This window comes from Miniopterus natalensis, chromosome 4, assembly GCF_054644295.1.
Source record: "Miniopterus natalensis isolate mMinNat1 chromosome 4, mMinNat1.hap1, whole genome shotgun sequence".
Taxonomy (NCBI): Eukaryota; Metazoa; Chordata; class Mammalia; order Chiroptera; family Miniopteridae; genus Miniopterus; species Miniopterus natalensis.
This window is the reverse complement of record NC_142084.1, coordinates 79232122-79366252: the sequence shown is the minus strand read 5'-3', so window position 1 is coordinate 79366252 and position 134131 is coordinate 79232122. Positions and strand designations below refer to the sequence as shown.

The window sequence follows — 134131 nt, the reverse complement described above, 5'->3', positions numbered from 1 at the left end:
GCCAAATAAAATTACAAACCTATTTTAAAATATATCTAAGATTAGGCCACAAAGTGTTTATTGTTTCTGGTGAATAACCAACTAAGGCTAAGATCAATTTTCTTTCTGTTTCCCTCCCCTCCCCACGTAATTGAAATAAAAAGGTACAGAGCAGAAATTAAGCCACAGGCAAAAAGCACTGTTACTTGCTCCCAGGACTGCAGCCCTGGTCCATATCCCTGGTCCACACTCCTGATGCAGCTTGAGAGGGAAACCTTCAAGCAAAATGCTTAGCGATGCCAGTGCAGTTCCAGTGCAGGGAAGGTCGGATTCATTTAGAGGTCACATGACATGGCACTGAGTCTAATTTCCATGACAAGAGAGAAGTGAATAAATTAATCTTCAGCAAACCACAAGAATAGCAACCTTTGTTTTGCCTCCTACCAGGTGGGCTCAGTTGACTTCTGATCTCATTCCTGGTCACCTTTTAGACTCTGGAATTTACAAAAATGCTTGCAAACAGCTTACAAGTGAGAATTTCAGTCACTGCAAAACAGTAGGAGGAAACACAATTTCTCCTTTCCTCACCTCACTATTTGAAGAGTGTCTTTAAAACAAAGATAACTCATCCTTCTTTGTTTTCAAAGTCAGAGGAAATGCAACTAGCATGGTTTGAAGATGGAAAATAGGAAGAATTGTCAGAATGTGGTTTTATGAAGGGCCTACAATTTTTCTTTTGGTTTATTCAAATTTCCTTTCTCATTTCCAAATAGCAAAGCAAACTAACCCAATTTCCATCTCATAAAGGCTCCTGACCTAGAGAAAGAACCAGTGTATTACTTTAAAAAATTTTGAGTATGATTTTAGAGATGACTCTGTATTTGTGTTTGAACAAGCTAGCACATTAATGAGGTATGACCCATGAGAGCAGTGGAGAGGCAGGTTGCCCTGGAAAGGAAAGCAGTACATTCAACAGATGTGACCTCAGTGTTTGGTGGGAGAAGGAAAGGAAGAGGAACCTCTCTTGTGGCCTTCCAACCCTGCAGGCCCTTCCAAAGAGATCTACCTCCAGGCTGCCTTCATGCTCTGTTCCTCAGCCTCTTAACCCAGGGCTTTTGCATATGCTATTCCCTCTGCCTATCAGAACTCCCTTCTCCTGAAACCAGTACTGCCCCCCTTCAACTATGGATTCACTCATGACTTCCTAAGGGAAACTCTCCCTGTCCTCTGGACCACAACCATTTCCTATTTATGTTGTCACAGCATCATTCTCCCATGGTACTTTTTATGGTGAAAAGTTATATTTACTTACGTCTTTCTTTGATTAATGCCCGTTTCTCCCACATGAGCCTGAACTCCCTGAGGGCAGGAATAGTGCCAGCTTTTGCTAGTGCCTGACAGAGATAAGTACTTAAGTATTTGTGGAATGAATGAATTCTTGAAGCAAACTTTTCTTCAGGGATGATAAAGTATAATGGCTAGTTGATGTGATTTTAAAACCAGGTCTGTCCTCACAGTGGTTCAGTATAGTAAAAAGATGCTAAAAAAAAAAAAAAAAAAATGGAAACAAAAAGCCCTGAGGAACAAAAGGAACCAGAAGCCCAGTTGTTTAAGCTCCCAAAACCCTATTTGGTTGAATTTGTACCCACGGTGTAAGTATGGCTGCCAGTAATTTAGTGATGCCCATTTTGTAGTTGGTGGATTTTAATCTTAACATATAAATTAGGAAACTAACATATATTGAACAATCCAAACTACTTGAGTTCAAGTCCTGTTTCCGCATTTCCTAGCTGTGCACCTTTGGGGCACTTACACAACCGCCCCATTCCTCATGTGCATCGTTGGTGACCTATGAGTACACCACCTCATCAGTGGGAATAGGCCCTAATACATGAGAATGTGCCTGGAACAGTGTCTGGCACATAGTAAATACTCAATAAATGTTAGCTATTTACATTATTCTTCCACTATTACCATGTAAGTCATACTCTGCTCTAAGAGAGTTACAGGTACTTGTATTATTTTACAGAATTTCATTCTTATGACAAGGTGGGCTAGCCCCATTTTGCAGGTGTGGGAACTGAGGATTGCAGAATGGGAAGAATACTGGGGAGCTACTCAGGGATGCCTCCCGCAGTGCTCCTTCAGGCTGCTACTTTTGTCTATGTCCAGCTCTGGGTTAACCAGCAGAGAAGCCTCCAGGAACACAGGTGAGGCCAGTAGAATTGCCCCTTCACTTCAGGGGTGCAGAAATCTCTCCTTCCCCTGCCCACAGTCTCTTCCAAGCCGTTGCAGATCTACCCATTTGGGGCTATGGGGACATCGCACTTCCTTCCTTTGAATTTACAAGCACTTCTCTAAGTCCAAGTGAAGGCCAAACAGTGGGCAGAACATTGGAGGGGACCACACTGGTTGGAGTAGCATTGTTGATCACTAAAACAAACACTTCCTGTTGTCCCAGAGTGTACAGGGAAGAGTCTTCATGGTTCATGTGGGCTGGAAAAGAATGAAAAAAGAGTAGCAAAGAAATCCCAGCTACAAAGTCAATGCCTTAGTGCCAACTGCTTTCCAGGAGTTAAATATAGCGCTGGTGTGAGGGAGGGCAAGGGGGAGCGAGGTCACCTTGGAAGACTTTTGTGTGTGTTAATTAAAGCTCTTGCAGGAAACTGAATATCCTTTATGCTGAAGAGAATAGTACAAGTTTGACTCCATGGGACAGAAACACAAAATCCTGAGGAAGGGAGTGGTAAAGAAAAGTTGGAAGATTTGGGATTTGGCTTAAGAAGATCTGGTTTGGGTTCTAACTCCTCCCACTTACTAGTGCAGAATTTGGGGTCAGCTCCTCTGAGTGTCACTTTCCTCTTCTGTAATGAGGGGTTTAGAATCCCCATGTGTAGGTTTGTGCCAGGGGGCAATGCGGATGGCTGGGGAAGGATTTGTAAGCTGTGGGAATTATTATTAGGGATAGTAGAGTGTACAATTCTCTGACTTACTGTTATTTCAGAGAGACAGGGAAGCCAGAGGTGAGGGACAGCACAGGTCAGGAGGAAGCAGGTGGTGGGTTGTTTCTGGGTGACTCTCTTCCTCGGAGTTGGGTCAGAGTGACAGGGTCAGTGAAAGCCTTGCATCTTAATGGCCTTTCCAGCTCTGCCTAGGTCCTGTCCTCCACCAGCAGAGCCCTTGCTTCGGGCACCTTGTTTCTCAGCCTGGGGGAACCAGGGAAGCCATAGCTCCCTCTCAACCACCCACTTCCAGACAGAAGGGGGTGGGGCAAGCCACCGACTCCTAAGGAAATAACTTTAGGCTGTGGGACTGGGCTCTCCCAGAATTGTTCCTTTGTCTGCAGATTCCTCCCTGTTTAGCTCACAAAGGAAATGGTTCCAGGAGGAAGTGGAAAACTGTGACACACACATCCCCCCCCCCCCCAAGATGGCAGCTGTTTCCATTTTCAGCAGTCTGCACGGTCTGCTTCACCCAAAGCTCGGGAAACAGAAGCAGTCCGGGGGGCGGGGTGGGTGGTGGCCTGGGATACCCAGTGATAATGCAGGTAGTATTTTTGAGCTCTTAAGTGATGTTCCAGATGTTGTGCTAAGTATTTTGTGTTGATTATCTCATTTAATCCTGATAATGACCTTGTGAGGTGAGGCAGATACTGCTTTTACCCTGTTTTACACTTGAACTAAGTGAGGCTCAAAGAAGCCCAGTCATTTGCCTAAAGGCACATAGATAACCAAGATTCAAACATAGACCTAACTAGAGCCTAAGCTTCCTATTGCTGCTTTATACCTTCTGGCCTTCTTCTAACTGGGATTCCCAACCCCCAAAGCTCACTGGAACCAGCAGTGAGCACCTCACAACCATTCCCCACTGGTGTCCATTCATAGGATTGCACCTGGCCTGAGGCCTAGATGGGGCTGGGCTTTCTACTTCTGAGCAGTTTGAGTTTGAGGACCCATATCACCAATAGCCTAGGGCAAACATCAGGAACAGCTGGCTCAGTGGTTAAGCATCAACCTAGGATCCAGGAAATCACGGTTCAATTCCCAGTCAGGACACATGCCCGGGTTGTGGGCTCGATCCCCAGTAGGGGGCATGCAGGAGGCAGCCGATCAATGATGACTCTCTCATCATTGATGTTTCTATCTATCTCTCTCCCTCTCTCTCTGAAATCAATAAAGATATATTAAAAAAACCAAAAAACAGATGGCTAGGGGTATGCAGATAATGCAGACAATAATAAAGATCTCCAAGAACATTTATTGAACACTTCCTACAAGCTGGGCAGTGTGCCTGACACTTATTTCTTTTTATAAATAGGATTTCAGGTAGAAAAAAATTGAGTTAATTCTAATTCTTGCTTCATGAGACACTGACACATATAGTTATTTATTTACATAATCAGTTATTTTTGCTAATGTGGTAAGCACCCACAAATCTACCATTCCAAGCAAAAGCCAGGATCTGGACGGTATCTTACTTCCCACTATGATCCCACCTTCTGCCATCTGAAATGCTGCATCCTTCACACTCCTGCCTTCCCTTGTATGTAGTGTCTTTGCAACTAGATGTACCCATAAACATTTCTAGTTGTTAACTGTATTCAAAAAGGGTGTAATGCTAGAGGTAATCTTTTGTGACTTTTTTCTTTACTATTATACTAAGATTTATCCAATTGTTGCCTGTAATTGTGTTTACTCACTGTTTTGTGTGATATTCCATGGTGGGAACATTCTCCGTGCCTAATGTTCTATGCCTACTACTTCATTTAATCTTCACAGCAACCCTGTATGGCAGGAGCTCTTCTTCTCCCAGTTTTACTGACAAGAAACTGAGGCCTAGAGAGGCTAAGGAACTTTCTGGAGGTCACAGGTGCCAGGTTGGAACCTTTGTGTCCTCTCACTGTATGCCTTGTTTGGGTGTGAAGGAGAAAACAGGAGCTGGAGTCAAAAGCCAGGCTCCAACTGCAGCTCCCCACTTGCCAGTTTGTGTGGCCTTGGGTAAATGGCTTCTTCAGCATTATGTGTCTCGATTTCCTCAGCATTAAAGTGGGTGATGGTAACTGCCCTACCTACCTCTCAGGCCTATGGTGAGACTCACATCTGACAGTGTCTGTGAAAAGTAAGAGCACGTTTTACCCTCAAGTTTTGTAACTCAGTAAATTGTGATTAATAGTGTACGCGCCATCTGCTCCCCTCTCCCCAGACAACAGAATCTGGGTAGGATTCAAGAGGTAAGAATGGACAGACTCCCTCTTCTGAAAGGCAAGGTTAGGTTAACGATCAGCCCCTAGGAACCTCAGTGTGATAAGAGATCCAGAGAATCATCAGTAGGTGCTTCGGGCTGCACTAATAGGAACATAGTATGTATTTATCTTTGTTATGTTCAATGGGTCATTTTAAAAATTACTTGTTATTATTTCTTACCTATTTTCAATATCTGAGACCCCACCACCCCAGTGCTATTTGTTCATGCTGTTTCCTCTGCATCGCTTTCAGCTGCTACCCACTACTAGCTGTGTAACCTTGGACAAGTTACCTAACTTCTCTGTCTCATCTGCGAAATGGGGGTAATAATAATACCTGCACTTTATAGGCTGTCATGTGGACCCAGTAGGTATTATATAGAGTGCTTAGAGCAGTTTCTGATACATACCAAGTTGACTATTACTGTTATGTGAAATTGCTTCTACTTCCCACTCATCCTTTGAAAATTGGTTTAGATACCGCTTCCTCCAGGTGGTCTATCCTGCTTTCTTGGACTTGTAAGGTCATCCTGTTACACCCTTCAGAGCAGATGACTTGTTCAATGTTCTCCATTAAACTGTGAACTCATGAGGGCAGAGATGATGCCTGATTTAATATCTGCCACTGTTGCCCAGTGCCCTCCACAGTAATGGGTATGTAACAGGTGACTGGGGAGGGATTAACTGACAGTCAAGAATTCAGAGGAAGGACCACCACAGACTAGGGAGGGGCTGTAAATCCTGCCTATGACAACTGTCTCCAAGAGCTCATGTGGTGGGGAGAGGGGGAGAGGGAGGGGGGAGGACTGGGCCCCTGGGGGTACTGGAGGGCAGAAATCTGAACTAAGAAGCAGCAGATGTTCCTTCCAAGAGTTTAATCAGTACAGTGGGTAGTTGAGACACTGGGTGACTGGGGCAAAAAACATCCAGAATCAAACCTGGGATTTGCCTTCCCTAGCCTGGTGACCCTAGGCAGGTGATGTCGCCTCATTTTTCTCATCTGTGAACATGAGAACTGTGATAACAAGAGCACTCAACTCTGAAGGTTGTGGTGAGCAGAAAGGGAGGTAATGAGTGGAGTGTTAAGCATTGTGCCAAGCACATAGGAGTCCTTCTGTAAGGTTTGGTTATTACTATTGATGTTGTTGGCAGTGACAGGGGATTCAGGTATCACCCAGGAGTTAGCCTAAATGTTCCAGGTGGGAGGCTAAAAGGTCAGGCTCAGATTGGTAACCTTGACTGCTGCTGAGGTAAAAAGTCCCTCCCTCCCTTCCTTCCTTCCCTCACCTGCCAAAGCCAGTGTTAACCCTGACTTGGTTCTGGGCCAGGTGCCCAGGAATCCAGTTCCCAGGGAGCCCAGCCATGCTGGGGCAGGCTTTGGAAGACCCTGGGGGTGATTCCTGCCCCCAGCACTAGGGGTGGGGATCAAGAAAATGACTGTTGGAGGTCCTTGGAATGAATGTCTTGAGTCTTGAATAGCCCCAGACAAATGTCTCCTCTGCTCCTTTATTAGACCAACAATTCTACACAATTAGCGCTATTGAAAATGGACAGAGTTTGAAGTTTTATCTCTTCTTGTTCTTAACTGAAACATGAAGGTGAGTTAATCTTGTACAGTCTGCTGCTCACCTGCAATATTTGCTGCAGCTCCTAAGGGTCACCTCTTTCCAGTCTCTCCCTTTTTACTCTGACATGAGCTCACTGCTCGCTTTAATAATTTCCCCAAATGGCAACACTTAGCATAACCCCCTCCTGGTCACACCTCATCAAGAATTCCCCAGGGCAAGGCACCAGTTTCCTTTGTGACACAGGTGAAGAAAGAGCTCCACATGCAGCACGGACTCCCTGTTGCTTATCCCCAATTCCTTTGTAATTCCATCCTTTGGATGGGCCCGTGAGAAGAGAGAAGCCGAGGGAAAGTGTTCCGGAGAGAACCTGGATTTCAATCTAATTCATTAAGAAAGGTGATCATTTACAAACCTGTATTTTAAGCATTAGCTTTTTTTTTTTTGAATGCTTGCTAGTGCTGAGTGCTTTCCTTGCATGAATTCAATTATCCCCCAAGGATAGGCGGGAGATTGTTATCTCCATTTTTAGTTGAAGAAACTCAGACTCAGGGGATTAAGTGGAAGGAGTAGAACTGATTCAACCCCCCCCCCCCCCCCGCAACCTGACACCACAGCCAGTGCACTTAGCTCCCACATTATGCTGCCTCTATTATTAGTTACAAATCTAGCAACACAGCCTCTCAGGGACTGGGACACACCCAGTTAAGGACCTGGAGGATAAGGCCCCTCTCTTGGGAAGGACTTCAGAGGTTCCATTTAACTTCTCTCTACCTGCTTCTCAGGGCTGTAGGTACGCTGACCCAGTTTGCACCATCAGCACGTTTCTGTGCCTTTCTTTCACTCTGCCATTTTCTCCACCTGGCTAGAAAGTGTCCCTCAAGCCCTCTGGTCTTTTATATATTCTCTTTGATGGACAATGACCAGATATGAGCTCATGTCACAGGCACTGGTGACTAAGTCTTACTTTTTCTGCCTCACTAGGAGATTCTGGAGTACAGGACCCCTGAGTTTCTCTTCTGTAACCCCTCAGAGCTGCACCTGATGGCTGGCTAGAGGTGAGGAAATGTGACCCGTCCTTCTGGCTTCCCAGCACAGTCCTAGATCAGTTTTCTTCTTGGTTCAAGTGGAGCTAAAAAAAATCTCCCTTGGTTTCGTATCAGTTGGATCTGCTCTCAGCAAACCCTTCAACAAGAATGGGCAGGAAGAATAAATATTTATTCTACAAATGAATAAATCTGATTCCATCTTCAAAAGAAAGCTTTAGTATAAATTATCATAATTTCTCCATTCTAAGATGCCACTGATTTTAAGATGTTTTATCTATTAAAAAACTTTTTGAGGGGGAAAAACAGAAAAAAGAACAAATTAATATATCATTTATGAGCTATGTTCTGATTTGTTTTCAAATTATAAGAGAAAATTTATTTAGAAAGTTACAGAGGTAGTAGAAGTGAGCCAGCTGAGCTGTAGGCTCAGGAAACAAGTTATAGAAGCACAAGAAACTTAGGAGAAAGGCAAAGGTAAGGTGCCTGGGGGGAAGAATAGGGGGAAGGGAAAGGCCCCAGCGTGCTCCTGAGAGGGAGAGCATCAGATATATTACGATTTAAAAAAAATATGCCTTGGTATCAATGACATTAAAAAATATGGTCCAATTCAGTTTTTATTTTCTTCTTTTGGCTCTGTTGGTCTCAGAAAAAAGGCTCCCAAAGCCTTGACCAAACCACTGAGAAGCATGGGCAGGTATCAGCAATATATCCTGGCCAAGTTCCAGCCCTGAATCCCTATGGGCTGCTGGGTCAGTGAGGGCATGTCATGGCCACCCAAGGACTAGTGGCAGCTCTGAGACCTCCAAATCAGTGGACAGGATTTTCTCCCCAGCAGAAGGATGTCTATGCTCTACTGATACCTTATGACCACATTAGTGGTTCCATGGAAAACCAACTGGGAGTTGATCATGTAACCTTAGGCAAGATACAGCCCACTGAGCCTCAGTTGTGAAATGAGGGGCCTAGGATTAGATAGGTGGTTTTCAAACACTGTTCTGATGAAGCTATAGGATCTGTGTAGCTTCCTTAAGGGCTGCCTTGGCAGTAGGAGGGATGGAGTAGGCTGTACTCAGTGTTCTCATTTCTGCTTTACCCAAAGTAGCTCTATTGCTTAAGATTTTGTTTGCAAAGGGATTCTGGGGCTAAAAGTAGTTTAAAAAAATACTGGTAAATGGCATTCTTCCAACACTACTATTGAATACAAAGTCTTACATGGTCTAAGGACAGTGCTTCATTCCTCATTTTGGACACACCCTCAGAATCCTACTCACCACGGTGCTCACACAGGCACTCCCAATTCTACATTCTAATCCAGGGATAGGCAAACTTTTTCTTTCAAGAACTAGATAGCACATATTTTAGGCTTTGCAGGCCATACATGACCACTGTTGCAACTATTCAACTCTGCCCTTGTAGTGAGAAAGCAGCCATAGACAATACATAATGAATGGACATGGCTGTGTTCCAATAAAACTTTATTTACAAAAAAAGGTGGTAGGCTGGATTTGGTCCACGGGCTGAGGTGTGCATATCCCTGCACTGTAACACTTCGAACTGACAGGTGATGAATCCGAAGCCCAGGGAGGGGATTCAGGGAATTGGGTTTGGTTGGGATCCCCATCTCTGGCCACTGAGTGCAGGTTCACCCCTCTTGCATTGCTTGATTAGCCATGACTCTTACCCTGGGACTACACAGCTGAGGGAATGGTGCCTGGAAAAGGCACGTGCCCTCTTCTTCCTCTCAAGAGATCAGCTTTCTCTGGGTTCTTAGAGGACTATAAAAAGCCTGAGCTCACCTCCTGCGGGACATGCTGTCAGAGCTGGAATGACTGCAATGTTGCCACATTCTGCCCCCACTGCAGCCTGACAACTGTGTCAGGGAGAAAAATCTTGCCTAGCTGGCTCTGCACCTCCACCTCGACCTGGGTGCGGTTGGGATTCCCGAATGGAATTTTAGACGGAGAACAAACTCTGCCTGGGCCCTTTTGGGGCAGCCTCTTTGTTAATTCCAGGAGGATCAGAGCTTCTTGAATTCTAAATACCAGAACTCCTAGGGCCACAGCAGTAATGTGAAGGGTAAGAAATCAAATCTCACTGGGAGCTGGCCCTATTGTTCAGATCTCTTTTCCCTCCCCCGTTTCCTGGTAGCCTCCCTGCCCCCACCTTGAAATATTTACCTGGTAAGTCCTTGCGGCTTATCTAACAAGTCCTTCATATAACTGACCTGGGAATGACTCCCCAACACTCATGGAGAAGCAATGGAAAGCAATGGTAAAGAACTTAGGTTTAGAGGTTGGCAGGGTGGGTAGATAAACCTTTCTAACCCTCAGTTTCTTCATCTGTAAAATGGGAAAATTTATATATAAATGAAATGTATAACTATATATAACAAATCTGTAATTATGTAATAAAAATAAATAACAGGAAATAACTTTAAAATGCAACAGCGGACAAAGTGACGATAAACATTCCCATTGAATTCCCTTGGGGGAATGGAAGGAAGAAAAATATCACAAATATATCAAACACTTCAGATAGTTTACGCACTCACACACTGACATGAACCACAAACATTCCTCCACAGGGGCTGTACTCACTAGCCTACCACAGAACCAGATTTTGCCAAGAACTACAAAACTTTTCATACAAAATTGTACTTACGTATTTATAATTCATATACATGCCCTATCTGCAATTTTAGAAAATAGAAGCTACACACTGTACAGACACTCTGAACTCATAGCTATAGGCAGTATTTTTGGATAGAATTTCTCCCCCAATAAAATTAATGGCATATTTTATGGACATAAAGGCTAAATGCCTCAACTTCATGCCTGTTGAGAGGATTAAATGGCTCAACGTACACATGTAAACTGCCTGAGTCATGGTGAACACTCATTGGCTATTATTATTAAACATCTGCTATGTGTTAGACACTGGAAATGAGATGAAAAGACAGTTCAGACCATAGGATTCATAGACACATCAAGAAGGCATTTCAGTTAGTGCAGTGAAATCTTCTAAAAGAGGGTGGAAATAACCTGAAGTCAGAGAGTAGGTACAAGGGGGAATGTGGCAGAGGAGTTTTCACAGGGAGGTCCCCTGTTGCTGAGTGGTCTCTTTCAGGGAGAGGAATAGCAGAGTCATCTTTTTGAACCTCATTTTTTCCACCTGCCCAAGGGGAAGAATGTCTTAGCTGTCCACTTCACAAGGCTTTTGTCAGAGTTGAGAGAAGCCACAGAAGAGAAGCGCAGGGTTGGAAGGGTCCCCAGAGAAAGGGTTTTAGTGGTCAATTCTCTGTCTGAATATTCCTCCTATTACCCAGGTTCCTTTTTGCCCATAGCAACCCCCCAGTGAACAACTGCTGAGTGAGAGCAATTGTGATCACCAGAGGTTGCCAGGCTCTGAACGAAGCACCCATGATGTTCGACATCCCCGATACTAAGCTGAAATGGACAACTGGTGAATGTGAAAATGCTTCTAAAAATTAAAAGCTTTATGAAAATGTATGTTTTCATATTGCAGAAGCCCATAGATGAGCCAGCGCTAGGATGTGGGATTTCTGCTTCCATGTCCAGATCCATTTCTGGCACTGTGTGCTGGGACATTTATTGGGGGTTTGTCTTCTCAAGTTAGAGTTCATATAACCTATGGCAGAGTCCATGGCAGAGGGCAGGGTGGAGTAGGGAAGGAGAAGCCTCCAGACAAACACAGGGCATCTCTGGAGGTCCACTGCACAAAGATTTTGGGGGTGGGAGTGTGTTCAGATATATTATGAACTCTAAGAGAAAGTTTGCTTGGCTTTTTAAAGATAAAATGGGACATTTCAGAAGGCTGCTTTGGGTAGCAGACCCAGGCCCGAGTCCCACTTGGTAGAAAAGTGTGAAAGGCAGTATTAGAGTGAGCAACAGGGAATCCGGAAGGTGTTTGAAGAGGGTCAAGGGTCATGATAAAAGCAGTGCATTAGAGTAATGAGTACATCAGACTCACCTGGGACCACTGCAAAAAATACGCATTCCCAACTGTCACTTCAGACCCACTGATCAGACCCACTATGGGACGTAGTTTCAGCAGGCTCCCTAGGAAATGATCCTGAGCCCAGCTGGATTTGTGAACCACTGCTGTAGACAAATTAGGAGTGGTCCCTAAGGCAGGCTGGAGAAGGCGAAAGCAGAAAGAGGAAACTCCTACAAGAGATGGCAGGAGGTAGGGGAAGAAGCCACCCAAGATACATTTTTCAATAAAAGTCAGTAGGATTTGGAGTCTTACTGAATAAAGGATGAGGGCAAAGGAAATGATGAATAATGATTAAATTTACCTTTCTGTCCCTAAAATGAGAATCGTTAGTGGCCATATCCAATTTCCATTCTGTGAATTTTGTGTTTTTTCTTTCATTTATTCATCTCAACAGACATTTCTGAGCACCTACTGTATGCCAAGCATTAAACTGGGTGCTGGGGAAAGTTGTGGACAGATGAGAAGGGCCCTGCCTTCACAGAGCTCTCATTAACAGCTAATTCAATCCCACAATTAACTGTAATTGTGAAAATGGCAACCAGTGAGAAATATAGGGTGCTAGTAGCACCTTAGGAGATGTAGCTTGGGAGATAGGGAAAGATTGCCTTGAGGAAATAATGTTTGAGCAGATTACTAAGGATGAGTAGGAGTTAATCAGGTGAAGGTACAAAGGCCAGTGTGGGGACAGCCCACAGTAAATGGGCAGGGGTCCAAGGTAAGTTGGTGACAGTCAGGGCAGGACCTTGAGGGCCACCACAAGAACTGTAGTCTATTTCTTAAGAATATTGGGAAACTACTGAAGGGTTTAAGCATGATCAGATCTGTAGTTTTAAATAACTGTCTTTAATTGCGTCAGTCCCTCTTCCCAGATTCTGTCCACAAGCAGGGATAATTATAAGTCCATTAAAATAACTGATATAATGTATACTTAAATAAATGATGAATGCTTTAGGTTGAAGTATACACTCCTAGAAGTCCTGTTCTCTATAATTTGCCAAAGGGCAATGTCTATGGAAACATCGTGAATATTAAGTGAAAGTAGTTCTTAACTTATGTATTACTGTGGTCCACATAAGAGCCATTCTGTGGCTTCTCTGATTTGTGCCCATTCAACCTCTGTTTCATGGTGTCCTTGGGCAACTCCAGTTCTTTTATTGAATATCTCTTTTCACTTGTATGCTTCTCCTAGATTGAGCCCAAATTAAGCCTCTGTTTAACCTCTTGAATAGCTTTCTGGATAGTCTATTACCTCTTCTACATGACTGATCCCATGTCCCCTCTTCAAATTTAGTCTTGTTCACAAACAGCCCAATTTCCTTCAGTAGCTCCTCATGTGGTTGTGTTAACAGAAAAAGAAACAGGAAGGGTCATCTGATTTGGTGGTGAATGAAATGAGTTCAAGATTGGGTCAGTTGGAGGTTGAGTTGACCTCCGAATGGAAATGTACCACAGGCAGGAGGTAATGCAGGAGTAACTCATGGCTGAAGACAGATATTGATAGTCCCCCTCCTAGAGGGGCTTGGATCCCTGCAGGAGTGAGGCTATCGAGTGGGCTGAGGTGGTGGTGGGGAGGGTAAGAGAAGAGAGGGGGACAAGAGCTAGAAAGAGGGAAAAGCAAGTGAGCAAGAGGGAAACGTGGGCCATAGCAGTTAGTAAGCACCCACCATGGGCCAGGCACTGAGTGCTGGGTAATATTACCACATTTCAGTTTCTCATTGCTGGGTGTCATTCTTGCTGCTTTACAGACTAAGGGACAAGACTTAGTTGGGTCACTTGCCTTAGGGCAGGAGAGGCAGAGGCTGCGAGCATGTATAAGCATGGGGGGGGGGGGGGGGATGGGAGACGGAGAAAAGGCTTCCCAGAGGGATGGAGCAGCAGTTATTTAACCTAGACTTATTTGATTACAAAATCCACGTTCTTCCCATCTCTGCAAAGTTGGAGAATACATTTAGAAAAATATAGAGAGGGTCAAGAGAGCTACAGAGAAGTCCAGGAGATGAGACTCTGAATAGGTGAAGATTAGATAAAATGGAAACCATTTGTAACCCTTAAGAGTGTGCTTTCAGCAGAAGGTGTAATTGGAAGTGAGACTGCAGGGAATGAAAGAGTACATGGGAAGGAACAGGAAGCTGTGAGTGCTGACCATTTATTTGAGAAATTTGGCCATGAAAGGAAGAAGGAAAATGCTTAGGGGTGTCGGGGATATGTGTGTGTATGTGGGGGGGGGGGGGTAATTTTTTGTTCAGTTGCAAGTTTTTTTGTTTTTTTTTAAGGGTAAGAAGGGTATGAGAAGCTGATGGTATCCAAAAAACAGGACTGTTTTTCCAAACCAAAGATCAGAATGGAATAATGATATGCTTTTGGCAGAGGGTCGGGAGGGAGGAACTTATTTGGCAGGGTGCTCACCCACGTGAGAAGTGGGGCTTGAAACTGATATTTGAGGGAGAGGCAGAAAAAAACCCTGACTAAAATGGATAAGCCCAAACACTAGGGAGGCTGAGTGGGACAAGGAAATGGAAGTGGTGCCCAGTGACTAGCAGAAGCCTCTAAAGGGAAAAGAGTGAGCTTAAATAGCATGGCCCCATATGACTGCATATACCCATTGCAGAGTGTGGCTAAAATCCAAGTAATTATATTTGATAAATATAACATCTGTCATTTATTGAATATTTCCTAAGTGCTAGCTTTCCTCATGATACTCCAAATGAAATGAAACTGGAGTTCAGAGAAATTAAGTAATTTACCCAGTTCATACAAGATCATACAGCTAGAAAGTTGCAGTCAAACTCAAACCCCAGTTCGTTCATTCTCTGACCCACTCAGTTCTACTGAGTTGCCAGGCTGTTGAAGGTGACCTTGCAGAACATGTTTGGGCGGAAAAGATCAGTATGGATGAGTATTCCTTACAGAAGGACAGTGACTAATAGAAGTGGTGAAGAGAATGACCGTGGATGTCAGGGAAGAGGTATAGGAATACACAGCCATGGGGACAGGCTCGTCATAGGAGCAGATACAGGCTGCTTGGTCAATGAAAGCTATGGATAGGGAATATGTGGCTTTCCTAATCCTCTCAAAGCTGGACAAACAGAGGGCAAGGCAGTTAGAATGGGTTCTTTTATCACCTCTTGAATAATAAAAATTTCATTTAATGAAAAGCAGAGCTTCAAATTATTTCTTGAGTTTCCCAGTAGACAGTATGATTTCCCAAACAATACAGAATGCAGCAAAAGAAACTCTCATCTTGGATTGAATTTGATTAGTTGAAAAATAACTAGTTGTGAAGTGGGAAGGAAAGGAATCTTGGGGAAATCAATTACTTCATATGAGCCAGGCAGATCAGACATAACCTTGGACATTAAGAAGGCATATTAAAAAATCAGAGAAAATTGAGACCAAAGACTTTAAAGAGGAGCTGATGGCTTGAGAAGACTGGAAAGTTCACAAAAGCAAAATTGTGAAGACATAACCATAGTCAGTAGGCACAAATGCATAGAATAAATAAGAGGAAATAGACACTCAGAAATGTCAGTTAGGTAGCGGTCCAGTTATTGAACTTGGATTTCTGAGAGACAAGTACCACAAAGGAGCTCCAGGATACAGAGAAGATCATGACATGGGCCCTGACTCTGAGTTGGACAAAAACTAACCAGCTCATTGCTTAAAACAAAGTAGGGACTCAAAAAGTGTTATTGGAGTCAGACCAACATGTGGAGGGACCAAGCAGAGTTCTATAAAGCAATTTTATTATGTTAAATCTGATTTTATAAGATTGTAATTATTACAATAGCCAGCACTTACTGAGTGGTTCCCAAGTGCTAGGCATTGCTTGAAGTATTTTCTGTGCACTTAATATTTACAACAACCCCAAGAAATAGGTATTATCAGTATCTATATTTTATCCTCATATAAGGATGTTAATTACTTGTCCTGTAAAAGGTGGTGTATTAGTCTATGGTGAAGGTATTACCTTTGCTAGGCGAATTTTATTATGTCTTTTCGAAGTCTGTTACTACATCACATGAATCCTGCTTTACTCATTGGAAGATACATACACTATTAGAAGAGAAATCCTACTTCCCAGGTTTGTTTCCATTCTCCAATCAGTTGACTTTGATGCTATAGTTGCTACTGAAGATCTGAACAGTGCCGCCGCTGGGAGTGGAGGCGCCGGGGCTTGTAGCCAGATTTGGCATCCAAGCCCTGCTGTAGGGCTTGGGCAGGTTAGCTGCCACCATGGAGGCAGTCAGAAGCAAGCTTACACTCAGGACTTTAGTTCTAACCCAGCTCTGTTCCTCTCATGGTGCATGACTATGCAAGTTAATGTCAGTGACCTAACCCCTGCTGTTATGGACTGAATTGTATCTCCCACCCCCACCCCCAAATTCGTATGTTGAAGCCTTAACCCCCAATGTGACTATATTTGGAGATAGGGTATTTTGGGAGATATTTAAGGTTAAATGAGGTCATAAAGGTGGGCCCCTAATCCCCTAAGACTGGTGTCCTTTTAAGAAGAGGAAGAGACACTGGAGCTCTTTCTCTCTCCGTGTATGCAGAAAAGAGGCCATGTGAGGACACAGTGAGAAGGCAGCTATCTACAAGCTCCAAAAAAAGGTCTCACCAGAAACCGACTGTATTGGTATCTTGATCTTGGACTTCTAGCCTCCTAAACTGTGAGAAAATAAATGTTTGCTCTTTAAGCCATCCAGCCTATGGTATTTAGGCAACCCTAGCTGTCTAATATACCTGCCAAGCCTGCTTTCCTATGATCATAGCCCCCATCCTATCACTTGTTCCAAGAGTAGCCATGGAAAAAGCTGAGCATGGTGCCTGGTGCATGGTAAGAGCTTAATGATTTCAGTTGTTATTGTTACTAATACTGAAGTGTGGTTTCCTCCACGGTGTCCTGGGCATAACTGTCCCACTCCCCATGTGGTAGGTACGGGGTTGAAATGAGACCTGCACTTCTGAAACCTTTCTTGACAACAGAATGGTATGCACACACCCACCTGGGGACAGGGGCACAGCAAGAAATGTCCGCTGGAATGATTTTTCAAGTCTCATGTTTTATCTTAAAAATACACACAGATTTTGCATTCTAATTAATAGTCATGTTTTGCTTTCATTCATAGTGTTTGCAGTAATTTATCATGGCAGACAACTACAACTAGGGATCTAGACAGATAACCAGGTCTTGTGTGGCCCATCTACTTTGCTGGCATTTTGAGAAAGCCTTTACAAGTCACAAAGAACTGTTCTGACGTGAGGACTTAGTAATATTCTTTTTAAAAAAACCAGCATTACAATAAACCTGAGGTGCACTACAAAGTATGTTTTATATTACTAATGCACTAACTGAACCCCTGTTAGTGAGCTTCCTACTGTGTGCCAGGCATTGTATCAGCGGAGTGTCCACACAGATCCACTCCCAGCCTCTGGAAGCTTACAGCGGGGTAGGGGAGGTAGACACTACCAGGTAGTTAGATAACTAACTCTTAGCTATGGCTCATTGTGATGAGAACTGGGAAGAAGGAAAGTAGCCTTGGAAAGCCTGTAGTGGGGGAAAGGGCCAGAGCCCTGGAACATTCTGAGTCCTAACAAATTCCTGGGAAGTCCGGCTTCCTGGCAAGAGTGCTCTGGAGGCAGCCTTCTGAAGTGAAGCATTAGTTATTAAGTATTCACACTTGATCTTAGCCAAAAGTCCGAGAAGCGATTAAGTATTTATTTTTATTTTTTATTTAAAAAAATATATCTTTATTGATTTCAGAGAGAGGAAGGGTGAGGGAGAGAGATATAAATGTCAGTGATGAGAGTCATTGATTGGCTGCCTCCTGCATGCCCCCTACTGGGGATTGAGCCTGCAACCCAGGCATGTGCCCTGACCAGGAATCAAACTGCAATCTCTTGGATCATAGGTGGATGCTCAACTGCTGAACCATGCCGGCCGGTCGTTTATTAAGTATTTAAAACTAAGTGAATCATTGTCACCCTTGGTGTGTCTGAGGAGGACATAGTCTGCTCTCCATAGTTATGGGCAAGCTAGTTATGGATTTTTGTACTGGGAACCAGACAGTGTGAAATTTGACAGTTTGTGGGGGGTAATGGGATGGGGGGTAGTGCTCTGCTTTAGATATATGATAGTGGGAGGTGGGGACAGAGGACTGAGGGACATTAGAGGTGCCTCTTTTCTCTTTCTCTTTTTCTTCCCCTGTGAGTATGTATACTCTTTGCAGATGTGTCGAGGAGTCAGTTAACGGTGACTCCTATAAATCTTTATATAATCTCCTATATAACGGTGCTTTATAAATCTTGAATTGGGAGACAGGGGTCCTCTATAGCCCTCAGAACTCTGGCTTTATCTCAAATGGGAGTGTAGGGAAGGTTACCCTGACACTTGCTTATGCACAAGTCCCTGCCCCCAGTGCCCTCCTAATTGCTTCCACACCCCTGGTCACTCCTTTCCCCCCCTGGTGGCCTCAGCACAGCAAACAGGCAGATGAAGGGTGCAAGATTATTGTAGGGAGGGGGAAGAATTTTCCATGAACAATAATAATAATGCTTCTTTTGTTGGCACCACACTCACCAATTTACCAACTGTATTCACACCTGTGATCTCTTTGGATCCAAGAGGTGGGGGGTTAGGACCCTGGTGTCCCAGCCTTAGACACAATCCCCATGTCCAAGCAAGCACCTCTTTTACAGACTCATGCTCTTTGAGATGTCTAGGCCGTTTCTTAAGCACAGCCCCCTATGAACGCTGCTCTCTTTTCTCATGTCAGTTCCAATTTCTGCAAGCCCCACCACTTTTGTGAAACTTCTATCAAATACACTCATCTCCTGAGAGTTCAAGCAGGAAGGAAGACTATGTAGTCCAACGTTGTAACTAGCCCTGAGAGCAGAAGGGACTGGGCTAAGGCCACACAGCTTGTCGGGAACAGAGCCAGGGCTCAGACACCCATGCATGCCTGCTTTCTCCTCCCAATGCCCTAGGCAGCTGCGGGCTTCCGTCTCCTGGGGCTTCTCCCCAGACGCACAGTGGGGTCTTCACAATCGGGGTGTTTCTGAACTATAACCTGTCAACCTTATTGTACCCTTCCTGAGGGGGATGGAGTGGGAAAGCCCGCGGGACTCAGGAATTTTGTGGGGGATTCTTTTATGAAGTTAAGACTGAGTGTATGAAACGTTGGTTTTAGACACAGGAGGCCACTCAGCCCCAGAACTAACCAACCCCGGGCTGCCTGGGGCAGCAGGAGGCACCTGCCTTCCATCCCCCACCCCCCCACCGCCCCACCGCTCCTCTCTCCCCTCTCCTCTCTGGCCTCTTGTTCGCCCCGTCTCCCTTCCCCGCCCCGCGCAGCAACAAGTGCGGCCGCTGCGGCTCCTCTTACCCCGGCCTCGGTCCATGGCGCCGGCCGATCCCCGGGGTGGGCGGCACAGGTTGCAGTGGCTCCGGCGACGCTGGCGGCGGCGGGCGCACCGCGCTCTCCAGTCCGCCCCACGGGAGCGCCCTCCGAGTGTCCCCTCCCCCAGACAGGATGCTTGCCCGGCACCCCCGCCCGCCCCTCCACGCCTCTCCCGGAATAGAATCGGAGCACGCCTCGCCCCCAGGGCCGCGGGCCGGTGTCCGCCGTCCCGCACTCGCCGGTGCCACGCCCTCCCTTCCGCAGGCCCGCACGCCCCTCCCGCTTAGGCAGGGAGGGCTCACTTTCCGGTTGCTGCGCTTTCGTTCCCGCGCCACGCGTCCTACTCCAGCCCGAACCAAGGCGGTGTTCAGCTCTGCTTGCTCTCCGTTAGTGATGGGGGGCTCACTATATCGTATCTCCTAGCCCATGTCGTCTTCATTTTGCCGGAGACCATTAGAGCGCCCCCCCCCCCCCCCATGGTATCAAAACCTCTCTTTGCAGCTGCCACCCATTTCCTGGCTTTGGGTTTATCGTTTTCAGTCGACAGGTCTTTCCTGAGCAGCTTCTAGTGCCAGACAGTGGACCAGGTGCTATGCTGGTGTCAGTAATGGTGTGAAAGAGGAGTGAAGTAATAATAATTAAACAACACCTTATGCAAAGGCAGAGAGACAAGGAAGGGCCTGAGAAAGAGCATCCTGCACTTTACTGGACCGGGAATTTTTTCTCCATTGCTTTTATGGGCAGGTTGAAATTAACGTTGGCTTTGCAAAATTGCATGGGCAGTTTGTTTAGTGTGCCTGTGAGCACTCAGAGGAAATGTGGTGTAGTGAAAAAAAACAACAATGGGATTTGAGCCTGAAACGTGTGTGAGCTCTTGCTCTACTACTTTCTAAATATATAATATTCAACCTATGAGGCTTGCTTGCTCATCTGTCCTGGGGGAAACCTCATACTGAACTCACAAGACTGTTCTCAGGGCAAATGAAATGATACAAACCCACTTTCTAAACCATAAATAGTTATAAAAATGTGAGCCATTATTATTTTCCAAGTTCCTCTTTGTTCCTGCCCACTTTTCCAATTTGAAAAGGTCAGTTTAAATTCTAAAGTTGACAACCAACAATTTAGAAGTGGATGAAGTTCCAAAAGTTCACTGTTTGAACTCTGAAATACTTGGAATTAAGGCTATAAATTGTAGTTAGTTCTCAGGCTAGTCCGTTAATACTTTTAAAAACATAATATTTCACTTGAAATAATTTTAAAAATAGAGATCATAACTATTGCAGAAACTCATGGAGGCTTGGGTAGATTAACTTCCAGCAACTTTCAGGAACTTTGGAGGTTTATCAGAGAATTGGAAAAGTAAAGTCAAAAAGGCTAAGAAGGATTTATATGTATCTGTAGAAGAATCTGTGGGATGGATTAACTGAACCGTGATCTGGAAAAGATGTAAAAACCGGAGAACACTGTGTCTGTGCACAGTTCTAAGGATTAACAAAAAGAAGTTGCCCTGAAGGTATAGTGGTTCTGGTTTAGATAATTACCCAATGTCCACTGGGTGGCACTGTTGACTAAGTTGACTACAGCTTGGTTGTCAGGAAAACTGAATGCAGGATGAGGAAGCTGGCTGGCTACGTGTGGGTTTTGGATGAGGAATAATTACATATTTTTTCTGTACTTTTCCTTTAATGAAGTCTAGAGTAACCCTAAAAGCTATACCCACTTTTCATCAATTCACTTAAGAATATTTATTGCACACTGTGTAAGTTTCTTTTGGGAGAACTAACACTAGGTAGGAATAATCTCTTCAAGGAATCTACAATCTAGGAAATAAATACATACAAAATAATTTATTTACAAATTATTATGTGTGAAGCACCAGAGTAGAGATAAAGTGCTTTTTGAGTCCATCAAGACAAAGCAAGAATTTCTTACTGATTATGGTGACAGTACTAGAACACAGACATTTGGGTGGGCCTGCATTGAGGAGATAACGTTACAGGCAGAGAAAACAGTAAGAACAAAGACATAGAGATAGAAAACTGCAGGATATGTCTGCCACACCGTTTGGTTTGGCTGGACTGTGGGGTGTCCAGTGGGAAGCACAGGGAGAGGGTGGAGAGGCAGTCTCTAGATGCCTGGCTTTCTCTCCTTCCCATTTCCCCGTTAGAGTACAACTGTCTGGAAAGGATTTTTAGGATCTGCCTCATAGCTTCACTTTCCTTCTTGCTCAGCACCAAGTCTTCCAGGTTCGCCTGGTGCTTGTCTAAAGAATTCTGTGTGAAGAACTTCTGCTCAGTAAAAATGGTATCAAATTCGGTCCCTGGGAACAATACCAGGAAGAAAGCTTTCAACTCCCTCATGCTGCCAGTCTTGTGAAAACAAATGATACTCTCCAGTCTCATTCTTAGCTTATCAGGTGGAACTGGGAAGCCCTGGGAAAGGAAAATTTGGAGGCTAAAGGTTCTCTGTCCCAGTGAGAGAAACATACTCCCTCCTTCTGTCTTGTCACTTGCCCCCAGGTCTGCTTCCACCCTGGCCACCAGAGTGACCATTCCATGTTCCTAATCAGATCCCCCCTAAAATATGTGATGGCTACCTCTTGCCTTCAGTGTAGAATCCAAATTCCTTATATGGTATCTAGGGTGCCTTCTTCACTGAGCCCCTCAGAGGAGACAAGCATTGATCTCAGGAGACGTTGGGAAGAGGAAGAAAAACCACAGGTTAGGGGTTCAAGTCTGAATTTTTTTAGCTTACTCCGTCACTGTGTGACTCTCAGTTCTTCCATTGAGCCATCAGTATAGAATTTCCTACTTACTTCTCTCCTTACCTCTCCCTGGCCCCCAGATTGCAGACAGTGCAGGGGTGGGTGCTGTGTCTTACTGCTAGATCCTTAGCGCAGTGCCTGGCACCTAGTAAGTATCTTGTGGAGTTAGTTAGTGAGTAAATGCTCAAGCACTCAAGAGGCTTCTATGGATGCATGTGTCATGGGGTGGAGAGGGTCATTTAGCCTCTGGGATTGTTTATTTGCTTATTTATTTGCAGAGGGAAATGACATTGCAATGAGGTGTTCTGAGAGCAGTGCTTTTGTGCTTTCCACCCTCATTGCATGCTATTGTAGACATGCAGCCCAGCTCATGGGGCTTCTCCTCAGCTCAGGCCCCCTCTCCTGAGCTCCTTTGTGTAGGGTGAGCCCCAAAACCCCCTACTCGAATGTCTGCTCAATGCTGGTTCTTGGATGAAAACCTCTCTTGTTCCACTCAGCACAATGTTGCCATTATAACCCTGTCCAGGGAAATAACACATGCTTGCTAGTCCACCCTGGGCCCCGGAAAGCAGATAGAGATCTGAGTGGCAGCTGCTGGGGGAAAGAGAGTTCCAGAGATGGATGAAAGCTCCTCCTTTTGTCGTACCTTCAGTTTCTGTTCAGGGCAGGGGCTCCTACCTACACCCAGGATGCAGGGCTTAGCCTCAGTAGTCAACAGAGCCCAGCGCACTGGTTGTATCTGGAGGCAAAGGAGCTTTTTAAATGCCCAAATGCTGCACGAAGCCCACCCCCTCCTTTTGGGCCCTTCCTCCAGAAAAGAGCACGCTTGGTTCCTTAAATGAGGCTCACAGACTGAAATGCTATAGGGCCAGGCAGGGAAGGTGTGTGTGAGCTGGCCATGGGAGCACTGGGGGTAGTGGCAAAGCAGGACCCCTTGTCTCAGCTGAGAGGCCAGTGGCCAGCACCCTGGGCCATTGTGGCCAGTGGGAGCATGGGCCCGAAGTGGCCAGATGTTCAGACTTTTCAGAAGAATCCATAAATCCAGATTTTAGTCTAAAATCTCTTTTGATGTAGAAATGTTGGTAACTAATACCAGTTGATTAAAAATATTGTAAGAGCCAACTAAAACACCCCTGTGGGCTAAATCTGGCCTATAGCCTCCCCATGTGGAACCCTGAGGGAAATTGTGGACCCAGGAAGAGTTCTTGGGAGTCTGTCCAGCTGAGTGCCTCCACCCTGAGGGCTGAGGTGATGCCCAACCCTTAACAGTACAGCACGGACTAGCTCTCTTCTGAAAGGCTGAGCTGCACACCCATCTTCACCTCTAGGCATCAGGCTGACACCAGGGTACAGAGATCCAAAGTGAATTTCTTAAATCTGAAACTAGAAAAGCTTTAGATCTGAGAGGAGCCTGAGAGATTAGCCCATCTGGTGCTTTCATTTGTCAGATGAGGAGACTGAGGCCAACAGAGGAATTCTTGCCTGAAATCACACAAGACCTTAGGGGTAAAACCAAGAGTAGTGCCCAGGGCTCTAGACTCAATGACACCAGAACCTCACTCCTGCCCCTACAATGTCACTCTCTTCAGTTTCTGGGACACAAAGAGCATGACTTTGCAACTAGGTAGATCTGAGTTTGATACCCAGTTAAGAGCACAATCTTCAATCTCTCTGAACCCCGGATGCTTCATCTAAAAATTGGGGCTAATAGCACTTCCCTCACATGGTGATTGTGAGGCTTAAATTTGGCATGTATACATGTAGAGTGCTTGGTGCCTTGCCTGGCCCAGAGGAAGCTCTCTCCAAATCCCTCTGTTTAGAGAGTTGTTGTGCAGTGGTCAAGTATGTGGGCTTTGGGCCGAGACATCCCTGAGTTCAAGTTCAGACTGTGCCGCCTACAGCTGTGAAACCTTGAATGAACTACTTATCAAAGGCTCAGTTTCCTCGCCTGTAAAATGAGGATAAAAGAGATGCCCGGAGGATTAAATTAGACCTGTTAAGCACTTAGTGCAGGGCCTGGCCCACCATCAGAAGTATAAGTTATTACTGTAATCACAGTGCATTTCCTCTGAAGACATCAGATGCTTAAGGAATTGTTGAGGGCTACTGAAGTCCCAGCCACACACCCAGTCTGCCCCCTGCAGGGTACTTTTTGTAAATAAAACCATTAGATTCTGCCCGGTTCCCCCTTCTCTGCAGGAACACTTGATTATGTTATTATTTTGTCAGAAGGACACATTGCTTGGGACAATTTCTCCAGATCCAAGTGGGTAAGACTCTGTGTTAGAGACGCTGTCACACTTCTTTTGTATGACAATAAATTCTTTATCCACACGAGGGCTTTGAGTACAAAAAAGCCCTTGGGCCCAGGCCCTACATGCACTTTTCAGTGACTGACCGAGGCAGATTTTGACCCCTTCATGTATATTCACTTGGCTGCTCTGGTGAGTCTTACCTCCCATCCCATGATCCCTCAGGGTCAGATGCCTGCACTATTTAAACTGTCATCACTCCCCCTCACACAGACAGCAAAGGTGTGTATGTGAGACTCCACTGTCAGTGTTAATTCACTCTGGAAGCCCGTGTGTTTTTCATGACTCCTTTGTTGGCAAGTGATGGAATCACAGCTCAAAGCAGCTTAAACAAAAAGGGACTTTATTTGCTCCGAGGGTATTGAGGGAGTTGAAGAGGCAAAGTTGGCTTTAAGGCAAGCTCAGATGGCCAGAAATGCAAACAGAGCAGTTGCTGCTTTCTCTCAGTCTCCCACCTTCCTCTGTTGAGTCTTCATCGTCACACTGCCTGGTCTCTTCCAACCTGGCAAAGAAGGCCTCGCTGCTGCAGGTCTGCACGCCTTGGTAGCAGAGATTGCCTGTGACAAAGGCATGCCTCTCTCCCTGTAGTTCCAGCACCTGCCCAGATGGGGCACTGGCAGTCTGGGTAAACCACCTGACCTAAGAAAGAGGGAGATGCTGTGGGGTCATAGGCACACCTCCCCTGCAGCTGGGTACTGTCCCTGAAGCACATCATTCCATCCTTACCACCCTATGAAATAGTGCTTTTATTCCTATTTGCAAGTTTTAGCTAAATGCATGTGTTGTATTAATTTGCTAGGGTTGTCATAACAATACCACAGACTGGGTGGCTTAAACAGTGGACATTTATTTTCTGACAGTTCTGGAGGCTGGAAGTCCAAGAGCAAGTGTTAGCAGGGTTGGTTTCCTTTGAGGCCTCTCTTCTTGCTTTGCAGATGGCTGCACTCTTGCTGCCTCTTCATGTGGTCTTTCCTCTGTGCATACACCCCTGGCGTCTCTCCCTGTGCCCTAATCTCCTGGGCATAGGACCTCACTCAAATTGGATTAAGGCCTACCCTGGTAGCCTCATTTTAACTTAATCATGTCTTTAAAGGCCCTATTTCCAAATACAGCCACATTCTGAGGTAATGGGGGTTAGGGCTTCAACATACGGATTTATTTTAGGGGAGGGGGGCACATTTCAACCTATAACCTGTGCCTGGTAAATGTTGAGGCTGAGTCCAGCCATGGTGCTATAACGTCCCTGCTGAAGCTCATGGAGGTGCCTACAGAGGCAAAGGTTTTACCACCCAGAGCAGCCGGGGAAGACACTCTGTCCAGTGAAAACCTTAGCAAGGTCCAGGGACTTCCTGTTTGCATGATGCCCCAGGACCAACCAGTGATACATGATAATCTTGGCTCCCTGAGGTGGACGGGGTTAACCAGACCCTGTTTGATTTTCAGAGTAGCTTGTGTTTTCTCTCCAAGGCACCTTCCACTAGTTTTCCCTTTGGCTCCCCAAAGGCCAGTCGTCATTAAGAAATTGAGGGAATACACATCTCTTCTTTTTCCACTTCTATCAAAGAGAACAGTGTTTCCTGAAGTATGGAATTCTCCAGACTATTGGTGAAGATGTGAGATAAACGCAGATGTTACACAGGCCAACATATGTAAAAATTTGATGACTTTGTCTGAATTTGTATCAAAAACATAGAACCAGTCCTTACAAACCCATAATTTCAATGATGTTGCTTAAAATAGAAATATCGGGTATGAGTTATTTGAAAGAAAAGTATTATATAAGTAGCACTGAGTAAATAAATAAATTTTATGAATATTATGAGGGTGGTATTTGAATGACTGAGATTTGGAAAACACTGGGGTAGTTCTCCTTGAGAAAGAAGCACTTTCAGTCATGGGCATAGATGTCACTTGACTTTTTTGACCTGATTCATCTGCACACCTGGCCCTAATTTGCCTTGAGGACTAGCCACGGGGGTGACTGCAGGCCTGGATTTCTCTTGCCTGTATCCCTCTCTGTGCCCATTGGACCAGGCCCAGTGAAGAGACAAGTAGGCCCTGGGGTGGTAGTGAGAGGCTGGCCCTCATCTTCACAGCTTCTGGGTTTTATTTATTTAAAAGAGCCTCAAGCTAGGGCTTCTGAATGGCTTGGCAGCAGCTTATAGCTGTGTATGAAAAAGCAGGTGTTTATCACTGTGTAGTCAAGGTTTTTAGCAGCTCGAAGTCTGATGTGGAATGAAGCATTTAAAACTTAATTCCACATGGGGCATTAACAGAGTTGGCAAAGTTCTGCCATGCTAATTGCTATGGACTTTAGCAGTGCTTTGTTCTCCTTAAATTTTAAGCCTGTCTGCTCCATGTTTGGCTCTGTTCAGTGGCTAGCTGCAGCTGCTGACACCTTCTACAGCCGGTCCCCACGTTTCTGCGCCAGGTGCCCGATGCGGATGAGCGGCCCCAGGCACAGTGGAACTGGCTGCTAGTCTTGATCTGTTCAAACGCGCAGTGGGCCTGTTTCCTTGGCTACAAAACGTGGCCACAGTATTGACATTACACTCTAACCTCCTGTGATTTCTGCGCCCCCTCCCCCAATTGTGTTCTGCTTTATTAATGTAAGATTGCCCCCCAGTGTCCAAAAAGGTTATATGCATGGGGAAAGGGCTCCTTTCTAGAACTTCATTAAGCCTGACACAAAATGCTGGTGTGTTTGTCCATGAAAGGATGATAGTTTAGAACAGTGCTTTTCAAACTTCACTGTGTATGTCATTAAAATATGAATGATTATTATCTTATTAAAATGCAGAGACAGATTGCGTAAGTTGGGAATGGGACATGAGATACAACAATTCTTACAAGCTCCCAGGTGACTCCAGTGCTGCTGGTTGGGGAGTACACTTTAGTTGCAAGGCTGAGAGTGATTCTCCCTGCATCAGGTATATTAACAACCACAATGCAAGCCAGAGAATCTCCACAAAGTCTGAATGAATAAGAGGTGTTCTTTTAGACCCTCTGCATGTTCCAGCACCTGCTTGCCTTTCACTTCTTCTAATCTCACTCTCCCCTTCACTTGTTTCACTTATTCTACTCTCTCCTCACTGGCACTTTTAGTTTCTTAAATACATCAAGCTCGGACCCACCCCAGTGCCTTTGCACATGTTCTCTATGCCTAGAGTACTCCCACCCCCACTTATCCCTTTTCACCCTTAAGTAAATGTATGAAGTGAATTCCTTTCTGCTCCTCTCTCTGGCACCCTATTTGTTGTCTCTGTAGCAGTTATCTTCTTGTACCATCTCTTTGTTTACTTATTTACAGTCTGTTTTCTCCTCTAGACCGGTACTACACAAGAGCTCACACCTGCCTTACACATTCCAGGATCCTTCTGCTCCTGCCTGGCAGCATATACTCAATAAGTAAATATTTGTTGGATGCATGTATAGGCAGGGAGCAAAGTAACATTCTTGAGTATCCTTTTGCACATTTGAGCCACCTGTCTGGAGGGGCTGCTGCAGGGATGATACTTAGAAGAATCACAGAATGAGAGGTCAGGAAAGGAGCCATTTTTGAACCACATTTCATCTTCAGAGATGTTAAGATATGAAGAAAATGTGTATCTTAGAATAGATGAAATATGAGAAGTCTACATTTCTTAAACAGTTTTGTCAAAGTAGTTTATGAATCATTGGATTAAACAAAGTTACTGTAGGACTTTGCAGACTTTTGGCAGTGTGCATTGTGAGTCTTTAAGGGGGGAGGGGGGAGACAGTAGCTGTGGCAGAGACACTGTGATTCACTTACCCTGAGGCTATTCCTGGTCTGCCCTGCTTCTCTTTGTTAGCAAGATGCCTGCCTCCTACCAGAGAGGCTGAAAATGCCAAATGCTCAGTTTCCCAGCCTTCTTTGCAACAAGGTCACGGGTCTATTCCCTAGTTCTGGCCAGTGGGACCTGGAGAGCAGTCTACTGAGGAGTTCTGGGAAGGTCTTTCTGATTAAAAGAGACACACAAAGGGAAATGTCTTTCCTGTTTTTTGATGTGGCTGAATGAGAACATGACGGCTGGAGTCACAGAGGACACAAGCCAATGTGCTGATGGTAAAGAGATACAAAAAGCCCTGGGCTCCTGGTGGAGTCACTGAGCTGCCTAATTGACTAGCCCTGTACCGTGGACTTCTGGCTATGCAAGACAATGTGTGTTCTCATTGTTTAAGGCACTCCTAAGAAGGTACTCTTTACATGGAGCTGAAAACATCCTGACTGATAAGAGTGGATAGATAAGCTGGTCTCTCCAGGCAGGCAGCTGGAATGGTTCCTGGCTCTACCACAGTAATTAGGCACCCTCTTCAAAGCTGTTTCCTCATCTGGGAGACAGAGATAAGAATAAAGGCTACCTCTGGGGTTGTTACAGAGGCTTAAGTGAGATGGTGGATGTAAAGTCCTCAGCGAAGAACCTGGCTCATTACTAGTACTTACTAATGAGGAACTATTACTACTATTATTATTTTTGATCACAAAATCTTATCTGGACCATCCTCTACCATCTTACAGGACCCCATGTTCCGCAGGAACCAATCTGGGTGATGCTTACCTTATCAAATTTTCTTATTTTATAGAAGGAGAACTAAGGCCAAGGCAGAGCTGCTCTCTAGACTCTTTTATTTTGGAAAAAAAAATGTGCATGGCCCAGCCTCTTCCCATGTCACTCATTTCCACTCCCACTACAAACGACAGAAGGACACAGGTCTGGGTTGAAATCATGTGCCTTTATGGGAAACAAAAATATCCAACAATAACAAAAGCCCTTCAAATCTTGCCAAGTTCTCAACCAGTGATAATGAGGCAGTTTCAATGATTGCATCTGGCTGGGGACATTTCTAAAGGGTCAGGAGAGTTGAAAGACATTGGCCATAAAGAGAAGTAACAGAGAGGGTTGATATTTTAAATAAGAGCATATTAGACCTCCCTTCCGGCCCCTCATGCTTTCACCCTTTCAAGTTACAGCCTCCTCCCGGTTTACAAAGATACTTCCCTAACTTCGCTCAAATGCAGCCTCCTCTAGAATGCTCTCCTTCGTCTGTGCCAACCGCACCTGCCTTTTCAGTAATGCCTCAAACATTTTCTCATGCATCCCCCATCACTTCCGCCTTACATCCGTCACATTTGAGTATGTGCCTTATGATACCCATTGATAGTAGGCACATCCTCAGACCAGGGCCCATGCTGATCGTCCCAGTGTTCCCACCTCCCTCCCCCGTTCAGTGCTCAGTATACAGCGAGTGCTCAGCATCAGCAGGTGCTCAGTGAGGGTGTGTTGAGTTGAAGCCAGTTCTACATGCCACTTCATATCACCAGCCTCTTGAGAGTCCTAATTGTCATTTCCACATATTCATCCTTCCTCCAAGACCTCAAAATTGCCTGACTCGAGGCATCTCCAGGAAGGAACAGACCCCACCAAACATCACCAACTCAGAGTAGAAGGTCTGGAAAGGGGAGGAGAGAAGGCTAAGCATTCACCCCCCATTCCAGAAAGGGGCAGAAGAAGCAGCCACTGGGGGAATCCAGGAGGATCGAGACTGGTGTGGGCAGTGCTTCATTCTGGAATCTCATAAGCAGCCATTTTTGGAAAGTTTCCCCTATAAAACTCGGCAAACTTTGTAGTGGGAGTCAGGGCCTGGTGGGTTACCTGGCCCAGGACCAGCAGGCATAGACCAGGAACCTTTCTTTGGAACATGGCCTATATTCCCTTGAGAGAGATGTTAGAGGTTGTCTGTCTAGTTGTTCGGTTAGAGCTATGGTGGGAATGTTAGCCTCGTGGCGTGTTGAGTTGTCAGGCACATAGATTGTAGTAAGGCTGAAGAACACAGGCTGCAGTAACAGGCCTCTCCTTCAAAGGGGGAGGGTCAGGAGGTGCTGGGAGCAGTGAGGGAGAGGGCAGGTCCCAAAAGGTCCCGCAGCTCCAGCTCTAATAGGCGTCCTGCTCTGTCTCCCTCTCCCTCTCCTGGCTCCCATTCCTCCCCTCAGGTTCTCCATGTAGGGCCAGGCAAAGGGGCCAGTTGGAAGTGGTGGAAGAAAAGGCAGTACCTCTTCTTTTCCTACTGTGAGTCATAGATTTGGACCAAGGAGAGGTTGAGGTCAAGGACAGAGGGAGGACTGAAGAGCTGAGGGGAGGCCAAGGCCCCTGCCACTTCCTGCTACTGCTGTAAGGAGTAGATCCGAGGCCCACACTTCTAACTGCCTCACCCTCAGACAGCTCCTAATTGTGGGTGATGAGAAAATTCTACAAGGGCTCTCAAAGGTGCTCAGTGACTCTGTGCGATCACTGTGGATCCTCCCATGGGAGGGCCCCTCTGGGGCCAATAAGATGTGGAAACAGCATGGTCAGCCTCCAGCCTTGAGACTGGGAAAAGAGCCAAGAAGCAGAGAGAAGAGACTTCTTCAGGCACCTCCTTTAGGAAAGAGAGTTGAATCTTGGGGAACTCAAGTTAGGACAGATGTTTCAGTATAAAAAGGATCCCCAGTAAAAGGATGGGCGTCCCCTCAAATCCCTTCCCAAACCCCATTGCATTTAGAAAAGAGAAAGTAAGGAGCATAAAAATATCTTGATGACGTGGGCTTGCCTGACAGTACAGAAAAGCAAGTCTCATGGCAGGCAGCGTGTCCCATTACACAGGAGGATTATACTGAGCTTCAGTATAGAGATTTAACATATATCTTTATATAAATGCATATATATTTATAGAGCCTCTGTCTAGAACAGCCGGGCTTGCTTCTTCAGTTCATTCCTCTTCCAGAGGGCCAGCCGGTCAAACTCAGAGATGGTCATGCCGAAGACTTGGTAGAACTCTTCCTGGGACAGGTGGCGCTAAAAGGAAGTGGGAGGGGACAGAGAGGAAACAGCTTGAGGATGTGAGGTGTAGGCTGGGGGCACATGGAGGCAGGAGCGGTCACTGTGTTTCCTTTGGATGTGCTGTGCCCGGAATGGCGTCGGACCCACAGAAGGTGTGTGATGAATATGTGTTGAATGGATAAATGCATGAATGAATGTTTCATCAGAGGGACCTCTGGAGCTGGTCTGGCTAGAGAGGCTGCCCCTGCTCAGGATTCAGGTGGGACTTATGCTTCACCTAAGTGTCCCTGGATGCATCCCGGTTCACGCTACCTTTCTGCATCCCTCTTCATTCATTCATTCTGTGTTCAGGAGTGTGTAGAGATTAATGATACTCCTCTGTCCTTTGGGAGAAAATGGAGGCATAGCCAAGATTTTAGGGTGTATTTCCTCCTATTAATAGTTTTACACATGATTTGGATGGCTGTTCCTCAGGCCAGTCAATGAAAAGGCACTACTGTTCATATTTATCCACCCACTGAAATGTCCTTTCATCTCTTTCTTATATGAAAACAAATGTGTCATAAATTGAAACATTGTTCTGCATTCCATGGCAAGCCCCTCACCCCCAACTCCTACCTTCTTCCTGCCTGCTCTGCCTGCTCTCTCTCCATTACAAGCAGTCTTAAAAGTTGACACATTGTCAAAAGCTTTTAGATTTAGAAATATATGACACTTAAAATGTGGCAAAATGTTAACATTTTGTGCATTTAGGTGGGATGTTCATTTTATCCTTGCAACTTTTCTGGAGTTCTGAAATTTTTCAAAATAAAATTTAAAATTGTTTTGAGAGAGAAATATGTGGCCTGAAAATATCCTGCCTGAAAACTTACTGGAATCACAGAGATAATCTGTTAGTAGCAATTATATCAGCTAATTTACTCAATTCAGTCCACTCCCTGATCTGGTACGGGGGGCTAGGGCAGTGTCTCTAGCCCAGTGCTCTCAGCTCAGGCAACACATTAGAGGTTTCCACGAGTCTCTGAAAAACACTGATGCCTGAGCTCCTTCCCCAGACTGCAATTTAACCGGTCTAGGGTGGAGCCTGTATTGGTATTTTTAAAAAGCTCCCTGGGTGATTCTCATGTTTAGGGAAGGTTGTGTTTCCCTGGTCTGAGCTTCTGGGGCCTTGGAGGATGTAGGAGAGCTAAGGGTCTTCCAGAAAGAGCATTCCCATCCCTTAATGCTGGCATTCCACGGAGCTGCTGTGGGAGCTGTCCCCTTCAGCACTGGAAGACACTCACTGCCAGACAGTGAAAGGAGGCCCTTGTTAACACGTGGGAGGAATCGTGTGCTTCCTCACTGCTACCCCAACAAGCCAGAGCTGGAAGCACTCACAGAGCTTCCTGAGCACTTGCATTCCCCTCCTACTGCCCCAACCATCTCTCTACTCTGTGTGAATTCCTCTGCAGTTCAGGTGAAGGTGGTTGATATCCTCGACCTGTCCCAAAGAGTGCTGAGCCTCCTCTCTTAGAAGCCTGCATTCAAATTCACAAACATTTCCTGACACCTCTCCCAATCCAGGCCATGTGGTAGATGACAGACGATCTTTGGCAGGCAGAGGAAGTGGATCTGCACACTAGACACTGGGCTGGGGGAGGCTGGAAGAAGAGGTGAGTGACACATCCTGGGGGAGGCTTGGGGCACAGGCATCACTAGAAAGCAGCCCTGAGGAGTGAGGAGGCTGGTGAGATGGGAAAGGCAGTCCAGGGAGAGGCATGGAGAGGCCCTGGGGTAGGAAGGGTAGAGGGTACACCTGCATCAGAAGAGACCAGGGACTGGGACTCCACTCCAGGTATGCTGGACGGCTCGAAAGCCCACTGCCATGCTCAGGTCACCTCTGTGCCTTTATGCTGTTCCCACTGTATGGTGCTCTCCTCCCTCTCTCCATCCATCCTAACCTGCCCACCTTGAAAGTCCAGCCAAATCCTTCCTCTTGGTGGAAGCCTGGTCCTCCAACCCAGCTGTACTGGTCTTCTCTGAATAAGAGCAGTCACACATTGGTGGAGTGCTTACTACTCAGGACAGTGCCTGACTCAGTGCCAAGGGCTCTCTGTGTCTTGTTCACTTGGCAACTTGAGGGAAGCACAACAACCACCCTACTTTATAGAGGAGAGACCTCAGCTTTAGAGAGGTTGTCACTTGGCCAGGCTGCCCACCTAGGGATGGCAAGGTCAGCGTTGGAACTTAGGGAGTCTGAGTCTAGACTTCCTTATGCTTTTAATTCTGCACAGTAAAGCATACTGTGCTTCTGGGGTCCTGGAGGATGCCTCCCCATCCTCCCCATCACAAGCACTGGTTTTCTCTACAATCCTGCATAAAACCAGTGCTGAATTTCTTCTTATCTACAGACCTTGGAGAGTGGGGACCAAATTTAGCTTACCTATGTCTGCAGAAGCATCAACCTCAGATGGGACACACTGTACCTGTGTAGCACAGATGCTAAGTAAATTGAGGAGGCAGCACAGAATATCATGGAACAGTTCCGGGCTAAAGAAGCTGGGCTGGAGCCTTTGCTTTTTCAACAAGCTATGTGACCTCAAAGCCATTCATTTCCCTGGCCCCTCCAGAGTTGGGTGAGACCCAAAGGCTCCTGCTCAGTTTTTATACTTACCTCTAAACGTGTCCGGTCCACATCCTTGGGCAGTCGGTTTCTTCCTCTTGTGGTCACCAGCAGTAGTTCATAAGGGTAGATCTAAGGAGAAAGGATAGGGATAGGGGCTTGCAGGTTGGGTGAGGGCGGTGGGCTTGTCCCTTCAGCCACATTTTGTGTCTGGGCTCCCTCCTCTACCCAAAAAGTGTCAGAGGCTAAAGTCTGGAGGGAGGGCTGGGTCTGCCTTCCCTGGGGTTGCCTGGCAGCCCCAAGACACCTTTTCCCAAAAGGTAAGGCCCCAGAGTCCCCTGATCTGCTAGGGATAAGCTTGGTGGCATTTGGCATTAATGTGGGCACAAGGCCTCCTGAATGCAAATGTCTCATATTTGGTGATTTGAAAGCCTCCAGAAAGTCTCTGAGGCCCACGGGGAACTGTCTACTTTTAGGAGGCAGGAGTCGTGGGGAAGGATTTAGGGAAAGTGAGCCAAGAAACTGGAAATGCTGGTAGTAAGAGGACCCTGGAGGTTATTTATCGGTGTCCCCTTTCCTGCATAGACAGTGCTGTCAGTCTCCTGCTGGTCCCCAATGCAGCAGTTCCTGGTGTCTCAGAGACCTCCCAGGTCTATGTGTCCCCTTTACCTTGTACTCTGTAGAGAGAAAAGAGACACAAAATGGAAACACATTGGTCTTTGCTTTGCATCACTATACTGGCCCCTGTCTTAGAGACCCTGTGCTTGCTCAGTTCATCCCAAATCAAGGCTGGTAGGAGCACCATGATGGCTGGAGATAGGGGTTGAGTTGATCCAGAGAAATGGTTTTAGGGGGGGGAAATGACTTTTGAGATATTTAGAAGAGAAATAAGATGAGTCTAAAGTACAGGGCAAGACCCTCCATCTTCTGGGGGGATCCTCTAAGATTTTATATGAGCTGCCCTCCTGCCTGAGTCTGCATGTAGGAGCTGGTAGAGGCTGGTGGGATAGCCTCATGGCAGACTGCCCACAGCTCATGGAATTTTTGCTGGGAACAACATGCATTTGGCTCTGAGTGTTTCCCTGCACCCACAGCTGGCAGCAACTCCAGCTCAGCAGTACTGGGACAACAGTACTTTGGGCTGGCTCCGGGAATCCAGATGGGACAGATGGCCTGGAGGTCACCCAAGGCCAGGGACTGGAGAGGATGAGGGGTGAGGAGTGGAAAAGGGAGGGACTGGGAAGTGAAAGGGAGTGGGAACTTGGGGTTTGGACAGAGCCCAGCTTGGGGCCCGAGTCTGTAGCAATCTTTTGTTGAGGGTCATGCGACATCTATGAGCAGTGCATCCGAAGTCCCTATGAGCTCCAGGGGAGGCCGGCACTCACCTCGCATGCCCCAGTTGACGGCATTCATGCTGTCGTAGTGGAAGAGGTCTGCGCTGGGTGTCTACAGGGGAGACAGAGCCATTGCTGGCCTGAGGCAAGCTCACCTCTGCCTCCCCGAAGTACTCACCTATGTCCAGAAAATGGACCAGGGTATGTGGGACATGGTGCCCTCGCAGAAGCCTCAGTCTCAAGTTGGGCTAATTTAACTCATTGCCATATCCCTAGTGCCCAGGCCCAGCACATAATAAGCACTCAATAAATATTCATTTATTGGTGAATTACATCTTCTGCTTTCTTTCATGAGCTCTGCACTGGCAACCCTATTTAAAAATGCAAGTTGCCCTCTCCTCAGATACCCAATCTGCCTTATCCTGCTCAACATTCCCCCCTTTTCCCCACTGAACTTATTACCTTCTACATTCTATATAATTCGACTTGTTTACTATTTACTACCTACTTTCTGTTTCTCCTAAGAATGGAAGCTCCAGGGGAATGGGTTTTTGTCTGGCTTGGTCACTGATGTATTCCATGCACTTGGAGTGGTGCCTGGGGTATATAAAATACTTTTTAATAAATAACTGTCATGTGAATGAATGTCCAGGCCCCGAGCTTGTAGAAGACAGGCCTGTGTGTCCTTCAGCAGGACAGGTTGATTAACAGCAGCTGTCAATCTCTGGTACAGCTCAGATCCCTTTCATATGCTTGACCCTGAAATAGTCTAAGGGGTCTATGGCTTCTACTTCTGCCCTTCTGTAGTCTCTGGTCCACACAGCAGTGGAGGGATCCCTTTACAATTCTGAGTCAGGTCACACAGCACAGTTACTGGGAACCCTCTCCTTACCAGCGTGCAAGGCTCTACTGACATCCCTGTTGGGTTTCATTTCCATGCTCACTCCATGCCAGCCCCGTGTCCTCCCCTCCCAGGGCCTCTGACACTGTGCTTTCTTCTATCTGGATGGCTCTTGCTGGTCTTCAAGCAGTGAGGTCCCTCTGTGCCCCCAGGCCTGGCTTAAATCCATCCCTCTCTGGCTGCCTTCTCTCCCTACCCCCATGTCTGAGTTCCATCTTAGCACTTATGATCGCTTGACTGCAAATCCTACCTTTACTTGCTGGTTGTCTGTCTCCCCAGCTAGAACTCAGGTTCCCTGGGAGCAGCAACTTTATTCACTGCAGGACCCCCAGCACCTAGAACAGTGCCTGGCACTTAGTAGGTGCTCAGTTAATAAACATCTATCTCAATATCCCTGCTTTCCCCCATCACCTGTCCAGTCACACAGCCTCCCCTCTTGCTAACAAGATATATTTTTTATTCCCTTTAGGTCCTTAAACCAACTCACTGATCCTGTGAAGGTTTTATGTTGCAGGCCATCAAAGAGCTCAGAGGGCTCCAAGGCATGTCAGGCAAGTGGAGCAGGCGGTCAGGTGCGGGCCATGGGCTTGACTCTTAGCCCTACACTTACTGGGTGTGAGAGCCTGAGCAAGTCACCCCACCCCTCCATGCCTCCATAGTAACCACCTCACAGGGTAAACGAGTTATTGCTCGTAAAGTGCTCAGCACAGTGCCAGGCATTCGCCAGCTTTGCCCACGAGGACTCCTTTTCACATAGGGCTCACTGGGAGGAGAGCAATCATTGCCTTTGGGTTCCTTCAGTTAATCCTCCTCTAGCCCCAAGGCCTTTGTTCAGATTCCATCCCTAAGGAGTCACCATAAGTACCACAGCAATGAGCTAGTGCTGGACTTGCCATCATCGTGGGGGCAATGTCCCTGCATATCCTCTCTTACCCTGTGCAGCCCATTTCTTCTGTAGGCAGGCAGGGAGGCAGACTTGGAGATGAGGGGATCTGAAAAGAAGAAGCAAAACAATTACTAGGGGGCCAAGCCGGGGACCCCTCTCCCTGAGCTCATTTGGCTGCAAATGGCCAATATTACTCCCCAACCCTGGGGCAAAGAGGCCATAGCCAGAGGCCAACAGCCCCTTCCACTGCTCTCCAGGCTTGCAGTTAACCATCTTAAGGGATCTCACCCTGGCAGAATTCTAGGCCCACCCGAAGCACCCACTCACATGGTCTTCTGGCCTTGTCCTGCACACATCTAGCCTCTTATGATGGACTCCTGTCCTGACACAGGGTGGCTCTGGACAAAGGCCCTGGAATTGGTGGTGAGCTCAGAACCCAGACAGGCAAGCGCTCACATGGGTAGGAGAGGTGCATACTCTTTCTCTCCCTCTGGGAGCTATTAGGCATGTCAACCCTGGTTCTGGAACCAAAAATTGAAGCCCACCAGCTGACAAATACAATGGGGTGGACTATTTGAGAGGAGCGCTGTGTTGGGACATCACAGCTATGGGGAATCTGCAGCTGACTCAGCTCTGGCCCTCACAGGATACCATGGGATAGAGGCAGGATGGGCAGAACATACCACTGTCAGCCAGGTAGTGGGACCGAGGGGCTGCAAGAGAGAAAAGCCAGAGATCAGTGTTCAGAGACATAGTGGACAGTTCATGGGGCAAACAGACATAACTCCCATACCTGGGGCGCCCTGGCTGGAGGGGAGGAGGGACCTCATTCACTACCTCCTTTCCCACTGGTCAGTTTCCAATTGCACTTGTACCCCATCCCCCCCCCCCCCCAGCTCCTAGCCCAGCACCTGGTGCGTAGCAGGTGCTCTGTGATATTTGCTGCGCAGACGCCATTGAATGGAGTTGAATTTTGAGCAGTATTGGTGGTGCCCACAGGCAGGGGTTAAAAACAGTGCCCCTCAGTGGTCAAATAGGGAACTATCCTGGCTCTGCCATTAGTAGATACATAACTCCTACAAGTTACCTAATCATGCTTCAGTTTTCTCATCTGTAAAATGGGGAGGGAGTGTCTCCTTTATAGGGTGATTGTAAAGAATATATGGCATAATACAGAAAGGTACTAGCACAGTGCCTGACACATACAAAACACTGAATAAAACTGGCTTTATCATCATTACCACTAACATCTTTAATCTCATCTAGAGGCAGGGTGATTATCCTTGATTAGGTTACTATCCATCAAGCATTGACCTGTATTCACAAGTATTCACATTAAGTATTCACAAGTATATCAAGATGATTATTCTTGACAAGGTATCTATCAAGTATTGACTTGAGACAGGATTTCCTGGCAGGACTGACTCCCACAGGGGTAAGAAAGAGAGGAGGCAGACAGAGCATGTGTGTGTCCAGGAACAGGGATGGTATTACAGTGAGGGACACTTAGGGCAAAGTGCTTGAACCAATTCTCTGCTTGTTTACCTCCAGTGATAGGCTGCTCACTACATCAAGAGGTAGCCCCTTACATCTTTGAGCCATTCAGATGATTAGAAGATGTTTTTGTTTAGATTGAACTTGATTGAAAGTCATTGCTTTAGATACCCCAAGAAGCAGAAGTGACTGCTCAGGGCAGAGCATGGTCTTACTTAGTGCCCCACACAGCCCCTTGCAAAGTCTGTATTCTAGAACCAGGTGAGACTATAGGAGTTCAAATTCATTGATGGAGCAGGGGGAAAAAGCCCCCACTGGCAGGCCTCCAGAGCAGCACTTACAGCCATTGAGGGACATGTCATAGCCAGCTGTGTGTAGAGCCTCCCGGCTGCTGGTGGAGCTCCTGGGTGGGGTCCAGGGATCTGCATAGGAGCTGGACCGGGCCTTCATCTCCTCTTTCAGAATCAGCCGGCCAATTCCGCTCTGGAGCTGGGGGTCAGGGGAGAAGCAATACGAAGTTAGAAGGAAGCTAGAAACACTGAGATAGAACAGGCTTGAAAACAGCTGAGTGATTAGACTCTCTATAGTGAACTGTTGTCATTTTTGCCTTCCCAGTGTCCCTCCCTCCTTGCAGCATCCATATTTTCTTTTGGGACTTCATCTCAAAGTCCTGTGGTCCTGTGGCCTGGGTGGGACTCTGTTGATGGGCTTAAGAACAAGTCTGGCCAATGACAGGACTGCATTGCCCTGGCCATAGTGATTGGTTCAGTGATGGGCCGATGGCTCCAGCTGGGCCAGTGAGAGCCTTCTCTGGGACTCTCGTTGGAGCTATTGGCGCCCATCTTTTTTTAAAAAAATTTTTTAGAGAGGTGAAATTCATATAATATAAACTTAACCATTTTAAAGTGAACAGTGTAGTGGCATTTAGTACAACCACAACCTCTATCTAGTTAGAAAACATTTATATCACTCCCTAAAAAGACCCTGTACCCATTAAGCAGTCACTCTATTTCCCTCTCCTCCCAATCCCTGGTAATCATCAATCTATGTTCTGTTTTTATGGATTTACCTGTTCTGGATATTTCATGTAAATGAGATTGTACAATATGTAGGCTTTTGTGTCTGGTTTCTTTCACTAAGCATAATGGGTTTTTTTGAGGTTTATCAACATCATGGCATGTATCAGTACTTCATTCCTTTTTATGGCTGAATAAAATTCCATTGCATGGATATACCACATTTTTTAATCCATCCATGAGCTGATGGACATTTGAGTTGCTTCCACCTTTTGGCGGTTGTGAATAGTGCTGTTATAAACGTGTGTACATATATTTGAGTATCAGTTTTCAGTTCTTCTGGGTATATATCTAGAGGTGAAATTGCTGGTTCACATGGTAATTCTACAATAGTGGCACCACTTTCCATTCCCACCAGCAATGCATGAGAGTTGCTAGCACCCACATGCCACTACATGAGAAGAACCTGCCTGAGCATGAGGCCAAGGTAGAGGCAAGCTGGCACAAGAGCAGAGAGACAATTTCCCCATGACAATATTTTGAGCAGCTGGATCTAGTTATAACTGAAGCTAATCCTACCATTTGGCTTTTCAGTTATGCCATTTCTTTATTCCATCAAAAAAATGACTTTGAGTTTGGTTTCTGTTACTCGCAAGTGAAAAAATCCTTAGTAACATACTGTTCAATCATCTTGTTCAGTGGTGTGGCCTGCTCACCTTGTGCATGCTGCGGTCAAAATCATCCTCCTCTCCTCCAGACGAGAACCTTCTGGCACGGGGCACTGCCAAAGGACAGCTAGGATTAGCTCCGGCGTGTGCTCCCCACTCAGCCTGCTCAAGGGGCAATAGAGCCTAGACAGGTGGGGGTTTCCTTTATGCGCCACCACTTTCTAGCTGAGTGACCCTGAACAAGTACACTTGTGAACTGCTACTCACCATGGCCTCCCTGTATGGAGATGCCCAGCATCCCTCCCATTCTTGAGCTGTGAGGTACACGTGAAGCTGACTGCCCAAACAGAGCTCATAAGCCTCAGTGTTGGGACTCTGCCTGATGCTGGTGGGAGAGAGAAGTCCTCTTTCTGCCCAGGGGAGGAGGTAAGCCTGGTCTTGCTGGAGCTCCCTGTGCTATGACATGGGCAGAGTCAGCCTGAGAATGGAGCCACCTAACTCAGGGACAGGACAAGTCCTGATGACATTCATTCACATCCAGATCCAGCTGTGCCACACAAAAACTTTCAGTCACATGGCCCAGGAAATCCCTGATTTGGCCTAAGACATTTGGGGTTGTTTTTTTTGTTTGTTTGTATTTTCGTAATTGAAACAGTTTCATCTAAGATTCCTCCCTCCCCCAAAGCCTGCTGGCTGTGTCTTTCCTGACTATACAGCCTCTGAACACTTATTTCTTAGGACATTGGTCACTGTCCACTTTGGGTCATAGCTGTGCTGCTGTCTTATCTCCTTTCGATATGGAAATGTCTTTGACGGTGGGGCAGAGGGTCATCTCAGCTCCTCAGAAGCTTTGCTTCAGTTAGTAAAAGGTGTGTATTAAATCAAAAAGGCACTTGATGAAAATTCCTCCCCAGACTTGAAGGAAACAGCTTTGGGTGCGAGACTGGTTGGGGTTGCACATTGAAGACCACTAAGCCCCTTCGCTAGGGTGCCCACAAGAGCCTCCCGCCTGCCTACATCCTCTCTTCAGTCCTCCAAACCTCTCTCCACCCTACAGCCAAAGTCTCTCACACACACAAATCTGATCATTTGTTACTCTTAGTACCTTCCTATTGTTCAGGATAAAGACCAAAACTCACAATGCCCAGTGGGGTCTGGCCCCTCATCACTCCCCCCACTTCACTCTGAGCTCAAGGCTAAGCTGACAGCCTTTTCTTTCCCCCATGGAACCCACCCTCCCATCTTGGGTCTTTGCAGATGTGTTTCTACACGTTGTTGGCTTGCCTCTTCCTCACCCTTCCCATAGCAGCAGAGCCTCTGCATCTGAGAAGCTTCTGTCATCTTCTAGGCTGGACAGCATGCCCCTGTCATCAGCTTTCTTACCTCCTGTATATCACCTGCCCCTCTAGTTAGGACCTGTGTCTTCTCCACAAGGGCAAGGACATGGCCTAGTTTGCTCCCCCATGTCTCCCTAGGGTCCATCGCTGACCCTCAATACATGTCTGCAGAATGAATAAGTGAATGATCATGTGAAGGAGTGGGTGACTATCCTGGCCCCTGTGTACCTGGTGTAGGTGACAGGGCTCTGGCCCTGGCTCCCCTGTGGGGCACACTACCTTTGGGGGACCCATGGTAGGTCCAATACTCAGACTCTGAAGCATAGTAGGGGTCTGGCGAGTAGGCTGGACTATACTTGGAGGCCTGGCTGATGTCTTCACTTGTTTTACTCTTGGTTGCTGTCGACAAATCACCTGCAAAGGCCCCAAAGAGAGAGAGCTTCAGGGAGGCAGAGTATTCTAGACCAGTGTCCTATATACTCTTTCCCATGTCTCAGCCAGGCTCCAGCCCAGAGCAGTGAGGCCACTTTGAGGCCAGGATCTGGGACATGGAGCATTGGAGCTGGAAAAGCACTGAGGCCAAGGCTGCATTTGACACTTAGGAATCTGAAAACCAGAGAGGGGAAGGTGCTTGCTCAGGACCACACAGCAAGTTAGACCAGAAGTGGATCAGACCCCCAACTCAGGGATCGTTCTACCACATTCCACGGACTCCCAGGTGTGCTTCTAAGTGAATACTAATGCTGTGGTTCCTCCAAGATTAGACATGTCCCAGGTGAGCCCTTGCCCTCACCTTCTAGAAGCCAGCCTTGTTGTGGATTTGAGCTACATCTAGAGTGGGAATCGGAAAGCAGGCCGTGCTGCATGTTGAGTCAGGTCAACTTTCTCATTCTGAAATGCCAAGTCCTTCTTGGGGAGATGATATGACCCAAAGGAAGGAGCACTGGACAGGGAGTGAGTAATGCTAGGTTCTGCTCCCAGCTCTGCCACTTAACTCAATTGTAACACTGGGAAAATCCTTCCTCTGTCTGCCTCAGTTTCCTCATCTGTGAGCATCAGAATTGGTCTTTTGGCTCAGGTACCAACCAGCTTCAAGCTTCTATGTGAATTCCTACATGGGGTGACCATCAAACTATTACAGGCACAAAACCTTGTGGGGCAGTGACTTTAGCACGTCCCAAAGACTGGCAAGAGGCTGATTAGGGTGGAGAGAGGGCTGGGGAAATGAGCGCAGCTTCAGGATAGTTCCCCAGGAGAGAAGCTATAGGGACAAAGTCTACACTCCGGGCAGCCAGGGCAGCAGAGTGTCCCAGGATGGCCCTCAGCCAGCTCCAGGCTGTGCCCCTCCCCAGCAGCACTTGCTCCCAAAGCTTTCTATTGCCTGGTGATGTGGGCCCTCGCCCCAGCCAATCTCATTCGGCCCCTTTCTTCCTTCCTCTACCCACTCAGTCCACCTCCACCCAGGCTCCCTGCTTTGGTGCTGCCTCCCAAAGCCATCTGCAAAATCCCACACAGTCCTGAAGGGTTTGGGATCTGGGGGCCTTATCTGGATATGAAATCAAACTAACTTTGTCAGGGTTGGTGACTTTCTGTGGCCACTTGGGGCACATAGTGTGTCCTCTGCAGCCACACATAGGTGTGCACAAGCTCACAGACTCCTCTGGACCCCAGCCCAGCCCCCTCCAAAATCGAGGATGTTTGTCTAAATGATCAGGTCTTAAGTACCCAGAGCCACTGTTTATATTTGTACCGCCCCTTCCACCAGCTCAGTGAGTTCAGATTCCTGCACAGGGCTGCTTTTGCCAGCTCCATGCTCCACCAACTCTGTTATCCAGCTAGACCTGTAGGCACATGAGGGTGACAGGGTGGCAGCTGCGCCTCCACATCCTCAACTAAGAGATGTGCTTATTCAACTGAGGCTCAGTAACTGGGACTGTCAGGTCTCAGTGATAAATGACTGAGTATCAGTGCCCCAAGCGCTCCTCTCCCAGGGAACACTGACAAGGGTCGCTCTGACCATGGAATTCAGGACGCCAGACAGTAGGGAAGGGGGAGTTGAGGAGATGGTGGCAAAGGATTTAGGGGATATGAGGCCTTCCTTGCTCTTTCAAAATGTCACCAAACTCTTCTCCAGTGTCACCTGAGTGATTGGGGGAGGGCAGTCAACAAGAAGGACTGAGGTGCAGCCTTGCATGTGCCTCTCCTGGTAACCCATGCAGAGCCATCTGCACAGATGTTAATTGCCCCACACCCCTTGCCTGGCCATGCCCGCTTGCTTCCGACCATACCATGCCGTTTGTAGATTGGGGGTTTCCGGTAGATGTTACTTTCTCCAGCTGCCAGACAGACCCAGAAGGGACAGTAGGGAGGAGAGAAGGAGAGACAGGAGAAAAGGAGACAGCAGTTGGTCAGTTGATCTCAGAAGAGAGAGATGGTCAGCAGGTTTTTCCAAGGGTCCACCATCTTTTCCCTGGTGGGTTTCCTCTTCCAAAGCTGAACTTCCAACCTCATACCACCAGGTTCAAAGAAAGGTGAGGGAAGAGGAATGGGTGGATTCAAATGGTGCTGAGGAAGGGACCTGGGGCCTGAATGGTGGGTATGCAGGCAAAAGGTAGGCAAGTGCTCAGCAGGACCCCATGCAGGAAGTTATCCATTCCTCCACCCAGCAGCCACGCCTCATTCCATGTGCAAGTGCCCAGAGTGCTGCAGCCATGGTTCAGTGTTATCTCCTCCCACTTCCTCAAACAGACAGGCTGGGAACTTTCTGGGGCAGGTGAGAAAGGTATAGATGAAAGAACAGGATGAGCTCCTGGGGAAACATGAATGGGGAGTGAAAACCTGAGCTCAGAGTTGGGAACATAGTCTAGTCCAGCTCTGCTGTAACTCAGAGTGAGATCTTGTCCAAGTCACATCTACAAGGTCACCTATCTCTGTCCCTCATGCTCGCAACCTCTAGCTACACTGGCCTGTTTCAAGACCTTTGTACTTGCTGTTCACTCTGCCAGGATGTGTTTCTCTGGGATCTTAACAAGGATGATTCCTTCTCATCTTTTGGCTTCAATATCACCACCTCTAAGAAGCCCTTCCTGACCACCTCACCGAGTCCAGCCTCCCCGATCCCAATCACTCTATCGCATATCCTATTTTATTATCTTTACAGCACCTACCATTACCTGAAATTATACTTTTACTTATTTGTTGACTCATTTATGTCTCTCCCCACATTAGAGCATAAACACCATGAAGGCAGGATCTGGGCTGGTTTAAGCACAGTTGCAACCTCAGGGTTCAGAACAGTGCCTGGCTGTACAGAAGGAATAACAGAGGCTCAGAGAAGCTAAGTAACTGGCCTGAGGTCACCAGCTTATATATAAGCAGCAGGATCAAGATTTAATCCCAGGAGTTTTGATGCAAAAGCCCGACTTTCAGCCTGATTACTGCTGTGTCCCATCACGACCCCTAGACATTCAAAGCACTTCCCTGGGCTTCTTCCTAGTGGTCCTGACCAAGGCTGATTCTGTCAAGTGAGTGGGCTAAAGACTATCGGTGTATCAGGGAGAGAAGGTGGGTTAGTTCAGGTGACTGGTTAGTGAGGGTCCCTGGGAGCCGGCTTCTCCTCGGTGCCGGTGCAGGGTGCCCGGTGACCCCATGAAGCATGCATTCATCCATGCTGGGAATTCCGGGCTGGCAGCCTACCTGGGATGTGAAAGTGCTTGGGAGCCTGGTAAGAGGTCGGAGTGGAGGACCTCACATCTAACTGGCTATGGTATGGAGAGCTCCGGCCACTCTCGGGCCCTGGAGCACGCAGGCAGTGGTCCCAGAGAGAACAGAGGCAGAGAAAACAAGCATTAGCGCGGTGGCAGTCAAGGCAGCAGTGAAGTGATGACAGCAGGGACAGTGGGGAGGCAGCTGTGCACTCATGCACTGTGTCTGCAGAAACAGGCTTGACCCCATTTTCTTGCTTCACCCCAAAGTCAGGTTTTGTGGGTTGTAAGAACCCACTCCACCAAGCTTCAGGAAGGTATTTTCACCCCACCCTCCCCATCCTGCCTCTCCCTTAATTGCTCTGCTGGCTTCACCCCTAACCTCAGAGCTGGCTGTCAACTACCTGACTGGCCTGGGTGGGGCTGGGCCGTTGAGTGAAGGCCAGGCCACAGCCCATTTCTGGTCCTCTGGGTGGAGCAGCCTAAGGATGAGCACTACAGTGTCTCTTCCAGCCAGGGCCTTGGGCTGCCGCCACGTCCCTTTCCTAGCAGCTTACCACCCATTTCCCCACAGCTTCTCTTCTGCTCCCCTGCCAAGGGCATCTGCAGGGACTCGGGGAGGCCCAGCCAGTCACCTGCGTGGCCACAGGCCTGCAGAAGCCCTGCTGGACAGAGATCTCAGGAAAGCCCTGTTCTGCCTCTGCAGCTGGGGACATCAGGCCACTATGTTGTTCCCCTGGCTCTTCCTGTCCCTTTGGGGGCTTTCCCCTTCCTTACCAGAGCGGTAGTAGTGGTGAGGCGAACGGGAGAAGGTTGGGGACATGCCCTGCCGGCTATAGGTCGGGGAATCGATGTATCCCGGGCTGGAGGCCCGTCTCTGCCGGAGGTCCAGGTTTTCGTAGATGTCCTGAGGGAGGAAGTGGGGCTGTGAGCAAGGTCAGCAACTAGATGGGCCTATGGCCCAAGGGTCTAGGAGGCAGGTAGGGGAGAGACAGAAAATCCAGGATTCTAGGGGCTGAAGTGTAGTGCTGCCCTTCTGAATACAGAGACCCCCTCCCTGGGTTACACATACAGCTCAAAGAAGGGTGCAGAGACTTTTCAGGGCCTTCACCTATCACTCACAGGCCCTTGAATGGAACCTGAGAGTCAGGTCCCTGGAATCCTGGCCAAGGATCACAGAAGCATCAGGGAAGTCTTCTCTGGGTAGAAAGGATACATCAGGTCTCCCTGCCCCCCAAACATTTCTACCCTTTATGCCACCACATGTTCCTCCAGGTCATGCTCCTATCTCCCTATCATTTCCCTGGTTTGTTCAAGGGCCCGGGCCCCTTGGGGGCCTGGGGAGGGGTAAAATCAGAGGCCTGTTTGTTCAACATAAAGGGACACAATTATATAAAAGGTCTTCCCAAACCATCTTAATTACCTGGGAGTAGGGAGATAATGTTCCCAGCGACTTAGCAGCGAAGAGTTTGAAGGCAGTCATGGAAGGAGAGAGAAGAGAGCAAGAGAGAGGGACAGAGAGCAGTTAAATAGTTCAGCAAAGAGAGGGCCTCCGCTGCCCCCTGGCATCCCTGTCCAGATAACATCCTCACTTAGAGGCCTGGGATATTAGCAGTTCTCACAGGTAGTAGAAAACCTTAAGATTATGCTTTCCTTTTGCACATGGGAACCCCAAGGCCCAGAGAAAGGACAGGATGGCTCGGGGCCTCTCAGGGAAGAAATGGCAGGGTCTTCACTTGGACCCAGGCTTCTCCACTGCAAGCTCATGGTCATTTCATGACTCCTCCTTGTCGCTTTACCAGTTCATGACCCCTCTGTGGTTCATAAGGACAGAGCCCAGGGTAAGGGATCCAAAGGTAGGGCCAAGCAAGGGCCAGGCTGGTGCCATCAGTATGGGAGTTAGGCCAGTGGGTGGTGCGACGAGCTGGAGAATGGAACGTCCCATCCAAGGGGGGCTGCTCAGGCCCAGCACATCAGGGCCAGGCTGGGATGTCTGCCCAGCGTTAACACAGCTTCTTAAGTTTCCAAGACAAGTCAGACAGGCAAAATCTTATGTGAAATCTCCCAATGTTTAAATGTTGAAAACTAATTTACAAGATATTACAACTAATTTAAAAGATATTTTGTGAGTGAAAAAAAAAATTTTCAGGGCTGGGTGTGGCTTGTGGGCCCTAGTGTGCCATCTCTGTTCTCAGGAGAATCAGCTTCTACCAAATACTTGGTCCCCTTTTCCTGGTCCATTTCAGGGACCAGAACCCAGAAAGTCTCAGCACCGGGCTCTCAAACCAAATGGAATCCAATCCCTTTAGAGAGGAAGGGGACGGTGGTGGAACAGGGACAAGAACTCAAGTCTGTGGCTTCCAGGCCAGGATGCTTCTGCTCCAAATGACAGCTCAGGAGTGTGCAATGAAGTTAGAAATCTCCGGGGATATTGACCACCAGGACCTCCAGGGTAGTGGCCACCCTGCCTTCTCCAGAGAACACTTTCTCTTGTCCAGGAACCATTTAATTATTTCAAAATTCATCTGATGCTGAGTTTTTATAAGAGTTCTTCTCTTGCACAGGGACTTAAGGCCAAAAAACAGAGAACCTACTAATTAGGGATTATAAACCCAAATGGCCATTAAGCATGGCAGGGGAGGAGAGCCATGGCTGTGTATAAAAATTTCTCCACTGTAAGGAAAACAATATAGTTCAAATGATAAGTAGTTACAGGTTCTCGGCTTCAATATTGGGGTTCTCAGGGAGTGTTGGGGACTCAGGAGAACTGGAAGCCCATGTCCAGTCTATAGCAGGGCATTGCTCCCCATCCCTGGATGGTGGAAATACTGGTGTAGTGTCTTCAGCTCTAATTTTCCAAGTAAAGCCAGATTTTTGGATGAAATCACCTGGTTTTAAAATGTTGACTGTAAATTACAGTTTAAAAGAGTCTTGGGTGCCAACACTGGAGGGCAAAGTGTCTGTGATGGAGGGGACTGGGGACCCCGTGGGCCCTGCTCTCCTCCAACAGCCCCAGAGAGAGGGACAAGATGCCATACCTCTCCATAGCCACATCTCTCCAGCATCTCATCAGACGTGTATCTGGAATGAGGCTCGTAGGAAATGAGGTCGGGGCGTTGTATCTCGTAGATGGACTTAACCTTGGGGAGAGCTGCCAGGTCTTTGTAATTAAGGATCTCATTATCCACTTTAGCCTAGGGAAGGAGGAAATGGACAGGAAAGGAGCAGAAAGATAAGAGAGAAAGGAGAGAGGCACAGGGAGGACGAGCTTCTCTGGTTTCCACTAAAAACCAAACTTTAGGATGGAAGACTCGCAGAATGTTAGAATAAGACGGGTCTTAGAGGCCATCCATTCCACAGGGCTAATGCTGATGGCGGGCCCAGGATGGGTGAGGCCCCGTGCTTACAGGATTCATCTCCTTCAAATGTCATGACGTCTCTGTGACATGTCAGGGTGCTGGCTGCCTTCTGATCCCACAGGGAGAGACACCCCATTCACAGCATCCTTGAGGATGATGAAGATGGTAAAGGCAGAAATAATCACCATAGAAAACACTGGCTGATGTTTGGTGAGCACTTATTATGAACCAGACACTGTTCTAAGTCCCTTATGTGGATTAACTCAGTTACTCCATACAACTCACAGCTCTAATAGTAGGGTCTAATATTATTCGCACTTCTGAATAAGGAAACAGGCACAGAGAGATCAATGGACTTGCCCAAGGTCACATAGCTAATAAACAGCAAAACCAGACGTCAAACCCAGCCAGTCCAACCTGAGAGCCTGCCCTCTCCAGTGGCCTCTCCTAGTCCCCCAGGGCAGGGAGTTCACTGACTTACAGCTGTCAAAGGGCTGCATCAGAAGGCTGCTTCTCACATCAAACTGAACCGAGCCTCTAACTACTGCCTGCCTTTGCCTGAGCAGTTCTCTAGAACCACACAGATGAGGAGAGAGCTTCCCCTTGCACGGGACGGCCCATGTCTTATGGTTCCTGAAGCCATGTTCTTTCCATGTCTGCATCCTCCAGAGGTTCCTTCTGTGACCTGGTTTCTGCTGGTTAACAGGATCTGTCTCCCCACAACTACTGTGCTCACAAGGTCCTGAGGTGATGCAAATTAAGAGAGGCCACTAGACAGAGAATCCAAGGAGACTGTATTATCCCCATAATGTCTACCAATGCCTCGGGGGCCAGGCAAGTCTCAGGGCCAAGACTACTATAGAGAGAGCAACTTTCATAAAGACCTTAGAAGCGTTGGTATTTTAAACACTTCCTAAGGCCCTTCCTCTTTCCATCCTGTCCCATCCCACTGCTATTTGGGCACTGTGCTATTCATTCCCCTTTGCCCATAGACCCACCATCCACTCCTCCTTTCTCTGATCTGGGCTCTGAGGCCCCATGGACTGTATCACAGGCTCCCTGTTTTTCAGCTGGGTTTGGGCAAAGTGGGGCACCAGCAGTGTGGGAGGTGAGTGAAGAAGCTATTTACTTGTCGCCCTTGCACCTGCCTTGCCTGGGACTGCTCTTCCACAGATCAAGCTCTTACTATCCTTTCCCTTTATGCGAGGGTGGTGACTACTTCCCACTCTTGTAGTCCTGGGATGCTGCATGATGTGTGTCCCCTAATCCTGCCCATACCTATGCAAACACTCCCTTCACAAAACCTATCTCACTTAAACCCTCTGAGGTGTGCCATCTCATTTATGCCAGACCCTGCCTGGGTCAGACATCCACACCTGTACCAATTTGGGGGAGTGTGAATAAAGGGAGCCTCATTAGGAGAGTCCACTTGCATAAGTAACTGCTGCCTTTCATTCTGGGATGTTAGATCTTGACCTTGAGAGCTGTTGGCATCTTGCAAACTTGTTTCAACCTATCACTCACTGTTCATCTCAGCACTTTATTCCAAACCTCAGAAACAGTAAATTTATATTTCTTCCTATGGCTGCCTTGTTCACAGGTTATAAATGAGTTTATAGTGATTGGACAGAGGTATCCTAACATAATTAGCCAGGAAGGAAGGGACCACATGGAGCTGGTAGAAGTCAATTCTCCTGGAGATGACTGCAGTAGTCAGTGGGGGATGGAACAAAGTTTGAAAGGACCAGTCCCCTCCAGGTACACTAATAATTCTATTTTAATACCAAGCCTCAGTATTTACAAAAATTAAACCAATACTCTATCTTTCTGCCTGTTATTGCCTGTCCCAAAGGTGGTTGGATTGATTCTTCCCTCAGTTTGGAAGCCGTGTTCAGAATGGTCTGACTTAAAACATGGCTCACATCACGTGTGCAGTCATTCCCCAGAGCCACCGGAGGTGAGGCACCATTAAGGGGAGAGCAGGAGAAGAGAGAAAGGAAGACACATGCCTACTCAAGAATGTGGGGGTAACTGATCTCAATGTGTAAGCCCCCAGCTGGAGGGCAGAAAGGCAGGTGTCCCCAGTTGCTGTTGTTCATCTGTAGTTGAGCTACTTCTCACAAGGGCAACTCTAAGAGATTTCTCCAGGCCTCAGGGTGAACATCATCAGGGCCTAACTTATTTCACAAAGGTTAGCAAGGCTCCTCAGTAGCACAGGAGAGACCAGCCAGGCCCAAAGGGCATTATGGTGCAGCACTATATATCCTGAGCTCACATACCTTGGTAACTCTCTTCTGGAGACAGGCTCACTTTGGTCAATAACATTCCCATGGTGTAGGCCCTGAAACTAAGCTCATTAATCCTGCTGTGGTCTGGCCTCATTCATAGCACCAGGGGGACAGTCACCTCTCTTGTCCTGGACAGGAATCTTCAATGAATACAGCCTGTGATCAAAGTCGCTTGTCTTTTGTGGGAGCCACATGGCAGTATTGACGCATATTGAACTTGCAGTCAGTGTTTACTCTTACATCTTTTAAAAATTTGAACAGAGGAAGAAAAGAAGGGAAACAGTCCCGTCAATGGGCATTATCCAGTGATCAAGGAGGAAACTGGATGTAGATTTGGAGTAAATTAATGATCAGGCACGGTGGGCAGGGCCCACCAAAGGCTGGCAGGGCCCACCAAAGGCTGGCAGGTTTGAGGACTTGTCTAGAGCTTCTTATTAGGATTTCCTACTCTAGACTCCTCCACCCCCCATTTGTGGTCTTCTTGGCTCCCTTGACTCAAGGAAGGCTGGAACAGTCTGGAGTCAGCCAGACTGAGGTTTGCTTACTGTCAGTGCCCTCCTCTGATCATTGTGGTCCTTTCTGGCTCTGCCTCCTCCGCATCCATTATCTTCTGCTTATCTCTCAGGTTTGAGCTTAAATGTGTCTTCCTCGTATTCTTCTCCCAGCTGATCCTAGACTGTCTGTTTCATCTGCAGCAGCAGCAGAGCACCCTGTACCTTTTCTTCCTCGCACTTATCAGAACTGGGACTGATCATCCGTGGAATTACGTACTCATTACATTACGATGTTATGCATCGGGTTGGTGCAGCTCCCCACCATCTCCCAGTGCTAGCACAGCATGTAGTGGAGTAGACACTCAGCACGCATTTTTTGAGTGAACAAATGAATAAAATGAATGAATAAATTACATATCCAAGGGACTCTGAGGTCACCTAACTCAACTCTTGTCCCCTTTGCCACATCCCTGGCAGTGATGACCATCTCTGTGTTTGATGCCTCTAGGGTTGGGAGTTCAGACACATGCACAAGGTTTACTTCGTCCCTGGACTTCTCACATGGATAGGAAACTCTTCTTTATGTTTGCAAATCCTTTACGGCCATGTTTCCACATTCATATGGCTTCTACCACCTTTATGCCTCTATCTCCATGTTGACATCCCATCCAATACCCACTCTGAATAGTACTCTGATCCCCAATTTTTCTCTTGCCCTTGTCTCAGTTAAGTGATGGGGAAGGATGCACACTGCACTGGTTTCAGAGCTCGTCGAGGGCTCTTGCTGTTGCTGTACTTTCTCGTGCTACTACTGACTGACTTTGATATCATCCCTGTAACTCTGTTTACTAAGCTATGTGCTCCCCAAGGGCAGGGACCATGTCTTCCCTGTGCCCCACTGTATCCCCAGCACCTAGCACAGAGCCTAGCACATGACAGGCCACACTGGGTAACAGTAGATACCAGTTGGATAAAAACCTGACAGCTATCTCTGGCTTGTCCTTAGAACTTCTTTAGATTCCAGGCTGGGGAATAAGAAGGTCCTACTGTGACTGAAAAGCAATACATACACAGATAACTCGGTTGGGTGACCCAATGCTGGATCCAGGGGGTGAGATGGAAGTTTCAGACGTCCGCCTGTGCTGTGGGAGAGACAAGACAGAAGGGGTGAGAAGCTGCACCTCTGACTTGGTGGGAAGGGGGAAATGGGGTATAAGAACACAGCTCTTCAGGGACCATTAGCATTACTATTAAAGCACTCTCTGGCTATTTCTGTACTTTCTCTTCATTTTCTGCCTTTTATTTATTTTTATATTTTTATTGATTTTAGAGAGAAAGGAAGGGAGAGAGAGAGAGAAACATCAATGTGAGAGAGAAACATCGACTGATTGCCTCCCATAGGTGCCCTGACTGGGAATTCGAACCTGAAACCTAGGTATGTGCCCTGACCGGGAACTGAACCCGCAACCTTTTGGTGTACAGGATGTTTTAACTAACTGAGCCACTTGGCGAGGGGTTTATTCTCTGCCTTTAAATCAATGTCTGAGTGTGAATGAAATCAGAAATGCACAGCACTTCAGGCTGTTGGACTGAATATGCATTTGTTTTTTACATATTTGTAATCAGCCTTTTAGATAGGAAGTTACTTATAAAACTATTTGGGGTAATCCCAGTCAATAATGTACTTACTTTAAGTGAATAAAATTGTTTAGTACTCATTCCTTAGTAGTTTGCTTATACAAAATATAAAAGTAGGTTAAACTTCATGTAATTGCACAGTATACTGACTGTTTATAGTATACCCATTGCCAACTGACATCAACCTAAGTGATGAACTTAAAAAAAAACTTTCGCTAAACAATGGTGGTGGCAGCAGAACAACACTGTGTCAGTCTCAGAGAGTGGCAGCATGTTGTGCTTAAAAAGTAAATGGATCGGGAACCAGCGTCTACTAATAAACTACGTGATTTCAGGGATTGGTTTTAGGGATTGCTAAATTCCCTTTCAGATCTCTCATCCTACAACTTAAAGCGTTCCAAGTGGGGCTGTACAGCAGTGTTTCCCAAACTGTGGATTGTGAACTAGTGTGGCTCTGGGGAAATGAATTTAGGTAGAACATTTGATAATACGGAGTCCTGAAGTGAGAGAGTAAAATGGAAAATTCTATTTTAATCCTCTCATATCAAGGAGGAAGTCTTAATTTGGTGCTAATACATTTTAACAACTGTCTTGACAATTGCTAATTCCCCAACACCCCCTTCCCCATTTTTTTAACAAAGAGAGTTCAGGAAACATGATCTAGCTAGAATTTCCAAAATGTATTCTTAAGAATTATTTCATTTTCATCAAATTTATTTTACGGTTAGCTTCTATTTATAGCAAGTAATACTGGGTTTCCACTTAGTGATATAAAGTTTTATTTTAAAATAAGTTCAGTTAAGTAAAAAGTGGTGAGTTACTTTAAAGAAAAAGAAAAACATTAAGTATATAATGATACAGGTGACACACAGATATGGCAAATAGCATCAGGTTTGTAGGAAGATGGCCGAAACTTGAGAAAGTCACCAAAGAGGAGGAAATTGAGGAAGAAAAGGATGATTAGGTCTTCTTACACTTTAAAAGGGAGAGGCCTTAGAAGAAACAGGAGAAAAAGCACAAACTTATGGCTCAAAAACAATTATATATCAATAAACCAGCTCTTTCCCAAGCTTACATTAGATGGATGAGATGGCAAAGGAGACAACATTACACCAGCTGGTCAGAAATTATACACGTGTTTTAGGCTGAGACTCTACCAGGGAACTTTTAACACAGCACCGAGGTACCAATTGATATCTGAAGGCCAGAGTGTAGGGGCACCTTGGAGATCATCGAGTGCCCCCCACCACACACTCTAGGTATCTCCTCCACAGCATCAAGGACCCAGAAACAGGGCCCTGTCTTGCAGTTCTTGGATCAAGAACCCAGAGTCACAGGACTCCCTGGTGCTTGTCAGAGCACAGTAATTCAGAGGAACACAGGACCTCTGCTGGTCCAGCGTGTGTCTGGAGACTGGCTGTGCTTCTGCCTGGCTGCATCACTGTGGGCAAATCACCACCTCTTAGACCTTGGTTTTCTCACAAGCAAAGCAAAGATAAAATTCCTTGCCCCACCTGCCCCATGGGGTTAAAGAAATCAAATCAGACAGTAGCTGTGAAGATCCTCTGCAAATTCTCAATCCCTGTGACAATATTAACTATAATTATTAATAAATGACCTGAGGCTGGGGCACCTCAGAGAGGCTGCCATCTTGGTAAGCAATGGTTAAGATACAGCCTCACCCCAGAAACACTTAAAAACTCACATTAAGACACTGCTGTACAGTTTTCCAAGTGCTCTCACATCCAATGTCTTAATCCCGCCAAAAGCCCCATGAGGTGGGAGTTACCATTAAGGAAACCCAAGGACACAGGCACACATTTGGGAGTGTGCACACTAAGGAATGACTTTCTACTAAAGCACAGAGCCTCCAACCTGTGGCAAGAAGTAGCTGGGCTTGCTTACCTTTAACTTCTTCTCTGCCCGGGCTGCCTGTTTGCAGATTGGGTGCCAAACCTCAGAACCTAGGGGGCCAGGAAAATAACAAAGTCTCAGACCTTTCACACCTACCAGCATTCGAATCTCTCTCCCCTCCCCCCATTTACTCCCTCAACAGCATATGTGCCCTACACAGCAGCCAGGACCCCTGGTTTTCCTGGCTCTCTGCTGCTACATGGATTCAACTGGCTATGCACACTTTCTGCCTGTTCAAATCCTACCCATTCCTCAAGGTCCATGCCTGATATGACATCTTTTTGCAAACATTCTTACCTGCCAGCTGAGAGTGACTTCTCTCTCCTCGGTGATCCATAGTTCTTTGTATCTCTCTCAGCACAGATGGCCTTAAATCATAGCAGTTTGTGGATTTATCAGCCCAACTAGATTAACAGCTCCTTCTGGGCAGGAGCTGGTCTTTATTCATTGCTGGATCTCCCACAGCATCCAGCATGGGACTTTGCTCTCAGCAGAGTCTCTGTACATGTTTGTGAGGTGAACAGATGAGTGGATGATCGGCAGTGAGTGACACATAGCAGGTGGTCAATAAATGTATGTTGAATGAATGAATGGCAGTGGAGGTGAAATAAAGTGACAGACTGTGGTGAACTCCAGCCTTTCTTCCTCTTCAAAGGCTCATGACAGTCTACCAGAGCTATCACATTTAAGGGGAAGAAGTATCATGATGTATATTCTGCTTAAGAGCATTGACTTGACCTGCTAATTCCTAAGAGACTCCAGACTCTTCAAATTTAGTATATTGCATTTTGTTGTGGGTGAGAAGCCAGTTGCCAGCCTCAAACCAAGAGGCCAATTTGGAAAGGCATGAGCAACAGGTGGCCGGTCACATGTTGAGAAGCAGCCCCAAATATTACACATTCCCCAAAGAAGGAACAGATGTCCTGGATTAGGAGAAAAAATAGGAACATATTATCCCACTAGTGCCATTCCTCTTGTAACCAGCCCTAAAAGGAAAGGAGCCAGCAAATGGCTGGATTCCTGAGCACCCAGATGGCATTTGTTTGTCTGGCTTTGTTTTTAGGATACACTCACCATTATGGTTTGTTGCCTGGAACCCCAGGACTAGAATACCAGCTAAGTGACAGGGGCTTGGTTTAAGGTTGAACAGTTAGACCTGAAAGTGTGGTGAAGAAATGATGGGCCTGGAATAAGGAGCCCTGGGTTCTTATTTCTGCTCAGCCCCTAATACCCCCACTTTATGGGCCCCAGTTCCTTCACTTGGATAACAACGAGGTGGAATTTTGATGGTCTTAGAGATTATTTTCATCTCCAAAATTCTAATTCTAGGGCCATTTTGTCATTTGTGGGACAGGGATCTTAGATTCTTATTTGCTGACATTCTTGGGTGTTGCTAATGATTCGACACAAGTTTAATTCCTTCTATGTAAAGTGCAATGGCTCTCAGAGCCCAGTAGAGGGACTCTGGGTCTGCGGCTAGATCCAGGAACCTCAGGGTGTGTCTGCTATCTGGTGCTGGGTGGGGATCCTTGCTTTGGGGAGTTAGAGAGAGCATTTCTGGGTCCTCTTTGAGTTGCTTCTGAATCCACCAGGAGTTGTTTACCACTGTGGCTCTGCAGGAAGCACATGTTACAGGTCACTGTAGGAAATGGATGAGATGTACTGAGATGTCTAAGGTCACAAGATTAAGCAAAAAAGGCATAGGCAAGGTAAAAGGCCAGGCAGACGTTCTCATGGGGGGAAATCATGTGTAAAAGGAGGGGGTCAGATGAGATGGTCTCTCCATGCCATCGACATATCTGCTTTAAAATAAAGCTGAGCCACAAATAGCTTCAGCACTCCGCACACAGGAGAGCAGTTTTATAAGATGTGAGGGGTGAGAGTCAAAGGGATAAAGAACATATAGCTAAAAAAAAAAAAAAAAAAAAAAGAAGTTGGGCAGTTGGAAGAATATCATTTAAATTAAAGAGGCCGCCCGGCCGGGTATGGCTCAGCGGTTGAGCATCGACCTAGGATCCAGGTGATTGGGGCTCGATTCCCGGTCAGGGCACATGCCCGGGTTGTGGGCTCGATCAATGACTCATCATTGATGTTTCTATCTCTCTCTCTCCCTCTCCTTTCCTCTCTCTGAAATCAATAAATATATATTTAAAAAAAAAAAGAGGGGAGGAATCTGTCGTTAGGTAGCAATAAACTTAGATAAATGGAGGTAAGAAAAGATGATTTGTTCATGAAGACCCCTATGAAATTGTAGTCTGTGGAGCTTCCGCCTTTAGTTAATAGCTCCACAGTGTGACGTTGGCAGAAAGGTAACATCTGGAGTGAAGAGGCGGGTTATTCTCTTCTATGAGCTTCATCCCCAGAGCCTAAAACAGTACCTGGCTCATGTGGGTTTAATAAAGAAATGGATGAAAGACTGGTTGGATCCCACCTTTGTGTTTTAAAAAAAGACAGTGATATGCTCCCAGAGGATGATGGTGACCATAACAGGAGGGTGAAAAGGATTTTTAAAAATATTTTAATGCTTTTCCGTGGGAAGAGGGATTAACTCATCCATCATGTCCTGTAAAGGAGAGCAGGGACCGAAGGCAAACATTTCAGGGAAGGAAAATTTAATGTCTGAAGTTTGAATGGGCTCATTCTGCAAGTGAGCTTCCTATCCCTGGAAGTATTCAAGCACACATTGGGTGTGTAAATGCTCAGCAGGGATATTGTTGAGGAGATGCATCACGTGGCAGTTACACTCATGAACGTTTATATCCTTCCCAACCATGGAGATTTTATGTTTCCATCTTAACAGGCTTCTCTGTATGGAAAAATAATTATTTACCCCTGTCCAATGCTCTTGACTAGAATAAGTTCTATAAGAAGTGGGATCCATATCTGTCTTATACACAGATATGCCTTCAGGGACAGCATACCCTTAATGCTGAGTGAATGAATAAACAAAATAAACATGATACTCTATTTCAGGCTAGTAGAATTCTCTAAGTGGGCTCAAAGATTTGGACAAGTGGTAGAATGAGAGTGGTTAACACTCCAAATTTGTTTCCCTGGAATGTATGGGATAAAGAAATCAACTTTACAAGACAGGACTCTTTAACTTCTTGTAAAAATTCCACAGGTATGACTTCAGATTGAGTGTCCAGAAGAATATTCGCTAGATTGGGGTTTGTCGAAGTGTGACTTGTGGGCCACCTGTCCAGCAGCCTGGTGAAATGCAGATTCCTGGGCCCTCAAAGAGCCCCTGAAGTCAGTTTCCTGGAGGTGAAGCCTAGGGATCTGTGATTTTAACAAGCTCCCCAGGCGATTGATGACTGTAAATTGGAGAACCACAGGGCTAAATACTGGTTAACACTCCAAATTTGTTCCTCTGGAATGTCATGGGATAAAGCAACTTTACAAGACAGGACTCTTTAACTTCTTGTAAAAATTCAACATTTTTTGTTTGTCAGACTCCTGGTTCCATGAGTCACCCTCTCATCCTCTGAGACTGTCACCCACAATTCCAGGTTTTGCAGTTAAAACCTCCTGTAAAGGTTATGGAAGTGAAGGATTAGCCATTTCTGTGCCAGCTGAATCAGAGATAGAGATCTAATTCTCTAAAACTGCCCCTGAGCCAGGTATTAAGGCTGTTTTTAATCTGTAGCAGAGTCAGCATTCAGTCTTATTTGACTGGTTATAGCACCTGTAACATTTTGAATTTATTTAGTTTGGGAACCCACTCACCTCTCTGTTGGACCTTGAAATTCAACTTGCCAACTCTTTTATTTTGTTTTATTTTATTTGCATTAGTAGTTGTTTTATGCCAAAACTGGAGCTGGTGCCCTAGTCTTCCAGAATGCCCAGCTGGGGTTACAAATAGAGCAGTGACTGAAGCTGGCCCAGGGAGGTTCCCTTTGGGCAGCACGGTGTTTTCTTAAGTGTTTTTGAATATGAATGCTCTAAGGCCCTGCAGGTGGCCAGTGACCCTCCCTGCCTCTCAGCCCTTCTCACTCATCTAAGCAGTTTAAACAGGACAGTTAAGTTTTCAGCCCCTGATCCTAGCCAGCCTGTTCTCTTACAGCAGGCTTCTTTGGATTTCTCTTGACCATAATAGGGTGAAATTTCTGAGTTCTGCCTTTATGTCAACAGCACTACCTTTGTGACATAGACTTTCTAGAACCTTGGAACAGCTCCTTTAAAATCCCCACCCAGACAAACAAGTGTGGTATGTCCATAGAACAGAATATTACTCAGCCATGAAAAGGAATGAAGCATTGATATACACTATAACATGGATGAATGTAGAAAACACTATGCTGAGTGAAAGAAGCCAGACACAAATGGCCACATATTATATGATTCCATCTATATGAAATATCCAAAATAGGTAAATCTATAGAAGCAGAAAGCAGATTGGTGGTTGCCAGGGGTTAGGAGGAAAGGATATGAGGAGCAACTGCTTAATGGATATGGGTTTCCTTTTAGGCTGCTGAAAATGTTTGGGAACTAGACAGTGGTGGTAGTTGCACAGCACTGTGAATGTACTAAATGTCACTGAATTGTACACTTTAAAGTGGTTAATTTTATGTTATATGAATTTTACATATGTATGTATAGGAAAAAATTTGGTATACAGGGTGTCCCAAAAATATATATATATGCACTTTGAATAATTATTAATTCCAATGAGTTAAATCTGAAAAGAAAGAAACATCAATTGAGCTATCAGCTGCTAAGTGTGTATACATTTTTTTAGGACACCCTATATGTAGGTTTCAGTACTAACTCCTGTCTTAGACATCCACAGGGCATCTTGGAACATATCCCCACAGATAAGGGTGGACTACTGTACATGCAGAGCACTTAGAACAGCGTCCGCCTTTGAGTAGGCATAATGTAAGTGTTAGTTGTTTTTGTTATTATTATTTTCCCTCCCCTACCAAAAAAATATCTGTTTGCCAGGATCCAGTTTGGGTAAAAAGAAAGTATTAAGGAAACACTTGCAGAGGGGTGGGTAGCGTTTACTCTCCTACTCCTGGAGCTGGGGCCTGGGTGAGCGAGGGGCTTGCTGCAAGCAGAGGACTGGCAGTGCAGGTGGAGTCTCTAAGCAGAAGCTTGAGCTGGCTGCCAGCCACCTGAGAGGTGCCCTTCTGGGAGGTTGGGCTTATGCCCAGGGATGAGGGCACCTCGGGAGAAGTGGGAAAGACCAGCTTGCCCGGAGCTAACATGATCAAGTGGGCTTGAAGCTTAATAAAGAGTTTGAGGGGCAAGCCTGCTTAGCTACCATGAAGCTGGTTACCATGGAGGATATGAAGTGGGATGAGGAAAGGAGAATGGCAGTGCTGAGTAACTCACAGGAAATAATAACTGCTGAAAATACCAGTTAGGACAGTAATTAAAATGTGTTGAGTGCTTAGTATGTGTCAGGCACTAAGTATTTTTATTATTCTTATTGTTATTATTATAACTAATATTTAGAGAGTGCCTGTGCCGGCCCTTATGCTATACACTTTATAATAGCACTTTACTAAAAATAATAATTATAACTAATATGATAATAATGATAATAAATAATCATGATAAATAATAATGATAACATTTATGAGCACATATGCTGAGCCCTGTATTAAGTGTTATTAACAGTGATGATAATATTGACAAAAGCCAGCATTATTAATTAATGCATGGCATCGTGGTGAATGGCCATTTCTACATTACTGGGTGTTTATCATGAGCTCAGACCAGCAGAGCTGGTGGTGCTGGGCTCTGTGCTAAGCCTTTATTGTGTATTCACTCCTTTAATCCTCACAACAGCTTGGTGAGGTGGGGCCTATGGTTATCCCTGGTCTCAGTGGGGCAAATTAGGGTATAGGGAGCTTAGATGTCTTGCCTACCTGCCAATCACTGTCTCCCCACCCTGGCCTGGGTGTGGGCATGTGACCAAAGTCAGGCTTCTTAGAGTCTCTTCAGAACTTCTCTGTTGAACCTTGCAGGGAACCCTGCCCCTCTGCACCCATGGTGGCTGGAGGCTGGCCATATCCTCCTTCCCCCCACATGGAGACAGCCAGTCTGGGGCAGGAGAGTGCGAGGCCACACACAAAAAGCAGCAGGGGGAAGAACCACCTGCTGACACCCATGGGCCTCTCAACCCAGCTGTGCTGCTCCTTGGTGTGTCTGTTATGTGAGCTGTTCAGTCCACTTTTGTCTAATGTCATTTGAGTTGGGTTTCTGCCACCTAAAAAGTCCAGACTAATAAAACATCTCATTGAGCTAAAACGAGAATATCTGACAAGTTCTTGACTTGCCCGGCAGGCAATTTTGTTTCCCAGAAAATAGAGGAAGCAACCAGGAAAATTGCTACTTTGGACCTAATTTCTATCAACATGGACAAATTGGCTGGTGAAGTGGATGTGACATGTAACTGGTGAGAAAATGGCCACATTGTCTTGAGTCTGTGGTGACCTGAGAGGAACAAGTTGGAAACAGACTTTAAAATACAAATTTAAGATTACTATGCAATAATATCTATAGGATTCGAACTGTTTGGTAACCCTAAAAAAAAAATTAAAAAATGCAGCTCATCAAAAATGAAAGTGTACTCTATTTAAAATGAAATATGCTTACTAGAGTCAGACTTTAGGAAATATCAATTTAGCACAGTAGCGGGATATGTTTGAAGAGTCTAAAATTATGTAGCAGGATTGGGAAAACATAAGATTTAAAGTTTTTAAGCATAACTCCTACAACCTAAGCTGTCAGTAGAGAGATCCAATTTAAAATAACAATGCTAACCTACTAAATTATAGCAACCACTGTTAACGTTAGTGCCTTTTAAAGTGTGGTTTGATGAGATGCCTAGGTTACGACTGAGGGCTGGCATTCCATAATCCATAACAACAGGTGGCCTCTCTCCTGGACATCTATGAGCTCAGTGAACCTCTTCTGTGGCACTTGTCAGAGGACAATGAGGCCTCAGCTAAATACCAATCCAACTGTGCAGACAGACATACTTCTTGGTACCAGGACCTTGTATTATCTGAACTAAAAAAAAAAAAGTGATCTGAAATAGACTCAGTTATACAAGGGAAGGGTTTGGTGTAATTTATCAAAGAAAGCTTCCAGGGCACCATTTTGGATTTGCATTAACACAAAACTAAGGCTCTTCACTTTATTTTGGGCCGTGGACACCTCACAATTTGATGAAAGCTACAGAAACTCTCCTTACTTTGCAAGTAATTTCAATGCAAACTTTGGCAAGTAATTTCAGGGGATTCATCAAATTCAGGCCAACTATGGACAACAGGTTAAGAATTCTGATAATAAATGAAAGAAAATTGTCTTAAACCCTAGCAAAACAGGCTGGCTAACCTTGGCCCAAGGACATAACCTCTCCAAACTTTCTTCTTCTCTAAAATGCAAATATTAATGACTTTTCGTTCATAGGGTGGTGATGATAAAATGGGATATTGCATTTAAAACTCAATGTGTGGCACCTAGTAAGTGTTTTACAAATATCAGCTGATGGCATTTCATTTATCTATTATTATTATTATTATTATTATTATTATTATTATTATTATTAGCAGGACCTATACTTTGTTATAACATTTTCCTCAGCACAGCAGGGCTTGTCCTAGGATTTCATAAATGACTTCTTGCCTGGTGGGTTTAATTAAATATATAAATGATAACAGGGACCTATTTTAAAATGTGCAGCTAAACTCCTGTTTCCAGTGTTATTCTCTGTCTCAGGTCCTCAGAACAGGGGCGTATTTACTATAGACAGAAGGGTAGTGAAAAAGGCTGTCTTTCCTTTTTCCCAGGGATAGGCACATATAGAACAAGAGCAAAATTCTATCTCATAAACCACATTTTGGGTTTAGCAAAACTCCCATTGGTCCAGCAACTGTAACCTTCGTGACTTCAGTGTAAGTTCTGCCCTGAACTTGCAGCATTTGGGCTATTATTTTGCTGCACAAAAAACCAGTGACCTAATTCCCTGGTGAAGCCCAAATGATGGGTTTGGACAACAAACAGATGAGAAATTTGGCATCTTTACAAAAACAGTTGAAAGACTGCACAACAGAATTTAAATGAAAGAAAACTTGCTCTTGTCTCCTGGGGCCTCAGAAGTTCTCACCCAGACAGATGTCAGACTTTCCCCAAGTAGAGCCCATCAGAAAGCCATCACACAGCAATTATAACACAAATAAACTGACCAGAAGAACCTCCAAACCCGGTTGCCAGCGACATGCGTTCTGTGTCTGGCTATGGAACCAACACCCTGGATTTATGCACTTTGCAGGCTTCCTAATGCTGTCTCTCCAGTATATTGCTTTGTGGGGCACTTAGCACCCTCACACCCATCTCCCCAATATTCACAAGGACTTTGTGGAGTATGCTTATTCTCAGAGCACTAGGCATGTGGGCCTGCATCGGTTTCTCTGCTACACAATGCTCCCTCCCACTGTGGGCCTTTGCACCTGCTGTTCTCTCTGCCTCCAGTCTTCCTTCCCCTCTTCACCCTCCTACCTCCTACTCAGATCTTGACTAGATCAGGAGCTTTAAAACATGCTCCATTGTCCCCAAATTCCCCTTCACAGCACTTAGCACAGCTTGTCATTGAATATTTGCACCTCTGGGTGAGTAAAGTTTGCCTCCCCTCCCTGGTAGTACACTCTACCCTGGAAGCAAGTACAGCTGCCTTGCTCATCTCTGAGCACCCAGCACATCACAGAGAGCCTGCCACATAGCATAGCCTCAGTGAGAATGAAATACTGTGGACTTATCCTCATTTTCTAGACCCAGAGAAAGAAGTCACTTCTTAAGGTCACAGCCAGTTAGCAGAGGTGCTGACCCTTGAACCCAGGAATCCTGGCTCTAAGCCATTTCTCACTACTCCTGTGCTGCCTGGGAGGACAGTTTTCTTGCTATTTCTGGGGAACATCATTTCACGTTCTGGCCCCCCCCACCCAGGGAGAGTGTCCAAGGCAATCACAGGTCCAGCTCTCAGTAGAACTCCCTGGTGGCTGACACCATCCTCGAACACCCACAGCCCAAGTCAGCATGACTCCAGCATCGGATAGCCTGGTCCCCCTCATTCCAGGATCACTCAGCATCTCTCAAGGCAGGTCCTTGAAGGCCCTGCAATTACTCCCACTCTTCCAGGAGCCAGGAGGGTAGGAATGGGGATAATTAAAGAGGAGGGCGACCTGCCCTTCATCACCAAGAATATCTCCTACCTCCTGGAGGCATTTGCGCCCTAGGTTTGATTGTACATTCTCTCACATCGCAAAACTGTTTATTTCATCACTTAACTCTTTCAGCATTCTGTGAAGTTCTGGCCAGAAGTGGGGCTTAGGAGATACCGATACATGAAGACAGGCACTCCATGAGTGTAGGGAACTTGTCTGGTTTGCTCATTGCTCCATCTCTAGTTGTTAGGACAGGACCAGGCACACAGGCGATGCTTAAATGGGTGAACTAAGAGGTTATCATGGTAGGAACTTAGCGTACCTCTCTATATAGCTGATATAAACTGTTAAAAGCTGATTTGACAGGCTAAGCAACTGAAGTTCAGAGAGTTAAGGGACTTGCTCAAGGTCAAAATTTAGGAAGCAGTGGAACCAGGATTGAAAGCACCAAATGGGGAAAAATTAGGATTGGGAATTCAGGCAGGAAGGCAAAGATGTTGACTACTCTACAGGTGTGAATGTGGGGGCAGTTTCAACACTAGGAAATGTGTTCACCAGGGAAGGGGGAGAGGAGTACCATGCAACAGATTTTCAAACCAGGTGCGAAGTCCAGATTACCAAGGTGGTCAGGGTCCATAAGGCATTGTGCAGTTTGCCAAGGCTCAGGTGGGCTTCCTAGCACATAACACAGGGTCCTGTAGCAGGAACCACTCAGAGACCCAGGCACCGAGGGATCAATGATAATGGGAAGGGGAGGTCTAGTCCTTGGAGCGACCCGAGTAAGCAGGCAGGTCCTGGGTCCCAGGAGGCAAGGTGCAGGGAACCCTGAAGTGGGAGTTATAAGGCCAGTCCTGTTCTGCCCCTGCACGCTCTGGTTCTCATTCAGGTCTCTTCCTCTCTCTGAGCCTCACTTTACCCATCTATATAATGGGGGTTGTTACCTTACAGTCTCGAGTGACCTCTGGGATCCTCCCACTTCTAACACCTGTGTGACTGTACGTATAAGTAAGTAGTTGTAGAGTCACAGCATCTTAGAAACAGTCACCTAGCCCAATCCAACACAGGAATTTCTACTCTGGCATTTGAACAGATGGTAAGAGATTCTGTTGACTAGCTGTAGGCCTGTGGTCCTTAACCAAGGACGATTTTGCTGCCAGGGGACACTTAGCAATGTCTGAGATATTTTTGGTTGTCACAGTGGGAAGGGGGTATGTTATTGGCATCTCATCAGTAGAGGCCAGGGATGCTACTAAACACCCTGCAATGCACAGGACAGTCCCCATACCAAAGAATTTTCCAGCCCAAAATGTCCATAGAGCAAGTTGAGAAAAACTGCTCTAGGCAGGGACTCATTTCATCTGTGAGGATCTCCTGGACCTGGGCATTTGTGACTATGACAAGCTTAGGAAGACACACTCTGTATAACTGCCTCCCTTCCTTAGATCAGCATTGTAGGGGAACCAGAAGGAAGGGCCCTCACTCCTCCCTAAGTGAGCTATTCACACACCTGGGGATGGCTAATCATAGCAGTTCAGCCAACAGTGATCACCTGTAGAGTGAGTACTTCTGGGGCCAATGTCAGGAGCAAGGGCTCTCAGGGAGCAGGCCAAGACTCTAATATAAGCTGGAGAGGACCAGATATAGACAAAGGGATGTGGAGACTTGGAGGAGGGAATGTGGTAAGTTGTGAGTGGGGTCAGGGGCACGAAGGGGGTTTATGAAGTGTGTAGTGACTAAACTGGGCCTAGAATGATAGGGTTTTCAACGGAGGGCATGAGAAGACAAGGGCATACCTTATTGAAGACAAGGTATGCAAGCAAAACCTGGAGGCATGAGACCATGGATTCATTTGAGGGGCTGAACACCATCCGAGCCACAAGGACAGGCCTGGTCCATCCCTGCCCTCCTACCTCTGCACCCTGACCACACTGACTCCCCTAGGTCTCCAACACTTGCCATTCCTTTGCCCACTTCAGAGCCTGGCAGATTCTGTCCCCTCAGGTTGGTGCACCCCATCCCTCCCCTCTTTGCCCAGCTAACACCCACCCATCCTTCAGATCTCAGCTTCCGCCTCTTCCTCTGGGAACCTTTCCTGACGCCCCTTCCCACCCCGTTGTGTTCCCTCTGGTCCCATACTTCTCCCCACCTTAAAATTGATTCTCTTGACAGTTATTTGTGTGATTATGCACTATGATCCATTTCCCCTACTGGACTGTAGGGCAATGGGGGTAGGGCTGTGGTTGGAACTCACTATGGACCCCAGCACAGAGTCTGCACATGGTAGGGGCTCAAGAAATAGTTGCTGAATGGATGAAGAAACAATTGAAATCGGCAGCTTAAATGATGGGTTGGTTTAAGGCTAGACAGGCAGTTTGAGACTCCATGAGAGGGTCCTGAATTCTAGGTCAAACTGGTGGATAAGGAGAGGCCCTCAGGCCTCTTAACAGGGCTGTGCCAAGAATACCATGATGCCTTCGGATGATGGACTGAGCAGAGGGTGGAGGACTGAACAGAGCCTGGGGACTGATCGGGAGGCTGTTGAAAGAATCCTGGAGTCAGAGGGCTGCACCCTGGGAAGGGGCAGAGGGAAAGCAGCCTCGATTTGCTTCTAAGAGAGTGCTGGTTCCCCCTCCTTCCTTTTTGTGCCTCTTGAGAGTCCATGGGAAACCTGGGCAGCAGCCTGGAGTGGTACTCAGAGATGTGGGGAAAAGGGAGGGGAGATGCTACAAACACCGCAACTCAGGCATCCCTCTGAGGTTTTCTGACCCCATGGCCTTGTTCAGCTCCACCTCCCACCCCCAGGCAGAGCCAGGGGAGTCTGCTCAGAGCACTGCCAGGGAAGCAGGCCAGCCAACCAGCAGGTGGACACGCACAGGGATGGAAGGCAGATTACGTGTCACTTCATATTAGCCACACCGGCAACTTTCCCGAACCACCCAGAGAGGGGGAATTAAATGCAAATTTGAGGATAAACCAAAAGCAAAGATAACACTGAAATAAAAGGAGATTGGGTCTCCTTTCCAGTCATGAGGGGATCGGAATGCCTTACAGCGGGTCAGATTTGCTTACCTGTGAGGTACATCTCCTCCCCTTCAGTGAACATCTGGTGGCAGCGTACACATCTGGCACATGTTGGGTGGTAGTGCTTCCCTCCTGCCTATGGAAGTAAAAAGAAGACATAGGAGGTCAGACCTGGGGCTGTTTTCCAGTGGGGCAGGTTGAGTGTGAACATTTCCTGGGCACATTAGTTTTCTTGGCATCTTCATGGCCCTGAAGTTGGATGGGAGTCCCCCCAGGGGAGTCCAGAACTGTCTAAAAGTCCACTCAGGAAGCCTGGTAATTCCACACCAAGCGTCCCTGATGGCAGTTCAGGGGACTTCTCTGGACATCCGCATTTCTATTCTCATAGCAGAAGGGCCCTTCAGAGGCCACCAGTCTCACCTCATTTCCAGATGAGGAAACAATCTTGCTTTGAGGATAGCCCAGCATTTCCCCGAGAATGGTACCATCACCATGAGTGGTGCAGCAGATGATTTTAAATGGTACATGGGCTCAGGATTTAATAGTATTGGATCAATGGGGGGAAAAATGATCTCCTTTTCAATCCTCTATCAATTCTTCTGATTTTTTTCAAGGAGTAAGTACCAGTTTGGTGCAGTATGCCTTTAACATCTATCCCAAACTTACTAACCTACCTTTTTAAGAATGAAAGCAGGTGTAAGACTTGGAGCCTCCACAAGCAATTGAATCTAGCTAGAACTATACTTATTTTTGGTTACAAGCAATATGGCAAGTGATCCTGGCTTTCCTGTAATGTTATATAAGTTTTCTTATATGTAAGTGAACCAACTCAAAGACAGTGTAAAGTTTTAGTTAAGAAAGTGTACACAAGCTTCACAGGCATGGCAAATATTATGAGTTGCAGGCGAAGGACAGACTTAGTTTACAGGGGGCAAATAAAGGGACCCAAAAAGCCAGGACCTGTGGGCGAGTCTCTGACCCCCAGACCACTGTACAGATTGCTGTACCTGAGTGCCTCCATCCCCATCTTCAGCTCACCCCAGTCTGGCCTTGGGTGAGCCCCCTTCCCTATTCCCACTTTCCTTCTCTACCATTATTTAAAGGAAAAATAAATATGACTTGCAGCTGCAAATTCTAGCTTCAGAGAAGGTCGTGGCTCAGGTCTCACTGAAGCTGGTAGCAGTGCTGGAGCTGGACTCGTGAGGGCTGACTCCAGCCTAGCACTCACTTCCACACTGACAGCTCTGACACTGCAATCCCAACCAGGAGGACTTGGTGGGCCAGGGTCCTTCAGTGGCACCTCTAGGATTTCCACATGGAGGAACCTGGTACAGTTGGCTAGAAGATGGGGCTTGTTTTGAAGGTATATTTTGAATATTAGGACAAGGTTTTGGGGGGGATTATATGTCTGGAAATTGGTAGATATTGGGAGGAGTTGTTAAAGCACCTCCCTAACCCCCAAGCCATCACTCGGTCTGCTAATGAGTTCCTTCCAATTCAAAAATTGTAACTGCATAACACTGAAGGCCCATTTCCAAACCTTTTGGGGGGGAGGACGGATTTTGGGCATAGGCTTGCCTATTCTGGAAATACTTGATGTAGTCTAAAAACTTAGCAAGAATGTGAAAAGGACAGATTTTTTAAAAAGGAAAACCCCCTCCAATATTCCTTGTTTTTATCTGTGTTGTTTGCATGGCTCCCACCAATGATAAAGTGTCTTTATGGTCATCAAAGCAAACTGTGTTCAAGCTTTGGAAGGAGCCTGCAGTTTTCCCGAGCTGAGATGTCGTGGCACTGATTCTCCTGACCGTGGCAGGGATAATCGGTTTAATTAGTAGCCTCTTCCCACTTTGTGTCACTTTAACATTTGAATTATAGACCTGTTTTTCTAGGGTGGCAACAGCACGTTGGCAAAACTGAAGCTTGGCATCTTCCTAAATGTCATGCCCTTCCACCCATCCCCAGCTGAAAGAGGCTTCCTGCCCATTTCAGCACCCTGGCCACGGATGGCGCTGAAAACGACTTGAGGGAGGCAGGGAGGCTGTCAGAGCAGCTGGCACCAGCAAAAGGGAAACCAAGTCAGTGAGATAAGATGAGATATTCTGTCTGTTAACAAACTGAAGTAATGAAGATAGTGAAGAAATGTGGCAAAGATTTAATACCTTAAATACGGGGCAGTATTGGAGAAGACTAAGAACCACACACGAGGTTAGGAAAAGCAGCACAAGGGCACCAGGCTCGAGATTCTCCCTGGTGAGGGCACAGACTAGGAAGGAAGGAGTGTGACTGGTGCTCAGCATACGCAGCTCTGTCACGGAGGAAGGGATTGTGGGGTGGCCTGGGGAGGGGAGGGGAAGGGGAAACAGAATCTAATTAAGTGCCTATTGTGTACCTGGCAGTGTGCTGAGCCCTGTGGTGGGCAACTGTTGTTTTTGCCTGGCCCACATCCTTCCTCCTTACTCCACAAATAGCATCAAGCCTTTCCTGGGTGGGACTTGCCATTCCCCACGTCAGTCCATGTGGTTAAGTAGGGCTGACACCACCAAAACGTGTATTCCAGCTCTGCTCCCAGATACTGGTTCAGAGATTGAGCCTGAGATTGTCTAGTAGGAGTCAGTCCCAGGATGTTTGTTGAGCTATTAGAAAAGAGAAGCTCTCCTTCCACTGAGGATACTGGCTGATAGGAAGGATGTAAACCTGGGGTGACTGGTGTCCAACTTCCCCATCATGAAGGAGAGCCTTCCTGAGAATAAAGCCAATACAGAAGAAAGTGGAGCCAAGATGGCGAGATATTCCAGATGCATTTGTTTGAGCACTGGATCCAGCTGTGCCTGAAGCCAGAACTAGTCCTGGGCTCTTTATTATGAGAGCTGGTAAATTTCCTTTTTGGCCTGAGCCATTTGAGTATAGTTTCTGCACTTGCAGCCAAAAAAGTCCTGACTAACTATAAAGGAAAAACACACTCTTGTGTGTCTCCTTTACTCTCACACTATTGCCACACTCACTGTGCTTCTGACACCAGATATGTGAAGTTTTTCCCCTCCACCAAGCAATTCTCTGTGACATCAGCTGGGTTTCCTATAATTGAACTCAATTTTGACACTATCTACCTGGAGAGAGAGTCAGACCCCACAGGTTAAGGGCTCAGTCCCACAGGCCTATCAGATACCATTCTCAAGTCCCAGGTTGCCACCTGTACTTCTGACTGACTGGCTATAAAAAGTGGTTCTCACAACCCCCCAACTTGGGTTTTATAATTTGCTGGAATGGCTCATAGAACTCAGGGAAACATTATGTGTACCAATTTATTATAAAAGGATATGAGATAGGCTATAGCTGAACATCCAGATGGCAGAGATGCATAAGGGCAGGGTATGTGGAAAGAGGCCAGGAGCTTCCGTGCCTTCCCCGGGTGTACCACTCTCCCAGCATCTCCACATGTTCACCAACCTGGAGGCTCTCTGTACCCTGTACTTTGGGGATATTGGAGGCTTCATTACAGAGGCATGTGATCATTGAGTTAATGATGATTAACTCAGTCTCCAGACCCTCTCTCCTCCTGGGAGGATGTGGGATGGGGCTGAACGTTCCAAGTGTCTGATTATGGCTTAGTCTTTCTGGTGACCGGCCCCCTATCCAAGACTCAACTCATTAGAACAAAAGACCCTCTTATCACCCAGGAAATTCCAAGATACTCAGGAACTCTGTGTCAGGAATCCAGGTAGGTTAAAGACCAAATATTAGACCAAAAGATGTTCCTAGTGCTCTTATCACTGAGGAAATTTCAAGGGTTTTAGGAGCTCTGTGCCAGGAAGTGGGGGCAGAGATAAATATATAATGGAAAAACAAATATTTTCATTAGGAGTTAAATAATAGTAATATTCTCCATTGATAAGATAAAAACTCTAAGACTCAGTGAAAGTGACTTGCTTAAGGTTTCATAGCTAGACATGGTAAAATTGGGATCCAAGTCTGTTTCACTCCAACCATGTATTTTTCATGACATAAGGTTACTTCAGAGCCCCCTGAGTAGCTGAGAGCTGTGGGCAGCAGTGTGGAATATAGGGGCCTGGAGTCCTAGGTGTAGCGCTCTCTACCAGAAATACTGCATGTGACCTTGGAAAAGCATCTCATGTCTTGGGTCCCACTTTTCTCATCTGTAAAATGAGGAGGGTGAGCTAGTTGATTGCTAAAAGTCTCTTCCAGCTCTAAGGAAAAAAAAAAGTCAGTACGTCCAAGATGCTAATGGAGCCTCGTACAAATGGAATCAATTGAACCGCTGTCACAACAGCTTCCCGAGAGGAGGAGGCTCCCATGAAGCTGAGAGACAGAAACAGGCAGGGAAGGCAGCCACCACTGAGTTTCAGAGCAGCTCGGAAAGGCTGGGACAGTTCCCATTTGCAGCCCTGCGTGTAATCAAAGGTTTTTTCCTTCTTGAAAGAAAAGTCTGCTTTCATGATCTCCCATCCCACTGACCCTTTACTACACTGCAGTCTGGATGCCTCTCCCACACAATCCTGCAGACCCAACAAATGGCCCACCTGCAGGTACTTTCTCCGCACCCCACAGCCTTTTTTCAGCCTGCACAGCCTTTAACTGCTCTGCAGAACCTGACCACCACTCTGACTGACCTTGCCATCTTTTCTGAAGGCCTGGCCTCTCACTTCACTGACCCTCCCCTGTTCACCCCCACCCACTGCTCTTCGTCTTTCTCTGATAAGTCCTCAGTCTCCTCCTGCCACCTGTAAGCCCCCAAGGCTGCCTTCAGTTCATTAGTGCCCCGCCCCCCCCTCTGAAATCCTGATGACTCCCATGGTGCTGACTATTATTCACATCCCAGTATTTTTTACATTGGTCCCTCCAGGCCTGAACTTTGTCTCTGAGCTCCCATCTACGTTTCTGACTGCCTTTTTGAAACCACCCTGGAATTTCAATCAGAACATGTTCCAAATGAACTCACTGTGTTTCTACCCAAATCAGCTTCTTTTCTGCCACCCCCAGTTCTGCAGAGGGCAACACTAGATTTCCTCTCATCCGGGCTTGACACTTGGTGCAACTATTGGCCTCTTCTCTTTCAATCTTCTTGTCTACAGTTGCCTCACAGTGGCAAAGCTATTGGAATTCGACTTCCATAATCTTGGAGATAGGGTGGTTGGCCTTTCCACTGTCATTGTACCTCCTGAGTCCTTCCTACAGGGTCATGGCCTCCTTGCTGGTCTCTCACTTCCAGTTTCTTCAAATTTAGCCCATGTACATCCTGTTATCCTCTCTAAGGTGCAGCTCTAAGCAGGTCACTTCTGCTAGGTCTTTCCATGAGCCCCCGTTGCCGAGTGAATTACATATAAACTCCTCACTCTGGTATCGGGCCCTGGGAAACCTGGTCCCAGTACCATGCCTGTGCTCCTGTCTCACACCTTATCTTCCATGTTGCATTCCTATGCTCCCTGGGAATGCTTAATAGCTTATCAGCTCTGTGCCCTTGTTTATCTTATTCTGACTCCCTGCAATCTTTTAAAAACCTTTCCTGGTCCTCTCTCCTGCTGAGCCCAGATGTGGCTGCAGAATCCTTCTTAACATAGTGCTGACTCCAGATAACCACAACCAACTGGCAAGATTTGTTAGAATGAATGATTCTGCTCTTGAGAGCTGACCCAATATGCCGACCCCCAGCCACTGTCAGACAGGAAAATGGAGGCCTAGACAGGCAAAGATATTCACCCCCAATCTGAGCATGAGTTATCAGTTGAGTGAATATTAGAACCCAGTTGTTCCTGCTCTTAGGCTATTGTTTTTCCTTTACACCAAACTCTTTCCTGTTTCTAATTTCTCAAGGTAGGTGGTCCAAAGCTAAGATGGTTTCCTGGGCCCACAGGTGTGGGAAGAAGGCCAGGAAGGCCAGTGGTCGGGGGCTCAGGCAGGGGCTCAGCAAGGGTGCTGCAGGTTGTCTCTCACTGGCAGAGCAAGCTGTGCACTGGAGGCGGAGGAGAGCTGTTGCCATGGCGATGGACCAGCCAGAGAAGGGCTTAGGGAGCAGGCTGTGAGACAAGCTGGTTCTTAAATCAGCACATTTACCAAATGCTTAAGAAATAAAAAACAGCTTCCATCCTCTAGCAGGGTTGGGAAGAAAATCATAATTGTTACCAGTAATCTACCTGGGTCTGATAGGTTACTGATATTCCCATCACAGCATTTTTGAACCAGGAATAATTTTGTCTAGCTTCTCATTTTGGGGGTGCCCAGAGAGGCAAGGTTATCTGCTCAAGGTCAAGTAGCAAGCTAAGCTGGGGCAGAGGAAGCAGGGAGGTGGAGGCTATGGGGGGGGGGGTGGCTTTCTCTATCCTCAGTGATGACTTCTGGGAGTCACAGGCCTTCCTGCTGAAACATATTCACAGTTACTTGTACCCACTCACCTCTAAGACCCTGCCGCTGATGTATCGGTCACATGTCTCGCACTTAATTCCAAACTGGGAGTGGTAGTCGGACTCGCAGTACGGAACGCCATCCCTGCAAGAGGAAATCCACACAGGAAGAGGAAGTTGGGGGATCTGGGGGGACAGTCTGTGGAGGTTCCAGGACCTGCAGCCGATGGGGACTGGGCCAAGATTAGATGCACTGGGGGAGCTCGTTAAAAATGCAAACTCCCTAGACACCCCTGAGATCTATGGAATCAGAACCCCTGAGGGCCCCAGGAATCTGCATCTTGACAAACTCCCTGAGCATGTCTGGGAACCACTGGTCTGCTGCTGGCCAGGTGTCCCTTTTTACTCCTCTCCTTCCCCTTCCCCACAGGTGCTCCAGACCCACTCTCTTCCCTTTACCGCAAAGGGCTTTTTAAAAAAATGTTTAAAATGTATTAAGAGTTATTTTATTTAGCATAGATAATATTTGCCCTTGGCACATTACAACGCATAAAGGGAAAAGTCTTCACCCTCCTACCAGCCCCTCCCAGTTTCTCTTCCAGAAGAGCCAGGAGGTAATCAATGTGATCAATTTTTTGCATCCTTAAGGGCTCCTCTTCTAATGAAAAGTTTCAGCTGTGGTGAAAGAGTCACTCTTCTGTGCTCCTGGATGAGCAGGTAACAGGAACCTCTCCCGACCACCTGCTCTGTGTTCCATTTTTGCCCACTGCTTATAACTTATCAGGCAGTAATAAGATCGTTATTAATTATTCTTATACTACCCCCTACTACTAATAGCCACTGACATTTATTGCTTGGTGTGCAGAAGGCCTCCGATGGTGTTTTACATAGATAATTTCATTTACTCCTTAAGGCAGCCCTATGAAGTCGGAACTGTGAGTCCCCGCATTGTGTGGATGAGAAAAGCCAACATGTTTGGACCTAGAGCTGGATTCATACCCAGGTGGTCTGGTTTCTCACCCAGATTTTCGTGAGGATTAAAGGGCATGGCGCCAGTGTGTCCTAGGGCTCCGCACAATGCCAGCCTGTAGTGAGCACTTGGCAGGTGGCAGGCAGGGGAACCCCCATGATTGATGAGCGGGGTCTTCAAGGAGGACTTGTGGGGCTCCACTATCAAGGGCCAATGTGGAGATAGTTGGGAACATTAGAGCATTTAGTTCAGCTCTGGGCCCTGCATAGCTCTAAGGACTAGATCTGATGACATCTCTCTGACGTGCTGATGACATCTGTGAGAAGACAGGAACATTTCTCCCACTTTTGGGTGTAATAGAACTGGCTCACACACAGGAAGACCTAAGGGACAGGCATGTCATTGTTCTATCTCCACGTTGTTGCCGTGTTGGGATTGCTGGGAGCCACCCTGGGCAGTAGGGCGGCCACTGTTTTCCTGAAGGAAAGGCAGCAGTGAGGACCGATGCCCAGCAAGTCTGGAGGTGAGGCTGTTGTTTGTGGGTCCATGAGACAAGCCTCCCCCACTCTTGCCAACCTTTCCACACTCTGTGGGTGTGGGAGGGTGACTGCAGGGCATTGAAGTCATTTGTCAAGAGGTAGGGACAAGGAGACAGATAAATGCCAACACCACCTCATTTGGACCCATGGGTTGATAAGGCCTTGGGGAATTTAAAATATACATGATTCAAAAAAGAAGCAGAAACTAAAATTAATATTTACTAGGTACTGCTTCAGTATAAAGCTCAGATCTCTGAGCGCTTACACAATACAACTCTATGATGTAGGTCATCTTCCTATCCCCATTTTTATAAATGAGGAAACTGAGACTCAAAGAAATTTAGTGTCTTGTCAAGGTCATGCAGGCTGGACTTCTGACCTGGACATCAGTGCCAGAGCCAGTGCCTCCAAGCACCTGCCACTGTGCTGGAGGACGGATGAAGAGCCCAGAGGCAGGCTGCAGAGGCCCAAGGTGTGGTGGGCAGTCCAGGCTGGGCCTTCTTGAGAGGAGCTCTGAGCAAACCCTTACTCCCCCAGAGAATTCTGACTTGGGCTCCCAGACTCAAGGACTACTGGCTGGCGACTCACTAAGGACTCTCCTTACTTGGCAAGCACAGAGGAGAATGATAAAATCCTACTAATATGGCATTCAGTATGGTCTCAGTGATGCGGCCTCTGTTCACCTCTGCAGACTTGGACCCTGCTGCACCTGTGCACACGTCTGAGCTACATCCAGCAAATAGGATGGATGTGTCCCACACCTCCCTACCCTTGCCCAGGCTGGGCATTCTGCCTAGAAGCTTTCCTTCAAATTTTACTCCCCTTTCTAAGGTTCAGTTCAAATACCGCCATCTTTCATGAAGCTCTCACAGATTCCAGATTCCACTTCCTGCCTGTTAGAAGTGATCCCTCCTTTCCCTGAACATTCCCAGCCCTTCACTTGGACCTCTGACACAGATCAGTGCTGTCTGGCCAGCATCCATCTCTCCTTCTGCCAGTAGCAGTATGTCACGTCACCACCCCACCACACTTGCAGTTACTGTGGGTCACAGAGGGTTGTCCTCTGCCTCTAGGGGTAATATTTTCCTGGCCAGTGATTAGGAATGGGTGTGTGACCCAAGGGTGGCCAAGTCAGAATAGCCATGGGACTTTTGCTGGAGTTCTTGGGAAAGAGGCCCCTCTCTCTGCTGGGCTTGCTAAGCTGATAGAAAGGAAGCTTAGAGTTGGTGATCATCTTGCCACTTGGGGAGGGTCTGCTTGAGGATAAATTCAACACAGAGGAAAGCAGGGGGGTGGAGAGAGAGAGAGAGAGAGAGAGAGAGAGAGAGGCTTCTGACATTCTGATGACATCTCTTGAAGCCCCAGGATTCACCATGCTAGAAGCTAAAATGCCTCTGGCCTTCCCATTCCTATGAGTCAGTAAACTTCCGCTTTTGCTTTTAAGTGAGTTTGAGTTGGGTTTTCTGTTACTTACAATCAAAAAGGTCTTAAGGAATGAAACTTCTCCTGAGCTCCCTATCACATGTCCTCCGGGGTCATAATTCTTTATGTGTATAGCTTATCTCCCTATTAGACGACAACTTTCTTGACAGCAGAAACCATATATACTGTACTTTACATGCTTGCTAGGTCCCAGCACCCCAGAGTGGTACCTAGGAGGTGTCCAAGGTCATAAAGTATCAAAGCTGTGAGCATCTATGGCCATAATCTCTTTTAGGTACTTGAATATAAATGTGGTCACTAGGCCTAGCAGGAAGGGGGACTTGTCTGGTGCAGCAGTGTGCAGGCCACTAGGAGCTGGGCCCTCTCTCCTGACAACTCTGTGTGCCCATCAATCATCTCCTCTCATCTCTATTAAATTCATTCAATAACTATATTACTGACTATGGGTTGGGCACTGTGCTAAAGGCAGCAGTGAATAAACCAAAGTCCCCACCCTGGTGAGGACAGCCATTAAACATTACTCTGGAGCAAGTTACTTATTCCCCCGAGCCTCACTTTCCACAGCTTTTAAAATGGGAATAAATACCTCATGAGGGTAGTTATGGGGTGTAATGTGATAATCCATACATAGCAGTTAGTATGTTCCTTGCACATAATAAAAACTCAAATGGTAGCTAGTATTATCATTATTGAAAAGTTAACATGGATAAATATATAATTGAAAATGGTGTTAGCCTGGATGAAGGAAACAAACAGGGCACTATGAGGGCCAGTATCAGGGGACCAGAGGTGGTAAGAGATGGTATGAGGCCACCTCTGAGGAGATGGTGGGACCTGAGACCAGAGGGAAGGGAAGGAGCATGTGAAGAGGGAGAAGAGCATCTCAGGCAAAGGAAACACAGTGGGAGGGCCCAAGGGTGGGTGAGGTGCTGTTTGAGGCTGAAATGTGGTAACTGGATGGAAATGAAGGGAGATGCTGCTAGAGATACAGGTGAGGGCCAGGTGGGGCAGCCTGGTAGGATGCGGAGGCCCCGGAAGCCAGGTGGAAGGGGGAGAGAGACCCACTTGCTGATGTACTCCCCAGTGAGGATGACGCTGCAGGTCTGGCATTTGAAACAGCTGACGTGCCACTGTTTGTCCAGTGCCAGGAGCGACTGGCCATGTTTGATCTCCTCCTTGCATCCAGCGCAGTCTGTAAAAACACAAGAGGGTGCTGCTGAGCAAAGCATCCCGGTCCCCTTGACCACTGCCATAATCTCAGCCCAAGTCAAGGACACCTGTCTGTGAACACGTTTTCCCACAGCAGCTCCCACCCTGGCCCTGGCACCTGTCCAGAGCTTCACTGGGTGAGAGAAAAGGCCATCAGAGCCCTGGCCTCTCAACAGTAGCATGAGAGACAAAGATCTCCCAGGGTTCCTCCAGACTGCTTGTCATCCTGACCACTGTTCATCCAAAGAGAACCCTGCACTGCTGTGCCTGTCCTCAAGTAGCTCATAAGCTCATGGTACTTACTCTCCATGACCCGGGGAGCTGCAGCATCAGCAGCACCTGGGAGCCTGCACGCAGGCAGCAGCGCAGGCCCCGCCCAGACGTACTGCATTTTAGTACGTCTAAAGTACTAAAGTCAAGTCTGCCGGCAGTGAAGTCTGAGAAATACTGCTCTGGGGATAAGCTTAGCATCTATTTTTTCTCACCCTTAGGCTGTCGGCTCAATGGCAAGGACCCTGTGTGTGTTTTGTCTTTCAGTCTATTCTCTCACCTAGCACCGTGCACAGCATGAGTATGAATGAGCGGGCCTTACAGTACCCAGGCTGAGGATGGGATTTACCATGCCCGCCCCCTCCCCAGTGTGCTTTGATACCAAACGTTTGCCTCCCCAAGCAGCAAGGGTTAAAAAGTCTGATGAGTCTGTCCCAAACCAGAAAGGTGCCCTCACTCTCTGTCCTGTCACCCTGGAATGTGTACTGGGGCCACAGAATGTGGGGGGCCTGGTGGCTGCCTGTTGGTCAACCAATGTCTGGGGAGGGGCAGGAAATGGAGCCAGCGTCCAAGGTACTTGGAAGATGCTGGGAATTGGGGCCTAGCCAACCGGATGGCCCACTCTGGAGGAGGAAAGGGTTACGGGGCAAAGTTTACCAGAGGACAAGCCTCCCTTTTGGCGCCACAAGACAAATGCACACTTCGGAGCAATAGGGAGAAAGAAAGCGCACACCACGCTGGGAGAGCCTGGCTGGAAGCCCTCAATCCAGCTGGGAGCCAGTCCTGGGACAGAAGATGATGAGTCTGCCTGCCTAGGAAGGGGGTGTGCCCCTGCAGGCTGTGGGGAGGCCTGGGCCCTGAGGAAGTGTTGTAGGAGGCAGCTCCCATGGTACCTGCCTCTTGGCTACTCAGCACCTTTCTAACATCTCTTAGCACAGGCTGGGGGCAGGAACGTCTCTGATTGCAAGATGATTCAAGTCCCAGGCTTCCAGATGGGGACTAGGAAAAGTATTTGGGGTTTAATTTTTCCTTCCTTTTCTCCTGGGAGAAATCTACCCCAAACCCCCATTCTAATAATCACAGGCTTCAGAATGTAATAGTTTAGAGAGGTCAGGCACCCCCTCCCCTTCTATAGATAGACAGGAGTCTGAAGTGACTTGCCTGCACTTGGCATAAAACCTGAGGGTTCAGGTGTCTGGCCTAGCTTTCTAGGTCACAAAGACTGCACTCGTGTCTCCATGGGCCTCCCCAGTAGGGTAAATAATTCCAGAGGGGCTCAGAGTTCATAGAGCAGTTGGTTACAGTTTCACCCAATGCAGGAATCTATAGCATTCTTTTTTCTTTTAAATGTGTTTCTAGTATTTTTCTTTCTTTCTTTTTTAAATATATCTTTATTGATTTCAGAGAGAGGAAGGGAGAGGGAGAGAGAGATAGAAACATCAATGATGAGAGTCGTCATTGACCGGCTGCCTCCTGCACACTCCCCACTGGGGACCGAGCCTGCAATCCGGGCATGTGCCCTGACAGGGAATTGAACCGCAATCCTGGATCCTAGGTCAATACTCAACCGCTAAGCCATGCCCAGCTGGGCTCTACAGCATTCTTGACAGGTGGGCACCATCCTCTGCTTAGTCACCTCCAAGGGTGGGCAGCTAACCCCTTTTGAGGAAGTCTGCTTTGCCTTTGGATGAGAAGGTTGTCAGGACTGCCTTCTTTATATGGAGCTGAGACGCAACTCCTTGTGACAGCACTATTTTATGCAACCAAGAATCATCTACCTCTTTTCCTACATGACATTTCCTTCAAATATTTAAAGGCAACTACAGTTTCTCTCTTATTCTTCATTTCTTACACTGGGCTTCTCCTTGCTTGAAATGGTCATCCACGGATCAGATTCACTTGTGGATTCCACAAGCATATTATCGGCCAACAACACAATTCTCTATCTCTCCAATAAACTCATTTGAAGAGATGTACTCTCTCATGGCCACATTCTAGTAACAAGTCCCATCTCCCTAAGCTGTAGTGATCTATCTGGGATGAACCTAGCACCTTGAGTTAAAATGTAGGAGGTAGTATAATGTAGTGGTTAGAGGTTGGGTTGAGTGTTTAGAGTGAGGGGTAAGAGGCTGGCAGAGGGGGGAATCCCAGCTCCCCTAGCTTCCTCATCTGTATATTTTCCTTATAACTTGGTGTGAAAATGAACTGAAATCAGGCACATAAGGACTTAACACAGTGCTTATATGCCCAATATGTGGTTGCTGTCATTATTATTTCACTTTCTCATGTTTTTAACCCATATTCTCTGCATTCTCCAATCTCTGGTCTGAGGCCAGAAGCAATATCCCTGTAGTAGGGAAGGCCTGCTGACCCCCCCTGAGGACTCTGGGACACCTTTTCCATGTGGTTTCTCTTTTCATGTTGAATTGCTGATCCTCCATTGTTCTGGCTTCATATTTATCAGAACCGTTTTCCCCTTTCCTTCCTCCTCCCACTCTTGGGCACTGGCAGAGCCTAAGGTACCCCATCCAGGAGCCCACAAGTCTCATGTCATAACCAAGCCCTGTCCCTAGTTGGTTTCTGCAGAGCCAGCTGTCCACTCCTCATATGTTTCCCTCTATTCCAAAATTATAACCTTCAGCTGGCAGAAGGTATGAGGTCTCCACCTATTCCTCTCAAATTTCTCAGTTTATTGAAGTCTCTAAAGACCCCAGGCATTTTTAGTTTTGTTTTAACTGCTTCATTCATTTCACTTAGATCAGCAAAAATGAGTGGGCTTTGTGAGCCATAGCAAGCTCCCCACCTTGCTTTAGGCAACTAATCCAAGGACAGACTCCTTCCCAATTAGCAAATCATGTCTTTGGTAGAGGGTGTTAAGGGAATAGGCTCCAGGGCCAGGCTGCCTGGGCTCACATCCCAGTTCTATTACTTACTATCTGTGTGACTTCGGGCAAGTCATTTATGCTTTTTGAGCCTCATTTTTGTCATTTATAAAATAATTCCTCTTATCTCCCTAATAGAGTTGTAATGATTAAATGAGATATTATATATAGAAAATTTAGTGTATTGCCTGACAATAGTAACAGTCAATCAATGTTAGCAGTGGAGATGGTGCTGGTGATAGTGGTGGTGATGGTGGTGATAGTTGTGGCGGATAATGATGGCTGTGATGGTTGTGGTGGTGGTGAAGGTTATGGTGGCAGTGATGGTATTGGTAGTGATGGTGATGGCTGTGATGGTGTCACTGGTTGTGATGGTGATGGTGGTAGTGATGGTGGTAGTGATGGTATTGGTAGTGATGCTGGCGATGGTTGTCATGGTGATGGTGGTGATGGCTGTGATGGTGATGGTGTCACTGTTGTGATGATGGTGGTGATGGTTATGGTGATGGTGGTAGTGATGGTATTGGTAATGATGCTGGTGATGGTTGTGATGATGATGGTGGTGATAATTGTGGATAATGATGGCTGTGATGGTGGTGGTGGTGGTGAAGGTGATGGTGGTAATGATTGTGTAGGTAGTGATGGTGGTGATGGTTGTGATGGTGATGGTGACTATGGTGGTGCAACTGCTACTGCTGCTGATTCTTGTCAGTGAAATCTGTGAGGAAACATTTCTTCCTGTGGGAAGTTACATGATTTTTTCTCTTAACAGTTCCTGAGTATTATTCTTGACCTCTTTTGAGTAGATACTACTCCTGCTTTTCCAGAAAGTCTTTATTCACCCTCCAGAGATAAAACTTCACATTCCTGTAGATCAAAAATACACATTTTTTCTACTTTTTTCTTTTTCATGATACCTTCCTCAGCACTCTCTAGAACCTGGTTTTGGTCCGCTCTTTCCTTTGGGAACTCAGCAGTCCTTCCAACATTCCCTCTAGTAATTTGCAGCAGGGACAGTGACGACCTTCGGGCAGAAAATCTTTCTATGAAATATGTGCTCTGTAGATCCACAGATTTGATGTCTTTACTTCTTGAGCAATAAGATGAGCTGTAGTCCTGGGTACTCCCCCCGGAGTACTGTCCTTATGCTCATTTGCTTCCCATTATCCATTCTTCCTCACCTTCCTCTACCTCCCCATTTGCAGAATTATGGTGGAGACACTGAGTAGCCTGTCCCCAAGGACACAGTCACATGCAAGACCCCCACACTCAGCTGAGGAATCTCCCACCTGTCTGAGATCTGATGCACACAGTGAAACACAACAAACCGAGAGAAATAATGATACATTCTGGAACCTTCTTCTCAGTTCTCTTTTGATGTACTGTCTAGATTAAACCTCCAAGTCAACAGCATACCTCACTTTACATTTAAAGAGCATTTTACACACTATGATGTATGCTAGTCTGATTCCTGTATACTAATACATTTGCTTTCTACAAAGCTGGTTAAACTGGGCCTCAGGGTGGCTACATAGCTGCTTTGCATCATGCAGAAGATTGGCAGGCTACTGATTCCCAGCTTCCTCCTCTCTACTGCCTCACAGGTGGTTCCACTGGTCTCCAGGCACCTCAGCAGCATCAGTCACAGGGCCATGGTCCTGCATCCCAGCATCCTAGCCTTGCTGTCATTCTGCATGATGCTTTCAAGGAGTTATAGTGTGTGCACACAGCCACCTTGACATGAAAACCTGCTCAGAGCAGCAAACTGTTTTGAGCATCACCAAGGACATCAAAGGAAGAGCTGTACATTCCACACACAGATCCGATTTGAGTGAAAGGAAGGAAGGGTGAAGGAAGGAGCCTCCCCATGGTCTTTCTCCCCAGCTCTCCGCCCTGGAAGGACTCTAATGGAGCCCCTGGGAGCCAAACCCTGTTGACTTGGGGTGTTGCATGCTCACCCACTTCAGCAGGATGCAGCCTACCATGCTGACTCTGCTGGTGCTGTGGCTGATAGCCCCCCCGCACCGGCACGGTGATGCAGCACAGGAGGCTAATGGGTTTCATTGATTCTGCCGGCAAGGCCAGCGGGTATCATGTAGCATGAAAGAACACTGGAGCCCAGTGTGGTTTACTGAGACCCAGGGGGCCCAGTCCATGTGTGCATGTCAGCAGCCTGACAAGGGGGTCTGGGAACAGGGATTTAGAAATCTTACTGCCAGACACACTTGAGCAGAATGGACATTCCACAAATTAGAATGACTGTTCCAAGGTATACTCTTGATCCTCAGTTTCCTCCTAAAGCTATGGTTTAGTGATAAAACATAATATGTCCTATAGCATGGCAGATGTCCCCCTCGCCCCTAAATAGTGATCCTCAATCTTAGGAACAGTGAATGAATCACCCAGGAAGCTTATTAAGAATGAAGATTGCTAGGTTCCATTCCCATAAGTCCACAGTGGGCCTGGAAATCTATATTTTTACCAGTTCTGCAGTGGAGCTGATGCAGTGGCCCACAGAACACACTCTAAGAGACACTAGCACAGCCCTGTGGTTTGCTTTCATATGTTCTCTTTTGTAAGACATGTTTAAGCATTCTTTTGTACTGGGGTTTGTAAAAATAGCCACTGGGGGCAAAACACTTGGTCATGTCTGTTGGGGTGCCCTTGGGAGTGTGGATCCAGAGGGGAGATAAGATCAGGAGCCCAGCTCATCCCAGAAAGCCCCACCCAATGGCACAGGTCATCACTGTTTATAGTCAGGCAGCTGCTCTCCCTGCATTTGTGCTTAGGGAAGCTCGTCAGTCTGGGCCATATGCCAACTGGGCCATGATTCAGAAGTCCTCCGGGGTGGGAACCTCCTCCACTTCCCTCCAGGCCTGCAGGGGCCATTATCGGAGCTGGGACAGGGAAGCCCTGGGAGACAGTGCCCAAAGACAAGGAGGTACCCAGTGGGGAGGACTCACGGCTTGGTCCTCGGATCTTGATGGGCTTACTGCTGGTCATGGACTGGGAGCACGTCTGACACACACATTCCTTCCCGCTGAAGGTCACTTTGTCTCCAATGGGGAAAGGCTTCCTGCAAGGGGGATGAGGGAGAAATTCAATACCTCTTCTCTAGAGGGATTCTGTGTCTACTGGTGCCCTGACAACACATGTGCTCAGAGCTCTTTGTAACACATACAGCTTGCCTTCTAGAGGACTAGATAAATTCAAGCACCATTCATGGGGCCAGGCTGACTAACCACTCAATTAGGGCCAGGACCAGAACTGGAGGCCCATTTGGGTTATTTACATGATTTTAACACTGGAAGAATCACAACACTCAGTTGAGCTTCCATTTCTCATCAGTTGGATGAAGTGGTTAGTAGCTCCTCCTAGAGCTGTTCCTTCTTCCTGGAAGGACTTTTTCCATCTCAACTTGATTTATCCCTGTATATCTAAGAGAACTCATTCAACTCCCAAACTTACCAAAATTTCTTCCTTTCACCATCCAGGAAGTTTAGAGGCCCACAAATAACCTCTTCCTCCCTTCCTCTGCATCTGTGCAGTTTGAATCCCACAGCTCAGAGGTCCCAAGCTGGTACATGGCCAGCCTCCCTAACTAAATATAGACTGCATCCTGCATCCCCACACTGTCCACCCCACAATTCAACTACTCTTAAATGTGAAGTTTGGGACACCTGTGACACAGACCCTGAGCATAACCCGGACATAGGCTGCCAGTGGCTCCACTGCCCTTGTATTAGCAGCGTGGGACAATGGAGGGTGTGCTGGGGACAAGAGTTTGGGGAGCAGCAATCGGATCAGTGTTCAGGCACTGACTCGTGGTAAAAGGACACAGCATCACCTTGGGGAGGCACCACATCTCTATGGGGCTTGAGAAAATTTTATACTGTGTGGACCCTCCTGTGCTAACCTCTTGTGGATCTGGGAACTCTGAACCCAGGGCCCAGATTTTAAGAGATGGATGAATGAATGAATTCCACTTCTTACACACTGCGTCACTGGTCTCAATCAGAAACTCTAATTGATAACTAACAGGTGGTTATTTTATGGGGAGAAAAATCTATAAATTCCTTTCCCAATTAAAAAATGCATATGTATATTCTAATAGTGTTTTACTTATGACTTAATCAGAGAGCCCATTATACTTTAATGTATTTGTGGTCAGGGTTGAGGTTTTGTTTATTTTTTATCTCCTTAATGTGGTACTTGGCATACAGGGAACCCCAATGTACATTTGCTAAGTTAATAAGTGATGCTGGGGGTACAAAGGAAGGAAGGGGTGAGCTTTCTTTCACCTGTCAGGTATTCGGAGAGGCTAGATGATTATCATTGTGATAATGAAAAAAGAACAGGAGCAGACACAGTTATGTACCAGTTACTGAGCTAAGGTCTTTGGGTGCATTATCTCATTGATCTTCATGAAAACCCAATGAGGCTGGAATGGTTTTGGTGTCCATTTTACTGATGAAGAAGCTGAGGCTTAGAGAAGTGGGCCACTTGCCAGGGTCATGGAGGATGGCTACAGATATACCTGCAGCACTGTGGCTGAGGTGTGGAAGCCTGAGCCAGATGCATGGTTTCCAAATTGAGTACTGAGAGGCCAAAGTACTCAGTGATTCCTTTGGGCCTTTTGATGGGAAATGGGAGGCTGAGTGTGGGCGCTCAGGACCTCACTATGCCTTCATTGAAGGACAAACTAGTGTTTTACATTAGATCACATTTGACAGAAAGGGTTCAGCTATTAAAAGGTTTGAAAACCACTGGCCTGTTGGATCCTTCCACCCATGAGATTCTAAAAATCCAAGTGTCCAGCACAAAGCCCTAGAGGCCCCAGAATTACCTGGGAAAGACTATTTATTCCCTTCCCTGGGGGCTCAGGCAGAGAATCCCTGCTTCCCCTGGCCACTCGCTCACCTGCACATGCTGCACACGAAGCACTTGGGGTGGTAGGTGCGGCCCAGGGCGGAGATGACTTCACCGGTGATGAAGTCCCGGCAGCTATCGCAGCGGGTACCATAGAGTTGCTGGTAGTCCTGGGTGCAGATGTACTCCTGGTTCTTGAAGAAGAAGCCTGACTGTGCCAGGCCACAGCCACACACTTGAGGAAACAAGGAGGGAAACAAATGCAGATTGAGTCCAGAGAGGGTCTGCAAGCAGGAGGTCCTTGTTGAGACCAGACCAGTGTCTGACTTGGTCACGAGTGGACACAGAATGGTGGCACATCAGACTCAGGGGCCTTTGGGGCCAGTGTTCCTTAAAATACGGCCTGAAGACCACGACTTGCATTGGAATCACCTGGTGGTCTTAAAATGCAGATGCCTGGCCTGAATCAGACTCCCTGGGGCTGGGGCCTGGGCAGCTGCATTTTAACATACTCCCCAGTTGATTGATGCACGTGATTGAGACCACTGATATTGTACAATCCTCTCAACGAGTGAATGAAAATTTAAGGCCATGTGACTCATGCAATGCTATATAGCTGGTGTATCATGAAATTGATAAAGAATCATTCAGTTAAAATTTTGGGGGGGCACTTCTTACATGCATGACTCTGTGCTAGGTGTGCTAGGTATAGGGACCATGTACTCAAATCCCAAACCAGACTTAATTGAGGATGGCAGTGGGATGGGTGATTTGAAGATTATAATCTGTCCTCATAATCATAAAGGGCGCATCTGTTCCCAGGCATGCATGATAAAGCACAATCCCCAAACTGAAGAGCTAATAATGTATGTGGAGAGAAGACCATATTGAACATAAATCATGATGACAGGCCATTGGCTGGTGCAGGCAGAAAACTGTGAGGGGGAGGAAAAGGAAGCACTGTCAGTGGGGGAGGGTCATGGGAGGCTTCTTGGAGGAGGCAGCACTTAAGGTGAACTTTGAAGAGCAGAATAAGCTAAGGCACAGAGGCAGGAAGTTGCAAAAGATATTTGTGTGGAGATAGCTCTGGAGAAGGGGTGGTGTTTTTAGGGATTGGAGGACAGTAATACATGAAAATATTGACAGGCCAGTTGGAGGAGGGCCCAGGTCCAGCTTAAGAAGTTTAGGCTTTATAGGATACTGAGAAGCCATGAATGGTCTTTCCTCTAGTGTTTAAAAATTTCAAAGAACTTATACATATACAAAAGTAGAGAGAAGATTATAATGATTCTCCATCACTCAGTTGCAAAAATGATTAATTGCCTTGATAGCTTCTGAATAGAAAAGTAACATGATTTTATGAGGTATTTCATTAGGTCTTTTGGGATACTCTTGTGGACAACAGGAAGATGTATAGGACAGATAATAAAAGAGCAGGTGGATATAATCATAGGTGTCTCAACAGCTGAATCAGATGGGACTGTCTTCCCACAAAGGACTTTGAAATGTGGGAAATGAGATTTCCCTGAGAGTGGAGTTATAAAATCAGCACATAATGGGCAGAGCAGAAAGAGGCAAAGTTTCTTCCAAGAGATTCAGTGGCTCTCAGGGCCACCAGAACTGCTGAGTGTATTGATCCAGCTAAAGCAAGGATGGGCCAGCCAGGAAGGGGCTGGTCAGCAGTCAAAGGAAGGCCACTGGAGAGCCCGTTCAAACCTATGACCAGCTCCCTTGTTCTGAGTCTGCATTCACCAAGCGGCTGCCTGACAGTGTGACTTTCTACATAGATTGCCTTCGGGAGAGAAGCAGCTGGTTAGAGCTACATGAATTAGTACAATGGAGAATTACAGCTCTTGTTTACATTAATAAACAAGTACTCTGGCTTTCTACATTGGTTTCCTGAGGACTTTATTAGCACAAGTCAGCCTTCTCAAGCATGGCCAATGGTGGGGGAAACCAATGAGACAGAGTTTCCAAGCCTGTAAGTGTGAGGACCTGGCCTGGACAGGGTGATATCACTCCAGTAAATACCACCTCATCTTGAATAAGGCAAGTTGTTCTGCAAAAGCAGCCAGGTTAAAATGGGAACGAATTCCAGGTGGATGCCAGAAATATTTTGCAAGTGTTTGTTCACCTTGCAAGCCAGAGGCAGGCTTTAAGGGCCAGGATGAGTGAGGAGGAGGGCAGCCCCAGATGTCACAACACCAGGGCACCAGTGCAGCACAGCAGGACACACAGTGGTCTGGGAGCCAGACCCCCACTGCTTTGGTCTTATCACTGCCTCTAACTGGGTGACAATGAACTTGGCCCTGTCTTGTCTGGGGCCTCTGTTCACTTGTATGTAAAATGACCTGAGCTCTCCTTTTGACACTACCTTCTTGGGAGTCCAGGGAGAAGGAGAGCTTCCTTCAGGGCTTACCATGTGCCTAAACATTTTAGACCCTGCGTGAGGTAGGGCTGGAGCCCCAGGAGCCTGCCCCTAGGGAGAAGCAGGGTGAATAGTAGAAGTAGTGGTAGAGGTGAGAGGTGGGAAGGGTTCTTCTTCCATCAGGCTTCATGAAAATGTATCCCATCAAACAATGGAGGGAAGGCAAGGCCAGAGTACAGACTGTTCTGGGGTGTGCAGGTGGCAGATCAATTGACTTCATCGCTGTGGAATTAGTTAGGTCATGGCCTACGACCTCATTGGAAACAGCTCCTGTTTTTTCCCTTCTTTTCTCTCCTTTGTTTCCCCTGCCAACTCCACCCCCATAGCCACCTCTCCCAGTGGAGAAAACCAGGAGGCCACAAGAAAACTTGGAACAATCAGTTCCTCCTTTTCCCCCAAGGAGCTGCAGGAGGAAGTTTTTGGTAGAAAGGATGTTAAGGTTGATAAGAATCTCAGGAGCTCCTGGAAATACAGTGGGAGCATGGGGATGGAAGGCGACTGGCCCATGACAGATGTCTCTGGGGCTGAGCAGAGCCCTACATTCCAATAGTAGGAAAGGCCATGGAGAGCGTCTGCAGTATAGAACTGATGTGGAATCAACACACCCAGGAAGGTCATTATTATTATGTGAATCAAAAATATAAAGTCTGCTAATTTTAAAGAAAAGCAGATCATAAGGTTTGACAATGGGACAGAATGTGAAAAGTTAGAAGTGCTTTGAGAAAATCCAGAATGAATGTTCACCATAAATACAGTGCCTAGCAGGAGGACTTGCATGCAGCCCTGTTTTGTGGGTCACTGGACCTCTTCCCATGTTCCTATTCTACCACTCAGGTGCTGTGTGACTTTGAAAAAGTTGCCTCACCTTTCTGGAGCTCACTTGCCTCATTTGTAAAATGAGGTAGCCAGGTGGTAACTCAGGACACAACCTCAGGATTTGAAAGGCCAGGATTCTGTCATATAATTCTGTTGATTTTCAACTTTTCAAGCAAGACTTTTATAAATTTCAAAATCAAAGTGTTAGAACAGCCCCTGGGGGTGACCTAGCTCATTACTTTAAATATTTAAATCGTGAAATATATTTGCATGCAGAAAATGTATAAAATTTATATGTATAGTTTAAAGAAGGTGACTAAAATACATTCCCAGGTATTCGCTGGCAAGTTTACGAGATAGAGCATCACCGCACCTTGGGAGCCTGTTTGCCTCTCCCTAAAGCATCCCCTTCCTTCACTGTCCCAAATTGTGTATTTGTCATTCTCATGCTTTTCTTTATAGTTTTACCGTCTGCGATGTATCCACAACAATATAGGGTGAATTATGGATAGACATTTTGATACAAGTTTTATTCCCTTCCAGCCAGTGCCGAAGTTGGCCCTGGCGTGTCTCAGGGCTGCCTCCTTCCCCAGGGCAGGTTTATTTCCCATCCATTTACACACTGAGCATGAGACTTTTCATAAGGGGGAATCTCAGGCCTCTTATTAGGCTCCTACTTGGTCTAGGCTCCAGGCTTCGCCTCCTGCTCTCCATGATCCATAGAGCCATCAAGGTAAAAGCTCAAGGTCTTCAGGGTGCAGCATAAACCATCGGGATTAAACCTGGCACTGGCAGGCACAGCAGGGTTTCTGCTTTTAGTTTGGTTTTTCACATCTTCCTTTCATGTCAGCACAGTAATGCATATTAAAAGAGTTGTAAAAGAAATTCATAGAGATTTTAGGTTTTTCAAGTGAGAAGGTTATTTAGTGTAACTAATCCCTGGAAACAAAATCCTCTCATTTGTTTCATCTCTAACTAAGCAAGTTGACATTGAAAATAATACTCTTTCCCTGCCCCCTTAAGATCCTCATTAAAAAAGATTCTACCACCTCCCAGTGACAGACTGTCAAAATGGGCAAATTCTTCCCTTCTCTGCAGCCACACCCTTGAAATCTGATCTGCAGGTCCTCCCAGAAAAGGCAAAATTTATTTCTCTATAATCTTTTTTTTTACAGATTTATTTATATATTATTATTTTTTTCCTTTTTTCCTGAATTTATTGGGTGACAGTGGTTGACAAAATTACACAGGTTTCAGGTGCACAAGTCTACAGCACATCATCTGTGCACTGTCCTGTGTGTTTACCACCCCAAGTCAAGTCTCCATCCATCACCATTTATCCCCCCTATACCCTCCCCCCACCCCAGTATTTCTCCATAATCTTGAATCTGGGTTGGCCATTTGACTTGTTTTAGTCAATGGGATATTAGCAAGTATGACACAAGCTGAGACTTGAAAAGGTCTTGCTTATTGCTCTTGAATTCTGAGACCACCATGCAGATGAGTCTAAGCCAGCCTACTGGAGGATGAGAAGCCATATGGAGCCACTCAGGTCAACAACGGCCTGTCAACCGCAGCCAGCTGACCCACCGTGTCATCATGATGAGGCAGGCAGCTCAGACTGGAAGAAGTGCCCAGTTAACCCAGAGAATTGTGAGCTAAAAGATGGTTTTAAGCTATTGAATTTTGGCATAAATAAAAGGTAACAAATACACTCTCTCAAGACTATAACTGCAGAGTCATAGCTCAAACCTCCTTATAACAATTCTGTTATCTTTACCCTTTGTCCTACCTCAGTTTCTGGTGATGTAAAAATGGTCACTCACCAAGATACTCTTGCAGGTCAATTTGCATTAAAGGGGTTTGCAAATTCTCAACGTAAAATTTAAACTGCATCAATGAAAATACATCCCACATATGCCTCCATAAACAAAGCAGGGAATATTTAACTTATTTGCTCAGTGATGAGTCCAGTTAGATCCTGAGGAAAGAAATCCAGGATTTTTCTTGATGGCCGGGGACGTCAATCTCAGATACATGAGGCTAAGGTTGGAAGCAGTTACTAAAATGAAAGATCTGGAGGGTTTAATTGACCCTAAATTCAATATACATCAATGGTGTGGAGTGGCTCCTCAGGACATATCAGTCACATTAATGCAGTTCTTGCTATCCTGGCAGCCTTGAGGGCTGTGGTCTGTTCTGGGCACTATGTTGTAAGAATGATAGTGACAAACCAGAACAGATCAAGGAAGAAGATCCCAGGGTGATGATATAAGTTGGGATAATTTCAGTGAGGCCCAGTTTAAGGATTTGTAACATAACTGGGCAAGAGGAAGACTGGCTACAAGTATATGAAGTGCAGCAACAGGGAAAAGCTAACACAGAGTGCTCCTCACACTTCGGGAGGACAAATCAAGAACCAGTAGGGAGAAGTTATAGGTTTGGGGTCAGACAGTTTGTGGGTTTCTAAACCCACAGGGCAATCCAACATCAGAACGGTGAACAGGAAGCTTGGAAGGCAAGTTCAAGAAATGGGTCATCTGTCACTGGGGAAGAGCCAGAGGTCTCTCCAGGCTCTCTCAGCTGAGTCCCTCTTACTTCTGCTGCTAGCCAGCTTTCTTCTCTAGGAATTCTTAGCTCAGTCATGTCTAGGGTTCTAGAAGTTAGCCACTGATAAGCTGCAAGAATTAGAGGTAACCCAACATCCATCTGCTCACAAATTACAAGCCTTACTAAAGTCAAGATGTACCTTCTCCGCTGCTAATCTTAACCCTTGAGTATTGCCACACTGTCATGGAATAGGTGTTCACCTCAGAGCCATGTTGAATTTTCGCCAGGACAACTTGCTCTTTCATTCAGTCTCAAATTGATTTTTAGGCACAAGGCAGGACTCTTTTAAAGAGGTATAAGGCAAGCTTGCAGGGTGGCCTTTTTCCTTCTGGGTCAGCACTATCACTCTGGGGTCACCACACTCCCTCTTTTTTCCATATCCCAACACTTCCCACTCCCTTCCCTCCCTCTTCACTCCACACTGCTTAAGGGACAATTATCATAACAGACTCAAGGAAAGTCTCTTTAGGCTGATATATGTCAATTGCCTACGTTTGTTCTGCCTGCCTCTGTGGCATGTCCCTGGGGTGGGAGCATGGCCAGGAATTGGAGAAGGGAGCTGGGAAATCGGGCCTCCTACCTTGACAGGTGAAGCATCTGATGTGGAAGTGGTTATTGTGGACGCGAACCACCTCCCCTTTGCAGGTGTCTCCACATCGGTAGCACTGGATGACATTGGAGCTGCCCCGCGGATTGTAAGGATTCTGCTGATAAGGAACTGTGGAAAGAAACAAAGAGATCACCATCCAGAAGGCCCTCATTCTTTAAAAACTTTGCCGTAACACATTGTTATAATCTTAACTGGAAGAAAAAGCAGAAAGCGTGCAAATGACGAGCAAAGTACCTTCAGTATATCATCAGGCTGAATGTGCCAATCCAAGGCATCATTAGAAGGGGAGTGGCACTAAGCAGAGTCCATAAATCTCCTTAGGCAGGCAGAGACTTATGAGTGAGCATGAACTTTCCTGGTAATGATAGAGGCCAGATTCACAAATGAAGAAAAATAAAAGAGGAAGTAAGGTATTTCAAGGTAAGTAATCCAGAAATACCATTTTTTGGGTGATCTCTGGATCAAAGCCAGGCCCCACACTTCTCAAAGGGAATTTAGGTCTTGCAATTGACTCATGGGTCTCAAAGAAATGGGTGGCTAACACTGCCTCCAATGGGCCTTCTTGTTAAGCAAGTTACATCCCCTCTTGCACCTCAGTTTTCACATCTAGATAATGGGTGTGGTCAATGGTAGCACAGACTTTCCATAAAAAAGGCACAAAGGGAGACACTCCAGTCGGAGGGAGGTTGAGAAGGGGACTCATCTTAAAGCTGCCTTTGAACAGCACTTTCTATAACATTGAGAAAATGTCAGAAGTGCATAATTGAGAAAAAAGAGGTGGTGGTGATTTGAAGGGGCTGAAGTCACTGGGGGTTGGAGCTCAGTGGACAGCATTTAACGATGTTTAAGAGCTCTACCAGCCTATTGAGTCTGTCATTCCCTTGCTTTGACCTTCTCATGGCTACTTTTCTAAATCTCCCTTCCCTAAGGTAGACTTTGCTTGACCATTCTAAAATCTGGTCATCTGGGATTTAATCATAGCAGGCAACTGCCTAGAATTCCAAATCTCAGGGTTGGGAGGGATATTAGCAGCTGTCTGGGCCAACCTCGTTATTAAGTGTTGGGATAACTGCCAGTGAGGAACGGAGCTTTCTGTCTTGTAGGAAGACCCCAGTGGCACCATGGAGGAAATCACTCAATTACTCCATTCTCAAAGTGGAAGTAATAGTCCAAAAACTTCTGCTCATACTCTATTAGGAGAAGGCTCACTCTTGTCCTGGCTATAAGTCTGACTGCCTGATTGGAGGGGAATTGGTGTCTTTTTAAATTAATTAATAGAAAAGCAAAGGCTATTTATTCAGAGCTCTCTCTAGCAAGGGAGTCAGCCCCCATCACTGGCATTTTGGTAGAGACTCAAAGGCAGGCAGAGGAATGGTAAAGCTTTCTGTTGGGATAAGGGAAGGATCCAGGTTTGCCCTGACTGGTGGCTGTGGGCCTGGGGAAGTTCTAGGTGGTCAGGTAGAAGTGGGGTGTCCTATGTGACTGGTTAGGGGTGCACATTTGGCTCTCTCTAGTTGGTCCTAAATAGGAAGCAGGGACAAAAATTAGGAATGAGATCCAGGTACTTCACTGATTTTTTTTTTTACATTCAATATTATTTTATATAAGTTTCAGGTGTACAGCATACTGGTTAGACACTAATATAATTTATGAAGTGAAGCCCCTGATAATTCTACTACCCACCTGGCAATACATAGTTTACAATAGTACTGACTTTATTCCTCATATTGTACTTTTACATCCCTCTGACTATTTTGTAACTATCAATTTGTACTTCTCAGTCCCTTCTTGGTGTCTATCATTTAGACATGTAGACTTACTGGCTAAACTCTGAATAAGCACATTGTGAGTTACTCTGAACTCACAGGAACCTTGAACTGCAAAAGAACTTAGAGATCACATAGTTCAGAGTTTCTTGACCGAGTATAGTAGTTGTTATGTCTGTTCACTGAAATTTGAATCAGTTATTCCAGGCACATGAAGGATTGTACATGGTGACTTGCTTGGCAATGAAATGTAAATGGCAGGTGTGTCACTTCCAATTAAAAGCCCTACGAGCCAGTATGTGATCTGCCATGTTGCTTTCCCCATAGCCTAGCATCCAATGACACCGAGCTGCTGTGCAGGATGCGTCAGCTTAGATCCCTGATTGAGGAATCGTAGAGCAGTCTAACCCGTGATGAACGTCTACCTCGAGCAAAGACACATTTTTGTTGTTATAGTCTCTAAGATTTTTGTTGCTGCAGCATACCCTGACTGATACACCTGGGATTTACTACTTCTAATTAAGTATAAAACTTGGTGTTGTGTACATTTTCCTGTGGCTTTCTTCAGATTTTCAAAGATGATCTCCGTAACTGATTTAATCCACTCTCCTCTTTTTAAAGACAAAAAGCAGGACTTTCGATTATCTTCCACTCAAAGGGGTCCTGAATCATACGTGTGCTGTAAGGCAAAGAGCTACTTCCTTAGCCCTGACTATGCTTCTGACAACTTTGCTATCTGAGGTGGGAGAGTAGTATCCTCACACTCTTTCTCTCATGAGTTCGTGCCCCTCAGTCAACTCTTTTTTCCTGTTTTTAATTTAAGACAAAAGTTAAATGAGTTAGCAGGTTAACTAAATCATGAATTAACTTATTAAATGGATTAATACACAGAAAGCATTTCAAAAAGTGCATTAAGTGCTCCACTGGCATCACTGGTATCATGACCATCACGTTCTCCCCACAGCTCAGCATCCTCCCTACTCCCCAGAATGTTTGTAAGCGCTCTCTTTAGTCCTGTCTCCTTTTCTTTTTTCTTATTCCTGCTCCATGTCCTTGGGAAATATTTCATTCTCCTCTCTGCCCCTAATTTGTGAGAAAAATATGACCCTGTTTATATGAGCAGTGTGGTGATCTGTTGCTGGGGGAAACAAAGCTGTGAGTCTGAAAATAAAATAAGAACAAATAGTATAATCATCCCCAATGATTAGAGCTCTTGAAATACCCAAAAGTCCCTCCAGAATCACTGCACAAATTTTCATCTACCTCTTCTAACTCAAGAACCAACTTCCAAGATCAAGTAGATTTTTTCCTGATTTGATTTTCTGGAGAAATCAATTTGTGATCATGGTCTTCAGTCAAAACTCAGTCTTTGAACCACTCAGAAAGAAAGGCAAAAAATCAGAGTGAGAGTGAGGAGATGGATTGGGAAAATAGGCTTTCTGGGGCCATTTACTGATGGGGCCCCCAGCTTTGACTTTGTTGCTTCCCTCAGGATGAGGGTACTGCTTTGGTGATGTTGGCTGTGGCCAGAAATCCACAAATGTCTGGTATTTGTAAAAAAAGTCCCATGAACAGAAATGCACACATTGGTGGTACAAGTTCTTTCAAGACTGTTGATGTAAGCTGTGATTATAAAAGGGCAGCAGTGTAGCAAGATTGGAGCTTTTAGATGTGTGAAGACCTTTCCTTATCCAGACAGTACCAAGAGGAACTCTGGAGGTCAAGGGAAGCTATGCTGAGATATCTCACATCTGCTTCTGCGCTGGAAGCCACCTCATTTCCAATGAGATTTTGTTTTCTTGGCTAATTAAATCAGCAACTTAATCTTACCCTCTCTGTATGTAGGTATGTATGGAGGATGTCTTTCCATAGATCTGTAACCTGTTCTCCCCCTAAAACACTAAAATTTCATTGTTCATTGTCTGCTGGCTATTATTTCTACTAATTTTTATCTCAGAAGGTACTAAATGATTCATCTTAGAAAGCCACAGGATTTATAACATTTGTCTTACAGGCAAACATCTTTTGAATTCTAAATTGACTTACATATGCATTTTTGAACTGCTTCATGTGTTAGGAACTGCCTATCCCTGAGAGCAACATTTGAGAACGGACAGCCTCAAAGGACATTAGCTCTGCTTACTTGTGAAATAATCTATGAAGTTAAAAAGTTTAGACACATGGATCATGTGATATGTTTCTGAAATGTGTGCCGGGAACCTCTGGCTTCTGCTTAGTGTTTTTTGATCAATAAAGGACACCTCGGAGAGACATTCCCAGTTACTAGTCCTTAAGCAGTGCTGTCCAATAGGACTTTCTGAATTATAGAAATGTTCTATATCTGTGTTGTCCAGTATATTAATCACTGGCCCTATGTGGCCAATAGGCACCTGAAATATGGCTAGTGTGACTGAGGTACTTAATTTTAAATTTTATTTAATTTTAATTAATTACACTTAAATAGCCACATGTGACTAGTGGCTGCCATAGTGGACACTGAAGCCTAATAGTTTCACAAATGGAACACCAAGCATTGAGAGTGGAACAAAATAAACATGGTTGAGTTCTATTTATATAAAAATAACATACAAATTAATTCAGGAATACCACCTCAGAATTAAATCTTTTTTTTTTTTTAATCCCTGAAGAGCTTTAAAGATGTATTTTAAAAATAATTTGCAGTAGGAACCAATTACACACCCATTCACCCATCCTGAATTTGATCTGGAAACAAAAGATTCTGAGCAGTAAAATAAATACTGATTTTTTAAAAATCACAATTTTTCAGGCACTGCAGGACTGAACAATCATAATCTTTCCAAGAATAAAGCAAGAAAATCAGTTGGCAGTGGCTGTCAGTATAATTTTTTATGACAGAAAATCAGCTAGTCAATGCCTATGAGATTAAAAAGGACCGAAACACTTAGTCCTCTTTTTATACATACCAAACCTTCAGCGTTCTAAAAGCAAATACAGTTTAATTCCATAACTAAATTCGCAAGTAAAGCTCTTCCCGAATGTTACAAAGATAATTTAAAATTGTTGGAACACAACAACATACTGGAAGGGGAGGGGCAACTGGTCTCCTGGTGAGCTAAAAGGAGCCCATGAGCTGAATAATTCAGCATCCAGTTCCTCCCTCCCTCTCTTCTTCATCTCCTGTGTTTCTCTCTCATAGACAGAGCTGGGGATAACCTGGGTTCTAATTCCCTCTCTGCTATTACCTAGTTTTATAATCTTAAGCAAATCATCTAACTTCCCCAGGCCTCAATTCCCTCTGTAGTCTCTGAGTCAGCTTGGAGACAATGATTTATAAAATTCCCTCCAATTAAAAATTGATTCTGGCTCTATGAGTCCTTTTCTGTGCTTCTTTCTCTCCCTCTGCACTTTCTTCTCACCACTAACTGGTCTCACTTTTAAACTAACTGTGTTGTATGTTATCAGATTTATTAGTCACTTTTAAAAGCAGATAAAGGCATTCTTCCTCTCTCGTAAAAACATGACCTAAGCTATGTTCTCTTTGCTGATGTGGTGCCCACGCAATACTTTTTCCTCCCCTGAGGGTCACTTGACCTTGTAGATAACAGTGTTCCCACATCCTAATAGAGTCGTCTTTAAAACAGTCTTTAAAAGGTAGAAGCACCCATCTTATGCTGGGATATAATTAAAAGAGTGACAAAACTGACTCGGAGACAGTATAACAACTGTGAATAATTGGCTAAAAGTGTAATAAAAACTGTGGGGCTTCTGGTTGAACCTCGAAACATCAAGCAGAGAATGAACCGATTCAGCAATGAGCTCACAACAGCCCAGGGCCCAGGAAAACAAGTGGGTGCAGCAGCTGTCACACATCAGCTTCCCCACCGCTCATTAGAGCCCAAAGTATCCTGGGTGTGTTCACAGGGATGTGAAAACACGGAGGAGCAGACGCCAGTGTGGATCCAGGCATCTCACAGGCAGAAAGCTGTCTGCCCGAAAGGTTAGGGCGGGGCCTGTATATAGGAGTATCCGGTAGTTACCAACGGGGACCTTGCATTCGATTTGGGAGTTGAGTCATGGCCCATGACACAGATCCCGTTTGCTGTGCTGAGACCTCATGTGCTGGAAGGGAGGAGAAGGGCGGGCACAGAGGTTAAAGGTGTGGACGCTGGAGTCAGGAGGGCTCGGTTTGTGTTCCACTCCTGCCCCTTGCTGGTTATGTGACCTTGAGCAAGTTAAGGGTGTGGCACCCATCTCAGTTTGCTCACATCTGGAGTGGGAATAACTCAGGTCATTTATGAGTATTAAATTACTTAAATTATATAAAAGTGCTCAGTACACTGCTTGGCATGTAACTTGGGCTTAATATTAGCAATAATGAAGTTAAAGGATCTCTGAAGCTGTGCATTCCTATCTCCAATCCAGTGTAGAAATTTTTTCTAAATGACCCCCACCAACCACTTGCCACTGAGCTTGGCTCGAACACTGTCAAATCCATTTTTGGAGTAGTCCAGCTTGGGCAAAGGTTTTCTGGTTTTCCCTCCTTGCTGATTGTCAAGAAAAACAAACAAACCCTTGGCTGCAGCCCATTTGCCACCTTAAGTAACCTCTGCTTTCTTCCCCCATCTCTGAGGCTCCCTGTTTATGGGTTTCTGTAGGCTACAGAGGTGGGTGGCTGACATGCTTCTGATGTATCCTGCAGAGGAATGTGTGAATTGGGTGTTTCCTGTTGTGGGAATGAGAGGCTATGAATTATGTTATCCTGGGGCGGTGTATTTTGGGCACATCTGCTGTTTCCAGGAGGACATGTTCGAGTGTTTGTTGTGTGTGCTTACTAAGTGAGCAGTTTGTTTTCTGAAAACTCCGACAGGGAAACTGTGAGAGCTGCTTTTGGTAACCCCTAAGGGCCATGCATGTGTCTGTCATCTTGTGTCATTACATCTATATTCCTGTGAATACCTGGAATCAGACTTTTAGAGCAGTGGGGGCTGGGAGGTTACCTACACACTAGATTGTGATCAGTGGCAAGAACCATTTTTGTCTTGTTTGCTCCTGCACCCTCCGTATCAGGCAGAGAATAAGTGCTTAATAAGTACTTGGCAAATAAATAAAAGAATGAATAGAATTAGTCCAATGGTTTCACTTCACAAATGAGAAAGCTGAGGCCGAGAAGGGAGAAGGGATTCATCTGAGCTCACACAGCAATTTCTGCTTGCATCAGTGTGTGAGGGTATCCATTCTACGATAACAGAATGAAAGACAGGGCAAACCCTAGAGAGTGAGCCGGGCTGATACAGAGTCCCAGGGTCATGGTAAGGTGGAGAGAGGATTCACAAAAGGCGACATTGCCATACTGGAGCCATGCTGAGGTTTAGCGTCAGCATAGGTAGGCTGGGGAGTCAGTGTTCCAGGACGCAGAAGCATAGAGTTTAATGGAGCCATGCATGAAGAAATAGAAGGGGTAAATGCATAAGGAAAGGTCTGGAAGGATAAGACACAGGATTTAGAGAGTAGTTACTCTGTCAGGAACTGTGCCAAGCAAGTTACATACATCATCTCATTGAGTTTTCATAACTGAGGGGATATTACTATTATCCTCATTTTACAGATGAGGAAACTGAAGCCCAGAGAGCTCAGGTAACCTGTCCAAGGTCACAGTTAGTGAATGGTAGAGGTAGGATCTGAACCCGGGCAGCCTGACTTTAGAACCTGTGTTCTCACCACCAAGCTCTACTGCCTGCCACACAAAAGTGCCAATAGTGGCTACCTTGGGAGGAAGTGGGCTTGGGGAATCTAAAAGGAGTATCTAATTTTTCTGCTAACAGTAATCATCCACCCATTATCCGGCTGATTACAAATGTGCATACGTATACATCTCACAGATATAAGGATAATGGTGGAGGGTCTAGAGTACAGTCCAGGAACCGGGGAACAGCAATTCAGCATCTACAGCAGATGACGAAGGAGCTGCGATTGCTGCCCCCAGGCCCAGCCTTGAGCAGCTTCCCTGGCGCCAGCAGGTTCAGCCTGACAGGTGTGCGTGCCTGGTCCCGGGGAGAGGAAGGCTCTGCAGGTGCTGGCAGCTGCAGCAAAGCAGAGGTCGGAACACCCTGGGAATCCCCTCGTCTCTGCACAGATGGCCCCGGCCTGGCCACAGTTTCCCGTGTCAGCAGGTCAGTAACACAGTCTGTCACCCCAAGACCACATTGTGAAACCTTTGCTGTGACAGAAACTCCTCCATAGTCTCTCTGCCAGGCCCATCAGCCTGTTCCACAGTCATGGCATGTGGTTGGCAACATGGCTCACGCTGCCTTCTCCAGAAATGTGTTGTCAGGACATGTGTCGGAACGGCACGCTCCTGGCCAGACAGGCTGCTCTTGCCTGACAGCCAGCTGCACGCTAGAGCTATAGCAGGAAGGATCTGGGCCAGACCCAACAGGCCTTCACCACAGAGGTGTCACCGGCAAGGAAGCCCGAGTTGCCTCCCATGACAGGAGTGATGTACTCTCTTCACCTGTGTGAAGTCACTTGATAAAGTGGGAACTGCATTTTGTCATTTGTTTTGCAAATCCAGAAAGCTGTCCAGATACAATGCCACAGAGTAAACTTTTCACTTATTTATATATTAATCTTATGATTATAAAAGAACTGTATACATCTGATTGCATTCAATAAAAGACTACATTTTTAAAAAAACACAAAAAACAAAACCTCATTTTTTTCTTATAACTCAACTAGGTCCCTGTTTCAAGAGAGGAAGAAACTAAGTTTCAGCCACTTTGCCCTGCACTCCCCCCCCGCCCCCCCCGCAACCCCTCTACTGCTCGCTGGGGTTGTGTCGGGCACAGGGCCTCTTTCTAAGGACCCAAACAGATCCAAGTTCTCCTTTCTTTTCCTGAGGCTCTCCTCCCCACTCTGGACCAGGGAATCATTTTTGTTAGCTGGGGGTAAAGAAGCCCCTTCTGTCTTCTCTAATTTATGCTGTCTCTGGAATATTTAGCTTTGTAATAAATCCTTCCTGTTCTGAGGGCACAGACTTTTGAAACTCAAAAGCCAGGAAGCGACCCGTCTTGTCCCTGGCTTCTGCTGCCCATCCTGGCCCTGAGGCCTCGCTCAGTGAATAGAGGGAAGGGGGGGAGGGGAAATACTGGCGAATATTTCCAACATATCATCTCGAGACACTTGGCCCCGGGGCTTTAGGAGTATGATTATACAGAGCTGCATAAGAACGGCTGAGGAATAGCCAGGATTTGATGGAGCAGGGAAATCCCCAGGGTATGCTCTTGCCACTGCTCTGTCCCTCACTACCTTTCCAAAGCCCCCAGGCAGGGACACTGAGGAGCTGCAAGAATAGCTGAGAACAGCTAACATGAACTGGGCAATGACTACATGCCAGCCCTGTCACCTCATTTCATTCTTACAACTCCATGAGACAGACACCATAAGATCCCTATTTTAAAGATGGGGCATCTGAGTCTCAGAGAGGTTAATTCATTTGCCTGAAGTCACACACGTAAATGCTAGAGCTAGAGTTCAGACAGGCATCAGTGGGTCTAGAAGAGGCTCAGTTCTCTCTCTCCCCTTCCTCTACTTGGGGGCCTTCCCAGCAGGGCCTCCTCCTGCCCAGTGTAGCTTGAGGGGAAAAGGGGGACCTGCCCAAGCACCCCAAGCAGGGAGAACAGGGCTGCCTTGCACTGGGACCTTGTGGTACCCCTTTCCAGCATCTCTATAGCTTATCTGAAAAATACTATTTGGATTTTATCTGGGGTCCTGGAAACCATGTTGGAAATAGAGGAACTTCAGGAAGCCAGCAATTGTCTTCATGCTGTGAGTGACTCAGTCCTTTGGCCTCTGAGCCAGAGGTTTTAATACTTATACAATGTTTGCTTCCTGAGGCTATGGCAGGCCATCAAGCCCTGATATATTGTGGGAAATCCAAGATCATCAGCTGTCACCCGGGCTTCCCTTGACTTAAAGGTTTTCAGTATCAGAGCAGAGGATACATAGTAAATATCTAGTCTAGAGGTTTCCTTTTTTTTTTTTTTTTTAGCTATGAATCCTTTCTTGAAATGAAGAAATGGCCTCCAGGTTATATTGATTCCACTGCAAACCACGCATGGAATGCAAACACACGATGACCTCGTGGTCATTCAGGGAAATCCCCTAGATAGGGACTACTTCCATTGGATGTGGCTCCCAGACATGCTTTATTTGGTCGGCTTGGTGTTTGTTTTTAAACCCTTCCTGAGCACCATGGTTGCTACTTCTTCCTTTGGCCTCACACCTGGCCAGCTTGCCTCCTGCACTGCCAGTTGCTTGCAGGCACTGGATTGTGATACCGCCTAGAACCCAAAGACCTGCTGTGACTGCAGTGGGTAGGGCCTGGCATGTCACCTACTTGTGACCCCCTCTTTCCCCAAGGTAGCAATCAAGGCCCCTTGTCATCCACAATCTCACCTTTACAGATACAGCCCTGAGGCTAGGGAAGGGGAGAAACTTGCTCAGGGTCCCCATCATACTGGCCACATCAGGGCCAGCGAGAAAATACCCTCTTTTCAAACCAGGGACAGTTTGCCTAAGGACAGGCCAAAGTGAGGTGTAGGTGACACACGTCAGGGAATTCTCAAAGCCATCCCAAGCAGCCTCAATTCCCAGAGGGCAGAGGTTTCCTGGAAGTATCTTCATTGGTGTCTAAAGTGCTTGTCCCATTGCTCAAGTTCTACAGGGCTCTTTCTGATGGCCTCTGTAGTCATCCTCTCATGAGACACTCCTACAGTGTGACTACACCACAATAGCGGCTCCCCTCACAGAAATCAGACCTGACAGCCAGGCCCAGGGCTGAGAGGATAGCTTGCCATCATTCCACTACATCCCATCTTCCTCTCCCCCTCCCTCCCTCCCTTCTTTCCCTCCTTCGTCCTCTGTCCTGCTAAGATTTCTATTACTATCTGGTTCTTCCTTGTTCCCTGAGAGGGAACCAGTTCCTTCTCATCTTTTTACTCTGCCATTAACTTTTTGAGAGACCTCAGGCAGGGTACTCCCCATTTGGGGGGTCACTGTTTTTCTATCTAGAAAGTAAAAGGGTTGCATTCTGTTTCCTTTCAAATCCAATATCCTAGGCATATTAAACACAGTTGCAATACAAAATACTTTCAGGGGCCAGGGAGATAACGTCAGTGGAAAATCGACCCAAAAGGGGACCAAACTGGCAAGACTGGCCTAGTTAAAGGAGAAGTACTGGGTCCCAGAGGGTTACTATCCTGCAGATACACACCAAGGTCGCAAGGAGGCCTGTGCTGGGGGCTGGATTCTGCCTGCAGGCCACCAGCTTGGGATCTCTGCACCCAGACAGATAGATGACCACAAAGTCACTTCCAATTATCATCTGAGAAAAGTCACATGCTCACCACATGCCTGTAGGATCTGGAAGAACAGAATACTCCTGAAATGAGGCCTCGCAGAGCCCCAGGCTGCATAAGAGAGCACCATATAAACATATCACTCTCAAGGTCTCAGTGACATTACTCAGGGACAGGCAGAAGTTTTCAAACTTTTTTTGACCATGATCCACTGGAAGAAATTAATTTTGCCAAATGACACAGCACACAAATATATGCAACAAAAGTTTCACAAACAAAACTTATTCTAAGTATATATGATACGTCCTGATTTTTTTTCTATACCATTTCATTGCAATACTTTATCTCATTTTATTTAAACGTGTTGTTTGCAACTCAATAATATGTATAAGATCAGAGGTGAAAAGAATTATAAAGATTATTCCAGGTTTGCACTGTCCAGTATGGTAGCCATTAGTTATATGTGGCTATTCAAATTAAAATTAATTAACTTTAAATAAAATTTAAAATTCAGTTCCTCAGTCACACTAGCCACATCTCAAGTACTCAAAAGCCACATGTGGCTAGTGGCAGCTGTACTGAATAGCACAGAAATTGAACGTTTTCATCACTGTAGTAAGTTCTATTAGACATTCCTGACCTACAGTATTGCAATGAAGAAACCAAGGCCCAAAGCCCCTCAAACAGATGTATTTTGAAACTGGGTGTATAGATTGGGGACAGATGGATGTAGCCTCGAAGATGTCTGCCAGTGGTCACAAGAGGAACAGGATAAAGAATGGGCCCTTGCGGATTTATCCTCACTACAGGATACACAACTCAAAGTCTACGTCCTGCATTCCAAAAGCAAGGTGATGGATCAGCCTTCACAGAAAAGCAGAAGCAAATTTTAATCCCTCTACATGGTACTTATGGAGTGGTTTCTGTGAGCTGGAAAGAGAATAGGCTATGGAGCCTGTTAGATCTGGGTTCAAATCCAGACTTTTCCTCTCACAGGCTTTGTGAGATTGAGCAAGGTGCCATGCCACTGAGCCTTAGTTTTCCCCATATGTAAAATGGCAATAATAGTATTTATCTTTCAGAGCTTTTGAAAGGATCAGAGGTAAGGCATCTAGTGCATTGTCTGGTATATTTCAAGTGCTGTGCCAAAGCTTGCTATAGTAATGATAACAGCAACAACAACAATAAAATGAAGCTAAATACTGTGGAGATATAAAGTAAACTCAGCTCCTACTTCAAAAGAATTCCAGGGTGGAGTAGGAAGATTGTTTTTTATCGTTTATCTAATGCTGAACCCAGTACCTGGTACTAGCCAGCAATCAATTCATACTTTCCGAATGAATGAATGCTGAGTATATATCCCTAAATGCTCCAGCCTAGGGTAGAACTTGGTAAAGGAATCAAAGCAGTCCAAACATGGAGTACTAAGATTTTTAAGAATTATTTCTGATGGGAAAGAAAAAAGAAAGAAAGAAAGAAATGGAGGCAGCACCATGGAGAGATGGCATTTTAATATTTTTCAGTAGATCATTGATACGTGACATGTGGGATGAAGAAGTCGACATGACAAGTAACCAAGAAAAAGAATAAAAGGACTAAAAGATAATAGGATGAAAGGTGAAGAATATTTCCTTTTGAAATAAAAGACTTTATAAAAACAAAGGCCCTCCCAAAAAATCAAAGGACAAAAGTTGCTTTTTCATCTTTAGAAAACAAAGCATCATTCGGTTTCCAATTTAATTTGTATAGTCTGGGGGTGTGGGGGAAACTGTTCACTCTCTCATTTGGCCCACATGTAAGGCCCTGCAAACAGCTTTTTTTTCATCCGTAAATGTAGTGGACATCTGTTGTTTTGCTTGTTCAGCATCTGCTCTCTGCTTCTTCTGGCAAAGGAACCTTTCTTTTCTGTGGGGAACCCATTCCGTGGGGTTTGGGTGGGCTGATCCTGTTCCAACACAGGAGTGGAAAGTAGCCGAAGCCTAGCCAATCAGAGAGCCCCAAGCCTCTTTCTACATGATGGGCAGGCACGGGACATAGTCCTCTCTGGGGTTTTTGGAGCTCTTGGAGAAGCCATCTGGGTTGCCTAGCCAGAGGAGGTGGTCTGGGGTGCCTGGTGCCATCTTGCCCCCCACGATGAGAGAGCATACTAGAGATGGAAAGAAAGAATGAACAGGTCCCCAAATGCAACACTTTAGTCTGTGAATCCAGATGGGCCTGAAGCCCCTGTACTTACGAATTTCCCAGGTATACTAACCAATATAATGCAGTCCCTTTCTAAAAAAGCTGAGTGAGTTGGAGTTGGGGTTTTGTCAATTGCAACCAACTACTAATATCCTAATTAATCAGTTTCCCATCTGAATCACAATCTATTAATTTAAATTAAACAAATATTCCTGGACCACTTCGTGCTGGGCCTCATGTATCTAACATGACCCACAGCATCTAGCTGAGGACACGGTGATGGAAGAGGTGCACAGGTCCCTGCCTTCGTGTGACTCACACTCCAACTGTGGAAATGGTGGGGGCTAGGAGAGAGGAAGGGGGACTATGGTAGGAGACACTGTTGTTTCCTTCCCAACTGACATTCGTCTTTTCCTCGGCTAACCTCTCTCCTGGGGACTCATTCTTGTTTACCCTCCCCTGAGCGGCCATATCGTTCAGGAAAGGTTGTGACCCGACCTCTCCCAGACTTGGGGAAGGAGTCTTTATTGGCAAAACTGATTCTGATGATCTCATTCTTTGACAAGTGATTGACTTAGGCAAAAGCATGCGATAGACCCCTGGCCACTGAGACACAGGAGGGCGGGCGGGAATGAGAGGTTTTCTTTGCTCTTCTTGGCTTCTGGAGGTTGCTGTTCACCTGGGGTGCTGGAACTGCAGCCTTACTGCCCATGATGAACTCTGTGGGGAGCCACCTAAAGTGGAAAGAATCCGGGTGCTTGAGACGATGCTGAGCCTCTGAATTAACCTGCCCCTCTTTGGGCTTTCTATTCTGTAAACTAGACATGTCTAGATGTTTAAGCCACTCTTAGTCACTTGTTGCTGCAGGCACTCTATGGAACCAAGGGTGCTATACTATGGGAGCTTCCAGGTAATCAGGAAAGCTTCCTGGAGCCGCTCTGGAGATGAACAAAGTTAGCCAAGCAGAGGTGGGTGAGACGGAGTGGCCGATTAGCAGAAGTCAGTGGTGGAAGTGAAATGGGAACAAACTCCTCCATGGGGGTGCTTTTTGCTACATGAGTGTTTGTCAAAGTCATCAGCTAACTAACTACCTGTTTCAGAATCACCAAGGGAGGAGGTGTGGATTGTCAAAGTGCGGATTCCTGGGCCCTACCCCAGACCTATTGAATCAGACTTTAAATTTCAAACAAGCTGCTATGCAGGGGTGTGTGTGTGGGGGGGGGGGTGTCTTTGGTTCACTAAAGGCTGGGAACCTTGGGTTAGTGACCAGAAAACTCACACAATCTTTGGCATTGAGATGAAAATTTTAGAAATCTTGATATCTGATACTAATTCATAAAAAGTGCTGTCAGAAAACATGCCAAAATCCTTCAGAGTATTACACAGTATATTTTAGCTGGTGTGTTTGCCAACCTTCACAAATGTTTAAAAAAGTTGACTGGCAATGAAATGATGTACTAATAAGGTAGATTAAACACACATTTAATTCACTCAACCCTGGCAGATGGTTTTTGTTTTTAAAAATTTAGTTTTTCTCTCCATCTCCACCAGCCCTGGCCCAACCAAAAGCATCTCTCACACCCAGTGGTCTTCCTGCCACACCCCTTTTCTTGATCAGCTCTTCTTAGCTAGGGGCAATTTCCCAACCCCCCTGACCCCACCCACTAGGGGTCATTTGACAGTGCCTAGAAACATTTTGGTTGTCACAACTAAGGTTGGGGTGTGTGTGTGTATGTGTGTTACTGGCACTAGTGGGTAGAGGCCAGGGATGGTACTAAACATCTTAAAATGTACAAAATAGCTCTTCCCTACTCCTAGCAAAGAATGATCTGGTCCAGGATGTCAGTAGCACCAAGGTTGAGAAATCCTGTTTTAGATGGATCTCCTACATCCCACAGATCTCAGGTCAAAGGCCTTCACTGACTCCCCTACTGTTTTTGGTTCTCACAGGCCTGGGTACTACCGTCCCTTGGTTGCACTTTTCAGTATGTACTAATGTAATCAGTTGTGATTATCTGCTGAATCTCTGTTCCCTTCATTAGACTCTAAGCTTGATGAAGGCAGGGGTAATATCTATCAAGCTGACTTCTCTCATGCTAATGCCAAGCACAATATCTGGCCCACAGCAGGTTTACTACAAACATTTTAAAAATAAATGCAACTACGTTGTGCAAATTCGTGTGCAGTCATAAAACGCACTAGTTAGTATAGCTCCTGTCTGCAAGAAAATGATATTCCTGCAGGGACTACCTGAAAAATCCATATTACAACATAAGCATAAGTATAAGAAAAGCACAGCGGCAGCAATTCTGAAACTGTCCGGTCTCAGGACTCCTCTACACACTTAAAATTTATTGTGAGCCTCAAAGAGCTTTTGTTTAGGTGAGTTGCATCTACTGATATTTATCATATTAGAAATCATATCTGAGAATTTTTAAAAAACAAAAGAAGCCAGATGCACACATTCCATTAGCCATCAGAGTGATGACTTCACGGTACGTCACCTCCGGAAGACCCCACTCTACCATCATGACAGAGTGAGAGTGAAAAAAGCAAAAAAATTCTTAGGATTATTACAAAAATAATGTTGATCCTGTGGACCACTCAAAGGGTCTCAGGGATTCTCAGGGGTTCCTGGAACAACTTTGAAAACTTTGTACTAAAGGAATCCTAATGCCATAGAGATAACTTCCTGCAGAGGAATCAGGGCCGGCTACATGGAAATGCTGCATCTGAGCTGGCCCTTGCAAGATGGGTGGCACTGGGACACCCAGCATAGACACACCTCTTCCGCTGGCCCACTACACGGCTATATGGCGAGGTGGGCAAACTATTGCTGGAGTATCAATCCTGGTCCACTGTCTGTCTTTGTAAATAAAGTTTTATTGGAAAACAACCATGCCCATTCATGTGTTGTCTATGGCTACTTTCATGCTAAAATAGCAGAGCTGAGTAGTTGACCTGTAAAGCCTCTATCTGGCCCTTTCCATAAAAAGTTTGCCAATTCCTGTTATTTAGAATATTTATAAATGTAAACTTGGTGTTGAATGACTTTTTTTAAAAAGTGCACCACCCCACCCCCACATTGGAATGGAGGTGAGTGAGTGGGTAAAAAGATGGGAAAGAAATTCCCACATCAGGTGGGGTAAAAAGGCCATTAGCTTGGAGAACCACACTGACACCTTTGATTTCAAATCGTCCAGCACAGTGGGAGGCTTGGGGCAGGTCATTTACCCATTTGGGGATGCTAAGGAGGATGGACTATACAGGGTAAACCTCCCCAACAGTCAGAGCTGTCCAGAGATGAATCAGGTTGCCTTTCTAGGTAGTGAGCTTCCCACGTGTGGGAAGCTGGCTAGGGCTGCATGATCGCCAGGCTCAGCAGATGGGACTCAGCTCTTTGGGAATCAGATGGATAACTGTATTAAATGAGGGAGCACAAACTCGGTGCTTACGGGGGTAGGTAGGTCATGCAGATGAGTGAGCAGGCTGGGGTAAGATGAAGGGAGTGGAACATGTGGCCAAACAAGCATGGATGGCCCCTACGTGGTTTCAGCTGATTCCTGCCATGTGGGGGCATGAACTCAGTGACACCAGAAACCCGGATTTTAAAGTAAAATCTCCCAGTTTTTATAGCATGGCTCAAATATTAAACAAATAAAAAACACTATGTGAGTCAAATAAAACACATTTATGGATCATTTTGTCACCCAGACCACCAGGATAAGATGAACTTTCGTGCCTTTGCCAGCTTAAATGTTCTTTGATTCTAAAATAAAAGTAATCCCTTATATTTAATGAGGGCTTTTTATTTTCAGTGTCTTGACATCTTATTTCATGATTCTGTATTTAAGAGCATAGTGAGGACTAGAATCCAGGACTTCCACTGCCAAGTCTAGTGTTCATGTTATGGTTTTAGGATCCCCCATACTAGAAAAAAGATCTGAACTTAGCAGAGTGGATGGGTAGAATAAAATGGAAATGGGCAGTGAAGGCAGAAGAGTCAATCAGATTGAGTGAACAGGAAGAGAGCTCAGTAACGGGGTGCGGCAGACATACTGACTAGAGCAGCACACATACAGAAGGCGGTCCATCTGGATCTCTGGAGGAGCTACCCACCAGGCCTCCCTTGACTCAAAGGTCCAGGAGCCAGTAGATTCCTGTTTAACTTGAGTAGCTTGAACTGAGTTTTGGTCACTTGCAATTTAAGAGTTCCTACAAAGTCTTAAGGCAGGGATTAGAATGTACTATTGTAGTGCAAACGCAGCCATACGCAATATGTAAATCAATGGGCATGACTGTATGTCACTAAAACACTATTTACAAAGATAGGCAGCGGGCCAGAATTAACCTTTGAGACACGGGTTGCCCTCCTGTGCTAAAGAATTATTCACTGGGCTAACAGAAGAAGTGTGTGTCTATGCTGAGTGTCCTGATGCCACCCAGCTTTCAAGGCCAGTTCAGGGGTTATGTGGCTGGGTTATTAGACTAGATGAGATTCAAGGGTTCTTTGGCCTGATTTTTCTCAGGATATAGAGGTAGAATCTCCACCTCCAATTCAAGAAATGTTTTGAATGGAAAGTATCCTCCAACAAAATGCCATAAATACCAGTTCTATAAGTGAGCATATGTTAGTGGAAGCCTCAACTCATACTGAGCCAGTTAAAATGCAAGGAAGGACAGCTAGCAGATCTTTCAAGTAAGAGTCCAGGCTGTTAATTACTTTTGCAAAAGCAATACATAAACATACAGATGGCAACTGTAGTAAATATGATCATCTACATATAAACATCAAAATCCAACCCTCAAGGCCTATGTTGCATGAAACATACTTCTAGAAATATTTCCAGATTTCCCCCTCACTCCCCTCCAAATATGAGCTCCCTTTCTCTTTAAAACCTCAGTGCATGTACTCATGACTAAGAAGTGGTTCTCAAACTTGAGCATGTATCAGAATCCCGGGATGTCTGGTCAAAACACAGATTGCTGGGCCCTACCCTCAGAGTTCCTGATTCAGTAGGTCTGAGTGGGACTGAGCTCCCAGGTGATGCTAATGCAGCTGGTCTGGGTACCACATTTTGAGAGCCACTGACCTAGAGCATAGTGTACCCTATAATAGCATCACTTTTGTGCTTGCTTTATTTTCCTGGAAGATTGTAGATTACTCGAGCAGGGATGCTACTCATGTCTGTATACTCTGGAGTATTCTTGTGGGCATTAAACAAACATTTAGACACACTCATGGGATGAAATGAGGAGTTAAGTTTTTGGTCAGGATGAACTTGACAGCTGTTTCCTATAACAGGTATTTCTTGAGCCCACAGGAAGGCAAATGCAACAGACTTGTTCCCAAGAAGTAACCAGTAACCAGTACAGGAAATTTCTGTGGCTAAACCACACTGTAATAGAAATTACAACACAGGCAAGTTCAACATCTGGTGGAAGACCAAAACCCAAATGAAATCCATCAAATGGTTATGCAACTTTGCTTATACGTAATGTGGTTACTAGGTTTATGCGTGGGGGTGGGGTGGAGGTGGGCAATAACAAATAATAGAAATGCTAGCCCTGGACAGGTGGCTCAGTTGGTTGGAGCGTCATCCCATACACCAAAGGACTGTGGGTTCGATTCTCAGTCAGGGCATACACCTAGGTTGCGGTCTTAGTCCCTGGTCAGGGTGCATATGGGAGGCAACCGATCAATGTTTCTCTCACATTAATGTTTCTCTCTCTCTCTCTCCCTCCCCCCTCCCTTTCCCTCTCACTAAAAGTCAATAAGAACATATCTGTAGCTGAGGATAGAAAAGAAATGCTAAAGGTTATCTAAATACCTTTTATGTTGGGAATCAGAATGTGACTATATTTGGAGACAGGGTCTTTAAAGAGATGACTAAGTTAAAATGAGGACATTAGGATGAGCTCCAATCCAATATGACTGCTGTCCTTATAAGAAGAGATCAGGACACAGACATGCACAGAGCAAAGACCATGTGAAGACCTAGGGAGAAGACAGCCATCCACAAGCCAAGGAGAAAGGCCTCAGAAAAAATCAGCCCTGCTGACACCTTGATCTCAGACTTGTAGCCTCAAGAACTATCATAAAATAAATTTCTGTTGCTTAAGCCACCCATGAGTGGTATTTTGTTATGGCAGTCCTAGCAAACTAATATAGATGCCAGATCATAATTTTAAATAGTACACAGGGTATAAAAGCTGCCAGGGACCCCTGGAGAAGATGTCCTGTACCACCTATCCCTAGTCTCAGCCCTGTCATCTTATGCCTGGAGGCATAAGAAAATGCAACAGGTCCTAGCTGGCCTTTTCCCACTCATTCTGCACACAGTAGCCAGAGTGCCACTTCCAAAATGCAAATCTGATTATGCAAATCCAGGGATGCTTAATCCTGATCCTGCCTCCTCCAGCGGCATTTAACACCCTTCAGTGGTTTCACTTTGCTCTTGGGACAGTGCCAGACTCCTTGTCATGGCCAGGGAGGCCCTGCATGGCTTCTCCATGCCAGCCTCCCCCATCATCGCAGACCTGCCTCCCCACCAGCAATAGATGACAGCCACACCGGCTTGCTTCCTTTCCCCTCAAACACACCTGCTCCCTCTCAACTCTGGGAGATTCCCTCTTCAAAACAGACATGCCAGAGGTCCTGGCACGTTCAGATGTGGTACCGTCCTGGAAAATGCACGCTGGGGCGGACGGCTTCCTGCAGGAAGAAGTCCTGACTGCGCATGCCCCACTCCCTTTGTCACGTTGGTCACTGGTAAAAAGTAAGAAGCAGTGAAAAGCGTCAGAGCATTGAGCAAGCTGTATGCAGGATAGTCTTCCCAACCTTGACCTGGTGGATTCTGGTGACGGGCACCATTCACCTGAGAATTGTAAAAGGAGCTGGCGGGTGAGATTCGGGCCTGTCGGCCAAAACGAGTCACCTGCTCTGATGGGCATGATGAAAGGGTTCTTTCTTTTTTGGTCTGGGTTGCAAACTGTCCTTCCAGACATAAAGAGAGGAGCAAAGCCTCTATCGTAAGCTCATGGTTCTGCATCTCTTTTTATCACCATTTGATTTTAGAGACCACACTTTCTGAATGGGATGCTGAAATTCATGGTTGGGTGCATGGCCTAACGGGATGAAATACTTGAAATTGGGACGGTTGTACCTAAGAATACCACATTCATAAGGAACAGACTCTTTCTACCTTGTGCCATTTACCTGTAACCCACATAAAGCTGAATTTGCCGTGTGCTCAATTTCTGTGTAGAATTATATTAAATGTTAATGGAGAAACATAGCAACCAAAAGTACTAAAACACACACAATTCAAATATACGCTGGCTCCTCCCTCAAAGACCAGCCAAGAGAAGAAGGCATCTACTTAATAACTAGCAGAACAGAGGCCAACTCAAAAGGCCTTTTCATTCATTGTTTCACTTGATTGTCATTAAACATATGACTCAGGCAAGATGACATTCTTCCTGTCTCATAGATGAGAAAACTGAGGCTTAGGGAGCTGAAGAGATGCACCCAGATGCCAACACACCCCTTCTCACACCTAGTTCAGGGAGCTTTCTTCCCTACACTTACACACACACACACACCACTAAACTTCCTTCCTGCCATTCTGCATCCTAAAATATTATTTTTGTTTCCTGGAACTAATGTCAGCAAAAAATTATTGCCAATATATGTTCACAAAATCCCAAGGGATTCATTACCATTTGATTTTCAACCCCAGCTAAGAGCTCAGACAAGAGGGAGCAAACATCAATGAAGCATACAAGCATTTTCATTCTCTGAACCTCTAAGCTAGATTAATGCTTAAAAAAAAAAAAAAATCCTACCAGAATACCTCTCTTCTAGCCAAAGAGGCATTCTGTCACCAGTCAACTCCAGGAACCCTGGTACAATAATTAATGTGGGCCAGAGGCCCAAACTCATTGGCACAGGACAGATTCTCAGATGAGAAACAGTAGCCCCAAATCCTACTCACATAAAGGGCTTATTGACATTATCTGCTGAAAAGAATCCAGATTTCCAGGGGCATAGCAAAGTAGAGAGAAAGCAGAATTTTGGCTGTGGAGGAAGTGGGGGGGGCGCACATTTTCCCTATTTCAAAGCCCCTTACATTTTCACCAGAGCATTCCCTAAGTTCATACCCTCAGTGGACTTCACTATTGCCAAAGAACATTTCCCCATAGCACTGACGTCACAGAAGCCAAAATAATCCAGGTCAGCCAACACATTCCAGTTCTAAAACAGAAGGTTTCAGAGAATTCCTGCAGGCAGATTAGCTGTGGGTGATGCCCGGGGACCCTGGGCTCAGGAGCAGCTGCTTGGCCTGGGGCTGACTCCATGGAGCCAAACAGCCTCAGAAAGAGCAACAGCATTCAGATCCAGAACCCTCCCAAAAAGGTGGTTTGATTATTAAAGGGAGAGAAAGGGAGTGGATTAGGCCAAAAAGCTCCCCAAGATGGGTCAGAGGTCTGAAAGGTGCTGAAAAGGAGGTTGGATATGGACATAGGCGTTCATTCCCCTTTTCTTGGGCCCTGTGCTGGGCATGGATGTGGAAGGCCCTAGAGATGAAGGACAACTCCTGTATATTAGGTAGGTAGTTAGCCTGTTTGTGCTTCAGATTCTTCTTGACCTAGAGAAAGTGCAGAACCCCAGGCTATAGCCCAACAGGAGGACCACAAAGCGTAGCTACACATGGAAGGTGTCCCAGCCTTCCTAAGGACAAGATATCCTAAAGGTTCCCTGAGTCCCTTGACGCAAAAAGCTTTCCTGAGTGAGCACACTACAGTGAAATAAGCGTTATCCTGGTGTCACTTTTCTGGCACCCACCAAGGCCCAGGGAAGACCTGGATCCAAGCAGAAAGTGCCAAGTCAGCACAAACAGATAAAGTCCATGCACTAAAGCTCATGTTCACTGGTGTAGTTATTTATTTGGCAATATTTACCAGCTAATTTCCTTGTGCTAAGGACTGGGGATACACTGGTAAATGAAACAAGCACGTTTCCTCTCCTTTGGGAGAGATGTAGTAAGTAAATAAACAACTAAACAGATCATTACAAACTGTGATAAGTAGAATGAAGGAATAGGATAAGGGGTGGGGACAGGAAATCTGAAAGTAAAGCATTTCAGCTGAAACTGCAAAAAAAGGCAAGGAAGACAGCCATGAAAGACCAGGGGCAAGAGCGGTGCAGGTGGAGAAACAGCAGGTGCAAGGGCCCTGAGGCTAGAAAGCACATGGTGAGTTCAAGGAGGTGAGTGTAGCTGGAGTCGCAGGGTCAGGGAGAGACCTGAACAAAATATGTTGGGGAGGAGGCTCTTGAAATATACGATGCTTAAACATTTTTCAAGCACTTTCCCAGGTGTTGTTATAGTTGAAACAGCCTTTCGAGGTAAGCAAGGCTGACAGGATGGGTCCATTGAATTGATGAGGGTACTAGCAGATGTCACAGAGTTAGTAGGAGAGCTGAGATTTGGAGTTAGTTCTTCTGTTTCTAAGCCTAGGAAAGTATCTATCTATCTATCTATCTATCTATCTATCTATCTATCTATCTATCTATCTATCTATAGAGATATACAGATATAGATATATATGTATATAGATATATATATAGATATATATATACATATATATAATTTATGAATAAGGAAAATATATAGATTATAATTACAATCAGTTTTGACGAATACATAAACCCATGCAAACAATATCTCAATCAAGATAGGGTACATTTCCAACACTCCAGATAATTGAATGCCACCTTTTGCAGTCAGTCACTCCTCCCCCAACCAGAGCCCAACTCTGTTATGATTTCCACCCACATTGATTCGTTTTGTCTGCTCCTGAGCTTTATATAAGGGCTCCATACGGTACGTGTGCTCTTTTATGTCTGGCTTCTTGCACGCAGCATGCTTTTGGGATTCATTCATGCTGTGGCATGTACCAACAGCTGGTTCGTTTGTTTGCTAAGTAGTATTCCACTGTGTAAAAGTACCACACTTTGTTTATTCATTTGTCTATAGATGAACATCTGGGTTGTTTCCAGCTTTGGGATATTATGAATTAAGCTGCCAGAAACATTCTTGCACAAATCTTTTTGCAAGATACACATTTTCTACTCTCATGGGTAAATACCTAGAAGAGTTGCTGGATCATAGGTAGGTGTATGTTGAGTTGTTAAGAAATTCAGTTTTCCAAAGTTGTACCATTTTACATTCCCACTACAATGTATGAGGAATTTCAGCCATTTTGGTGGGTGTAAAAAAGTGGTTTTAATTTGCATTTCTCTGATGACTAATGACGCTGAGCACTTTTTGTGTACTCATTGATCATTTGCATATGTTCTTTTGTGAAGTGTCTTAGAATTTTCTTGCCCATTTTTGCTGCTTTAAGTGTTCTAAGAAGTCATTGCCTCCCTCAAGGTCATAAGATACTCTCCTGTATTTTCTTCTAGAAGCTGTATAGTTTTTGCTTTAGTTTATTTAGGTCTATGATCTATCTCAAATTAATTTCTGTGTATTGACTAGTGATGGACAGACTTGTCAAGTATGAGGACTCCTTTATTTTTATTTTAGTTTTTACTTTTTATTGTGGCATAACTTGCATAGAATCAAGTACACAAATCTTAAGGTAAAACTCAAAATTTTTACATATATAAACATCCTTGTAGCCACACTCAGATCATTTAAAGACTCCTTTTTCATGTTGAAATTATTTGTTAACCTCTGTATATTGATATTACATTTAAGTAATAGTTATGGTAGCTTCTTGCCATATTGGATTTCCTCAAACCCATGCATTTGACAGACTATGCATCTGAGGCTTGGTGCACACATGGATTTTTAAGCTCCAGCAATAATTCTCTGGCTCCCCAGTGGTCTGTGGCTGGCAGCTGGGGAGCAAATACACCATACTCTACAAGAGGTGTGCTAGGAAATGCTCATGAATAAACCATGTTGACTTACAGCAAATGACCATAGCGTAAGAATGTTTTAAATAAGGGCCAGGGACTTCAGAAGAGGAAATAAAATCACTTCAGGGGTGGATATGAGAAAGCTGGAGTGAGAGTCTTTTAGCCTAAAGATGGTTAGGATTTCGATAAATGGGGGTGATGGTAAGAGCTAAGTGCCAGTGGGAAGAATGGCTTTAAAAAGTGCCTTAGAATCCAACTGAAACCAGTTTAAGCAAAAAGGAAATTTTTTTGGTTCTTGCAACCAGGAGGTCTGGGGTTGGGGGTGGTAGGTAGCCTCTAGCCTCAAGTCTGGCTGGATGCAGGGGCTTTACTCTAGGTCAGAGATCTGATCTGGCTTTCTCTATTTTCAGGCAGCATCTTCTCACATATTAGACAAGTATGGCAACTAGTACTCTCCAACCCTCATCTCAGCTCGGCAGCCTCACTCGAATGGATACTTCTCCTTCCCAATATCTCCCTACTGAACAGGAAATACTCTGGGGGGCCTCTCTTGGGTCTAATGTCCACTGATGAACAAATCCTTGTGGCTAAGGTAGATAGGAAATGCTGGTTAGCTAGTCTAGGTCATACGCCACCCCCCGGGGAGGCACAGAACACAACTGACAGCCCATTAGCACTGCATGGACTTGGGAAGTGCTGTGCTTCATTATAAGGGAATGTGGGCTCTGAGTAGGAAATGAGAATGGGGAGCAAAGCAGGAGGAGGCTTTGCCTCGGGCGCTGAAGCACTAGCCTGGAATGTCTGTATTTGCCCACTTGGGAGAGTCTCCGGCCTGAGTGTCATTCTCTGCAGCCCAGGAGCTGGCTGCTGAACAGATCCCAGGGCAGCCTGTGCAGCTGGCATTTGGTGGCCACTTGAGAAGTCATTCAACACCAGAGTGTGAATTGTGGGATGTGCCGAATGTGAAGGCAGTGAACAGAGACAGCTTTGTGCAATCCTTTCTGTGTCTATACTTCCAGTGCATCTTCTCTATTATATTTCGGGTAAACTCCCCTTGTAGTTGCAAAGATGAACTAAACGAGAAGGATGAGGCATTTCTGTATCATCATTTTGCGTTGGAATATCAAAGTTGGAAGAGACCTTAGAGGTCATGTAGCACAGGGGTCAGCAAACTTGGGCCCATGGGTCAAATCACTCTCCTCTTTTATTTTTCTAAGTAAATTCTGATTAGACCTCAGCCCCATCCATTTGAGGACACACTGTCTGGGGCTCCTTTCATGCTACGGAGACTGCATGGCTTACAAAGCTCAAAATATTTACTACCTAGCCCGGCCGGGCGTGGTTCAGCAATTGAGCATCGACCTAGGATCCAGGCGATCAGGGTTCGATTCCTGGTCAGGGCACATGCCCGGGGTGCGGGCTGCAGCCAATCAATGACTCTCTTGTTGTTGATGTTTCTATCTCTCTCTCTCCCTCTCCTTTCCTCTCTCTGAAATCAATAAAGATACATTTAAAAAAAAAAATTTACTACCTAGCCCTTTACAGAAAAAGTAAACTTTTCTGGTCTAGTCTGACATGCTTCCTACTCAATTAAGAATGTTCTCTACAACATTAATTTCACCTCTGATTCATGCCTGGGATCAAAAGAGACAGTCCATGGAAAGTTTAGAATACAGTCTGATGTGTGATGAGTGCTCCTTAAATGCTAGCTAAACAAAAGTCCTGGGTTATCAATACACATTCCCCTCTCCCAACAGAATGACCAAGAGGTGACTCTATCCTAACAGTACCATGTGCTGATCAGTTTGTATATTCAAATTTGTGTTTTCCTAACACAAATGTATTTTATTACTTTACTGCTATTAATCATTATTGTTTTCTATGTGCCAGGCACCGTGCTAAGCATTTTATGTCCGATCCCTCTCTCAGTGATCCCCTGCTACTCCTATCTTGAGAGGAAATGAAAGCTTTGCGGGCGGGTAAAGCGAGTCTCTGGAGGCTGCACAGCTAGTAAGTGGCTGAGCTGGAATTTGAACCCAGGCAGCCTGACTCCACAGCTCCAGTGCTTATCAAATACACTATCTAGGCATCTAGATTTGGTCAGTAACCTAGTTTTCAAAGTATCAGCTCGCACAGTCCCAGAAATCAGAATCAGATAACAGGTCCACCTGTGGGCGTAAGAGCGGTGATGCCAACACGAACGCACAGCGGGCTACGGAACCACTGCCATCCTCTCTGCAGCCCACGGCTCCCCTCGCCCACGCACACCACGCCGCTTAGCTCGCCTCTCCCTGCCTCTGGGTGCTCTGATCATCAGGTAAGTGTTGCCGGGGAGAAGGTCCTAAATAATGCACAGCTCTGGTCGGGTCACTGCTCAGCTCAAAACCTCTCATGGCTCCCCATTGGCCATAGACTGTAACGAATACTCTCTAGACTGGCATTTAAAACTCTCAAAGATCTGATCCTCACCAACTCGCCAGCCTTATTTCTTCACTTTCCACCTACTCATACGCTATAGAGTGTAGACAAGCAGGACTTCCTGACATTTCCCAAAACACTCTGTATCTGTTTATTTCGCCCTCCACACGAGCCAAAGGCCTAGGATGCAGAAGTTGTGCAACAAGGGTTTGTGGGATGTTTGCCTGGGAGAATGAGTGAACGAGCCCATCTGGAAGGCCCCTGCCTTCCCTCTGCTCCCCCTAACAGAAGCTTACTCATTCCTCAGGGTCTTCTCCATGCAGTATTCCCCAGGTGTTCCAAAGGCATTTGACCTGTCTTCCCCTTCACTCTTCCCTCTCAACACCCAGGGGGGTTTCCTCTGTCCTTCGGTGATGCTGGAAGGAGATGGTCGGAGGTCACACTCCCTGTCCTGTGCTTCTCTGATCGCTCAGTGCCTGGCACGTCGCCTTACACAGCGCAGGGATTTGTTTCATTGCCCCAATGAATGGGAGAGCAGGGCTGGGACATCCAATGCGACTCTAAGAGCAGCCACCCCAAATCACACTCTCTCCCATGACCTTCATCAGAGTACAATGGGGAAAGACAGTGAAAGGGAGGGAGCAGGACGGGGTGAAAGGAGGCCTCAGAGTCAGATCAACATGTTTGCAAACACCTGCCCCACCACTTCCTAGCTCATGTGACCCTGGGCAGGTGACTTCACCTTTGAACCTCATGTCTCTTTTATGCAAAATAGGGATATAAATATTCCTCATTAAATTCATCTCTTCCTATATCCAAGGCTTCATTACCTATTAAATGTGAGATTCGGGGCCAAAGATGATCTCTCTGAGCCTCAGCTTCCTCCTCTGTAAAATGAGGATAATATTAGTGTCTACCTCCTAGGACTTTGTGAGGGCCGAGTGAGTTTATGCCTGTGAAGAGCTCAGCACTGTGCCAGGTACACAGTAAATGCTCAACACATGTAAACTGTTGGTAGCAATCATCACTGCGTCAAGCGCTGGAATGCATTTGGAGGACTCAGCAGTGAACAAAGAAGACAGGCCTGTCACAGAGCCATCATGTGGCTTATTGTCAGAAGGCGATAAGAGACAGAAACGAAGACAACAAGCTACTGGATAAAACGGTTGCCGGCTGTGGCAAGTTCTGGGAAGGATGGTGAGAACCAACATGACATGGGGACCTTCCTTAGATGCAGGATGCAGGCAATGCCCACGTAGGACTGTTGCAAGGATTAAAAAATAATGCATGTAAAACACTTATGCTCAGATATGCTAGCTGGAAACAATGTCTCTTGATTAGGAGGAGCTGGAAAAAATTGATCCGAGGCTAAAGCATCTCGGATGTGGGTTGGGCTTCTCTTTGTTCTTAAAATGCTCCCTCCCACGTCCCTTCTCCCTACATGTCATGGGCCCAGGCTCTGTCTGTCCTTTGAAAAAGGAATTTACGGTCACTTGAGGTTCCTGTACCATATAATCTTGGCATCATAGGCAATTCTCCTTCCAGAACAACATAGCCTGACTGTGAAAATATCTAATTTTATGGTTGCCTTAGATCGCCCTTGGGCAGGCAGGGTCCAGATCTCTGGGCCGTTTCCCCAGGTTTCAAAAAGCAGGCACAGGCGTCCAGCTGCCCCTGCCCCTGCACGCTGAGAGCAGCCTGCTGTGGGAAGACTGGCACTTGGTGGAGGGTGCTTCAGGTGCTTAAAATAGATCAATTGTGTCATTCGACTATTGCAATGCAATTGTTTCACTGGCCTTGCTAGTGCTGGTGAGGGCAAGAGATAACAGCGCATGGAGAAAGACCTGTGCTTGGCGCAAAATTAAACAGATGCAAGGAAGAAGCTTTGGAAATGATACAGGCAGTGGAGCGTGGAATTCTGCCAGGAGAGGGGCGGGGCTGTGGCAGGAGAACACAGCAGCCCACAGCACTGGGAACAACAGGGTGGCAAAGCCGAGCCTGGCTGGCCCCCTGTCCGCCTGGTGATACACTCAGGAAGGAGCCTAGAGGCTTCTGTGCGGCAGGACTCAGTCCAGTAGCATCATGTGAACTTCTCAAGGGACCACCGGTACTCTCGGGCGGACACCAGACCAACGTGAGGGGCTGACTGGCATCTCCCACTGCTCCTTCAGTGCCCTCTCCCTGGCACGTCCGTCCTCCCACTGTTCTGGCCGCTCTTCCCCGGGCACGCTCCCCTGGACCCCTGCCCACCCTGCGCACGCTGCTTGAGACTGGGCCTCGGCAGGGCTCTGCGGGGGCGCTGCCACCTCTTCCTGTCCCGGCGGCTGGGATCACATTGTCGCAGCCGCGTGGCTCCGTTTCTTCCTGCTGAACTTGAGAGCCACCACCCCTCCCCCACCCGGCCCGCTCCAATGGCTGCCGTGCCTGTGTCACCGACACTGGACAGTCGTGGCAGTTGAGGAGGGGACAAGTTCAGGTCACATTGGAGAGGTAGTAATGACCAGCCAGGGACACGGACTGGATATGGGGAAGTGAAGAACAAAAAACTGTAGACCAGGGCTGCTTTCTAACACTAACTCAGGTGACTGGGCAGATGGAGGCTCCAGCAACCCACTGGGACCAGAAACTTAGAGCAGTTTCTCCCCTTTATTCAAAGAGAATAAGTTTATTAATGTGTAGGTTTACTTAAGTTTATTAAAATTTAGGTTGAAGTGTCTTGGAATATCCATATGGGCAACTTCGTGGATGGTCAGGAAAATGAACCTAGGTCTTTATTGTAAAGAAAAAGAGAGCGAGCTTTGCATGAATAAATTAATTCATCAAATATCTTTTGAGCACCTACTATGTGCCAGGCACTGTGCTTTGCTTTCTATGAATTATTTGCTACCCTGAAGGAAGCCTGCCCTCAGCTGAAGAAATTATGTTGGCATTAACCACTTCCTCGCCTTTCTCGAGCAGGAGAACCCAATTTGACAGAGGAGAGGTCTTGAGTAGCCTGTGGGGCCCAGGTGTGGCCTTTCAGTAACCACTCCTTAGCTGGGTGGGTGTGTAAACTGCCCTTACTACTATGGAGCTCGAGCTGTTGACTAGATATCCTCAGCTGGACCAGGGATGCCCGCTCTGCTAGAACAGTCTCTGGAACAGTTCAGCCTCCCAGGGCACCTTCCTTTGGGCTGGAAAAGATGCCCAGAACTGGAACCAGTTATCCAGAATTTCCTTCCTTTGGGCTGCGCCTCACCCCTCACTACTAGGTTCCCCTGGAAACAAAACTGACCTCTGGGAGATGGGGCGGGACATTGTTTGCCCAACTGTATCCAACAGGATATGATATCTCCCTTCTGGGAATAGCTCAGCTGGGGAAATAAGACCACGCAGTAGGGTTTTGCTCACTTCAAGAGGAGTTTAATAGCACGGCAGTGTTCATCAACTGCTAACTCCGGACAGGACTTTCTTCTGTAATAATTAACAGACAGGTTGCAGTTTCCACATCTCTGTGTGAAGATACTCTTCTCCGTGTTTGATGTTATATGGATCACCTACTATACAGGGGTTTAAAAATTCCAATGCTTACAGCAGCAAGGTAACATAAAAACATTAAGCTGTTCTTGTGCAACTTAATCGGAAGTGATGGCAAATGTGGCACACTAGAGACCACTACACGCCCCACTGAAAACAGGCAATCCTACTGACTGTTGTCACATAGGAAAACGGGGCCAGGGAAAATGGGGTAAGACCTTCCAGTTGTTTCCTTAAGAGAAGCTATAAATCCTAATTTTGATTTCCCAGTTTTCCAATGTTCGCAGATGATTCAAACTCACTGAAAACCTGGTGTAGGACAGATACAACATATCCCATCGTGCTGGTCACCAGCTGGCCCTGTTTGATCCATGAAGGCCGGGGCATGTGTGTTATGTTTACTGCTGTGAGCCCAGCATCAGGTCCAGTGCAGAGTCTGGGCCAGTAAATATTTGTTGAGTGAACAAATGAGCAATCCATTCTTATTCCCCATGTTGGACATTCCCAGGAACTAGGCTGATTGGAAACCAATGCCATGACTGTAAATTCCATCACACTATTGAGATGTGACAGTTGTGCATAATGACCTACACGGAGGACTGGGTAGGGAGTGTGTGTTTTCTGCAGACAGACCAACTGTGGACTACGAAGCCACTGAGGCCCTCCCTTCTGGGGACCTCCTACGTGTGAACTCTTCCCTTCAGGTTCTCAGAGGTGGTGAAATTAGGGTTTAAACATCAAAACTAGGCAGATAACCTCTGTGACATGCATGTTTAATAATCAACTATCAGCACCCTACACTAGCCCTGGGGAATGGCTGATATTCAGGGGAAACCAATCCACAATAAAGTCTTCTCCTGGGAATGGTCATTTACTTAACAAACACAATGTTATGGAGAATTGTGTTCCCCCAAATTTATATTTGAAGTCCTAACCCGCAGTACCCCAGAATGTGACCTTACTTAGAAATAGGGTCTTAACAGAGGTAGGCAAGTTAAAATGAGGTTATTAGGGTGGGCCCTAATCAATACCACTGGTATCCTTATCAAAAGGGAAATATGGACACAGAGACACACACACAGAGAAGAGAATGTGAAAAGACAAATGGACAAGACCAAGAAAGGGGCCCAAGGGCAGGAGGAGGCTGATGAAATGAGGGAGGATGGGTCTTGGCACCATTGTACGTGGCATGCATGACGCTTCAACCCCAAGGATGAGCCAGTGCTGGGTTTGTGCCTAGGAAAGCCATAGCTTTTGGGAGTTTTGGGAGTTCCAAACACATGCGGAACACAGCATTTAAAGGACACAGAACTGACTTTGGTGCTCAGTACCTCTGGCACCCTGGGGTCAACTAAGTCTCCGGTGGCCCAAGGAAAGAAGCCTAGGACAGATGTTTCCCCATGGCCCTCAGAGGGGACCAATCCTGCTGAAACCTTGATTTCGGACTTTCAGTTTCCAGAACTGAGACAATACATTTTTGTTTTTTAAGCCACCCACTTTGCAGTACTTTGTCATGGCAGCTCTAGCAAACTGATACACACTAATTTTATTTGTTTTATAGATACTTGCTATATGCCAGGCACTGTTTTAAGCAGTTCACAACTATTAACTTATTTATTCTTTATAACAGCTCTATGAGAGAGGAACTATTATTATATTCCCTGTGATTTTCATTAGAGATGAGGAGCTGAGGTACAGAGGAGGTAAGTGACTTGCCCAAGGAAAACACAGCAAGTAAAGGGCAGAACTGGAATTTGAATACAGCTATTTAGTTCCATTCTGTGCTCTTAAGAACTACAGGAGAACAATTTAATTGGCAAAGGTGCTTATACACTGGTTGTTTTCTGTTCTCTTACAATGGTATCTGGCTAATGTTGGCTATTAGCCAGTTGTTGACCATTCACCACGGCAGATGTTAACTAAGCAAGATAAAGCTCTTGCCAGATAGGAAAGCTGGAGTTCAGAATTGATATCACTTCCTTTATGCAATACAAGTACTCTTGAAATCACATTGTGATTTGCAGAGATGTGTTATAGTCATCATATTGTTATATGGTTTTTCAATTGTTCCTTACATTAGCCCCCTAAGCCCCCTTAGCCTCAAGTAATCCTTTGTCAACAACTGCTTCATTTGGGAAGCACTGTTTTTTGTTGTTTGTTTGTTTGTTTTCTTTAATCTCTGCCCTTATAAAGTATACAGTCATCTCTATTTTATCTGTTTTGCAAATTTAGAATTTCTTTAGAGGGCATCCTATGTGCTTGTATTTGTAATGGCATCTTTTTTCAAGGAATTCTTAGGGTCCCTGACCTGGTCAGTGATGTCAGCAGAGGAAGGTCATCGTGCTTCTTGTGCTGTGTGTCTCAGTTCTGAACTCCCTGCCTCTCCAGATCCACTCTGTCCCCTTCTCTACCCTGCACTGACCATGATGGGCCCATCAACTGCCTTCCTTGCTCTCTGGCACTTGGTTGGATTGAGCCAATGGGGAGCACTGTAGGAGAGGTCAGGGTATTTATTCCCTTGCTTCCTTCCTTGGGGTTGCCATCAGCTGGCTGCCTTTCTGGAACCAGGGGCCATAGCTCCTATCAGGCAGGCCTTACCCTACAGCTTGCTGGGTCTGTGGGTTCCTTTTATTTTTTGCCCCATCAGGCCTGGGAACAGTTGTGGTATGAGTGGTAATGGGCTGCTGCTGTTTCTAGCCTCCTAGTACGGAACCATCCTTGCTTCTCTGTTTGTTCCTCTACACCCTTCTCACACACCTGCAAAGACACCTTCTATTTAGCTCCCTTCAAATTGCCCATCTCTTCCCTGCCAGAACCCTAACTGATAGATTCCTCTTCTCCTTCACCCTTAACTCAATCAGGTGCTGGGCCATGCGGGCTTTGTTTTCTAAAGGATCTTTCCCCTTATTTATATTCTTACAACCATCAAAATCCTGGCCCTCAAACTTTTTCTGAACTAGTGTAGTTGTCTCTCACCTAGGATCCTAACTTCCTGTATTGCCCTTTTCAATCCATGCCCTATACAACAACAGGTTAATAATCTTCCTGAAAGCCATGGCTTTCTTGTGTACTGAACCCAGTGCTGGCTACAATACCAGCAAAACAGGTTAATTTTCAACCAGAAGGTTTGGCTCTTAAGATAGCGTCATTGCAGAACTTTGCTCTGTTCAGTGGCCAACTCAACTTTGGGTTCAGTTCCATTCTCTGAGACCCAGTGCCAATGAGTTTCTCATGTTATTTCACTTAATCTTCACAACCCAGTACACAGGTATTACTGCTCACATTTTACACATGATAAAATTCAGGCTCAGAGACGTGATCTATTCCATCCAAGATCACAGACAGACTACACCATAGATCTTGCCTTTGAACTCCGGAATCCATACCCCAAAGCTCAGGTTCTTACTGCCCCAGTATGGTGTTGCTTAGTCCATGCCATCTTTGTGGGTGTTGTATGACCCCTCAGTGCTCTCTTCAATGAAACTTGTTGACATGCCAGTCCATGATAGAGACCCAGAAAGGAGCCCGAGAGAAGCTGATGAAATGAGGGAGGATGGCTCTAGGCACCATTGTACATGGTATACATGATGCTTCAACCTCAGCGATGAGCGAGCGTTGGCTTTTGTACCAGGAAAGCCATGCTTTCAGGATTTCTGGGAATTCCAACCCAAGTCAGGAGCACAGCATTTTATGGGACACAGAACTGACTCTGGTGCTCAGGGCCTCTGGCACTCTGGGGCCAACAGTCTTCCCTGGCTTTGGATCTAGATCTTTGGGAAATCCTGGGACCAACATGGGAATGGGAGACACTGACAGGGAATAACCAAAAATGTATTGTTCCCTAAGAACATGCACTTTAGGTGTGGTGCCCTCATGGCTCTGGGGGTTGTGTGCGAGCAAGGAATCTGGGGCCAGCTCCTTCCTCCCTGTGTAGGTTCAGGAAAATGCCCTGTGATCACTTGGATGAGTGTGTGATGACAGACAAGGCTCTGAAGGAAGAAGGCCAAGGTGCGTGGAGAGCATACATGAGGGGTATGGCAGCTGGGCTGGGGAGCTGAGGGGCTCCTGCAGCTCTGGAGGGTGAGAGGCCAGCCAGGCTGCAGGGGTGGGGATAGGCTGAGGGGCTGGTGCTGCAGGGGGAGGGCTTCCCAGGAGGATGGAACAGCACATGCAAAGTTGGCAGGAGCTGGCGCTGAGAGGGAATGGAAGGAGGCAAATGGGACGGGAGCATGGAGAGAGGTGCAGTGTGGATGAGATGGGCTGTGAGCAAGGCTGGGCCAGGCCACTTGGGACCCTGCGGGTCTTACTGAGGGGTTTCCTCTCGCATCTTAATAGCCATGAACAATGAGGTCCACATTTTAAAAAATTAATTTTAAAGAAGGAGGAAGGAGGGTTGGGAGAGAGCGAGAGAGAGAGAGGAGAGAGAAACATCGATGTGAGAGAGACGCATTGATCATTTGCCTCTGGTACGCATCCCAACCGGGGATTGAACCCACAATCTAGGTAGTGCCCTAACCGGGAATCTAACCTACAACCTTCTGGTGCGTGGGAAGATGCTCCAGCCAATCGAGCCACCTGGTGAGGGTGGGATCCCCATTTTAAGCGGAGTGTGATGTAGAAGGTGGATGGGGAGAAGGGAGGGGGCTGGAGTGGATGATAGGAAACCAGTAAGAGGGCTGCCTCAGTAGGGCAGGAGACAAGTGACAGATCCTTGGAATTAAGTTTGACACAGGCCAGGGGAAGGAAAGGCTGGATGGTAGAGCCTCCCAACAGAGGCTAAGGTAAAGGCGATTGTTGTTTTCCCTTCCTTTCCCTTGAAGCTCTTCACCCATGGGAGTGTCCCATCCGCCTCAGTGTCAGCCCAGGGGTCTGAGCCCTGGGTGTCCTGCTCATGCCTCTGGCAACTCGTTCTCCCTCTTTCCCCTTCCTTACTGGTCGGAGGACCAAACCCCACCTGTTACATTCTGCCAGGTCCGAACCACCGCCCGACTCCATCATCTCCAAAACTACCCCTTTCTCTCAAATCCCCTTTTTGTGGCATCCTGAAGCTCAGCTAGATTTCAGAAGCAAGGAAGAGGTACACTGAGGTGTCACTCGCTGACTGAGCACTCCCTGTTTTGCCATCTGAGTCATGTGTTTCTTACTGATAAAAACAACATACATATGTTCGCAAAGCATTTTCTCATAATCCAGTTTAATCCCCAAAATCTCACTTCTGGAATTCCTCTCAGTTTATGATGAAGGCATGACGTCCAAGAGGTTGAGTAATGTCATAATGTCATAATCCTCGCTAATGTCATAAAGTCAACAGTGGCGACAGCCAAAACCACAGCTGCAGTGGCGATGACAATCTGACCTCCGTCGCTGACATGATGCCAGCCATGCCCAAGGTACCACATTCTGAATTTTATACAGCACATGTATCTCCATTCCATGCTGAGGGAGGTCTCATCATTCCCATTTTGCAGATGGGACAACCATGCTGAAGATCACATAGCTAATAAATGGAAAAGGAGAACAAGAACCCAGGACCCCCCGATTCCAGGGACCACGCTCTATCAATGCCTACACCCTGTCCCAAGACCACAGCCCCTCCCTCCTCTTCTCCAGATGAAGTGATTAGACTTCAATAGTAAGCTCATGCTTTGCCTCCACTTCAGCAGTGACATTTGAACCATGGACTAGGGATGGTCCACACTGTCAAAATGTCATGCATCCAAGAACCTTTCATAATCCAACTATTAAGTCCATGACTTGAAGTTATTATAAGCCTCTAGAAGATTTCACCTATAAAGTTGGAGTAATAATGCAATCTCACAGGTTGGGCGTGAGAGTTTGGGGTGATTGTGCAGGTGGCTGGTGGAGAGTGAGGACCCAGTAATTGGAAGTGAAAGAAAAGCTAAGGAAGATTCTCAGGTTCAACCTCAGGCATGAGGATTAAATTAAGAATGTCACATCCCAAAGGCGAGAGCATTTTTGCTTAGGTCAGGTCACTCCAGAGATGTCCTGTCAACCCTGTTCCCATGCCCTTGTGACCCTGCCACTCCTTTGCTCCAGTGAGGTCTGATTTCCACTCTCTCCATCTGCAGGCTCTCAGGGCGGGGAGGAGCCTCAGGGATGCTGAAGCCCAGCCCCTGGGCCTTGAGCGAGTCTCTCCACAGTGTTGCCCCAGGTAGCACTTCCTCTTGTGGGGACTTCAGGGACACCCAGGGCTGCCCAAGTCACTCTATTCTGTTTATTTTCCACCAGTCTCCCTACTTAGAAAAAGTGGCTGGAATGACATTTTTGTCAGTCCTCACCTCTGCAGTATTCAACTCTATTGGTCGTTATTTCTTAAAAAAAAAAAAAATAGTAAAATCTGCTTCATTCTTTCAAGAATACTCAATGTTGCTAACAGAACAAGAATTCCTCACAATTCCAGAGAAAAGGGCAGGGTTGATGGCTTGTTATCTCATTTCTTAGTTCCTTGAAAAAAAGATGAGCCATCTTTCTCTTCTGTCATTTAGTGGGAAAGGACTCTGATAGATACTGTTTTTTGCCACAGATAGTGAGGAGTGACTGGCTGTTCACATCGTTATTTGTCTGAAAGCACCAGATGCAAACATGTGGCCCACTAAGAGATCTGGTCTACAGAATGTTGCTCTTTCCCTGAGCCTGGTGTGAAGCCAAAGCACTGTTCCAGGCTGGCAAAATCAAGAGGCACATTCTTTGGCTGAACGAGGCAAAGCGAGTCCAGCCTCACTTGCTTGCTTAGCACAGCTATGTAACACACAAAGGAAGGCAGCAGAGAGAAGTCATGCAAATACATAGTAAAGAATATTTCATTTCCGTCTCAATGGCCTTTGCCCTGTTTCCTTTCCTCCATGCAACAGCCTGGAAATGGAGGGAAGGTGAGGAAACAGGGTTTGGTCTGGACACAGCCTCAGAAGATACTGATTTTTCTGGTCTTGCTGCTCAGCTCTAGCTTTTTTAGAAGAAACTTGTAGATTCTTAGATTAGAAGGGTCTCTAATTCAACCCCTCTCATTTTACAGACATCTGGGATCCAGAAAGGAGACTGATGGGAAAGTCATAGACCCAAGGAAGTGAATATTCCTAGGGATCCCCCAATTCTAGAACCCCACCTGCTGCTGGAATGACCCAGCAAGCTCAGCTGATGAGGGAGCAGGAAGGGGGACTTGACCCAGGGTGGTGCCACTACGGGTGCCCATGGTTAGAGGGACTACATTGACAAGAAATGGACTGGGCCTCCTTGTATTTCTGGCTGCATTTCTCAATAGCTGGGGCCCAGCCCAGTAGCAAAACGTCTGGTCCTGGCTCTGCAAAGCAGTTGTTACCTCTGGCATATTAGAGACCTTGGCCAAAGAGCTTGTCTCTTTCTCGCCTTCTGGGCATGGCTAAACAGCCTATGTGGGGAAACCAGCCCCGGCCCAAGGGGCAGCAGGCACTGGGGGAGAGGGATATTTTACAGTCTCCAGGCCCACCCACTGAGGGCCAGCCTCCCTGCTCCTCCCAGCTCCAGGACAAGCAGAGCTGTCCGTGGCTTTCCAGCTGTGCGCAGAGAGGTGTCCTCAGAGCCCCCACAGTCAGACAATGGCCACACTACTGCTTCCGAGGCCTTCCCAGGCATTGCTAGGAGGCAGGCAGCCTTCCTTGCAGAGGCAAGTGGCGCTGCCGATAAAACATTAGCAAAATTATGAAAAACCAGACCCCTGTTCCTCTGCCGGGAGCACAGAAAGAACCAAGGAGTCTGGGGGCCAGGTGTCCACCCAGATGCCAGGCCTCCTGCCTCCTTCCAGGCAGCCCTGGCGCAGGCTCCCGCACCTCCCGCCCCCACCCTGTTCCCATAGCAAAGGAGAGGAGGACCCACTTACTGCTCGTGTTCATGGTGATGCCTTTGCTCTGGGTCCTTCATTCAATACGGAGGCCCTGGTTGCTTTTAAAATCTTCGGATCTTCCGACCTCACTCATCACCTGGGGGGGGGGGGGGGGAAGGCAGTCCAGTGCCAGCTCTGTATCCTCAGGTGCTCGCTCTCCCTCCGCTGTCCCCGGTCGGGCTGTAGCCACCGGCCTTGAAGGCGAGCGCACTAATCGGCGCAGGTGAGAGCAGCGGGAGGCGACGGGCAGAACGGGCGCCCCGCTCTTGCCGCCCTCGGACTCAGAGGCAGAAGCGGGGCCGGCGGCGCCTGCGGGAGCGCACCCCCAACTACTCCAGCCCAGCGGCTCGGGAGCCCAAAGGGGGTGTGGACCACGGGGAGGCAGGGCGGGGGCAGCGCGCGGGGCGCCGGCTCCTCCGGGCAGCGTCCCCGCCCGCCTTCCTGAGCAGCGACCCGCCCCGGCACCCACCTCTCGGCCAGTGTCGGGAGCCAGAGGCCCCTGCCCGGGCCCCTGCGACCGGTTCATGAATCCTGGTCCTCGTCTGGGGTCTCGAATTCCAAGGCGAGCAAAGCGAAATAGGAGAGCTCGACATCCATGATGCGGGCTCGCTGGGTGGCAGCGCGGGGGGCGCGGCCGCTCGCTGCTGCCACCTGCTGGTCGCACCGGCGCGTGCTCAGGCCCCGCCCCACTCGGGCTTCTCCCTGGTTCCTGGGGGGGGGATGTGGAGATGGAGGGGACCCCTGTGTCTTGGGGCCAACAAGGGGATGCTTGACCTCTTGTTTCCCTCCCTCGGCCTAAGGACTAAACAATGACAGGGAAATAAAGTGATATTGGGAGAGGCTGCGAAGCAAGGATTGGCTTTGTAGGAAGACCGTTTTCATTTCCAACTCTGCTTGTATCCAGTTTGGTCTTGACCAGGTCACTGCTGTCTCTGGCTCGTCTGCCTCCTGTGTAGAAGGGAGCAGCTGGACAAGCAGGTGGGACATTGGGGGATTCTCCCAGCCTCCTAATTTATGTTACTATCTTCCCCCTTCATACCCCCTTATAACTGATTCATTTGTTACAGTTGTTTATCATCTCTCTTCCCCACTAGAATGTTAGTAGCACCATGAAAGTGTGGGTCTTGTCAGTAGGGCTCACTGTGGGGCCCCCAATACCTAGAATAGTGCCTAGCACACAGTAGGTATCAATAAATAGTTGTTGACAGAACGCTCCAGGTCTTCTCTGGATCTAATACTGTGCAGCCCTCAGAGTGGAAGGTCTAGGAACCTCCACCCTGAAACACTTCCCAGTCTGACGCAACAGGTATGTGGCCTCGTGACTCAGTCTCACAGGTCCACCCAGTTTTTGTATGGCCAACTAGCTCTTGTCCAACAGTGTTTTTGTTTAGTTTTGCTTTTGTAATTAGTTCACCTGGGTATGTATTTTAGAAACCTATATTGTGGTTTTTTGGGGTTATAATTAACTCAGTGGGGTGGGGTTCTTTACATTTCCCTGACGACTTAACTTGTCAGCTTCTTAATCTAATTCATGACCACAGAAGCATGACTTTTGAGTGTAGAAAAACAAGACTGAGAAGACACATGATCCCTGTCTATGGAATGACTCTGATTAGAGCATGCGTTGAATCAAAAAACTGTGAACACACACCCCAGCTTATAGACAAGGAAACGGTGGGTCAGAGAGGCTAAACTACCTGCCCCAGGTAGAACTGGACAGAGTCTTCTCATTTCTAGCTCGGTCCCATATGAGAGTGGCTCGGTGCACCAGAGTCTGGGATGACAGTGTAGGGGTGGGTAGCCACCCTCTTAAAACTTGGAAAGGACACCTTTTAGGGAAATACAATGCTTCTGCCTTTCACAGGGTGAAAAAAAAAATTGATATGGCCATGACCTCAAGATGTGATAGCGATTAAAGAATCTTCAGAGAAATTGAAGGATCAGTGCATTTGAAACACATTTTGTTGGCTTAATAGGATTTGTTTCCAATGGAGGGGGAATAACCCTAAAGCTACTCACTATGGTTCTCTAAGTTTTGTTTGTGCAACAACCACCCAAGATATCTGAAAAAAATGCAGATTCCCACGCTTCTGGTTATTTGCTTTGCTTTTTTTTTTTTAATATATATATATCTTTATTGATTTCAGAGAGAGGAAGGGAGAGGGAGAGAGAGAGATAGAAACATCAATGATGAGAGTCATGATCGGCTGCCTCCTGCACGCCCCCGACTGGGGATCGAGCACGCAACCCGGGCATGTGCCCTGACCGGGAATCGAACCCCTATCGCCTGGATCCTAGGTCGGTGCTCAACCGCTGAGCCACACCTGGCCGGGCTGCTTTGCATTTTAAACAAGTATCCCAGATGATTGCCTGACCACTATTTACTACTGAAAAGGGCAGAGGCTTAGAATAGCTTTGAAAACAGTAAGCAATTAATAAATACTTTAATCATTCCAAAAGAATTCTTCAGAGACCCCTTACATTTTCAGATTGGGATTCCTTGTTTGGTTCTCCTGTTGCATGTAACTTGCTAGGTTCTAGTGCTTGGAAAAAGATATTTTTTCTGGGAGAAAGTTTAGGTAAGTTAAATATCAGTATGTAAAATTGAGTGTTCAGTGTACATATTTAGTTATCACACACAGCTTCAGTGTTCAGAAATTTTTCGATTACAAGACATAGTCAAGTAAAAGCTTGGTATTCATTCATTCATTCATTCATTCATTCATTTACTCAGCCATCATTTATTGAATATCTACTTTGTGCTAAGCCCTGTGCTAGCTAGACCATGCCTCCCTAGAGCATAAGTTTTATTTCGGGGGGCAGGAGGAAGACAGTAATTAACTAAGTAATTAACATGAATATTAGGTAAACCCAATAATACCTTGGTTAAGAGACCAGAAACAATTTCCAGCCCAGCTGATTTTCAATCCCTGTTTCATCACTTACTAGCTGTGTGACCTTGGACGAGATTCTCAGCCTCTACCAGCCTCAAATTCTTCATTTGTCATTTGTAAAATGGGTATAATATGATACCTACCTCATGAATTGTTGGGTGTATTAAAACTGTTGGGTGTAATGGTGAATGACAGTGATGTATGGCAATTATTAGTGTCATCCCTCTCTTATACCTACCCTCAGAGATGGTTTTGTCATTTCCCACTTATATAGACCTGTGAGCCTTTCCACAGAGTGGTGGCCATGAAAATATACCTCAGAACTGTCCAACTAGAGGGAGCTTAATTGACTAATTCTTTTTGTCTAGGGTTCTTTTTAAATAATAAATCCACCTCGCTGCTGAAGAATTCAGCTCTTTGGAGGGACCATTGAGCCTTGGACCACTCTAAAAGCCACAAGTAGCTTCTGTTGGGGAAACAATGTGCATAATTCTAAGGCTGGGAAGAAAGGGGTTAAAAGAAGCTAAAAAAGCTTCACCGCTGAGGATGTCCACAACAATCGGAGGCAGGCGGGAAAGACGCTGGAGGAAGCCGAGGGTGGGATTCTTGGTGGAATCGACTGGGAAAGTCATCAGGAAAGCCATCAGGAAAGCAGGATCTTGGCTCTGTCCTTGCAGGAGACTGGAGCTGAGAAGCACAGAGCAGAGGGGCCCTTTGTCTGGGTTTGTTTTGAACTTTAAGACTCCAGAATGGAGATAAACAAGTCTCCCTCGGAAACAGGTGAATGCTCCTGGACGTTAGAAAACCAGGTGGCAAAACCATTGCGAGGCAAATCGTCCACCTTCTTCAGGGGGAAAGAGGAACCTCTGGGGCCAGCTTCAGCCCGGCTGCTGCCGGGCTGGCGCCCCGGGGCTTCTCCTCGAGGCCCCCATCTTTCCTGACTTTCCGTCCCTAACTGGGGTGGTCTGTAGCTCCCCTCCCCACATCCCGCGCCCTCACTGCTATGATTTGCTAATACAGGTCTAGGTCCCCAGCTTCTCTTTCCACCTGCCTTTGTCGTGTCTCCATCCAGCTCCGTTCTACACCCTGCCTTGCTGTCCCCAGCTCCCTCCTCCCCGCTGCTGGTCCTGTCCGCCCAGGTGGCACTCTCACCCTCAGCTCGAATGCAGAGCCCCTCTGGCCCACGGAGCGGGGAATGGCAG

At 46.4% G+C, this 134131-nt stretch overlaps 1 protein-coding gene across 1 annotated transcript; it reads right to left on the bottom strand.

Moving 5' to 3' along the window:
• Positions 1-29043: 29043 nt before the first annotated feature.
• ABLIM3 (actin binding LIM protein family member 3) lies at positions 29044-130640 on the bottom strand. Its single transcript, XM_016210616.2, has 24 exons — positions 130505-130640; positions 130033-130132; positions 91981-92118; positions 85598-85781; positions 83641-83753; positions 77382-77508; positions 73416-73509; positions 67054-67141; positions 54797-54855; positions 52324-52395; positions 48151-48306; positions 46536-46565; positions 45890-46019; positions 45105-45203; positions 43697-43744; positions 41688-41822; positions 40120-40184; positions 38729-38876; positions 37577-37606; positions 36941-36999; positions 35158-35218; positions 34442-34449; positions 33824-33904; positions 29044-31185 (listed from the first exon to the last, which is right to left on the bottom strand). Exons 2-24 carry the CDS (start codon positions 130043-130045, stop codon positions 31072-31074), a joined length of 2052 nt encoding a protein of 683 aa, XP_016066102.1. The 5' UTR covers positions 130046-130132; positions 130505-130640; the 3' UTR covers positions 29044-31071.
• Between the last annotated feature and the right edge of the window lie 3491 nt (positions 130641-134131).

Bases quoted from the DNA above. Each gene is read 5' to 3' on its own strand.
- ABLIM3 (XM_016210616.2), bottom strand. The intron at 77,509-83,640 runs GTGAGTCCTCCC...GTGTTTTTACAG, and splicing joins CAAGATCCGAGGACCAAGCC to ACTGCGCTGGATGCAAGGAG. The intron at 46,566-48,150 runs GTATGGCATCTT...TTCGCTGCTAAG, and splicing joins AGAGATGTGGCTATGGAGAG to TCGCTGGGAACATTATCTCC.